Here is a 121,896-nt window from a genome sequence, read left to right as displayed (position 1 = left end):
TAAGGTAATCTAAAAACATAATTTTCAAACTCATACTTGCAGGTTTTATGTTCATTGTAGTAGATTATGAGTGAATAACCTTTGTAAATGTATAAAAAATATTGGTGAGGTGCAAATAAGTGAGTATGGGAAAGAGTCTCTTTGTACATACTCATATGCAGAGAAATGTTACATTTTACCTTATGCTAAAGAATAATGAGGAGGTTTTCCCTTTTGTTCGATTTTGTGTGTCTGCCAGTAGATGGCGGTACCATGTTGAATGCTGTCAGCTTTTTTTTTTTTTTTCCCCCCCTCAAAGCTGTTTTCTGATATATGTTGGGTACCATAGAGTGAATCTCAGAACAGGAAGCGGAGGCATAAGCAGAGAGGATTCTGGAAAGGTCTCTTTGTTTTCTTGTCCACAGAGAAAGCAAAGAAAAAAAATACTGTAATTAATTTGTAAATCTCTGTGGCCAAAAATCTGAACAACCGCAGAGGAAGGCACCTTATACTCTAACCATCTTGGATACGGGGCTTTGTTATGCTGTGATCTGTAAAGCTCTGTTTTATCAGGTAAGCTGGCAAAACATTCAATTATCTGCACCATAGAATCTAGCCACCAGATCGTTTTTCTTACTTTAAACTTATCTTCATGCTGCTATTTTTAACTTAATGCTGTTTTAGTGTAAATTACAGGAACCAAACTCATCATTTGATGGGTAAACTGCTTACTATTATATCCTTTATCTCTCAAAGGAAATAGAGCCTCTGTTAGAAATGGTGACTTATGGTAGAGACTAGGCATTACTGATCTCATGCTTTTGAGACATGCAGATTGTTATGATTCATTGCATTCAAGGAAAATATTTTTTATTGCACAAAGCTGACCTAATGGATTTCATGGCTGTACATCATCTATTTGAATGTCCAGTGTGCCTACTATTTTTTAAACATAAATGTATAGTGAAATTGGAACTATCATTCTTGTGCTTTAGTCTTTTATTTAACATCTTTGCAGAGTCCGTGTGTATAGGGAGTGATAACAATATAGAGGTGTAATAACCTATTTTCATGGAGGGAAAAAGATAACCAATACTAACCATTAAAAAGAGACTTAGCTTTTAATGATAAAATGATCCCTATGTGCTCCATAATGTGTTATTTCTTTTATATTTTAATATGTTCTTTTTTATATTAAGTATTTATCTTTAAATTTATTGACTTAAAGGGAATTATATTTTCTTGAATTATCTCAGAAGCTTGATATATTTCTGTTTATTTTTTCTGTGTAGACTTAACAACTGGTTGTTATTATTATTATTAATTACCAGGGAGAGCCACTTGAGCTATTAAACAATTACTTACTTAAACTATAATATATATTTTATGTATTTTTCTTTAAAATATTTTATAGCAAACCACAAATTCTGTATTCAGTTAGCAATTGCATACTTAGAATAAGAAATTATTCTTATAATTTGTAGGTATTAATTGAAAGAAGGGTTTTAAATATCATAAAGTCGTTATTTTTTAATACAACAGGTGGTGTAATGTAGCATATGAGGACAAAGATAAAGGCATAAGTGCTTGTAGGAATTTGCATGAAAAAATTTCAACACAACCACTCCAAGTAGTGTATGTCCTATGTGAAATAAAGACCTCTGATTTTAACCTAGGCTTCCAGTCTGTATGGTCAAAATGGCCTAAGGATAGAACTTGAGTATTTAAAAGCAATCGTAATTCCTAATGATATGGCAAAATATTGACTTCTCAATATTTTACACTGAGTATCAATTATACTCCCCCTAAACACAAAATAGTGGTTGCCTCAGAGAAAAGCCCTGAGTCTTGTGTATTTTGGAAGAACTCCTACCATAGGATATGAAGAAAACTGTTTCTTTGAAAAGGGTTCCCAGAAATGGATGTTAATTGGCTTCAGTGTATTGTATACTCTGTGCTTCTCTACAGGGGACTGCATTTGAGTAACTTTGTTCTATGTAAACACAAGAGCTGGTCTTGATTGAACTGTTTTACATTTATGAATCAATGTTTATATTTCAGCCCTCAATATCAGCAATTTTATCAGTATAGTTGTGATAATCACTTATTTGTCTATATATGTAGTCTGATGTGAAGAGTATATGCACACAGAGTTCTTCACAAAACTGGCTCTTAGAAAATTTTTGTAAATCAAACCTGTTTTGAGTAAGTGATATATCAAGTAAGTTTGGACATCTTACTCTCAAGAAGACTCTAACAGTGACTTCATTTGTAAGATCAAGAAAAATACTGAAATTTTCAGAAGACCAGCACAGACCACAAGAGAGATTTTTGCAAAACTCTACATGCAAGGTGTAAGGTAATCTAAAAACATAATTTCAAACAGATACTTGTAGGTTTTATGTTCACTGTAGTAGATTGTAAGTGAGTAAGATTTATTTAGTGAATAAGATTTATTTATTTTAGAGAGAGCACAAACAGAAGGGGCAGAGGGAAAAGGAGAAAGAAGCTAGAGCAGACTCTGTGCTGAGTGTGAAGCCCAACGTGGGGCTTGATCTCACGACCCTGAGATCATGACCTGAGCCAAAACCCAAGAGTTGGACACTTAACCAACTGAGCCACGCAGGCGCCCCAAATAAGACTGTACTGTAATTTAATGATGTAGTAGAGATAAATAAGCTGAGCATTGAACTGGAAGGCTCAATTTCTGATTCAAGTTCTGCTACTCATGAGCTATGTCACCTCAGAAAAGACACCATGTATCACTGAAGTACATTTTCCTTGCCTGTATGGTTATTAGTATCAAAAATATATAAAAACACTTACTGTTTTTAAAATTTTATGGTTCTAATTTATCTGCATTTTCTTCAATTGATTTCTCAGCTTAACTGTAATATGATATATCTTTAACACATACTGAGTTGTATATTACCACTAATGTTAACAGTGGTAATATACACTATCTAAGGAGATAGAAAAATAGGGGACTAGAGATGTTTTAAGGTCCTTGGCCAATTCCTTCTGTGGTGGAAATGAACAGGAAGCAATATGGAGAAGTGAAGAAGAGCAGAGCTGACAGACTGAACCTTAGCTTCACTATTAAATGACAAAGTATTTAAACTTTCTAAGCCCCTATTACATCATCTATAAAATAGGAAGGAGGGCATCTAATGCTGCAGGACTGTGTAAATAAATAGTGTCTGTTCGGTGTTTATTATATATCCTGGGATAGGACTGAATGCCCACCCTCCTCTTTTCCCCGGCCCCCCATTATTCGTGATGGTGATATAGTATCCACCACCACAACAGGAAGGACAGACTGAAACTGCCAAGAAATTCTGTAGCTGAAAATTATAATTCTCATCCCGGAAGAATGAAACAACAACAACGACAACAATAACAAATGTGCTCCCTACAATGATATCGATTAGTGTTAACATCCTGAGCATTTCCTGGGATTTTAAAAAACTTCCATAATACCTTCTAGAAAACCATTCTTTGGCCCAATGATATATTGCCATGACTCCACTTCAAAGGCTTTCTTTTTTTAACAAATTAGGGGCAAGGAGCTTTATTTCGCTTGTGCCTTAACAGATACACTTACCAGAAAAAAGTTTTCTTTGAAGATTCACAAAGAAAATTAAGGTTTCACCAAGCACATTTAAATACCCCAAAATTTCTACTATGGCCATCAAATTACGGAGCCTAAATCCCAGAAATGACCACATGTGTTGGCTATGTGATCAACACACAAACTCTCTCTTGCTTAAGTCCTATTAATGATACAATAAAAGGTGGAAAGGCAAATCATGCCTGATGAAATTGTGAACATACTGAAAAACCTCTACTTCCCTCCAAAGGTTTTCTCTACATGCAGTTTTATGCTCTTGACAGCTCTGTGCTCCTGGGATCTTTGGGAGCTACAGCTGGGATGGCCATTCAGCACCCCAGGCCTCCTAATCCTGCCCTTCAGCCACCCTGGGCCTCTTTACACAGACTCAAGTAACTGCACTGTCATTTTCATCTTCATGGCAGGCAAGATGACTTAATGGGCTCATGACTAGACAGATGTGAGAAAGTTTGGGAGACTTAAAGATATGAGGGGAAGTTTTCTCAATTAAACTGTGCTCTGCCTGGAATTTGTGGGTTAGTCCGTCTGCCTTGATTCTAGGTAACTCCAGCTTTTGTGATTCCTTATCTTTAGGGTTGAAATTAACTGAAAGCACTCATAAATACAAGGATATGAAGACAAATGCAACTTTTTTCCCCACCAAAGAATGAACATGTGACTAGATAGTGAAATTTCTTTGTGTGAGTGGCCGTACAGATTACTTTTTCTCATTATCATTCACGTATAGGAATACTATGAACTCACTGAAGGTTGGGAATTAGGGCTTTGTCAGCTAAAAATATATTATTCATTATACCTTAATACTGATGGTTGTTTTCCAGATTTTCCAAAGCTATGAAGATTAATTACCTACCTGCCCTTGAAATATAATTTAAGATATTAACAGTACACTTCTGCACTTTTGGGATCTATTTTTAAATTTTGATTAATTTCAACACTAAGTTGTCTTTTGTTCCACTTGAATTTTACCCCAGAAACAATTTTAATGGCAATTCAACAGAAAACCTGGTATCCGAACTGTTACTTCTTGAGGTAGATTTTTGTTTGAGGTAGTTAAAAAATTGGGGAAAGACAAAACCCAATTGGATTATTGCTTGTGCTGCAGGGTCATAATATTTATCTTTGATTAGGATGCTACTTTTTATTTCAGTTTTACCTGATGATATTTTTCACCCTGGGGTAGAGTTAACACATTCTTCAGATACATCTTAATGGAATATTAACAAGTGTAGATACCTATATCAGAGCAGAATAGTGTTAATTTTCTTTTACTTGATAATGTGGTAATAGAGAAAATCTGGCTCTCCTATTATGCAAAGACATACTTTGTTCTATGAACTGCCTGACAAGTATCAACTCTTGGGGTACCTAAAATTTGAAACTACACCCAGACGTATAATTAGCCACAGTAGAAAAATTCTTTGAAATTTGTATGAATGCTTCCTGGATACCGCAAGTTTTAATGTGCCCTATTTATTGATTTTTTTTATACTCTATCTCTTTTCTTCAGGATTTGAAGTGATAAAGGACCTCATAGAAAGAGTTTTAAAGATATATGACTAGAGAATAACTTCAAAGTAGCTTATGAGCAGGGTTTACAATGTTAAATATATGTATTCCGTACAAATACAGTGCATATAAACATATGCTAGCTGGTGGTTTGGATAAGGGAATTCTCAGGGGTTGTTTCAGTTCAGAGAAACCTTTTAAAAGTCTGGAGTTATTTCTGTAATAATTGAATTAGGTTTTCATCCTTTTGGAGACTGCACATAGGGAGCCCTTCATGTGATTAAGCTCTGTGCTGGCGCAAAGTGAAAGAAATGATGGTCCTTAAATTATTAAACGGTGGTTGAATATTGTTTTATTCAATGGGTGAATTCAAAGATGGGAAGTCACTCTTTAAATAACTTTGGCCATTTTCTGCCAAGAAGCTCACTTTGGGGAATTTTAATCTCCTAATATTCAGAATATTCTTACTTGGGTTGTACAGAACATTGTGTCCTTTCCTTTCCCAAGAGCTCTGACTGGAATAATTCATTAAATCCTAGTTATTATTGCTAAGTGACATTGTGATTTTGATCTAGAACCCAAAATATTCTTGCATAGGGCTTAACAGGACACATTTTAAGGGCTTAAGCCTCTAGTTAAGAACCAGTCATCTGTTAGTTTCTCTGTCTCCTCGGTGTTTTTGCTTGTGACATTTATTTTTCTCTCTGTAAATTATTTTTGTCCTGCCTAATGAAGTGTTGAGCACTTTCTTTTCATGGAACTTATATCATGTTGGAAATAACCTTGCAAATAAATTCTTAAGGAAACAACTCCAAATTTCTACATAGGCAGAGTGGGTAAAAAAAAAGAGTGAAGCTAGCCAGGTTGAGCGTACAGAACTGGACAGTCAAAACAACCGTATCCTTTCCAAGAACGGGAAGTCCCATCTTAGGGCTAGGAGACTGATGAATCAAACGATTTCTCTAAAAAAGCAAATTTTTATTAGAAATCTCCCTCTTGCTATCAAATAAATAAATAAAATCTTTAATAAAAAAATCTCCCTCTTATTAAATGTTGTCATCTATTTCAAATTATTTACAATACTGGTATATCCAACAAAACATACCTATAGGCAGGATATGGCCAAGGGGTTTGGCCAGGTTTTTTTGTTTTGTTTTGTTTTGTTTTCTTTTTGCCAATCCAACCAGTATTTTCACCAGTGAGGAAAAATAAACCTGATGGAGAGGAAATGGCTTGACTGCATTTCGAGGCACAGCCACAATAACACTCATATTTCTTATCTACTACTCCAGGCCTCAATCAACTGCCTGTAATTTTCCTATTACATTCATTTCAAACTGTTGAATATTCTGTGCATTGCCTTCCATATTTCTGTTTTTCCTGCTGATATTTAAGTCATCAAATTTTACTTATCATCATAAATCTTTTTTATCCCAGTTGTTGTTATTAGTGTGGCTATCATGTTACTGCTATGATAGTTGACATAATATGTAATATTCCCACTTCTGCCCTGTTCTGAAACTACTGAAATCTGTCTTTGAATTAAAATTCAAAAATCAATCCTTTAATAGGATATTTACATGTTCTTGAGTCCCATATGGTCTCAAAGTTCTAAAATATCATATTAAATGATCTTTAATCATAGTTAACAATGATTATAGTTCAAGTAAATCCATTCTTAACATTGTTTTTTCAACCACTCTGTTGGGCTCCACTACCAATCTATTTATACCAAAAATTAAAGTATATTATTTTATCAGCTTTGGAAGAACAGACAAAAGTATAATTCACAATCATATTGCATTCTCTTTCATTGACATAAAAATTTGGTAGCATTAAATAAGAATACAAAACAGATACATGCTCCTGGAATGAGAACTTCTTGGCCAGTAAATAAAAAATCGGGGGCGGGGGGGAAGCAAAATGAGAAATGACAAAAATTAGATTTTTAAAACCTCACTAATAAAAATGACAGAAGAAAAGAACAGTTGAAGGGAAATAGATATGCAAACATTCTGAGAAAAAACCGGAAAAGGTACAACATGATAAGCTTTAGCTGCACACTGGATTCACCTGGGAAGCTTAAAAAGAGCAATGCTGGCTCCACGTTAGACCAATTCAATTATATTCTCTGGGGCTGAGCCTGGGTATCAGTGTTTGTTTAAAAGCTCTGCTAGTGTAGTTCAAATATGTGGCCAGGTTTGAAAACCAGTTGACTGAAGGAAGGCAGAGAAAAATAAGAGAAGCTAATGAAAGTTTGGCTAGTGAAGTAAAAGAGAGCTGAGAAATGACTTTCAAAATAATTTGAAAATTCTAGTAAGTGGGCATGTTAGGTAAAGAGACTATGCAAATACTTAGGAAAATAACAAAAAATACATTCGTGTCCACTTCTTCCTTGGTTAGCAAGGCTGGTATTTATTCTATATGTTTAAGCAGTTTTATATTTCAAATCGCTAATTTCCTACCCTAACCTTTATCTGAAAGTTGACCCAGCTGCTGGCTATGGTATATTTTGCAAGTTAACAATACAAACAATTGTGCATGCTCAGAAATAAGCATCTGTGAACTGCAGTTTGTACAACCAGAGATTCACTCTCTTTTTATTCTGTAACTCATAAATTGTTCCTTTGAAAATTAAGTCTTAAATAATCAAATAAGAGTTTCTATTGAAAGATACTCTTTGAATGTCCAGGTCATCCAACTGGAAAAAAAAAAAAAAACCACATTGATTTCTATTTTTTGAAACAGCAACTGTGACAGATTGAGAAGAAAGGCAGACCAGTAAACCAACAAATTTCTTAAATTCAAAACGCATTTAAAAGTGTATTTTCCAGAAAGCGATATTTATAAGAAAGAAATGAATTAACCTAATAGCTAAGTGGAATTAATAATGAATTGTATTTCTTAAAAGGAATTCCATTACTAAGGTGAGTCAGCTTTTTTCAACTCTTTAAGAAGACATTTGCAGGGTTAACAACCCAGTCGTTTTTTTATGTTGGCTTCTTGCAGTGCAGTCCTTTCCACAGCTGGGAAGAGACTGCGGTAGCCTTTAATAAAACAATCTTCTATGGTCTCCAGGGCAAATTACACCCCAAAGTCTTTCCTCTAGATAAACATCATTTAATATTTACTACTTAACTCTGTTTTCTTCACAACCTCTACCATTCTGTCAACCTGGTCAGTAAAATTACCCCATAGAGAAAAGATCTGTTAAATCTCAAGATGAGAGTATCCATATTTTAAGGCAGGAGGCTGGTGCTTCTATAGTAAACTGAAGAAATACAACATCATGTTTGAGGCTAGATTTATGATGGATGTCTGTGAAACAGACATCATAACTGGGATCATAAACTGGGATCGGATCATTTACTTAAAAATAATTGATGTGCTATCTTTCCATACAAAGTACCTGGGTAGTAAATAATGAAAATATAAAAAACAAACCAGGGAAATGTTAATAAGAATTAAAGCCTGAACCAGAGAAGAAATGTTTTTCAGAGAAGGGTCACCTTAAATTATTCCATGAGTATAGAAAGTGAAAAATTTATGGTTGATATAAACATTCCCTCCACCAACATGGTGACAACTGTGATAACTAACGTGATTCTTTGGGGAAAAGCATTTTAACATGTCATTCAAAAGCATTTAGTACAATTGAAAAGGGAAAGAGTAATGCTTAGGAGTAAATAAAAAGTGGCAGAGCACATCCAAGTTGTGATGCAGATCTTTATGCAAATTAACACAAAGGAGTTAAGCTACACCACCAAAGCCACAAAAGTGAGCTCTCTCTCATACCTTTGTTAGACATGTTGTTTACTAGGTGTCTTAAAATTACTCGAAGACACTATAAGGCATGTTTCTTTTAAACATCCAATAAATGTACAATAGCGATGACATGTCTCAGACAACATACTATGAGATCAACTTAATCATAATAAAATACACATTTTTTTTTCAACAATCCATATCCCTCGGGAAAGCTAAATTTAGAGAATTTTATGCCTGAGAAAATACTTTCTATTTATTCTCTTGAATTCGTCTCGAATAAAAAGTCTCAGGGCTAAATATTTAAAGCAATTAAAAGGCACACTTAATGTGGGGTCTCTTTGAACCTTCACAACCAGTTTTTTTGTAAACCTAGAATGGCTCTAAAAAGAGAGAGTCTACTAATTTTTTAAAAGGGGGGTGACTTGAAGAATTAGTGAATTCAATGCCCAATAATGCAGAAGCAATTTTATCAGAATCCTGAATGACCCACATCTTTGAGATAACTCAGGGGGCACACATGGAACACTGAAGGAACGCAACAGATTCCAGTTCTGTCCTTCCTAGCATCTTCTCCCTTTAGCTTTTACATTTCTCCTTGTGATTGTTGTCCTCTCTAGCCAGGGCCTTACTTGCTAGATCTTCCACCCTGGGGAGAACTAGGATGGACAAGCTACACCCATCTTGCTCTCATTAGCAGTTTGGTTGCTGCAAATCCTTGCCTGAAATACAAGCTTGCATCACATGTAATTTTTTCTTACCTGTGGCATTCTGGTTGTCTTTAGCCTCAACAGAACTGAGCACTGAACAGCATCCTTCCTGCCTTTACATGCAGAGACCTTCCACTGTGTGTTCCTGCTGCAGTAAGTGGCATCATTGACACCTAAATCAGGGCACTGCACTCAGGCCCTTGCTCTAATTTTGGTGCCAATGATGTGCTCAGTGGCTGGAAAAAAACATTGACTTTTTGGGACCTGAATTCAGATCCTAGAAAAATATTTTCAGCTTCTGTTTACTTCAAAAGCCCCTATTTTGGCAGGATGCAGTTGTGGAGGGGGATTTAACCAAGTGACTTGTCATATTCACTGAAAACTAGACAATGTTTTGTGAGTTTTTTTTTTTTTAAGATTTTTTTATTTATTTGTCAGAGAGAGAGAGAGAGCGTGAACACAGGCAGACAGAATGGCAGGCAGAGGCAGAGGGAGAAGCAGACTCCCTGCCGAGCAAGGAGCCCGATGTGGGACTCGATCCCAGGATGCTGGGATCATGACCTGAGCCGAAGGCAGCTGCTTAACCAGCTGAGCCACCCAGGCGTCCCATGTTTTTTTTTTTTTTTTTTAAACTGCTATTTGTATAAATCTCTCATCTAGGAAGAAATTACATATATGAGTTACATAAAGAAAACTTACATGAAGAAATCATGTATACAGAATTGAATTGAACATATAGATTTAGAAGGATGTAAGGGGTAGCTCTTTTCAGCAACCAACCGCCCAGCTATGTTGTACTCAAGGCATTCATAATATTTGTTTATCAAAAAACCATGGTTTAAATCTGATCAAGCCCTTACCTCATGAAAGTATTCTGAAATGAAAATAGCCTCTAACAGGTATAGTCCAGCCTAGCTCACTTACATGATTAGTCCAATATTCAATAATCCTTGCTCAGAGTACAGGACTATTGCTGTATCCATCATTCCTTCCCAGACAGATGGATGTTGGAGTGTATCTGATACTGAGTTTCAGAGTCTGGACACTAGAACTAGAGTTTTAGAAACCAAAGAGGCACTACAAATGAGCTAGTCAATTTTCCTCCTCTACATCTCTTTTGTAGATGTGGACAATGAACACATAGGATTTGAGCGTTCAATATTTCATAGCAAGTGATGGCAAACACACTTGTATCTAGAATACAGGTTCTTTGAATTGCAGCTTCCATTCCCCTCTTGTTTTCCTCCCTCTTCCTTACCTTTTCATTAAGTCTTGTTTCTAAAAAGATTAAGCACAGCAAACTTTTCCATTATGTTACACTGTCTTCTGTGGTACCATCTTAGGATGATTAGAGTGTAAGGCATTATAATCGTCTATTCCTGGGGCATGCTGAATAGAGAAGGTCCCTCACCTGGCTGGGTTCTGATGGATGAAGAATCACATGACAGTCAAAACTCAGCCCTGCCTAAATCATCCTGTGCTGCAGTGGAGTTTACCCGCAGAAGTGATCTGAAGGCAGTGATTACAACTTCTCTGCTCCAGGCTAGATAAATTTCAGTCCTCTGTATTTTAAACCTCAAAGGAATGCAGGTAACATGTAGAAAAGTAAGCACCACCATCTTGAACGAACGCAAGTTGTACCTCAAGATCCTCGTTCTAAGTTCCCTCAGGTTGCCAAGTGAAAAAGGCAATCAACTCTTAACACTCGGTTGTGAAAACAGTGTGCTGTCATTTTGATTACAGTCAGTAAACAGTCTGTGGTTGCCTGGAAAGAAGCTGCCTAAAGCACACGGCACCAGCAAGCAGTAGGAGAAACGTGGCTGAGGGCAACTCAGAGGGCTCTCCGTTATGGCTGAAGCAGCACTAATGTTACCCTGATGTTAACGATCAAGGATTTATTATTGGTCTGAGAATGCTGTTTGCTTTCTGTTTGCCATGATGCCAATTTATTTCAAAATAGAAAGCTTTCTATAATTCTGCTATATTCAGATTGAAATGTGGTTTCCTCTCCAGAAACACATGTGCCACAGGCACACACCCACACAAAATATTTGCTTATGGACAAAGTAACTTCTTCACTATAGCGTTTCTTGGTCCCAAATCCTCTGACATAAGGACAAAGACAACAATCTGACCAAGTAAAATAGAAAAATTATCCATTCAGAGAAAGCCCCCCACCCTTTTTGAGCATCAGAAAAGAGGATGGCCTCCCTTTTTACTTTTTAACTCATGTGTTGGTTCATGGGTTTCATCATTTGGAGGAGGATTGGGGGCAGGGGGTGGGAAGGAGAAAGGGCTATACCAGACCAGCACTACTCAATAGAAATATAGTGAGTCTTAAAATGTACTTGGAGATTTTCTAGGTGCTAAAAAAAAAAAAGGCAAAATAAACAAGGGAAATTAATGTTATTGATGCTATGTTTTATTTAAGCCCACATGCCCCAAATATTATCATTTCAAGATTTGGCACTAGCCACATTTCAAGTGCTCAATTCCTGCATCTGGCCAGGGGCTACTACACTGGACAGGGCATTTGTAAAATTTGTAACTTCCTGCTTACTAGTAGCTAGTCAATAAAATCTTTATTGACTCAAGGAATTTAATGATGTTGAAACATAATAATCCTTATTCCTCAAGGAACTTAATACATAAAGGTAGAAGCAATAAGGCACATCCTTAAGAACAACAGAAGATAGAATATTGTAATTATTATATGAATTTTAAAGACAATATGTGTGTGCTCTGGGAGTTTAGAGAAATGCAAAATCACTTCTGGCTTTGGAGTAAGGTAGGATTTTAACAGGCAATGACTGGTGGTGAACGATATTTCAGGCAGAAGGAATGTTTTTGAAAGCCCGAGGCCAGAGACTGGGAACTTTCAGGGAATGGCAAATAGATCAGTTTGACTAGAGAAGAGCATATATATAGGAAAGTATGTAAGATGAAACTTCAGAAACAGATGGTAAAATATTTTTAGAGAGAGAGAGAGACTCTGATTACTTTTTCCAAAGAAAAACAACACTGGATTTGGTAGCACCGTTTACTAGCCATGCAATCTTGGACAAGTTACTTATCCTCTCCGGACCTTATAGCTCCTTTATCTGCAAAATGAGGGCAATAATCACATTTATCTCATAGGGCTATTGTGAAGATTAAATGAGCTAATCAGTGCCTATCGCACAGTAAGTGCTTAATGTTCTTTATTATCATTATTATTTCTTCTCGAAGGCATTCTGGAGTGGGGAATTCTTTGAGTAAAGCATTCAGTCTTCATTTTGCTTTGTTTTAAAGAGAGTCTAGTAAGCTTAGCCTATTTATACAATTACCTTTGAGGTAAACAAGATTTCAATGCATGTATTTTGATCTAGATTAAAGAGGACTACGTAATTAGGAAATAGAGTATCCATAGAGAATTTGGCTTTCATTGCTGTCTTTTTGTTTCATCTTGTTAATGGTTGTGTGATACAAAACTAAGTTACTTTATTTACTTGTCCAATCTCCCATTAGCAGACATTTCAGTTTTTTCTAGGCTTTGTTATTATAAAATGTGCTGCCATGAGTAGAACACAAGCCTTTTTAAAGGGTACTTGTAGGTTGAAATAAAAATTACTAATCTGGGGGAGGAAACCAAAATTAAAAATCTGTTTATTCAAAAACATGTCTGCTGAGCACCTACTATGTGTCATACACTGTTCTAAGTACTTGGTTTTCACCAGTGAACAAAATAGGCCAAGAAAGGTCAATACTCTGCAAGGCTTATATTCTACCCAGGAGAGACAGAACATGAATAATAAACATTACAAATAAGTAAATTATGTAGCACATAATGAGGTGACATGCTTTAGAAACCAATAGAATGTGGTAAGAAGCTGGAGGGGTAGCATAGTAGGCCTCTTTGAGAAGGTAAATGTTTGACCAAGACCTAAAAGAGATGGGGGAGTTAGGCACTCATCTACCTAGAGAAAGAACATTCCTGAGAGAGGGAACAGTGTATCTGTGCCTGGAAGCTGCAGAAGACAGACAGAAGCTAAGCTTGACTAAGAAGCAGTGAGGGAAGCGGAGAGCAGGAGGAGATGAACTCAGCTAGGTAACTGTAAACCCGTATCATAAGGCCTGATAGGCAACTGTAAGGAGTTTGGCCTTTTCTCTGGGCAACTCCTGAAGGCTTCTGGTCAGAGGAATGACATGATTTGATTTCCATTTTTCCCAAATTGCTCTGACTGCTGGTGAAAATAGTCTGGGAGCAGGGAGACAGGAAGCTATTGCCGGCTTTTGTGAAATACTGCCATAAATCATTCCAAGGTTCTGGGTTCAGAGGAATTACACCACAAGACCTTAAATGAATGAACAAATGAGACTGAAGAAGCTATGACTGTCCTCTCTGAGAGATCCTAAAAATGAAAGCAATATTAATGGCACATATATTTCTAACTTCAAAAAGCAAATAAATAAAATTATGGTTTCTGCAAGCCAGTCATTGTCCAAGTGTGATTCCTGGGACAGAAGCACCAGCATCATCTGTGTGCTTGTTAGAAATGCAAAAATGCCTCACTCCTATCAATAGACTCAACTACTCTGGGGTGAGGCCTGGCAAGCTGTGTTTAAACAAAAAGCCTTCTAGGTGACTCTCATGCTAACTATGAAGAGCCACTATTATAAACTTAAATGGTGAAAATAGATGGACTGACAGATCCTTTTCAATTTTAGGATACTGGATTTCCAAGTTTAATTTTTAACATTTATTTTCATAATAAAATGAAGTATATTCCTTGAGAAAAATAATTCATTGTAAGAAGTATAGACTCAGTCTGAGGGTTTTGAAGGGGCGGGGGTGGGAGGTTGGGGGAGCCAGGTGGTGGGTATTAAGGAGGGCACATATTGCATGGAGCACTGGGTGTGGTGCATAAACAATGAATTCTGTTACACTGAAAAGAAATTAAATTAAAAAAAAAAGAAGCATAGACTCAGGCTCACGAACAAATAAATCTTTTAAATCTTGTAGAAAATTCTGACATTTATTATATCCCATCTCTTTATACAAATATGATGGGAAGTGGTATATTATTTTTTAAGTCCATATGCAATAGGAAATTGAAGACAAGGAGAATGGACAAAATGGAGGTGATAAACTTGTTAAGACTGTGGATTAATGAAGTTACTCTTTTGGAATATACATTTAGCTCTGGGCCTCCTGGACTCAACATTTTTAGAGGAAGGCAGGAATGAATTTTATAGAACTCAGAGAAACAGATATCAGATTTTAGGTTAATGTGAATCACCATGAAGTCTCCTGATGGTCAAATCTGATCTAGGAGAATCTTTGGAGTACCTAGAGGAGTGGATGTATGGTTTACTTTATAGACAAACTTCTGTGTTTCATTTCATAGTATCTTGGTGATTTGGCCATTTGGAATTGTCCCCTTGATAAGGGCCTCAAGTCTTAAAACCAAATGAGCAGCTGGTAGGATAGGATGATTACAGACATTGGAGAGCCAACCAGCATTCCCACCCAGATGGAAGGCTGCCTCTTCCCTGTGGGGAAATGCTGCCAGAGACCGGCTGGCAATGTCTTTGAGTTCCTCAATAAGAGGCTTTGGATCTGCTTCAGCCTTTGCACAAAGAGCTAACTAAGTCCCCAGAGTTTCAAAGCTAATGCTTGACAGAAATGGTTTTGATCTGGAAAATTCTAAGACAGGTACATCATATTATGAGTATAAAGGAAGATGGATGTACTGAAGGTTAAATGGTGAAAAACAGTGAAAAGATAAACTAAAGAGGAAAAATGATTGTCAAAACCAATGAACCTGGAATAAGACAAAATAATTTTTAAATTACTGGGACTAGGTCTTAGAGAATAAATAGAATAGATAAACTAAAATACCACAAAAAAGGAATATAAACAATTAAACTCACCTCTATAAAATTCAGTTGTTGACATTAGTATTACAATTAATAACATTAATATAAATTCGTTAAGAAAATTAAAATCAAAGCAGCCTTGTCCAATTTTCGTCAGCTGGTGACGCCTCCCCTTTTCGGGGTAAAGCTTTATTGCATTCTTTGATCTATCACTTCCTCATCTGTAGCATGAACTTCCCCTTAATTTCCAAAATGCTGATATTCTATGAAGATGATTTCAAACTTTGGGGGCGCTCTCCTGGGCCAATACTTGTATTAGATAATCTGAAAGTAAAGTTTCTGAACTGTCTTATTTCAGTAAGTTTTTAATGGATTTCACCAAGTTCAACTAATTTTAGCCATTTGTAGAAGATTTATTTGATTTAACCTCGTTTGGCTCTTTTGTGCAATTACATTCAGGACATCTGGTAAGCATGTTACCCAGTGTCCCTTGTGTTATGTCCTAAGCAAGATTTCTTTTCCAGGTTTAGTTCTCAGAGAAAGTTTGTCTTTTTATACGCAGCTATTAGGAATTGTTTTTGTTTTTTCCTAAATCCAGTGTGCTTCCACTTTTTCTTGCCTACTGGGAACATTAGAGCTGAATTCCAGTTTTATTGTGTAAAGTACCTGTCTCTAATTTCTAGTAACCTCAGTTCATTTCCTTAAGAGCAGCTTCCTCAAATTGTAATCCATGTGCTACATGCACCAGTTTCATTTAGGGAGCTTGTTAAAATGCAGATCTCCTGGCCGTGCCCCAGACCAACTTTTTCAGAATTTCCAGAGACTGAACCCAGAAATCTGCATCTTTGACAAGTACCCCAAATGTCTCCTATGCTCACTGAAGTTCAAAACTACTTTAAGGAATCCTCATGCTCTAAATAACTAGATTAGGCCAATTTTGTATTGGTGAATCTGTAAGCCATGGTCTGCTTTTAAAGATGACTGAGAAGAGATCTTAATAAGACACAATGCCATTTGAAGTAGGAGGCCTAAATGGGAGCGTGAGGCCATATACAGAAATCACTACTATTCCCCATGTGTATTTGGGGTTGGCAAATCTTTCCTATCTGGAGTCCAGGCCATAGGCTATATTTTCTCTGATCCATCAATCAGTGATTTTCACAATAGAGAGAGGAGAGAGAATCCAAGCAAATCAGAACTGTTAGGGATGTTTTCTCAAACCACTTTCCTGTTCTTCCTTAACTCCTTGGTTTCCATGGATATACACCTTCCCTACTTTTTTTTTTTTTTTAAAGATTTTATTTATTTATTTGACAGAGAGAGATCACAAGCAGGCAGAGAGGCAGGCTGAGAGAGGAGCAAGCAGGCTCCGTGCAGAGCAGAGAGAGGAAGAGAAGCAGGCCCCCTGCTGAGCAGAGAGCCTGACGCAGGACTCGATCCCAGGACCCTGAGATCATGACCTAAGCCGAAGGCAGTGGCTTAACCCACTGAGCCACCCAGGCACCCTCACCTTCCCTGCCTTATACCCCTCCCTATTCCCATACTAAAAGATGATAAATATTTTGGAAATATATCTAAATTGATATTCTGGTTTTTCAATATCATGCTCATTATATGTCAGGCTGGAGATTAAGGTATTTAAACCCAGTTACCTGTGTTCTGGGGAGGAGAGGCAGCATTTATTAAGCTTGTGGCTGTAAAGTAGAGGGAACATTTATCGAAGGGCTATACATTTATTTAACAAATCATTATTTCAAGCTCCAATGCATGGGTCTGTCTGATGTGTATTATTAGTAGTACAGTAACAGCTCTAAGACTATTATTACTATTATTGCTTATTCCTTTTTTTTAAAAGATTATTTTATTTTATTTATTCAACAGAGAGAGAGACAGCAAGAGAGAGAACGTAAGCAGGGGGTAGGGGGAGAGGGAGAAGCAGGCTTCCCACAGAGTAGGGAGCCCTATGCAGGGCTCGATCCCAGGACACTGGAGGGTCAGAACGGAAGACAGACACTTAAAGACTGAGCCATCCAGGCACCCCGACGTATTTTTACTTCTAATACTACTAAAACCTCCTGCTTTTATGGGAAATCTACTTTTGCCAGCTCTTGTATGAGTGACTTACAGCCGTGTGCGTGTGTGTGTGTATGTGTATGAAATATAGATCTCATTTAGTTCTAACAACAACCCTGTTTCACGAGGTATTGAAATCCCCATTATCTGATGGGGAACTAAAAACTGGATTGGTTGGGTAACATGTTCAATGTGACCTAGCTACTGAAAGACAGAGCTAGATCTGTGCTATTACCAAATGAAAGGTAAGAGAGGAGGCAGAGGGAAAGTCATAAAGGTGCCGGCATACTATAAGTCACTGAAGGCCACTGACAATTTTTAATAAGGGTAGAATATGTGTTTTAGAAAGATCATTTTGATGACAGTAAAGAAAAGATTGGTGGCTTAGGAATGAGTTCACATCTGAAGACAAAATTTTAAAAGACAGTGTATAAAAGAAAAAGATGAGATTTAATGGTTTTGTTTATTTGTCATAGTAAATTGTAAAGGGAGATTTATTGGTGAGAATCCATTACCAATTTGGCTTATGAGCATTGACTAAGTGAACTGATGTAAACATTGTTTTAAATATCAATTGCTGATTTTAAAATTATATATATTGTCTTTCAAAAATAATGACCAGTTTAACTGGGCTAAGTTATTGCTAACAGTTATAGTTGAAAGGAATATGGTATCAGACTGTTATACTTAGGTTAATATTATGTCTTGGCTTAGCATGCTAGTTTTTTATTTCTGTCTAAAATTTACTCTTAGAAGCCACTGAATAAGGCTTATTGGTCTTATCTTAGCCAGCCAGTCAGATGGGGTTTTAGGTGGAGAGGAAAAGGAGCGAAAAACAAACTAGAATAATGACCCACAATACCAATGTGGACCACACACTCCACTGGTCTTCCTCTTTGGTCTTTTGAAGAAAGAAAGAAAGAAAGAGAGAGAGAGAGAAAGGAAGGAAGGAAGAAAGAAGAAAGAAAGAAAGAAAGAAAGAAAGAAAGAAAGAAAGAAAGAAAGAAAGAAAGAAAGAAAGAAAGAAAGAAAGAAAGGAAGGAAGGAAGGAAGGAAGAAAGAAAGAAAGAAAGAAAGGAAGAAAGAAAGAAAGGGTGCAAAGAGGGAAGAAGGAAGAAAGGAAGTAGAAAGTAGAAAGATGCTCTGGAGCTCTGGCATGTTCAGAAAGAGTAATTAAATCAAGGCTGCCCAAGAGGCCCATCCCCACCCCAGGATTCTGGCAGTGGTTCCTGGCCCCATCCTTCCTTGAGCACATCAGGGCTTTCAGATGCAGACCCAGACCCAGAGCACCCATTTCAACCCAAATGCCAAAGATGCTAGAATAACTTCACCTGTTTCCCTTTCTACACAGATTATGCAGCAAGAAAGCTGACAGAAGTCGCAACAGAGTTCATCAGGGATGAGATATCTGTCAAGGATTTGTGGCGGAGTGGCTTACAGGAATAAAAATACAGAATCTCTTCTAGAGACAAATGAGATAATTCCCAGAAGTGGCCTGAAGTTTTTCCAGAAGAACGTGCTGTAATTATCTAAGGTATCTGAACTACCAGTGGGTATAAATTTGTGTTTGTGAAGGTAAACTAAAATCTCTATCAGCTAACAAGGTCAGCTGTTTCAGGGGACAGGAGGCAAAAGACTGATTACCTCCCTTCCTGCTAGTTTGTTCCTCCAAAGAGGCAAACACTTAGAAACATGGCAGAGATGACCTACAAGAGTGGAATCGTGCCAAAGGCTATTAATTTAAGAAAGAGAAATTAACCTAACTTTTTATTTCTTTTTCTTTTAAAAGAGACATGCATTCTGTACATTTAGTAAACTAACCAGGGCTGTATTTACTTGCATTTTATCATATTTATTTGGTGATTGGATGCATAGCTCGCCTGTTTGCATGGGGTAAAGGACATCCAAATATGTGGTTAGTATTTATTTGATTGGAAGGTGGCTTCTGAACTGGTCAAGTTTTTGTACCAACCAAGGAGTATTTACTTATCTGGTGTATCATCTGCAACTAACTAGAAATACTGTCTAAAACTGTCTTAGTCAAGAAAGATGCTTATTGAATATAACAAGAAGTGCAGAGGTTGTTTGGGTCCAAGGGCTGAGCGACCCATCAAGAGCCCAGGGATAGATCTGTCTCTGTGATCTGACACCCTCAGTGTGTCAGTTTTGCCCTCAGAATGGCATCCCTTCTGGATATAGGTTGACTAAAGTAGTCCCAGTATCATTCCTCAATGCAATAAGGTCCAGGAACAGAATTCTGTCCCTCCTTGTCTCTTTATTAGGAGTAAAGAAAATTTCCATAGACATACACTTAGCAGGCTTCCCCTCACCTTTTGTTGGCAGAACTAGGCCACAAGACTATTCGTGAACCAATGATTGGCAAGGGGCTTGGAGAAGGTATTTGGAGTTGAATGGATCTTGGGGAGTTGAACATGCAATTGTGTTCAGTTTGAAAACATATAGTAGAACAATTGAGGAGCTAATAAAACAATTTGTCTATTACAATGTTGGCTTACTTGTTATTACTTAGCAGTTGTCTCTCTGAGCTTATAGTTGTTTGATAAGGAAAAAGTCACTGAGAACATCAACACCTAGAAACTAACGATTATTTCCAAGATAAAGATTGTTCTGATGACAGAAATGAGCTCATTCTTTCCTACTCAGCTATTCTCCCCCACCCCCGCCCCCCGGGAGGTATGCCATTGAGTCCAGGTAGAGAAAGGCAGAAATATTCTTTTATTAAAAAGTTAGCAAATCAATTAATAACACTTATGTGTGGACAATTATGAGTTTAGCTAACAGGAAGGGAACAATGACAGTGAAAGTCTAAATTTCATTTATATTTGGCCATGTCATAGTGATATCCTTGTCATACAATTACTTTCTTGATAGGTTTATTCAGACCAATAGTATTGCATAATTCCTTGACAGAACAATGAGAGCAAGAGGTAATGATACATAAGATGCTAGCCTGGGCTTTTTTTTTTTTTTTTTGGTCTTTTTTTTAAGATTTTATTTATTTATTTGGCAGACAGAGATGACAACTAGGCAGAGAAGCAGGCAGAGAGAGAGAGGAGGAAGCAGGCACCCTGCTGAGCAGAGAGCCCAATGCGGGGCTCGATCCCAGGACCCTGAGATCATGACCTGAGCCGAAGGCAGAGGCTTTAACCCACTGAGCCACCCGGTCGCCTCTAGCCCAGGCTTTTAATTTATCTTCAAATAACTCAAAAGTACTTAAAATATATGTCAATATGTACCCATTAGATGTGGGTTTTATGTTTATTATCAATTCGTTCCTGTTTATTTTCTACATTAAAAACAAAGGTGATGACTATATTGCTCTGTTTCTTAGATTGTACCACCCATTTTTTTTTTTTTAAGATTTTATTTATTCATTTGAGAGAGAGAGAGACAGAGCACAAGCAGGGGGAAGGGCAGAGGGAAAGGGAGAAGCAGACTCCCAGCTGAGCTGGGAGCCTGAAATGGGGCTCAATCCCAAATCCCGGAGATCATGATCTGAGCCGAAGACAAATACACAACCATCTGAGCCACTCAGGTGCCCCTGCACCACTCCATTCTTAACATGAGGCTGTATACATAGTAACTTCCCAGTGAGGTAGTGGACTTATCTCAATGCCATTTCAGAACATATGAACTAAAAATCTCATTTCAGAGGCTTGGAGCCCAGGCTATTTCCTGAGTTATTTGAGTTTAAATCCTGTCTTCTTGACTTACTTCTGGAACTTGGACAAGTTATCTAACCTACCTGTATGTAGGTTTTATGATCTCTAAAATGGGAATAATAAGATTAAATAAGATTAGATGATTAAACTTCATAAGATTAAGTGAGTTAATGTATATAAATTACATGTCAGAGTATCTGAGACATAACAATAGTGTAACAGTTTTATCTATTACTATTGTTTAATTCTCAAAGCCACCTAGTTAGGTAAGCACACCAATCAGATATCATTTCAAAAATCTTCTAAAATATGGAAAATAATGTTTAATTCTGCCTTGGAGAGTGTCCAGTGGTAATCATTATAATTGCCAGTTGCTCAGTATATGCCTTTAATAAATTATTATTCTCTTTGTCACATATGCTACCTGAAAATATAGTAAATACCAGATAATCACTAACCCAAAATGAAAACCCCTTTAGAAAATATTAATAACTTTATTTAAAGGAAGGGTAGTTATCCAGTCCATTTTGTCTCTTAGATTATGTCCTTCATACAGTAGTCTCTCATTGATACCAAGAAAATACAGCATCCTTTCCTTAGCAGCGGACTCAATCTTTTCCCAACAATTTGCTCTCTCATCATCAAGGACATGAAAATACATTGTGGGTATTTATTTTCTGATCTCTCAAGTTGTATGACACAGAGAAGCTTTCCATCCTTGAAGATGGCAAATTTACAGCCTCTGACATAATTCTGTCTCCATGGGAACAGACCAGAACTAATTGATTTTTGTCTGTAACATAATCATAAAGATCCCTACACAGGGAGAGAGAAACTATTGATATTAACAGGTTGTAGGCCAATGCAATTTTCCAAACTATCTGCTATTCTTGAAATTGGGCAAGATGAGAACCCACAGGCTATATGAGTAATGGGAAAAATAGTACTTCTGTCCTTGCCATGTAATGCCATGGCATATTCCAAATGTTAACCATGCCCCTTTTTTCCAGAATCTGATTCATTAACAAATATTAGCTTTGTATTTGTATTTGTTGGTTTCATATAGTTTTAGAAGCTTATGTTAATATCAAAGCATACAGATATGTGTATATGTGCCTGGAAAACTGAATTGAACTATATAAATCTATTTTTCTGTAGTTATTTATATAAAGCTTAGGTCTTTAAAATCAAATCATACAATAGTAAGATTCAAGATAAAAATGTCAACTATAATAGGAAAAGTCAGTCAAGAATAGAATGTGTGGAAAATGTTTTGCCTCAGAGCAACAATTTGTTTTGTCAGTAGATGTTTTGGTGAAGGTTAGTGAGCTTCTCTGTGCCTGTTCTTCATTTATTTTAAGTGCAGGGAGTTGACTAATTGTCAAATCCAATATATGCCTTTTAATTAGCATCTTCAAAATTCCTCTTTTGGCATCTATGTAACTGTTTTGACTTCATTGTGTAATTTTCCTCTCCTTAAAAACTGATAGTCACAGGAGTCCTGCCTTTTCATCTTTCCAGTCTTTTCCTAGACAGTGTTGTGCATATTCTTATTTTCAGTTTCAACCAGTGACTCTTTAATCAACATTTTCCCAGCCCAGACAGCTTTCCGATTCTCAGACCCATATTTTAATTACATACCCAGCTGTCTCACAGATATCTCAAACTAAATGAATTCCCAACAGAATTTATTATCATGCCCTACAACCCTCTCTACTTCTCTGTTGGGTTAATAACAACTTGTGGCTTAAACCATTCTGGGATTGAGCTTGACCTCATATGTCTTCATCAAGCCACATATCCAAACATCATAAAATCTCGTTGATTTTCTAATTTTGCACTGAATACAGTCCTTGGCTATGGTTTGTTTTCTAATTTATTGATGGCCTACTCTCTTCCAGGCATTGTGCTCACCTTCCAAGAGGATTTTCTCATTTAATGTCACATTAACTCTATGAAGTATGTGCTATCATTGCTATCATTGTTCTTATTATGCAGACAGAGGAACTGAAGATTATGAAGGATTAAAAAAAAAAAAAAAAAACCAAAAAAAAAAAAAAACCTTCCCAAGGTCACTCTGCTAGAGAGTAGCAGAGCCAGGGCTTGAATACAGTTCTGATTGCCAGGTCTCGGCCCTTAAATAGTACAGCTGCAGTCACATTTCCTTGCCCTCTCCTTTAGACTCCTGTTGTCCATCTGTTTCCTTCTAGGGACGTTCTCAAAGGGTGGTTTGTGGACAACTGGGGGTTCCTAAGTCCCTTTCAGGGGGACAGTAGGGTCAAAACTATTTTCCTAATACTAATGCTAAGAAGAACTTTGCCTTTCTCGCTGATGGCACAAAAGTCATGGAGTGAAACAGTTCATGCCTTAGTAGGAAGCAAGGGAGTGGCATCACTCTGTAGGATGAATCCTTGTTTTCTTCACCACCACACACTTTCAGTAAGAAAAAAGTGCCAGTTCACATAAGAATGTCTTTGATGAAGCAGTAAATAGTATTCATTATATTAAATCTTGACCTAAGGAACATGTTTTTAATGTTCTGTATGATGAAACTGGAAAAATACATGAAGCATTTCTGCTGTGCACTACAGTACCATGGCTGTCTCAAGGAAAAGCACCTGTGTGATTGTGTGAGTCAGGAGGTGAAAAAGCCACTTTTTCTTTTGTTCATGGAACTCCATTGTCACTTGAAAGAAGAACTGACAAACTATGGAAAAGCCTGTCACTTCAGGAAAAGCAAATGACAGCATTTGTTGTCAATGTTAAAATTGGAGCTTTCAAGTGGAAATTGGAATTTTGGAAAACTTCTACCTGCCGCTGGGAACTAGACAGCCTCCCAATATATTATGACTTTTCTCATGAGATCAATGGTGATATTAACAAATGTGATCTTTGAATGTTAATGAAATTTGTCAAAGTTGGGGAAATCTGCAAAATACTGTGCCAATAGTTTCCAAATGATCCATGCACGAAGGCACAAAATCCATCCAAGAGGCAAAATCAGTACAAGTTCCTGATACAGATTCCATACTGAAACTAATACAAAAATTACCATTTGTAGAGCTTTGGTGTGTATCAAAGAATATTCACAAGTGCCTGAAAAGACAAGTAAAATACTCCTTCCTTTTTCAGTTACATATATATTTTAGGAGGATTTTCTTCATGTACTTCAATCAAAACAACGTATCTCAACAGATTGAACTTGGAACCCGATAAGAGACTCTGGCTGTATTCCATTATGCCAGACAGTAAAGAGATTTGCCCAAATCTAAAATAAATTCCTTCTTCTCACACCATTTTTTAAAATTTGTGATAATATAGTTATTTTTATTAAAAATACATTTTATATGTAGACATAAAAGGGCTTATTATTACATTAATAAAAGTTATAAAATCTCCTAATTTTTAATATGGTAAATATGAATAGATAAGTTGCCTATAAATAAAAGCTCTTTGACATTGTAATTTTAAGAGTATAAAAGGGTCCTGAAACCAAAATGTTTGAAAACCATCCTCTAGGATCAGCCCACCTGTTTACCCTTCATTACTGCCACTGTTTCTTCTACTCTTCAAGTTAATTCCATCACTCCTATCCATGGCTTATGAAGTGTGCTCTATAAGACCTTTGGTGATTATATCCTGCCAGTATTTCAGTCCTTGCTCTTACCAATTCCTTTTGAGCAGGTTGGTCTCTACCTATAATGTACTTTTTTTTTAAATTTTTTAAAATTAATATATAATGTATTATTAGCCCCAGGGGTACAGGTCTGTAAATTGCCAGGTTCCATTATGAACTTCTTAGTTCTTCCCAGGCCCTCCCTGCTTTTTCCCATGCATATACTGTCTCCTAGTCTAACATGTTTCTACTGATATGTCTTTGTCCCAACTTTGTCCGAACCACTACTGCCACATTAGTTGGTCAAATCCCAGCCAGTCTAATAAAATTTCCTCAGGGAAATACCCTGAATTTACCCTTCCTGTCCTTACCTTGCTCCCATTTATGGAACTCAGACAATAACCAGCAGTACATAATTGTATTATAATTATTTGTGTCCACATCTCTCACCCTGGACTGTCAGCTCCTTAAAAGCAGGGACCATGGGTGTTAATCCGAACATAGTATTGATACACAGTAGTTCCTCAATAAATATTGCTCAAATAAATGATCTTTATCCTTCCAGGTTTAAAATTCTATGGTCCATCCTATAATAGGATTTTTTGAACTATAGTATTCTTGTTGATTAAGAGAGGGATGCATTTCCTTTAGTCATCCACATTCACAGACACACTTTGGTTTTTAATCAAAGAGATCACCTCCTTAGTCTTTTTTTATCTTTTTTGTCCTTGTAAGGAGAGTTCTGGAGAAAATCTGGCATATTCAATTTGATGTATTTTAATAAATTATAATGCATATATATTCATTAATAATATATATCTCACACCAAGGCATCAGTAGGAATTAATTTTTTAAAAGTCTGCTCTAATAGGAATATAAAATTATGTAAGAGGTCTATATAATAGGCTTGCAAAGAATAAGAGGAAGAGGGAAAAAATTAAAATAGAACTGCCATGGAACTATGAGATGTTTCTAAAAAGCAAAGCTGCAGAAGAAGCCATGAGAAGCTCCCCTCACTGTGATTTTTAATATCTCAACCTATCCAAATATTGGGCAAACCTTAGTTCACCTTAAAGGAAAAGCCAAGAGTCTGGAACTGGCCTACCTTCTCAGGATTTAGAGACAATAGTGTGGCAGTTTCAAAGAGACTTCTTTACCTCTTTTTGACTAAGACTCAAATTCTTTGTTCTAATCCTTGATAAGTGAATAGGAAGGTAAAAAATTATTTCTGTTTAAATATGTTTTTACAATTTTTTGATAACTTGCTCCATGTCATCTCAAAGAAATCAAAGTAATCTATACAGATTATTAAAATATCTCATTAGATATTTTTAACCTAATTTCATTTTAAAAGTTAGGAATTAGGAAACTCCAGTTAAATGAGTATGATTGGTTATTTCTTTATGGCAAAGTGTTGCCACATATAGGTAAGGTATTTCAATGACACTGAGGTTGAGGGAAGTCAAATGTCATAAGCAAACTGTTAGTTACAGGCTCAATATGAACCCAGAACTCAGATTCTGATTGCTGCACGTTTTTCATTCCATTGTTAATAAAGAAACAAAAATTAGTTTAACTAAATGCTCAAATACAAAAGTAACCTTTTTTTTTCCTCCCATAAGAAAGCAACCATGTTTCATAAAAATGTCTTAAGATAGCTTTGTCATGCTGTTGCATTTTTTTTTCTCACCATAGCACATACCCTCCCTAATGTCCATCACCCAGCCACCATATCCCTTCCACTCCCCTCCAATCCAGCAACCCTCAGTTTGTTTCCTGAGATTTCATTTTCATTTAGCACTTGGTAAGACCCAAATCCATTCAGTTGATGAAAGGTGATGAGAAATAGGTGGATTACACATCTCTGGGTATTTAAGGCTTGCAGTTAATGTGCAAACTCCTTCCACATTCAAAAGTATAAATGCGATGATCCCATACAGCCTAGTGCTGGGTTATGTGAACATCAAAATGGACATAAAATGGCTAAAAATTTTAATTCTAGTTTGTGCCATCTACCATGAATTTGGAAGGTACAAATTAAATAGCTGAATTAGAAGGTTTGAGAATACTTTTTCTATTTTAATATAAAATGAACCAACTAATTTATTTTGTGCCTTCTAAATTCATTTGATAGGGTACAAAACAAAACAAAACAGCCCCATCCCACCATAAATCAGAAGTTCTTTTTCAGAGCTAGTGGCAAAAATGACATGGCTTTTTGACAGCTGATATTTTATAACTTACTTGGAATATACTTTCATAGTAGCAACAAATACAGCAATGGCATATTATAATACTAATTCAATGAAAAGACACAACTATTAAAAATACTTTAGTCATTGGAATAGACCAGGCAACTAGTAATTCAGATATAAACTCAAAAAACTTACATAATAATCTATAATCATTTTTAGTCTATATCATTTTTCTTACATTGCTGTAAGATCTAGAGTTCCTCATTCTTTGTAAGCTTAGTATATCCATGAAATAAACAGCTAAGAATTAAAAGGCCACTTAGGGATAAACTACTATGGAGACCAGAATAAGTGTGGGAGCAGAGATGAGGTGGGTGGTTGGGATAGGGAAAATGTCACAGATGACTTTGATGATTACCCTGATGTCATGGTTGTAGACTGTTCTATAAGGGATTGATGTACTAACTGTATTTTGTTGTTACTGTTTCTTTTTCCTATTCTAATTTTTTAAATGTGACTTTTGGCACAATGCAAAATAAAATAACCGTTAACTTAGATTTCCAAATACAAGAAAAATACAATAATCCAGCTTGGATTTCTGGCATTTTTGACAGTTCTGTCACATTTCTAGCAGACTTTGTTTTTTTTTTTTTCCTTTCCTGGAGAATTAAGCAGGTGTCAGCCTTCTTTCCTTTCTAATCCCAGACAGTTGCTTGGCATGGGTGAATATGACCCTGTACTCTGTACTTCCTAGCCCACTCCAGGAGCTCATTGGTCAGCTGTGGTTCCACCAAATAAGGGCCTTACTTAAAAAGGAGAGTGGCTTGAATTGTGAGAATGCCTGAAATCACAACAGAGGAAATAGCTGAAGGAACAAAATATAATTAGATTGTGATAGATGACACCAACACAGTGCTTACTAATCCCAAAACTATTCTAGACACTTAATGTAAATTAATTCATTTATTCCTTATGATAACCTGGGAGGTCAGTTCTCATAACATCCCCATTTTATAAATGGAGACTGAAGCACTGAGGGGTTACATTCTGCAAAGTCATACAGCTCATCAATGACAGAGCCAGGGTTAAGAACGGAGGCAGTCTAGCTCCATAGTCCAGGCTTCCAACCACTACACCAAATGGAAGATTCAAAAAGAATATGAAAAGTGCCTTGGAGTAGTTGAGTAACAGCAGACTGGAAAAGGAAATACATTCTGCATTGCCTCAGAAGATGCTTCAGAAGGATCCAAGGTGAGAAGCTGAAAGGAAATCATTTTGGGGGTACTTGGGTGGCTCAGTCAGCTAAGCATCTGTCTTTGGCTCAGGTCATCATCTCAGGGTCCTGGGATGGAGCCTGATGTCAGGCTCTCTACTCAGCAGGGAGTCTCCTTCTCCCTCTCCCTTTGCTCCTTCCTCCTGTTCATGCTTTCTCTCTCTCTCTCTCTTTCAAATAAATAAAATCTTTGAAAAAAAAAAAAAAAGAAGAAGAAAGAAAAGAAAATAGTTTTAACTTCTCCGTCGCTGCTGACGGTCAGGCTTTGTTTGGATAACCAGTGGTCAGTGATGATGATGGTGACAACCAAAACAGCAGTTGGATTAGGCAAAACTTCTTTTCTTATTCTGAGATTTTAGGAGTCAGGCATATACCAGTGTATTTCTTTATTTGGAGAGCTAGTAAGATGTGATAAAAGGAGTGGGGGTGGGGAATGATGGGTCCTTAAGTAATTTCACTGATAAGCATCACTGACATTACTCTTTTTACCAAAGTATACTATAATATGTTTTGGTTCAAAGGTCTCAGACCAGACTTTGATAGACTTATAAAACTAGTTTATTGAACATTAGACTGGATAACGATGCTTCCAGGTTAAAATTTGTTGTGCAGCACTAAGATGTTTATACTTTTAGAAAGTCACCAGAAGAATCCCCAAAGGAACGTTGTAACATGTTTATACTACGCACTGAGAAAGAAAAGAAGTCTATGCATTGAAGAAGAGAAGTTTTTTCCCACCAAAAATAAATATTCTTTTATTAATATACTACCAAAGAATTTACTAGAAGAAACATTAAATGTCATCTTGGCTGATTTTCTTAATCCCTCTCACTCACTTGCTTTCCTATCTCTCGTGCATTTTTTTTCCCTTGGTAGGCAATTCTTATGCAAGAAGCTAAACGTAATTAAATGTGCAGGATGAAAAGATGGCACAGGCACTGCTGGTACCCCCGGGGCCTGAAAGCTTCCGCCTTTTTACTAGAGAATCTCTTGCTGCTATCGAAAAACGTGCTGCAGAAGAGAAAGCCAAAAAGCCCAAGAGAGAACAAGACAATGATGACGAGAACAAACCAAAGCCAAATAGTGACTTGGAAGCTGGGAAGAACCTTCCATTTATTTACGGAGACATTCCTCCAGAGATGGTGTCAGAGCCCTTGGAGGACCTGGACCCGTACTATATCAATAAGAAAGTGAGTGTTGATTTTATACTTTCAAAAGTTAAGTTATATTTCCAAATTTAAGTCTTTAATTAAACACTAATGTTAATATACTTTTCTCTGGCTCATATACATATTGCATCGTAAGTTTTCTACTGTTAAAGACTTTGTACTTTTTATTTCCACTTACTTTTAAGCACAGTAGCCAAAGTCAAGATTTGGCTACAGTGAAGAGCTATGATAGATAAACGAATACTTTCTATAATTTCACAGTAACTGAAATAGTCAAAATTAAAATTGACACTTACAAAGCAAAATATCTGTTATCACTGACATATGTCAGCACATGGTAGACAACAGAAGAGCCATGTAAAAGAAGAGTTATGGGCATATGTACTTCTTATTTTTTAGTTCTTAATTGTCTTGAAGTTTGCTCACAAGAGATTTGTGTTCTAGAGGGTAATAATCTTACTTAGCATCCTCCTGTAAGAAGATAATACATTGACAAGCACAGTCACACCTACTTATTGTTAAAACATCACTCAGCAAAAAAAATGTCAAGAACAAAACACAAAAACCCCTCAAGTTTTCTCTATTTACATATGATTTGAATCAAGTTATGACTATGCCTTCCTAATGCTATAATAATAATATAATTCTGTCAGCATTAACTAGTTTTTGAAGTTAAACCAGCTGTGCAGAGTTTTATAGCAAATATTTTTTTCTTAATGGATGATAGATACTGCATCATCTAATTGGGTATTTTGGCATTTTATAACACACAATTTATATTTCACATTCATAAGCATAAAAACAGGTCTATATAGAAACTAGAGATAAATAAATATCACCATGAATTGATGGTTCGTGGTTTAAAGAAGTTACTGAATGCCTTCATTAATCAGAGCCAGTCCTTTTAGAAAGAATAGCTAAGGAAATTGCATTCTCTAAGCGGTATGTGATTTAATCTTATAAGACCAGTGATGGGTAAAGAACCTGACAGTTAACCATCCAAAGGTGGAACTAGCCCTCAAGGAGGGCTTCTCAGACTCACATGTGTATACACATCATCTAAGGATCTTGTTAAGATACAGATTCAGATTCCAGAGGTCTGTGGGGCCAGAGATCCTGCATCTCTAACAAGTCCTTGAGTGAGACTCCTTCTGCTCTAATACACGGGCCACACTTGGAGGAGCAAGCTCTAAAATGCTTTCTAAAAGTCATAAAATCAATTTAAATAGTTAAACAGGCCCTTTCTTTTTCCTTTGAAACTAGTTTCATGAAAGTGGCATTTAATACTGATTCACACATTTTTGAAAGTCATTTGTTCCAGTACTCTACTATAGAAGTGATAAGGAAAAATTTGAAAATTTGAAATTTAGTTACAGTTACTGTTATACATGATGATGACAGTGAGACCTCCCCCCCAGAAACTAGAATAAAATTCTCCTTAAAATTACTGATTCAAAGTATATATTTGCAAAGATGTCTTTAAGAGACAGGGGTATGCTCACTCTGACATACTTACAAGTATTAGTCTACGGCCATACCACCCTGAACGCGCCCGATCTCGTCTGATCTCGGAAGCTAAGCAGGGTCGGGCCTGGTTAGTACTTGGATGGGAGAAGTATCAGCTACTAAAAGAAAGGAAGTATCCTTAGGAAAGGAAATTGGTAAGATTAAGGGGTGGGGAGAATAACAGAGACAAACACTGGCATTTTCCAAAGGAAACAGGTCTTTAGAGTAGCCCTGAAAGCATTTTCCTCCCCAAATCAAGGCTATTTCATTGTAGACGAGCTATATCGGGCTACCTAACAGAGGTGTCATTAAACATTGTGCAGCATTTGATTAAGTCGGCTTATTTGGACTCCACCCTCTGCAGAGAACCTTTTTATTATAATTTGTCTTCCCACAGATCTGCTTGAAAGGAAAGAAAATGCTGGTTATGCCACTGCAATTATTTCAGTCCACGTGACAGTAATACATCTCATTGTAAATAAATAGATTGGCATTCTGATTTTGTATGTGAGGCTTTCAGGTCTGGTTACTGTGAGTCCGCTGCTAAGAAACAGAATTGTTCTGTGTATGTTAACGAAGTCAGTTTTTATGGCCTTCCTGTCTGAGAACCAGACTTGGACCTTGATTTATTCCTAGTGGCCATGGTCCATCTTGCGAGACATCTAGACTATTCACTTTTTACTGTTGGCGCACTGCCTTTCTTTATGAAGAATCTATAAAAAAGAAGACTGAGTTACTATTGAAGAAAAAGGTAGTTTGTGATTGTTAGGATTGAAGGAGCTAACATAAGAAGCTAACGGAGAAGTTCTGGAATTAAAAGCATGATATGAAGTTTGTGTTAATTATTTGAATAACGCAGGTAAAAGGCACTTCAAAACTGTAAAGCGTTATATAACAATTTGCTGCCATTAATTATGATATATTTTACATACCTAATTTAATCAGATAATCAGATGAGCCACCTCACAATGCATTTCAATGGTGTTTAAATTGACCAGGTAACAACTGAAGAATAGTGACGCTGATAATCATAAGAAGCTAACGTTTGTTGTGCTTCTACTTTGTTGGGCACTGTTTCATCACGTTAAGTGTCATAGTTCATTTAATATTCCAAGAACCAGTCAAGCAGTACTATATTAGCCTCATTTTACACACGGGAGGTCAAGCCCAGAGTGGTTAAGTAACTTGCCCAAGTCACACTCCATAAGTGGTGAATTCAGGGATTGAAGCCAGGCAGTCAGAACTCTTAAGCACTAAGCAAAACTATATATGGCATTTTTTAATAAAATGAAAGAAAACGTTAAAAAATTGGTTGTATGCTTTTTTGAACTCTCTATTTCATAATGTCCTATTCAGAGATATAAAGCTTACTCTTGCCTCAAGTAGTAAACATTTTAGTGAATCTGTCAGATGTATATTCATCTGGGAAAAAGCAAGCAGCATTCCAGAGTGAACAACAACTAGTTTGTCATACTTACACTATAACATTCATCACCTTAGTACTAATATGTAATAATTTTTTCAAGTCACATCATTATTTATCATCACTTGAAGACCAGATTTTGGACTTGACACTATTTATCCCTCCTCCAATTATCTGTCACTCTCTCCAGTAATTTTCAGTTTATGCACATCTCTCAATAACCTCAAAGTCCCAAATTTCAAGTGTCTTCCTTGTAATTATTTCACTATACAGGATATTAGTATTTTATTCTTCATTTCTCAGAACTCAAGGTTTTGTGTTAGGTGGTGTTCAAAATAAACTTTAAATTGTGTTTTTAAGGCCTGCTCTGTTCCCGAACCTGCAAATTCAATGAAGATGCCCTTGACATGTCATTTTTAATCCCATTAGTTCCATGAAGGCTAAGGCTAATCTTTCGAGAGAGCAGAGGATTTCGTGTTTAAAGGGACATTTCACTCCTGTCACTCTGTTTTTGGAGATTTTTCAAAATAAATTCCTCTCCTAACGTTACAAGTGGTAACTGCTTTTTCAGGGAAACTGCCTCACAAAAGAATGAGTAAATGCACTTTTAATTATTGTGAAGTTTATATCATTGAATGCCTAAATGTATCTAGATTGTTTGTAATATTAAATGATCTAATCCTGTGAATTCAAGAAAGTCCTTTAATGCATTTGTGCTTTGAGGGCAGTATTCCCAATATCCAAAATCCCTTATGGGTGATCTCAATGCTAGTAAAAAAAGTTTACTTGCCCTCCTCATAGAATTGTTCAAATGTATAGATTGCTATTCATGGAAAACGATTGGTTAGGTAATGTTTGGCTCCATGGTCTTGAATACAAAAGGGCAATGTATGAAGAAATTGTTTTTCTCTGTCCTTTATGCTCAAAATATAAGTATTTCTGTCTACCTATTCAAACACTGCCATGCTGTCAGTGAACATGATTGTATGGGATACAAACCTTAGCTTAAGAGTAAAAACATATTATTAAGCAAATGGATGTACTGATGTCTTAAAGGTAAATGGCATCTTAAAGGTAAGCCTGCACTTAATTAAAATAAGTGTTTATTTACAAACCACACTATTAAGTACTGTGGGGAAAAAATGGAGAAAAAGTAGATTAAGGCTTTTATGCTCAATAGGTTCTAACAACTTCTAACCCAGTCCTCAGTGGAATGAACCCTACATGTAAATTGCTACTTGACTGTAATTAAAAGCAACATGCCAACGTGTGCAAATTTATATACTAAGACTTACTGGTAAAGGGAAACAATTAGAAGTGATCAGAAGGCAGTGATTTATCTGGAAAGACATGATGGAGGAGGTGATTTTGATAACTGAGGACATTTTTGAAAGTAGGTCTTTCCAAACCTGGCTGCAGGTTTGGAAAATTACCAGAGGAAATTTTAAAAATAATACCCATGTCTATGCCCATCCTCCAGAAATTGACTCAATTGGTTTTGTATGGGACCCAAATATTGGCAAATTTAAAATCACCTCAAGAGAATCAAATATAGAGAGAGGACTAAGAACTTTGATTAAATAGTTGGTAGGACCTCATTGTCAGGCCTGTTATGAACCTGAAAAGGGGGGAGTTTATATTAGATGACCTTTCAGGTACCTCCATCCTCTAGGATTTTAGGATACATTTTCAGAATCAGAGGGCAAAGCTGACAGGTTGTGATTTAAATTGACAGGTGGACAGTCAATTTGTTGGAGCAGAGACGGCTTAGTGGGAAAAACTAAAAGTTGATCCTGGAGAGATGTGGTGGGAATCACTGAGTAACATGGCTTAAATGCTAAATTGATGGTTACAGGTTTCAGGTCATAGAACTTTAGCTACAGAATGCCCTTTGAAATGATGTGAAGGCTAATTCTCAATGCAGCTTTCCCTTCTTAGTATTACCAGCAGATCTACAGAATCAGCAAAACCAGGTTATTCAGCTTGTTTGAACATTTTAAAGTAGGACAACTACCATAGGTAAAATAGAGAGGATTCATAAACTTTAGAGTTCAAAGATTTGAAATAATTAAAATAAAAAAGATTATTTTTGTAGCAATATGTACAGAATAATCTGAAAAAGTCACCAAAACTGGAGACAGATGGTAAGCTTTAAATAAAATTGGAGTCTGTAAAGTTACAATTTGATAAAAAAATTTTTGTGTAGGATCATCAGTTTGTATCAGAAAGTTGGAACTCTAGAGACAAATTAGGTAATAGTAAATCATATGTTTACTATGTTAAGTCAGGCGAGAAACATCTAACATGTTTATAGTTACAATAAACCAATTTGTTTAAACAAACAAGATTGAACAAACAAATCAGGTAAAAAGTTCTTCATCTGCTTAAGCTCTTCAAGTAAGCCACATGTCTAATCTAGTAATTTTTTTTCATATTTTCTTTTTCAGACTTTTATAGTATTGAATAAAGGGAAGGCAATTTTCCGATTCAGTGCCACCTCTGCCTTGTATATTTTAACTCCGCTAAACCCTGTTAGGAAAATTGCTATTAAGATTTTGGTACATTCATATCCTTTTCATGTGACTGAATGCTGGTACTTGATTTTATAGAAAATGTCATTCTTTTATACATATTTTTATATTTATATTTTACATATATTGTGTTATATATTATATATGATTTCTTTAATATTAATTGTGACATTGTTATTTAATCTGTTCTCACTAATTTTTCTGCCACTTATTAAAAGATTAGTATAGAATGACTATTATGATCCTAGAAGTAAAAATGAACTATGTTAGTGAATGTGTAAATGAAACATACTGTGTAGAAGGAAAAACAGCAAATCTACTTCACACTTTTATTATCCTCCAGACCACACATAATTATTGCTAAAGAAACATAGTCTATTGTGGTTAGTATTATTATCCATAGTACCAAATATTCTTACTTTTATGCCTTAATTGGTTCTGTATCTTCAGCACCTGGATCTGTCCATCCTTCCTTTACTAAATATTTATTAAACTATATATGTGCCTAAATATCTAATATATATTTAAAAATCAATGAACTTAAGACTACTTACAATGATAGTCAAAACCCATCAAACAAGGACAGAATAGGTGTGGATTTCAACAAATTCTCCAATAGGTAATGATAAAATAGAAAGGTATTCAGAGGCTGTGTTTAAGAATGGACATTTTTTACTTTTTTAAAGTTTTTATTTAAATTCCTGTTAGTTTAACATACAGTGTAATATTAGTATCAAGTGTACCATTTAGTGATTCAACTCTTCCATACAATACCCAGTGCTCATCACTAGTGCACTCCTTAATCCCCATCATCTATTTAACCCACTCCCCACTCACCTCCCCTCTGGTAACCATCAGTTTGTTCTCTGTAGATAAGAGTCTATTTCTTGGTTTGCTTCTTTTTCCTCCTATGATTATTGGTTTTGTTTCTTAAATTCCACATATGAGTGAAATCATATGGTATTTGTTCTTCTCTGATTGACTTGATTCAATTAGCATTATATCCTCTAGCTCCATCCATGCCGTTGCAAATAGCAAGATTTCAGTCTTTTTTATGGCTGAGTAATATTCGCGTGCGTGCGTGCGTGTGTGTGTGTGTACACACACCACATCTTTATTCACTCCTCGATTGATGGACATTTGGGCTTTTTCCATAATTTGACTATTGTAGATAATGCTGTTATAAACACTGGGGTGCATGCATCTCTTTGAATTAGTATTTTTGTATTCTTTGGACAAGTGCCTAGTAGTACAATTGCTGGATTGTAGGGTAGTTCTATTTTTAACTTTTTGAGGATCCTCCTATTGTCTTTCAGAGCAGCTGTATGTTTGCATTCCTACCAACAGTGTAAAAGCGTTCCTCTTTCTCTACATCCTTGCCAACATCATTTGTTTCTTGTGAGATGTTATCATATTTTTCTTTTTCAAATTTTTATTTAAATTCTAGTTAATTAACATATAGTGTAATACTGGTTTCAGGGGAATTTAGTGATTCATCCCTTACACGAAGCTCCAATGCTCAACACAAACGCCCTCCTTAAAACCCATCATCCATTTAGCCCATTCCCCACACACCTCCCCTCCATCAATCCTATAGTTAAGAGTCTCTTATGGTTTTTTTCCCTCTTTTCCCCCCCTCCCCTATGCTCATCTCTTTTGTTTCTTAAGTTCCACATATGAGTGGAATCATATGGTATTTGCCTTTCTCTGACTGACTTATTTCGGTTAGCACAATACACTCTAGTTCCATCCACATCATTGCAAATGGCAAGATTTTTTTCTTTTTGATGGCTAATATTCCATTGTGTGTGTGTGTGTGTGTGTATACAAACCACATCTTCTTTATCCACTCATCAGCTGATAGACATTTAGGCTATTTCCATAATTTGGTTATTGTTGAGAATGCTGCTATAAACATCAGGGTGTGTGTGCCCCTTTGAATCAGTATTTTTTTTTTTAATCCTTTGGGTAAATACCCAGTAGTGCAATTACTGGGTCATAGGGTAGTTCTATTTGTAACTTTCTGAGGAACCTCCATACTATTTTCCAGAGTGGCTGCACCAGTTTGCATTCTCATCAAGAGTATAAGAGGGTCCCCTTTTCCTACATCCTCACCAACAACTGTTGTTTCCTGTGTTGTTAATATTAGCCATTCTGACAGGTGTGAGGTGATATCTCATTATAGTTTTGATTTGTACTCCCTTGATGATGAGTGATGTCAAACATCTTTTCATGTGTCTGTTGGCTGCCTGTATGTCTTCTTTGGAAAAAGTCTATTCATATTTTCTGCCCATTTTTAAATTACATTATTTGCTTTTTGGGTGTTGAATTTTATAAGTTCTTTATATATTTTAGATACTAATTCTTTATCAGATATGTCATTTGCGAATAATCTCCCATTCTGTAGGCTGCCTTTTAGTTTTGTTGACTATTTCCTTTGCTGTGCAGAAGCTTTTTATTTTGATGAAGTCCCAATAGTTTATTATTGCTTTTGTTTCCCTTGCTTCAGGAGACATATCTAGTAAGAAGTTGCTATGGCTGGTGTCAAGGAGACTACTGCCTGTGTTCTCCTCTAGATTTTAATGGTTTCCTGTCTCACATTTAGGTATTTAATCAAGAATGGGAGTTTTATACAGATAGATTTAAAATAGCCTTATTTAAAAAAAAAAAAAAACTAACTAAAAGAGAGACAAAAGACTGGTTAACCTAGAGATAAGGAAAATAGGACCAAACTTTTTCATTTGAATTCTTTTCATTCTATGGTTTGATTATTAGCAAGCACTTATATTTTTAAATTAAAGATTTACCCCCCCCCAAATAACCATAATCTTCCTTAGAGTGAGGTCTGAGTGAGATCCTAATAGAAATTAATTACAGCTAATTCTCAGGAAGTTTTCAAAACAGCACTCATCTATTTAGGAACGGTGTGGACTAGATACAGAAGAATATCTAGATGGTCTATTAAGTTCTCCCACAGTCTAAAGTGAAAATAAAAAGTTAGAAAACAATATTAACTTATCAGCAAAAAAATTCTCGCTTCCTTTACTCTTGATAAAAACACTGAAAGAATGAGTCACATCACAATAAGATTATTAAAAGTACCTGATTACAGTATAATTCTCAATGTAATCCTTGAATATACTGGGGTATTCTTTCTCAGGTTTTTATATTGCATTCATTAATGTTTTATCAGTCAGTGGTGACTTTAAATTATATCTGAAGTTGTACTTCAGATATAATAACGTACTTTTTACACTTTTATTTTACACTTATATTGTGAACTTACTAAAGAATGGTCATTTCTCCTTGCAGTGCTATTTCATATAACTGATTGGAATGCAAAATTCCCATTGCTTAAAACAGAGATCTCTTTCCATTAAATTCAGTTCTGTGAAGTTTTACATTTCATGTAAAATGAAAAAGAGTAGATCAAGGATGTATGACAGGCTTTGAAGTTTCTTATTACTTTTGCCATTGTTTTAAAACAAGTAAGACATATTTCACAGGTAACTTTGACAATTTTTTTTTGTATTGGGTTGTTTGTAAATGGTCTTGATAATATACTAGCATTTATTCCTTAACTATGATCCACTTTATTCAGCATGCTTATCATGTGCACCATTTTGACCAACTGTGTATTTATGACCTTGAGTAACCCTCCAGACTGGACGAAGAATGTAGAGTAAGTGGGAATGACTTCTTCGAATGAGAAATGCACATTCAAATTACCTAGCATTTGTCTTATGGTTATGGTCTGACTTAAGTTTTACACGTTTCTGGAGTCAGGCTAAAAATTTCTAAGAAACAGTTATTTCCATAACATGAAAGAACATAAGGGAAGTTCTTTGGGGGAGCTTCTCTTCTATGAGGTAAGTATTCTTTCCAAAAAATGCATGATAGTATCTGTTTTAGAAAGGTTGTAAAAAGTAAATACACTAGCTGGTAAACTAAACCAATCATTTAGCATAAAAGTTAAAATTCAATAATAGGTATGCATTTTAGATTTTTTTTTTTTTTAAATGACCATTTGGGGCACCTGAGTGGCTTAGTGGGTTAAGCATCCAGCTCTTGATTTCAGCCCAAGTCATGATCTCAAGGAGCCTATGCAGAGCCCCACATCAAGCTCTGCACTCAGCAGGAAGTCTGCTTGTGGATTCTCTCTCTCTCAAATAAATAAATATTTAAAAGAGACAACAACAATGCCATTTGAGTAATATGATGAATAAAATTATTTTATTCTGGTATATTACTATTATTGTTATATTCTCATAAAACAGATTTAGGTGTTTAGCATAATTTATTATAGTAGGTATTTTGGTTATATATTATATCATTATAGTTGGGAAAATACATTTAGGTGTTTAAGTAACTTAGATATTTAGTTATACTTAGATATGTAGTTTATTCAGACACAGCATGTGTGCTAAAACACCATAGATGTGTTCCATAAAAGAAATAAAACATCTCTACAAAATCATAGCTCAAAAAATAATAGGGCTAACAAAACAAACTGAGGGTTGCTGGGGGGAGGGAGGTTGGGAGAAGCAGGTGGGATTATGGACATTGGGGAGGGTATGTGCTTTGGTGAGTGCTGTGAAGTGTGTAAACCTGGTGATTCACAGACCTGTACCCCTGGGGATAAAAATATATGTTTATAAAAAATAAAAAATTTTAAAAAAAAGAATAAAAAAATAATAGGGCTTAAGGGGAAAACATGATTAAGAGCAGATCACTCAAAACTTAGGAAACTTTGTAATTAAAACGCTAATCAAAAACCATAACAATCCCAATAAAAATACCACCAAGTTAAAGCTCTATAGACATTTGTACTTAAAATCACAGCCAGAAACTCCTTTGCAGACTCACAACCAGGTTGTGGCCTTTCTGCCTTAAGATGAAGATCTGGGGACATTTCTATCATGTCATCAAACTAAAATATTTGATGTATTATTTTAATACAAAGGAAAAGTTCTAGGCACAATATTTCTTGGGCATTAAACTAGCCCCTGCTTCCACTAAAGAAGGCTCTTATATGTCAACTTTCTGCATTAGTACTTAGGTCTCCCTTTAATGCTAAAGATGTTTTATTTAAATGTAAGGATAAAAATGCCACTAATTGGTTCAAAACATCAATGTGCTGAGAAAATTTTTGCATTAACTAACATAATTTCTGCATTATAACAGCATTATTTCCTAAGTTTTCTTTTACATGTGAGATTATTCATGACAGAGAAACATATTATTTAGTGAAACAGAAGGTGTTTAGGTTATGTAGATTCTTATGTAGATTATTTATGTATTGTATAATACAATGATAACATTTGGTGAAAAAGGTTTTTAATATGTTCTTTTTATTGTTATATTTTTTAAAAGTAATATCTAATAAGAAATAAGTTATTACAACAAATATTGCCACTTTTATATACTTCTATTGGGGATTTAATGCACTAATCTAAGCCATCATTTGTCAGTTTAACACATTAAAAATTTTTTTTAATAGTAGCTTGGAAATGTTCCTTAGAAATAATTTTAGTAGAGAATCCAGTTCTTGTGCTGAGGTAAGCAATTTAACAGAATTCTTTGTTATCATTTATAATTTGTGGATTAACAAATGGACATACCTATATAAAACCAATCTGTATGTACTCTTCCTAGAAGAAATTACTGAAACATTTAAACAGTACCAGTCACATTTATTTGTATAACATTATTAAAAGATAGGTAAAGAGGACATTTGAATATTATTACTTGAATATGCTCATCTCTCTCTTTCCTTTCTTGGGGGCAGCAAAAGGGAGGGGTTAAGGGAAGGGGAGAGAATCTTAAGCAGGCTCCACATCCAGCACAGAGCCCAGAGCTTAATCTCATGGTCTCATGAGCAGAAATCAAGAGTTAGGTGCTTAATCGACTGAGTCAATCATGTCCTTCAGCAGGTTTCTCTTTTTAAGGTCATTTTTAGAGATAACTATATCCATTATGAAAATGGTCTTGTGCATACAAAAGGTTTTGACTTCATTTGATGGGAAAACTTTGTATAATTATCAGGATCATTTATCACTTGACAGCAAAGTAGCAGGAAAACAACCAAAATTAGTAGTTATAGCCTGTAAGCCAAACAAAATAAACAAGAGTGCAAAGAAGAAAGAAACCAGTTATGACATGAAAACAGGTCACTGATAGCATAAACAGTTTGGTACACAGAATAGGCTGAGGACCATATGGTATAGTGAGGGTCATGTTATGAAAGGCAGGCACAGATCTACAGACATCATAATTACAGGAAAAAAAAAACTGGGTGACATGGACAGAATCAACAGTATGATCAGAAGCCTAGTGAGGCAGAGGTAAGAAAGATCAAGGTCCCCTCAATTCTCACTTACTTGTTCTATCTAGTTTGCTAATAGGCACTTCTGAATACCTGTTCTGAGCAAAGCTCTGTCTCACATGTTAAGCTCCAGGACACTCTTCCTTGGATAGGTATCAACAAAAACAGGGATAAGGGTAGGGACTTTAATATTAGATAACGTAGAATTGCCTAAGCATAGACCATAGGGCATTAACCATTAATGTGATAAATAAAACATATATTGAGCTGTCTCTTATGGCTTTTCACAAGATAGCTCTCTCCGAAAGGCAATGTCATGGTGATTATGTGTAAGGTGCAAAGGTCCAAACTAAAACACAAGTAAATATAAGCTTGGCATTGTAAATTATATCTTTTTCTAAAGAGGTCAGCTACTTCATAATAAGTAAAAATAGAAATTAAATTTATTTCTCAAAAGATCAACTGACTTATTTTAAAAAGGAGGAGGGGTGTTCTTAGGAAAACTTGCTGTGAAGATTTCTACATAGATTTTCCTCTTATTTCTTTGTACCCTCATTTGAGAGAAATTTCTGCAGAAAACAATGCAGAAATAACTCTCCTAACTTTATTCACATATAAAATACTAGTAGGTGGGAAATACAATTAATTTTAATAAGAGTAAATCAAATCTTTGTGGCTGGGGTGAAATAATCTGAAGAATAATCTTAAATAGCACTTTTTAAAAGAACACAATGTTGAAAAACAAGTACTCTTTCTCAACTGTTTTTGGAAGAAATAGAGAATATTATCAACACTCGAAGGAGAGAGGGCTAAAAATGCACTATATATCAAACAGTAAATGGAAAAGCTTTTCACCATTTTGGAGGCTGAAATTTGAATGTGAGCATGTTTAAATGATTTGGCTCAATTGTATAGAAATGGTAGCTGATGCAGGTAAGAATCAGAAAGTTGCTTTTGCTCTGAGCTTTGGTAATTTGTAAATGCACATATATAAAATACTAATAAATTATAATTTTCCTTGTATAGATATATATGAGAGAAGCAGTTTAAAACTGTATGCCTGACTCTTAAAGATAAAAAAGGGGAAGCATATTTTCTAGGTTAGATATGTGAAATATGCCTAAAAATAATTCTAATCATTAATAAATTTGAATGGAGTATTTTATTATAAATAAATAAATCCAAGAAACTTTTACCTAAAGAGCTGTATTGTCTAATGAGGGAGACTCTAGCCACATGTGAAACCTGAAATTTGGTTAGTCTTAGTTGTTGAAATAATATTTTAGCTACGTTGGTTTAAATAAAATATAATATGAAAATTAAATTCAACTGTTTTTCCTTACTTTTTTGTTTGGTTACTGAAAATTTGAAGACTACATATTTAGCTGGTATTATATCTTAATCAAACAGTGTTGCTCTAGAGGGCCAAGCTTGATGATTATCCATAAAACATATGAAATTATTCTAAAGTCTAAATAGTTAAACAAGACAAGATTCTTTGGGGAAGATAACCCTTTACCTTTGGGGAAGATAACACTTTAACCCTTTACTCAGGCTTACAAAATTAATTAAACTAGTCAAGTCTCTGTAAATGGAAATAGGAAATAAGATTTTAGCAAATAAAATAAAACACAAGAGGATACATTTGCCATATGTGAAACCATGTGTATTAACAGCTCAAATGAAACTGTTAATTTTTATTTGGATGCTCTTCCTAGGTACACATTCACTGGAATCTACACCTTTGAGTCACTTATAAAAATCTTGGCAAGAGGGTTTTGCTTAGAAGATTTTACATTCCTTCGTGATCCATGGAACTGGCTGGATTTCAGTGTCATTGTGATGGCGTGAGTATTTTTGAAAAGTTGTTAAGCTCAAAGGAATGAAAATGGTTGTAGCACAAACCAAGTGGTTGTGACATATTTTAAATGCAGAGTTTGCTTATTAGCCAAATTAACTATATACCTCATATATTTTGATAATACACATTACAATACATACAGTAAGGTAAATCTATCTGGTAAAGGAGCAATAAACAATTACTGTCATGCCATATAGTCTTCCATTTCATCAAGATGAAGTATTCATTGAGCATGATACCTCAACTATATTTTGATTTCTTACAAACTTGTTCATATTAGTGAAAATTTCATTGAAATAAGGCAACAAAATTTTATTCCTTAAAAGCAGCTTTCAGCATATGCACCCTGAGGTCTGTAGCAAGTCCGTTTGTTAAACTCAAGGGGCTCTATACACCAAGCCCAAATTTCATTCTTTACTTAGTATAAACTTTGCAAAAACTATCAGTAACTCTGATTTAATTCTACAGGTATGTAACAGAATTTGTAAGCCTAGGCAATGTTTCAGCCCTTCGAACTTTCAGAGTCTTGAGAGCTCTGAAAACTATTTCTGTAATTCCAGGTAAGAAACTGGTATAAGAAGATAGGCTCCTTGTATCTCCAACTTTTCTTGTGTATTATTGTGTTGTGTGTGAACTCCCTATTACAGATACGTGACAGAGTTTGTGGACCTGGGCAATGTCTCAGCACTGAGAACATTCAGAGTTCTCCGAGCACTGAAAACAATTTCAGTCATTCCAGGTGAGAGCTAGGTTAAACACTGGGGCTGACTTTAAATACACTGTAATAATATTTAGGTTGAAATCACACTTAGATCATTAGACTTGTTTGTTATTCTTGTTTGTCAACTTCAAGAATGCCAAATGATGTTTCAAAGCTGTTCAGTTTCTAAAATTTTAGAAATTACACACTTATTTGTAAAGTCAGCCTTTGAGTTTAACAGAGAATTGCATGAGTTGTCTATAAAAATACTAGTTTTGTGCACATATGTGCACTCTCTCTCTCATGCTTTCTCTTTTTGCATTTATGATGTCAAGTTTTCTCTTCTACGATATGGAAAAAGCTTTGCTACCAGGCCTTTACTAACTTAGTTGGGTTTTACCATTCACTGCAGATCTATTCTGAAAATAGATCTCCTTTTATAAAGGAGAAAAGATTATTCTTGAACAGCATGGCTTAGGATATTTAATACTTTAAAATTCTTTTCTCCTCTGAATTATTGCTACTGGAGGCTGGTGTAAAGAATGGGTTGGAGGGAGATGCCTCAAGAAACACAATCTGAAATGAAAAATAACTGCAAGTTCTTTAGATGTTCATGACAACACATTAAACCACACACAAAAAAGCTTCCCGCCTAGATATTTACACTTCCATTTTAAATCTCCAGAAAGCATACTATTCATAAATAAAATCTGCTTTTCATCCATCTCCTAAACCATCTGGCTATCCATAAAGCTTTCGTGTCTAAATAGCCAAGCAACCATTTACAGGAAAAGATAACGTGTGTGACTAAAAAGACATTGCAGATTATGACACTCTTCTTTGGATGACCTACTTTGTCTCTCCTCAGGTTTAAAGACCATTGTAGGGGCCCTAATCCAGTCCGTGAAGAAGCTTTCTGACGTCATGATCTTGACTGTGTTCTGTCTGAGCGTGTTTGCTCTAATTGGTCTGCAGCTGTTCATGGGCAACCTGAGGAATAAATGTTTGCAATGGCCCCCAAGCGATTCTGGTTTTGAAACCAACACCACATCCTACTTTAATGGCACAATGGATTCCAATGGGATATTTGTTAATATAACAATGAGTACATTTAACTGGAAGGATTATATTGAAGATGACAGTAAGAAATATTGCTACATTGTTAACCTTAGTGTTGCTGAATGAATTTTCAACTATAAATAGCTAAGACTGTGGGCTTGAAACCATCTTTGTTAATATACTTCATTTTGTCATCCACTTTGGAAATAACTGAGATAGTCAAACTCTCATTTATTCCTAATGTCAGTAGGACAGATATGAAATGAAATAGTTTATTCTTTATATTAATAGGTCACTTTTATGTTTTGGATGGACAAAAGGACCCTCTACTCTGTGGAAATGGCTCAGATGCAGGGTAAGAAACACAATTTTTTTAAAAAATGTGGAACACTTTGAGAAAAATCAGATGGGAAAAATACAAGGGTATTCTTACATATGTGTAATAGTGATGCTACCTACTTAAGAAGTACCTTCTCTGTGTTAGAGGGCTGCTCTCAGTTCTAAACTTGTGGTCATTAAAATCATCCCTCTGGGTGAGGACATTTTCTCCAGAATTCCATAGTTAAGATGTACCTGATTTTTACCCTAAAGTGTGAAGACCCATAGTCTGTCTTTTTTGTAAACCCATTAGAGCTGTTTAATAAATACAGGGAACATTTTGATTGATGTGGGTATGTTCTGATATGATAAGTTTTGCTGTGGCTGGAAAAAATCCAGAATATAACATGATCTTCAGCAGTTGGGAAACTGTTTTTGAGAGAGTTAGGTATTCTTGAAATAGCATGAAAACCCTGTGTGCAAAAAAGCCAAGGGACAGATATATGTCAAAGGCACATGTAGGTCTGAATCTGCATGCCTAATAGTTCTTTTTGGTCACATTCTACAATAAGAGACACTTTAGTATCTTAGTCATCCTGCTGGTCACTCATGATTAACATATTTTCCCAAGAGTATTATAAATTGATTTTAGGTCAGGGTGTAATTTTTTTAGAAGCCAAGGACAGCAATAGTTTTTGACTCTTAAACCACAGAATTTACACAGAAGAATTTTGAGTCATCCTAGAAAATGGGAAACTCATGTAGCCATAAAGATCCAGGAGTATTATTGAAAATGTATATCAGTCCTGGAGATGGTGTTTGGGGGCGGGATTGTTTTCCTGATATTTTCCCTAACCTTTGTTAGGAGAATGTAGTGAATAAGAGCAAGAATTCTAGAGTTCATATATATCTGGATTCAAATCCCTAACTCCACCATTTACAAACTCTGACTTTAAAACAAATTTTTGGATAAGGCTGGAAGATGCATACTTTATCATTATTAAACTATAAAAATCATTTCTATTTATTGAGTATTTAGTATGGGTTAGGTGATGTACATGACAAAATTAATAGCCACTCTTATTAAATATCAAATAAAATTCTAAAGAAATCTACCCAATTTGAAGAATTCTTACAGTATGGTACTGGGGAAGGAAAAGATAAATAGATCAATGGAAGAGAACAGACACCCCATCCCAAGAAAAGTAGACCTACACAAATGTAATCAACTAATTTTTGACAGACAAAAATTCAATTCAGTGGAATAGGAAAGTTTTTGAACAAATCATGCTGGAGCAATTGGAAATCCATATGTAAAGAAATGAACCTAGATACAGATCTCACACCTTACACAAGAACTAACTCAAAATCAACCATAGATCTAAATGTAAAATTCAAAACCATAAAACTTCTTTAAGAAAGTATAGAGTAAAATCTACATGACTTAGATTTGGTGATAAGTTTTAAACACCAGTAGCCCAATTCAGGAAAGAAAAAACTGGTAGGCTGAACTTAAGTAAAGTTAAAAACTTCTGCTCTGCAGAGACACTCTAAAGAGAATGAAAAAAAAACAGCCATAGTTAGGAAAAAATGTTTGCAAAACATTTATCTGGAAAAAAAAAAACTTGTAGCCAAACTATACAAGGCACTCTTAAAACTCAACAACAACAAAAAACAAATAACTCAATTTAAAAATAGGCAAAAATCTGGACACCCTACAAAAGAATATATACAGATGGTTAATAAGGATATATAAAGATGCCAAACATCATTTGTCATTAGGGAATTGAAAACTAAAACAACAATAAATTACTACTCCATACCTATTAGAATGGCTAAAATCCCAAGAAACTAGTAACCAACTGCTGGTGAGGATGCAGAACAACAAGAATTTTCATTCAATGCTGGTGGGAATGCAAAATAGTGCAACCATTTTGGAAGACAATTTGGCGGTTTCTTACAAAATTAATACAGTTTAACCATATGATCCAGAGATTTGCCTACTAGATATTTAGCCAATTAACTTGAACATGCATGTGAATATTTATAACAGTTGTATTCATAATCACAAGAAACTGGAAACAATCAAGATGTCCCACAATGGGTGAATGGATAACTGTGATGTATTCATCCAATGAAATATTATTCAGTGATAAAAAGAAAATGAGCTACCAAGCCACAAAAAGATATTGATGAACCTTAAATACATATTAATACATGAAAAGAAAAGAAGACCATCTGAACCTATATTTGTCTAATTCAAATTATATGACATTCTGAAAAAAATAAACAGTAGAAATGATTAAAAAATCTGTTTTTCAAGGGTTCAAGGTAGGAGGTTGACTGGGTGATGCATGGGGGATTCTTTAGGGTGGAGAAACTTCTGTATGATTCTGTATTGATGAGCATTAAGCATTTGTCAAAACTCATAGAGCTTAACAACACAAAGAGTTAACAATGTATGCAAAAACAACAACAACAACAACACAACATTGTATGGTTGGAATATCCCCAGTTAAATACAGAATGTAACAAAGGGATAAAAATTATTTATAATGTATAAGATAACCTTACTGAAGGAGTATGAGAATAAGTGTTGATCTAAACAACTTTGGAAATGAGTGGAGTCTATAAGGCAAAGGCAAAAAACAAACAAACAAACACAACTGTACTCTAGTTGATAACGTTTTCTTCCCATGCTAGTATGGATTAACAATCCTGAATTGTTACAATTAAGCATATAGATAGTAGATGATAGAAGCCAGCCACTTTTGGACTAAGAAGTTACAGATAAGCAAAGGTGGGAATCTAGAATGGTATCATGGTAATGAAATAGGGTTGGAGAGAGTATGACTTCCTGTTTAGCTTAATAGAGGCACAAATGTTTACATATACATACACATATTCATATACATATATACACAAACTTGTTATTAGAAACCAGATCTAGGTGCTATGTTTATTGCTAAGGCAGTGTCATTGCTTCTAGGTCCTCAATTGACAAAGCAAGGAGATATATGTGTATACACATACACACACACACACTTGTCCTGGGTTCTAATACTGTTCTCCAATAAAAGAACAAGGACTTGTTGGAGAAATCACTAATTCTAGAGCAGGAAATATAAAAGATGAGCCTAAAGCATCTTGTAGTGCCAGAGAGTAAGAAAGTGTTAAAAAAACAAACAAAAACAAAACACACAGAACCATGGGGTTACATCAAAGAGATACTGGAGTCAATGGCCAAATGGCCAATGGCCATTTGGAGTCAATGGCCAATGGCCAAAACTGGGACAATTTAAGCAATAAAATAAATAAAACAATTAAATTGGAATTCAAAGTATGAAATGAATATCTTAAGGACCTACTCATATAAAGAAATGATTGAATAAGTAAATAGATAAACAAATAAATGAGAGATAATAGACAAATCCGCTATGCAAAAGAATTCTAAGAAATTTGTGTACATACTCTACTCTTAAGAAGGTAGCTCATAACTCCCCGTTCCTAATATGCGGGCTGCACATAGTGACTTTATTTCAAAGAATCCACTACGGGGAAATAAAAAAAGAAAGAGTAAATGTATAGTGGGAAAACCTGACAAACATTACAATCAAGTGATGAAAGTTAGTATACAGTGATAAGTCATATTCATCCTATGTACCCTTGATATGGTGTGACTCTAATGGTATTTTACCTCCCCACAAATCCATTCCCAATCTAATTATGAGAAAAATGTCAGACAAATCCCAATTGCAAGACATTCTTCAAAATACCTGAAAATATTCCTCAAAACTATCAAGATAATAAAAAACGAGGAAAGTCTGAAAAACTATAAGGAGAAGCCTAAAGTGACATGGTGACTAAATGTAATAAAGTATCCTGAATGGGATCTTGAAACATAATAGGATATTAAGGAAAAACCGAGGAAATCTGAATGAAGTACGGGCTTTGGTTAATAATAATGTATCAGGATTGACTGAAATGTACCATACTAATATATTAACAAGAGAGGAAACTGGGCATGGAAGCAGGGCATTTATTCTGGGCCCTCTTTGTAATTTTTCTGTAAATCTCAAATTACCCTAAAATATAAGCTTTATTTTATAAAATTCTACAGAAGTGCCTACTGAAATAGCTCATTAAGTGGTTCCCTATCCTTTGTTTCCTGGCCTTTCTTTTTAAATTATTGATTCTTGCAATTTTGTAAAGAGCAGAACACTGATGATCTCAGAGGCAAAAGTATGTGTTGCTACCTTTTTGCCATTCTAAATGTCTGCAAATCTTATTCCTTGCATCCCAGTTTACTATTGGTTTTCCTAATAAATTTCATCTAATAACAGTATCACTGTAACCAATTACCTAAAGTGCTCTGGAAATGAAGGCGAGAAAATCCATCATAGACAGCAACCCTGGGTTTTGACAATTCCTATAAATCAACATCGACTGAAATAGCTGTAATTGCCAACCTGACACTAGCACCATTTCTCTCTCTTATAGCCAGTGTCCAGAAGGATACATCTGTGTGAAAGCTGGTCGAAACCCCAACTATGGATACACAAGCTTTGATACCTTTAGTTGGGCTTTCTTGTCCCTATTTCGACTCATGACTCAAGACTACTGGGAGAACCTTTACCAACTGGTAAGTGTCTTGTCCATTAGGGCTGCTACAACAATATACCACAGCCTGGATAGCTTATAAATAACAGAAGTGCATTGCTTACAGTTCTGGAGACTGGGAAGTTTAAGATCAAGATGCCAACCTGGCTTCATTCTGGCAAAAGCCCCTTTTTAGTTCATAGGCTGTCATCTTGCTATGTCATCACCTGTGTAGAAAGGGCTAATCCAATTCATGACAGCTTTACCTTCACCATCTAATCACCTCCCAAAGGCCCCACCTTCTATCATACTAGGCATTAGATTTTCAACTTAGCAATTTGGGGGAAACACAAGCATTCAGACCACAGCAGTAAGGTTCAAATTAACACATGTGAGATTTAATTTTATGAACATATATGAACCTACCGATATCAATATTGTTAATAGGAGAGTCCAGTACAAAGCATGTATGCCTAAAATCCCTACTGATCATTCAGTCAGTACATGGTACAATAAAAACTTTTTATATGAAGGACATTCTGCTAGGAAGAATGGATGATGCCAAGATTGTTCAAGGCTTTGAGTTCATATTCTAGTTGTAGTTATAAAAAGAGCATGTGAAAATATTTTAAAAATCGATTATATAAAAAATTTCAAGTTAAACCCCTGGTTAATTGGAGCTAGAAAAGGGAGAAAGAAAGATGTTATCTCTAGATGATGTAGAGAATAGGCTTCCATGGAAAGAGAACTCCATGGAAAGGAATTAAAGATAATTATTTGTTATAATTAAAAATTAAAGGTAATTATTTATTAATAGTGCCCCCCATTATGGACTTTATGATTTTAGTGAGGTTTTACATATATATATCCAACATATACTCATTTGAAAAGTGTGTGTTTGTATCAAATGACACTATAGTCAAGCCTCAGATAATTTAAATATTATTTGTGTGTATGCATGTGTGCACGTGTGCACTTACATGTGTTCACCTTAATACCAAACAAATCTTGGCCAAAATACACTGGATGATAAAAAGTATTCATCTCCTCACTATCTAATTATGGAAATCAAATCTTTATTTGGGGACATTATAGAAAATACTCATGAAATTATCCTTTGTTTCCCTAGACATTACGTGCTGCTGGAAAAACATACATGATATTTTTTGTCCTGGTGATTTTCTTGGGATCTTTCTATTTGGTGAATTTGATCCTGGCTGTGGTGGCCATGGCCTATGAAGAACAGAATCAGGCCACCTTGGAAGAAGCAGAACAGAAAGAAGCTGAATTTCAGCAAATGCTGGAACAACTTAAAAAGCAACAGGAAGAAGCTCAGGTACTGAGTGATAATAAGCAAAGTTTTTATTACTATTGTTATTACTACTGTAAGTTTTAAGAATATTGTTGCAGCATAGAGGTCAAACTGGAACCAGCTTTTCATTTGGTATACAAGCACTGGCATTAGAAATAAGAGAAAGCTATTCAAACTTAAAATTGTTTCTGAAGTTGAAATCAAAGGAATTTTTGACATTATATATAAAGAAGTTACTTTGGGGTAGAAAACACATTCAGTATAAGGCAGATTATGAAAGTGTATCATGAAACCTGAAGGGAGAATCTGAGATTCAGTTTAATGTGAAAAGATACATAACTGACATTTCCAACTACTCATGTTTCACCCCTAATTATAACATTTAAGGTTTTATTCTGAATTTAATTTATCTCAAATATTAACAAGAAAACTTTATGTATACCCACTCTTAACCACTCTTTGGGTTTTCTGCAGCATAAAAGGTATTTGCTACAGCCCCTATCAGGATATCAGGAAAGCATCTGCATTAAATGGCAACTTTAAATTCTCTATATTGATAGGTTATTTGAACTCAGGGCATGGTGAATAGGTCATCCATGTCTTGAGGGAAGAGACAGAATAGTATCTGCTTAAAAGGAAAATAAATAAATAAATAGGTGAAAGTCATGGGAAGACAATAAAATATGATTCATGGTAGTAAGAGTTTCTCTACATTTTTACCAGTACTTGGTTATGGTTAGTCTTATTAGCCATTCTACTAAGTACCTCATCATTTTATTCTGCATTTTCTTAATGACTAATGATGTTGAGCATATTTTCACGTTCTTATTTTCTATCTGTGTAGCTTCTACTGTGAAGTGGTTGTTTAAATCTTTTGCCCATTTGTTTTTTAAACTGGGCTTTTTGTTTTCTTGAGTTTCAAGCAGTCTTTATATATCCTGGGAATAAGTCCTTTAGTCCTTAATGATATATATGCTTTGCAGATATTTTCTCCTAATTCTTAATTTGTCTTTTCATTCTAATACAATTTTTAGATAAAAATTAAATCTGGATGAAGTATACTTTACCAAGTTTTTAGTTTGTTTGTTTGGTTATGCTTTTGGTGTTGTGTCTAAGATATTTTTGCCAAATCTACGTCAAGATTTCCTATTCTTCTTCCTAGGAGCTTTATATTTTCATGTTTTATACTTAGGTCAACGACCTATCTTATGTTAATTTTTGTGTAAGTTGTAATTTATATGTTGAGATTTTTTTCTTTGGCATATGGATATTTAATTATTATAGCACCATTTGTTTTTCTTGCTGTAGTTTTTCTTTTTTAAATTTAAATTCAATTAGTTAACATATAATGTATTATTGGTTTCAGAGGTACAGGTCAGTGATTCATCAGCCTTATATAATACCCAGTGCTCATTACATCACATGCCCTACTTAAAGTCCATCACCCAATTACCCCAACCCCTTACCCTCCTCCCCTCCAGCAACCTTCAGTCTGTTTCCTATGATTAAGAGTTTCTGGGTGCCTGGGTGGCTCAGTGGGTTAAGCCACTGCCTTTGGCTCAGGTCATGATCTCAGGCTCCTGGGATTGAGTCCCGCATTCGGCTCTCTGCTCAGCAGGGAGCCTGCTTCCTTCTCTCTCTGCCTGCCTCTCTGCCTACTTGTGATCTCTCTCTCTGTCAAATAAATAAATAAATAAATAAAATCTTACCAAAAAAAAAAAAAAAAGAGTTTCTTAGGGTTTGTCTCCCTCTCTGATTTCATCTTGTTTTATTTTTTCCTCTCTTCCCCTATGATCCTAAATCCCACTTATCAGTGAGATCATATAATTGTTTTTCTCTGATTAACATTTTCACTAGCATAATACCCTCTAGTTCCACCCACTTGGAAATGGCAAGATTTCTTTCTTTCTTTCTTCCTTTCTTTCTTTCTTCTTTTCTTTCTTTTTTTTTATGACTGAGTAGTATTGCATTATATATACATACCACGTTTTCTTTATCCATTCATCTGTCTATGGACATCTGGGCTCTTTCCAGAGTTTGGCTATTGTGCATATTGCTGCTATAAACATTGGGGAGAGGTGCCCCTTCAGATCACTGCATTTGTATCTTTGGGGTAAATACCTAGTAGTGCAATTGCTGGGTTGTAGGGTAGTTCTATTTCCAACTTTTTGAGGAACCTCCATACTGTTCTCCAGAGTGGCTGCACCAGCTTGCATTCTCACCAAGAGTGTAAGAGGGTTCCCCTTTCTCTGCATCCTAACCAACATCTGTAATTTCCTGACTTGTAAATTTTAGCCATTCTGACTAGGGTAGCACCATTTGTTGAACAAAATATTCTTTCTCCATTACATTGCCTCTGAACCTTGTCAAAAAAGTTGTCCAGATGTGAATGAGACTATTTCTAGATTCTATTCTGTTCAATTGATTTGTTTCTCTTTACAGGAATACACATTCTCTTTATTACTGTAGCGCTTTAATAAATCTTGAAATCGATATTATAGCTCTTCAATTTTTTTTTTTTTCCAAAGCTGTTTTAACTATTCTAAGTCCTTTGCAGCCTCATGGGACTTCTGGAATCACCTTGTCAATATTAGTTCCATTAGTTTCCATTGCTATGTCTTCAAGTTTACCATGTTTCCTTCTGTAGTGTCTGCTATACCAATAATCCCATAAGGTGCATTTTTCATCTCAGTTTTTGTAATTTTCATTTCTAAAACCTTGACCTGTATCTCTTTTATATTCCCCATGTCTCTAATACTTTGAACATACAGAATATAGTAACTATTTAAAGTCCTTAAAGCCCTTTTCTTCTAATTCTAATATCTGTTTCAGATCTTGATTAGTTTTAAATTTTTTCTTCATTACTGGTCATATGTTCTTGATCTATCTTTCTTTCCTTCTCCTTCTCCTTCTCCTTCTTCTTTTTTCATTCCTGAAAATTTTCAGTTGAATTCCAGACAGTATTAATTTTACTTTTTTGGAGTGCTAGATATGTTTGTCTTCCTATAAAGATTCTTGATCCTTATTTGGGGACATTAGTTACATTACTTAAAAACAGCTTGATCCTTTTTCATCTTGAAACCTCTGAAGATTTGTTAGGTAGGACTCGTAGAGCATCTAGTCTAAGGCTCACTGTTCCCTACCACTGAGTAAAGAAGCTTTTGAACACTCTAGCCAGTGCCCCATTAATGATGTGTCTTCAAAACAAGTGTTACATACATTTTGTCCATTTTAGTGGTTGTTTCAGGATGGAGAGAAAATCTATCTTTGCCAGAAGCAGTAGTCCAAATAACTTTTGAACATAGTGACTTTTTGATAGTGATTTTTTTTCAGATGGACAGGTCATTTAAAGCATTATTTGAATTACAGTAGATTTATAGATTCAATGGGTAGAGTTAAAATTTAAGTTTTTAATAATTCTGAGTTACTCTTAAGATGCACAACATATAGTATTAAGTCCTTTTTTTCTGAGGCATTTTTTGGTGAGACAGGGATTTGACAATGAATTGTTTAGCTGGTTACCCAGCCCAACCATATTCTTAGTATTTGTTAAACATACTGGCTTTGCTATTTTCATCTTTAATGAAGCATCTTTGATGAACTGATGCTTCATTTCATCTTACCACTGGGTACAGAGTAGTATCATGGCTATAGTTTAGTGATTTTACAAGGAAAGCTTTAAATATATTTGGTGATACTTAAAAACCTCATAAAATATACCTCATGCTTGGCAGAAAGTTCTACTATATTTCAAGTACTTAAAAGTTTATTTCAGATCACTATATATATAACTATATCACTATAAATAAAACACAATTGTAAGATAATGAAGTACATTAGCTATTTACAGGACTAATTATTTATTTCAAAGTTTTAAATAAATATGGGAAATAATATTTGTAGGTTGTATATAAATGTATTTTAAAGCATTGGATTATTCTACTTTCAATTATAAAAAGAAACAGAAATGTGCTTAAAAATACTATAGTATAGGAGTAGGAAAACATTCTGAAATTCAGCCACTTTAGGGTAAAATATAGCATCAAGTAAAAGAGTAGAAGATTTTAAATTTAGAAGTAAAAGTGCACAATGTCTATTAGAAGTTTAAAGAATCTAATTATCTCTATCCTAATTAGGTCAACTAAAAAATGTGCATTCTTTTCACTTAAAAGTCAATTATTGGATTCCATGATTTGGCTCAGCTTTAGCTTCCTATGTACAAAAATTTACTCTGAGCCTAGGGTGACTGATCCCAGTGTTTTAATTTGGACTGAGATGACACAATACGAATCCAATTTTACCTCCTCCTGAGAACACAGGTAACAATGCCCAGTAAGTAACCAATATTGAAACAGAGGAAGGTGTTGGAAGCAGACAGAGGAGGAGATGTAGTCTACCCATGAGATCATTGGTGCTCCACCATAACTTACATCTTATTAACCACCTGTCACTCTTCAAAGGTACCATCTAGCCAATGACTTCATGAAGCCCAGCATCACTTCCATTTTCATTTAGTATCTGTTGAAGGGCCTCCTAAAGCTAGTCATTGTTTAGACATGAAAAAGTAACAGTAAGCTCATTGAACTCACAAGTCAAGTGTAACTTTAAAGGATGACTGAAGACAAAACCCAACAACAACAACAACAAATGTTTTATGTTGAATCATCATAACTGTGCTTTGCATTTAATTTGTGATCTTTAATATGTTAATGGGGCCTAACACAACATATCTCATAGAAGTTTATATAGGTCTGATAGGAAGAATTTTATAGTAAGCTTTGGGACAAAGTTAGAAATATTGGCATTTAAGAGAGCCAATATAATTAGAAGTAAAACTGAAACAGGTATTATAATTAATGTCTTGTAATTTTGAACAGGTTTGTTAAACTGGATTTATGTTTAAAGTGAAGTATAATTAGAAGCAGTCATGTGGATTTATTTCTTAAGGACACACACATACAGTGAGTTATAGAGCTTATGTTGAATTACACAGAAATGTTATAAGGAGAATTAAATGTTACTCCTTGAGTAAATATTAAGCATATATTTGTTATTTGTTACAAGAGGAATTCATCAAGAGGCATCTGGGTGGCTCAGTTAGTTAAGGGTCTGCCTTCAGCTTAGGTCAAGGTCCCAGGGTTCTGAGATCAAGCCCCGCATTAAGCTCCCTGCTCAGTGGGGAGTCTGCTTCTCCCTCTCCCTCTGCTGCTCCCCCTGCTTGTGCTTTCCCTCTGTCATATAAATAATTAAAAAAAAAAAAAAAGAGCAATTCATCAAGCCAGTGAAAGCAGTACTCTTAGTCTAAGTAAGCAGAACATTGGTCTTGTCACAGAGATGGGTAGAAACAGGTACAGACATAAGAGGTGACAGGAAACATCTGCCTTTGAGCGAATTGGCAAATCACTGGCAGTGGAACAAGTGACAGATTGAGTTGATATGTGACACAGAAAATGTGTTGTGTCGGGAGGTTACCATTGTTGCCTTAGAAACGCTTTAGTTCTGAGTTATTTGAACTGTTATCCAAAATAGGTAGGGAAATCATGTCTTATGCAAAACAAATTCCGGAAGTGATTTAAATGAACAAGAGTTTCAGGATTACAGCAAAGGAATATTACCACCACTTCCTTTGTTTCTAACTACAAACAAGTCAATAAATGATTAACACTATGCATTGCACTATGTTACTGTGTATACAAAGTGGAAAAAAGAATTAAGAACTTTATTTGGATAAAAATAAATATATGTATATTCCTTCCTTCAATAAGTGCTATATATTATGTATTTTTATGTATTAAGTACTAAGCAACTACATTGAACTTGCTACAAATAAGTGCCTCATTTATTCACTTTATTTTATATATACTTACATTAGTCTCATTTGACAAAAGACCTTTAATATTTATCTTCCATTACTGACATTAAAAATAATATTAACAATCAAGATAAAAAATCTGGTTATATCACTGTATGTAATTCCATAAATACCCAAATTCTGAATTACTGTTCCATTTAATTGCTAGGCATAGTCCTATACTGAGTCTTAAATTGAATATAGTATTCAATATGAACAAATATCTGTTTTATGTTTTATGTACATTTTACATTGCTTAGCCCAAGACACATATTTATTACTTATATAGTACTGTGGTTCCCATCTCTGGGATCACAATAATCTTCGAGAATTTGTATTTATAGTACCTTTAGTCTAAACCTCTTTTTTTTTCTTTGTAATTGTAGTTGAGATGAGATTCAGAAATGGAAGCTACTGTGGAGGGTTTGCTTCTCCTCAGGAAGAAAAAAACAAAAAGCATGTGTTGTCAAGCTCATTATATATAGTTTTATCTTCTTTCCTAAAATATTTCTGTTATACAGACCATTCTGACACAGAGTCTTTTATGAAACCTTGAAAATTCAAGTCTATACAGGTCTTCCTCTTCCCCAACACCACCCCAGTGTTTGAGACAATTGACAGCATAATGCCTTTTTCATTTTTATTCACCAAACATTCACTTTCATTTTATTCACCATACATTCTAGTATGTCTGGTGACATACTAGACAATGTGTATAAACCCATTTGACAAAATTCCTACCTAGCATATATCTAGTGGAGAAAATAAAACAAAGTGGGTAGATAAATTAGAGCTGTCTGTATTTAGTAATGACATATGTAAAGAGTTGAAACAGTATTCTCATAATTAATTTCCACTTCCATGATTATATTTAAAAACAGGAATATGCTTAATGAGAACTCAGCTTTGATAGGAACTATATCAATGTTTCATATCCTCTAGTCATGGTTAGATCACTTCCAGTCTAAAAATACTATTCATTACAAAACAATCTGCCGTGCTTCACCTTAGAGATGGTTGTTTCTTCAGTATATACAAAAATTCAAAATGATAAAATATACTTAGTGCTGAAACATAAAAAGAAAATCTTTAAAGAAAATCTCATAATCCCTTAAATGATTATTTCAGGTACGTATTGATTGATATGTTAATCATTTGTTATTTATAATAATAATAGATATTTTATAAACATTAAAAAAATTAAAGCTAAACGTGCAATGTAATAAATTAATCATGTTCATCTCTAGGATTAACATAACCCCAGGGATGTGAATGACAATAGTAAGGGAATTCAAATGGAAGAAGAGGTCAAATGAGCCAATATATTCCCACTACTTCTATCTATGGGTAAAATAGTAGACACTTTAAATTCTTTGAGTTCACAAAAAGGGAAAAGAGAAAGTCTTAGACCTAGATTTAGAAGGAAAAAAATACCACTCAGTTGTTGGGATGGAATTGGAACAGTAATCAGACCGGCAACCACCACTAAGAGAACATTTGTTTTTAAAATGTAGAAGATATTTTTAAGAGATCAACTTTTTTTGAAAATGAAGCTAATCTCAAAAGAGTTGTTTTTTTAAGCCTCTTGAAGAGGTGTGCTAAACCAGACTTTTCTTGCCTTAATGGTTAGCATATTGCTTTACACTGTTTTAAATTGTCGTTATTAAGTAAACTCTCTAAGACACAATGAAGTGACCAGAAGGCACAATGGTTACCTATTGTTCACAGTCTTAATGACAATATTTGTACCACAGTCGACTGTTTCTAAAAGTACTTGGTGTAAACAGTGCCTGACTTTGTCTTAAACAGGCAGTTGCAGCAGCATCAGCTGCTTCAAGAGATTTCAGTGGAATAGGTGGGTTGGGAGAGCTCCTGGAAAGTTCTTCAGAAGCATCAAAGTTAAGTTCTAAAAGCGCTAAGGAGTGGAGGAACCGAAGGAAGAAAAGAAGACAAAGGGAGCATTTTGAAGGAAACAACAAAGGAGAGGGAGACAGGTTTCCCAAATCTGAATCTGAGGACAGTGTCAAAAGAAGAAGCTTCCTTTTCTCCATGGATGGAAACCGACTGACTAGTGACAAGAAATTCTACTCCCCTCATCAGGTATGGTTTTCTTCGAAGAGCTCCAGTTCTTTCTGTCATTACTATTGCTTTGTAATTACTGTATATTGTTTTGGTATATTTTTATAATATCTGATATAAATGAGGGACAGGGAACTACCATTTAACATGATTCTTTAATTTGTATCATAAGCTGTCTTTAAAAGAGACTTTTAAACCATTAATAACTTTTAAGGCAATCAGCTTTAAACAACACAATTTTGAGACCATGTTTCTTAATTTTCAGTTTTTGGGGGGTTAGGGGAGTAAAACTTAGCTATCAGAACTCAGTGAGAGTTTGGCAATCTCTTGTTTACCTTTTTCATTTTGAGACCTCAAATGAACTTATTATCTCTGCATATGGGTGTCTGCCTTTATTGTCTGAGTTGTAATGGCCACATATGCATGAATTAAAAAAAAAAAAGTCTCTGGATTTTGCATTGATCTTTTGATATGTGAACCATGCTGTCATAAGTCTCCATTATGCTGACATGGTGTCACGCTAAGAGACATCAGAATGAAATGATGACCTAAATGCTCTAGGAAGAGACCTAAACTGAACACAGTCTATTTTTGCTCTGACTTTATGCCAGCTACACAGTTCTTCAGCATATTTTCAAGTCGAAGAGGGAAAGTAGTTTTAACTTTGTTTGTTAACACATTTTATGGGTTACATAATGTAAAGAATAAATAATTATGAATTCTGTGATGAGTAAAGTTATGACTTTGAACACTATTTGGTTCCACTAGAATTTCATGTGCTATGAATTATTAACTCTTCTAATCATATTAATCTGGGTCAGAATTATACCCTAAAAATAATGCTTTGAGGGATACTATATAATTAAGATAAAGCAAAAAACTATATATCAACCAAGAGGTATGATATCCTTCTTATAAAGAACAAAAACCTTTTTAAAAATTGGAGTGATAAGCACAAATTCAGCATAGTGTTTAGCTCTTGGTTGGGAGGAAGGAGCATATGCAAGGTGTCAATGAGTGTTTATCATTTGTATTAAATATGTAAATAGAATTTAAAAAAAATAAACACCACATTAATAACTTGAATTCCCATAGTAAGACAAAATAGATGTGCACACATGAGAAGTTGAAAGATAAAAACCATTTTCCTCCAGATAATGCCAATATCAAAAGGTCCAATTATTATCTTGCATAAAACAAATATAAAGTATGGTTTAAATAAATACAACACATTTGGGATTAACTGGAAGCTCTACTGGGCAAGTTAGTTTCTCTGATTAGATTTTTTTGTCACCTTAATTTTGGCATTATTAGGATTATAAGAGTCATTAGGATTAAGATTATTTGACACTATACCGTAATGACTGACCTCATTGAAGCTTGTGTTCATATCTCAACTCCCAAGTGAGTCCTGTGACCCTACTCAAGTGATTTGTATTTTTGTAAGATTTCTGTAAAAGGGGGTAATAATGTCTACCTTAAAGAGTTGTGAAAGATTAAGCAATATATAGAAACCTTATGTGACAAATAGTAAAGCTCTTATTAAGTTAAAATTGATGAATGATTCCAAATGAAGGAAACTAAAAACTTTTGAGTAGTTGCAATTACCACAAAGGTGTATGCACAGTAGCAATATTTACATAAGCATATTTATAAGCTTATATTTTTGCATATTTTGCAAATTTAAGCATTTTTTTTTAAAACAGTACTGTTTCCATCCTTGTTTCATTACCACGCTCAAATAGAAATTGGATTAGTGCATTCAGCCAATCAACAAATATTTAATGAACACCTACTATGTGGCAGAAGTAGTTCTAGAAAATGAAAATACTTTGTGAACCAAAGAAGGATACAATTCACCGATCTCATGGAAATTTATACTAAAGAAGAAGGCAGACAATAAATAAGATAAATAAGTTACAGACTATGTTACAGGGTGATAAGTGCTATGGGAAAAAATAAATCATGAAAAGGGGATCAGGAGCACTAAGTGGATGTAAGAATTTTAAATAGGGTCGTTTGGGAAGTCTTCACTGTAAAGGAGACATTTAAGCAAAGATTTGTAAGGAGGCAAAGAAAGAGATTATCTCCTTGAAGAGTATCCCAGACTCAGGGAAGAGCCAAGTGTAAGGCCCTGGCAAAGCAGTATGCCTGGAATGCTGAAGGAGCAGCTGGGAGGCCTGTGTTGAGTGAACCACAGAGATGCAAGAGCACAGAGAAATTAGGTGGCAGACACAGTTTTAATACTAAAAACAGAATCAGTATATACATATGTTATATGTAGTTCATTTTTGTAGATAGATAGGAGGTAGGTAGATAAATGGAGAGATATACAGATATAGAAGATATTTCAAAAGTAAAAGAAAGATCCTATGAACCGATACTTACAAATCCCAATAAAGACAGACAGGGAGCATTAACACAACTCACAAGCAAAAATATACCAGAAGCAGTGTACGATTTCTGGCTGTATAAACAAAAAAGAGTTCTGTGATAGTAAAAAGAATCAATGAAGGTAGCATAGGAATAGGAAGCATAAGATGGACATGGCATGCATTTAAAACAAATTTATCTTCTGAAAATGTCAAGGCCACAAATTATGGGAATGCTGCCCTCTACTAACATAAATTTTTGAATGTTGTTTTACATTTACTTCATTATTTTATCTTCAAATAGATAAATCATGTTCATAGTACAACATGGAAAGGTACTTAAGGGTGTACAATGCAAAGTGAATCTCCTCCAAAGATTTTAGCTATGTTGTTTGGACACACCAAGACAATTTATTTTAAACCAGAAGGTTTGCTGCTATAACCAGTTATAGTTGTTGATTTATTGAAAACTCTGATAGGTACAGACAGTTAACTTGAAATTCTATTAAGTATTTCCACTAGAACATCTTTACATTCTCTGCGTCATCTTCCATCTGGACTCTTCCCAACTGACTTCAAGTTCAATCCCTACATGCAGGACTGTGTATTACAGGCCTAATTACTTCTATTTCCCTTTTTGTTAACGAAAATTATGAGAGAGAAAGTTCATATTTACTTTCTCGGAACAAGGCAAAACATAAAAAATAAAGATACCTGGGATTCATGTTTTGCCATGCCTGAGGCAAAGAAAAATGGCCTTTTGGTCCTTAAAGCATAAAAGCTTGTTTTCCTTAGAGAAAGGGCTGCCACAGCTGTGGGTATTTCCTCTACTTTGCTGCATCTTCTAGTGTGTTATTTTTGGTTTATTTTCTCTGAATACTATTTTTGTTATCTTCTTTTTCGGTCTCTGTTGCCTTGAAAGCTGTGCTCATACCCATTATTATACTTTCCAAAGAGTTAACAGAAGTTTCAAATAAACTTAAAATTCTGGAACGCCTTTGAAAACACCCCAACACAAAAACATTCAAATTAAAGGCCACGTACCAGATACATTATAAACACGTACATACACCATATACTCTCAACCAATATCATACAGACTGATTTTCAGTTTCCAAAGATAGTCGCTGAACATATGCATATTAAGGTGATTACACTGAATCATCCTAGGGGTTAATGCAAGACAAAGTTATGATTCTTCTAGTACCTGCATTAGAATCACCTGGAATGTGTATTGAATATTTAGATTCCAGAGTCCTATCCGCTACTTACTAAATCCAAAAACAAAAAACAAAACAAAAAAAACCTGGAACTAAAAATACACACTAAAGTTTTGAAACACAATTCTGATAGTAGCCAGTATTATACTGATAATTAAAATTGAGTCTAAGGAGAGTAAAACATCACCATTCTTTATTACTGGGGGTTAAGTTTAAGTCTCCATGATATCTGATTTCTTGATCACTTTGATTAACTAGAAAATCAGTCTAACTACTCTCTGACATTGGGTAGCCAACTGTGTGCAAACCGAGTGTCACAAAGGCACAGTCTCAGTTTGGACAAGCTGGATAACGAATAATAGTTTCTGTGGATATTTTAACTAAGACCAAAACAAGAGCACATTTCTTAATGAGTAATATCTTTCCAGAACATCACTATGACAGAGGGCAACAACGATTATTCTGATTCTTTGCAGTCTGGGAAAAGCCATAAAAATAAAGCTAAAAATGGGGCCTAAGAAAATCAGCATGACCTAATTAGGCAGATGATCCAAAAATAAATTTGAGGGAGTCCGTCTTTTCTATGTTTTTACCCCCACTAAAATTATTTTATTTGGCTTTATATACTGACTTTTGGACTAAGAATGGGAAGGTACAGGAATATTTGCTGTGGTCATATGGATATATATGCATATATGTGTGTACATATATATACATATATAGGTATATATACATACAAGCATACATATGTATAAAACCCTGGCTATGAAGACAGGTGGAGGAGGTCACGAGAGTCCAAGCAGGGGGCGCAATGGAGACTGTCATTGTTAAGAAAGAGGACAGTAAACAAAGATTCCACAGACTGAATAGAGATATTTTTGAAAACTATGACGAAGGCTAGAATAGAGATATTTGGTGCTGCTGGTTTAAAATTCATCCAAAAGGTTAAAGAATGGATTTCATGTTATATCTTCATTTTCTAGTACCAGAAACCCATTTGCTCAATTTATTTGTGAACACATGTAATAAAAAAGTTCTGAATCATCCAGTTCCTTCTAATAAAATTAAAGTAAATTCAGAAGGATAAGCTGTCTTCTACATCACCCTCTTCGGTAAAGTCATGTACATACGTCTTGCTTTTTTAATCTAGTGTTGAATTTTAAGTAATAATAGCAACTTATATGGCACTTCAGGAATTCTCTCTGTTGTGGTTGTTAGTACATATATTCCCTTAAGGTGAATCACTAGTAGCTATTTAGGAAACTATTAGCAAATTCAGAAGACAGCATCATAGGTAAGCTTCATGACTTTTATTCCCACGTGGACAGAGACAAACAGATTCAGAAAAAGAGTAAACTAATTTCCTTTTAGAACTTAAAAGAAGAGAGTAAGAGATAACAGTTTTGTTTTTAAATCATTATCTAGAAGTAATACATTTGATACAATATTTTAAATTTGAGCCAACACTCTCTCGAGGCATAATTTATATTCCAAGTTGCATGTCCCTCAGATCATAGCAACTCAGAGTAAAAGTCATCTACTATTTGTTTAACCACCACTTCCTCCAAAAAGAATCATTTGTCCTTTCCAGCATCATGTTCAGACCGGTAACATAATGGTAACAAAATCCACCTCACAGTATTACAGTTAAGATCAAATGAAATGGTTGTGCACTTAGCAAATGGCAAATTAGGATTCCTAATCAGAAAAAAAAAAAAAAAACAACTCTTTATACTTGAATTTGTATTGTGATCTTTAATAAAAATATCAAAACATATGAGTTCTCTATAAACTTGATTTATATATTTTAAAAGCATAAATAGAGTTCAAGAGCAAGACTATTCTAATCCAAATGCAAATCGATTCTGTAATATTAAGACTTTTGTTAAGTAACTGTGTTTCTGTCCCCCTCCCCTGCCCCCACAATTCCTTTCTTCCTTGCTCTCTCCCCAGTCTCTGTTAAGTATTCGTGGCTCCCTGTTTTCCCCACGACGCAATAGCAAAACAAGCATTTTCAGCTTCAGAGGACGAGCAAAGGACGTCGGTTCTGAAAATGACTTTGCTGATGATGAGCACAGTACATTTGAAGACAGCGAGAGCAGGAGAGACTCACTGTTTGTGCCGCACAGACATGGAGAGCGACGCAACAGTAACGTTAGTCAGGCCAGTATGTCATCCAGGATGGTGCCAGGGCTTCCAGCAAATGGGAAGATGCACAGCACTGTGGATTGCAATGGTGTGGTTTCCTTGGTGGGTGGACCGTCAGCTCTAACCTCACCTACTGGACAACTTCCGCCAGAGGTGATAATAGATAAGTTAGCTATGACATTACACACCAATTTGAAATAATCAAAGCCTCGGCGGTTTAGCCTGTTATACCATCCTGCTTCCCCAAAATGAAATGCCTCAAAAATAATACTCAATTTATTGAATGAAAAACAATAAATCTTTAGAACCAATTGAATCGTATGGGACCATTACCTTCCAAATGCCTTAGTTTTTAGAGTCAGAGAGAAAACATATCTGCAAATTCAGTAAACCTACCAATACAAAATAATGGGTACTGTGACAACTAAATTGTTATTATAAATGTATGCTCACATAGAATTATATAATTATTCATATTCTGTAAATTTAATATACTTAAAATTTAGTATTATCGAGACCAATATATGGATAATAGGCAGTTTCCACACAAATATCAGTATTATATGCTAAAATGTTTTTATATGTATTAAAATGACTCTAAAATACTTTGATTTCTTGTAGGATGGCATATAGAAATAATCAAAGAAATCTCAGGAAAGCACACACATTTCATTGTACATCTGTGTTTGTGCATGGAAAAAAATTGGCCCATATACGTCAATATTGTCAATACAGCTTCAAAGAAAACACTCAAGCCTTGCAACATTATAATCCTACTATTTTGGGGGGAGAAGATTGATCTAATTATTAATCATTGTGATAAGCTGAAAATAATCTGCATTTGAGTGAAATGAAACAATATATGATTTTAGGATGCTTATGAAAATTCCTCTGAAAATTCCAACAGGTTAATTAAAACATTCCTGCAACAAACTTGCCCTGTACAATTGCATCTAACTGGTGAATTCGTGTTAAACAGTATCACCTGTGATAATTTTTCAAAAGTGTTTATAACTTAATAAACGCAATATGCTATTATTACTTGAAAGTTATTACCTAGAAAAACTGCATGTAGCATGATTTTCCAAAGAAATGCTATGTGGTATTATATTATTCATTGAAAGGGTGGTTTGAACCATTAGTATTTGGTTTGCAGGGCACCACCACTGAAACAGAAGTCCGAAAGAGAAGGCTAAGTTCTTACCAGATTTCATTGGAGATGCTGGAGGATTCCTCTGGAAGGCAAAGAGCCATGAGCATAGCTAGCATCCTAACCAACACAATGGAAGGTAAGAAGCCAGACATGAGATAGTCAGCTTTACATGATTATATATGCTTTGTGGAACTATTTCTTCATCTCATAGAATTATCAAAGTCAACTACCCAAGATCAGAATGGTGTAACAGACCTAGGTAGATGATACACAAAATATATAGTGTTATCACACTGGTTACAAAAACTAATACTGTTCCTTTTTCTTTTTAACTCCTTATCTTGTCTGCACAGTGGTAGTCCCCCCACTCCATATTATGTCAGTGAGTTTTTATCATTATGTTACATTATCCTTAAACAATCAGAATATACATTTCCCTTCTTAAGTTTTATATGTAAAAGCACAAGGGAACATCTCTTTCAAGCTTTAATCTGTTCTCTGGGCCAGGAGGTAGTGATATGGTGGGGGGAGACATGTGAATGAACTGAACAAATGAAAACTTGTGTTCAACACTGACCCTAAGAAAAGACCTCTTCTCCATCTTCTACATACCCAGAAACCATTACATTCCTCCAAAGGAGAGCTTTAACAAATGCTTGTAGATTTTGACACATGTGAATGGGCAGCAACTATTGTATTATTCCCCTGTTCATTCATTAAATAATTCTCCATTTCATAAAGTTTGGAGGGTATTTCATTAGTTCTACAATTTTATAAGTCTTTTATATAAGTAGTGTTTAACATGTGGTCTTCAGAAAATATCACTAACATTTTGTATCTTGTCCTGTTGGTGTGTATGATATTTGAACAGTCACGTAATAATTATAACAAGTTTCACCTACTACAATTACTAGCAACTTTTTAAAATATTTTATGTTAAAATTCTGAAAGATATGGGTAATATGAATAACTTAAGTAGATATGGGTTTGAATCTATACTAAAAAAGGACATACCACATTCTCATTGTGTGCAAGATTAATGCTGATGTGGAGACAATCAGAAGAGAATATTGGTCCCACACATTAATAATAAGGATCACAGCTTTAGACAGCATTCTTAAATAGACACTTTCAACAGAAATAATAAGTGTTTGATATATTTAATATTTCTGTAAGGCTTATTTAAAAATTGTTTTGGGACACCTAGGTGGCTCAGTTGGTTAAGCATCTGCCTTCAGCTCGGGTCATGATCTCAGGATCCTAAGACCCAGACCAGCATTTGGCTCTCTGGTCAGCAGCGAGTCTGCTTCTCCCTCTCTCTCTCAAACAAATAACATTTAAAAAAATAAAAATAAAAATTATTTTGATAAAAAGAATATGGCAATATAATCAATTGCCTAGTTATTAGGTAATAAAGTTAGTTAATTTTAAGCAAAATATTACATTGATGGTGTTTATTTTCTGTATTTAATTAAAGGAGAAAGATGTTTATATGTTTATATGATATTTTTAATGAATATTTTGTGAAAATATCTAATGGGATTGCCTTCTCAAGTGTTAAGCTACTTAAGTGATATGAACATCCATGCCCAGGTAGAAGCACTGATTTTATAAAACAATGTATAATCTATAGCAACAACAATTCATTTTTATTGTTATTTACCATTCTTCCTCTTTATTATTCCCCTAGAACTTGAAGAATCTAGACAGAAATGTCCACCATGCTGGTACAGATTTGCCAACGTGTTTTTGATCTGGGACTGCTGTGATGCATGGTTAAAAGTAAAGCATCTTGTGAATTTAATTGTTATGGATCCATTTGTTGATCTGGCCATCACTATTTGCATTGTCTTAAATACCCTCTTTATGGCCATGGAGCACTACCCAATGACCGGTCAATTCAGTAGTGTCTTGACTGTAGGAAACTTGGTAAGTTCATTTACAGTTTACTTATTTCCTTTGGTAGGAGTGGGAGCTATAGACCAGAGGAAAAAATCCATTTGTGCTGTGTAGGGAATCTGAGCAATAAGATCTAAAACTCAATGTGTGGAGGCAACTGGGTGGCTCAGTGGTTAAGCATCTGCCTTCTGCTCAGGTCATGATCCCAGGGTCTAGGATTGGGCTCCCTGCTCAGCAGGAAGGGTGCTTCTCCTTCTCACACTCTCCCTGCTTGTGTTCCCTCTCTCCCTGTCTCTCTTTCTCTCTCTGTCAAATAAATAAATAAATAAAATCTTTTTTCAACATAATAAATAAATAAATAAATAATAAGATTCAACTGGTATGAATGCTGATTGCTCAAACCAAAGTCCATGCTAATTGACCATGGTGTCTTACCAGTTGCAAGCTCATTAAAGTTTTTACCATCATTCTTGCTGAAATATAGGTCCAGAAAAATCATAATCTAATTCTGGCTCCACAAAAATACAGTTTTAATATACACATCCTCTGAAGAAATCATGTGCACTGAAGGAAATATATGAAGATTGATTTCTGCTAAAAGAGGAGAGTTGTTTCAAACTGAATTACTTAATAAACTCCTTCAGTAGAATTTACATGAGAGAAGAAATAGTTGGTGAAAATGAATTTGTAATTTAGCCATAGTTTTGGTTCAAATTATTTGAGCAGGCATCTATGTAGGTGTATGTGGACAAGTACATTTCCTCCTTTATATGAGAAAATTGAAATGGTTAAACAAGTAGGAGAAGGATTACTCGAGAGCTACCTTTTTGGCACAAGACAGAAACAAACTCAAACTAGCTTAAGGGAAAATTAAAAACTGACTCCTAGAATGGAAAGAAAAAGATGAACTACAAAACCATATAAAAGGAAATTTTGCAGTTGGGCTTCAGGAAATGCTTTAACCAAGAGCTTGGAAGTAGTCCAAATGTTCACTTCATCTTTTGTCTCTGGGTCAGGAAATATGCTCAGCCATAGCGCATTGGTTTTACATCTTGTAACCTCTGCACTGGAAAAAAAAACTCTCTCTTTTTCAGTTCTATTTCAAACACTCACGATAGGACTCTTGTTTGGCACAGCTTAGGTCAGATACCCAACTCTGGTTTAATCAGGGGCAGAAGGTAGAGCCATGTGAAAACATGACAGACTTGAGCAATCATACAGGTGGAGGAACAATTCCCAAGAAAAGCTGAAAAAGGAATACTGGGCAGACAATGACACAAATGTCTACCTAGTAAGTGACCTCAACGTTATTCCATTGTTTGACTTAGTAGAACACCTACCAGATTCTTGGGATTTTCATCGTCTTTGGCAACTGTGAATGGATTTTTTTAATGATTGTTCTCTGATCTTTCCAATCACTCCATGTCTGCCTTCTTTTCTGGACTTCTTATGTCTACTAAGGCTATGTTTCCACTCAATGTTTTTATATACTCAACAACTGTAGGAATTATCTACTCTTGTGGTATAAGCTGTGTCCTGGTCCTATATTTCCAACTGTTACAGAACGTGGTTTAAGGATAACTTTAATCAGCAACTGTAGGAATTATCTACTCTTGTGGTATAAGCTGTGTCCTGGTCCTATATTTCCAACTGTTACAGAACGTGGTTTAAGGATAACTTTAAACACAACATGTGACAGCTGAAAGATCATCTTTCTCACAGCTTATTGAAAGTCCTAACTCAGTTCAGTCTTGTGTTACCTCTAGTAGCAGCCTTCCAGCTTCAAAGAGCCTTTCAACTTCAAAGATAGAAATCTGATAGCCATTTTGACTTACTTTTCCTTTATTTTTTATATACAAGTTGATAGAAGACTCATTATTTCTTCTTTCAAGGTATCTCTTTTTTAGTCTTATAACTACGATTAAAATAATATTTTTAAGACTCTGCACTCAATAGGTTTGCACTGTGCTGAAGTATTTATTATCTGTATTTATGGTTCAACAGTCCTATCTGATTTTTAAGACTCCCCCTCTGATCCCATCCTTCTATACCATCTTATTGTCCATTGTTTCCTAACCAGCCACGATTGGCCCATCAGAACAGCCATGTCACTATACCACATAAACACCACATGTTTATATATTTGCATATGGGAAAATATTCACTATTTTCTACATTCTCATCTAGAGTGTTCTGACTCAAATCCCCTCAATTCTTCAAGGTTATGTCCATTTTTCCTTTGTATCTCCTACAGTGATTACATGGTTGTAGCTCAATAAATAACCAACTGGTTGTTTCCTACCCATATGGGCTGCTTAAAATAGCATGTTTTCATGAAAGAATATGGGTTTTGGAGTTAGGTGGAACTGGATTTGGCTTCATTGCCAATGCTTACTAATAATGTAGCATCTGGACAAGTCTGATAAAAAATCTGAGTCCTTGTTTTCTGTTTTGAAATGGATATAATGATACCCATCTCCCGGAGTTGTTGTGAAGGCCGAATGAGGTAATATGAAAACAATACTGAGCCTGGCATCTAGCATGTGCTCAATAAACTATTTCCTTCCTCTAATATATGCTAGTAACCTTTCTCCAAAATACTGATGGAAAACAGTCTTCTCTAGCTCCTGTATTTTTCCCAAGATACTGTACAGTTAGGGAAGTTGAACAGTTGGGAAGAAATTTTGGAAATTTGCCAGAGTGAAACAGGAAATTGAGGTTTTATAGAATTCCAAAGTTGAAACACAAGAGTTTGGAAGCACAGGATAAGAGAGGTTGGATTATAGGAAAATCAAATGGAAAAGCACTAGACTAAAGCACCAAATCTGGGTTTAAGTCCAATAGTCCGTGCTAAATAACTGGTGCTCTTGAAAAAGCCATTTAGATCTTCGGTCTGTTTTCCAATGAGTAGACTATATTGAACAAGATGATTTTTATGTCCCTTCCAGTTCCAAAATTCTGTAACTTAATGTGTAGCAATGGAGATAATGAGGTACAGAAGCAGGTGGAAGACTGGTGACTGACAGATTATGGTAAAACCACTGCTATGCTGAGGTTAGCAATGGGGATACAAGGCTCGTCAAGATAAAGAGTGCACATGATAGGAAACAGACCTGAGTTAACTATTGCTAACCATAAAAGTAGGAAAATGTGTAAACTGTTTCTATTAGCTGAAAGCTCCTGTTATTATTAATAATAATATCATACATATAAGGCATTTCATAGTTTCCCATTTATCTTATTTTATATCCATAACAAGCTTTATCATAAATATCTATGTATAGAAAATTGTATCTATGTATAGAAAATTATATCTATGTTTAATTATACATTAAATAATTAAAAAATCAATACATAGGGAGACAGAGAAAGACAAAAAAGAAAAAGAAAAAATGGGAAGTGGGGGAGAGGGAGAGAATATATTCCTTATATCATGGGTACTTAGCTAACTTTAGACTACATTATCCACTATGGATGGTTGCATTGCATATTTTATGGAGTTTATAGGTTGCTCATTTAAACAAATTTAGTTTCTGTGGAGTAATTATTACTACTCAAATGATTGCAAAATACCTTATAAATAAGGACATCTAGGTTTGGGTTGAATTGTTAACAAACGGACATCTTGTAAAAGACTTGCGGAAATTTCAGGTTTATTTAGATCAATGTGCCCCATTTGTATCCTGTTTCTGGAACACATAAAAATTACATCAGTCCTCTACTAATTGGATTGACTGATCAAATCTGAGTATCAGGAGACCTCAAATATCTGTTAAGTTTCTCTAAGATGCTCTATTTTGTTTTTGTTATAACCATTATAAGGTGCACCCACCTTAGAGATTTTATAAGCAAGAAATCTTCCATCAATCATAGCAGGTTAGACAACCTCTTTATCATACAAACATTCCCAACTAACCGGTGACTCTTCAGGGAATACAGATAGAGGTTTGTAGTTCCTTACACTGATTACTATTCTTACTATAACTCTCATTGTAACCAGTGATTAAGAGTTCATATCCCCTTATTCTGCTGGACCCTGAAGGGAAGTCAGAACATAGTACCTGTACTAAGGATCTTACAGGTCATTTGCAAATAAAAGCCTAATGAAATACAATTAGGAAAATTATTTCAATTAAATGGTATGGTATAGGATATGAATTTAAAATCTCAGGAAAGGACATGATAACTCTTTGAAGGAAAAAATTGCTCTTGTTTATTGAATGATAAAAAACTGAGGAGCCAAACCCTTAAATTCACTTGGAGACATCTCGCATCAATTAGAGAGTGCTATCCAGCCCATCTAACTCCTTTCCTACTATAATATAAAGCTATCTTGTCTCCAAACCAACAATTTATAAGGAGGGTCTTGTGTAATAATTGTGTGTACACCAACTTCCATAAAATTTGATAGGCAGTACATTGCTGACAGAAATCCAAGAATTTTAGATGCAGACCTTATGTCATCTCAATTAATACCCTCATTTGACAGATGAGAGAAAAGAACACCATAAATGTTAAATCATTTCCCATGATTTTTCTTTAAGTACATTTCAATTTCACCTTCCCTACCCAATCAACAACAACAACAAAAAATATTTAAAGATGTGTATCCAAAGGCATGGGAATAATAAAACTAAAACCATTTTTTTAAAAGATTTTATTTATTTGTTTGACAGAGAGAGATCACAAGTAGGCAGAGAGGCAAGCAGAGATAGATAGAGAGAGGGAAGCAGGCTGCCCGCCGAGCAGAGAGCCCGATGCGGGGCTCGATCCCAGGATCCTGAGATCATGACCTGAGCCGAAGGAAGTGGCTTAACCCACTGAGCCACCCAGGTGCCCCAAAACTAAAACCATTTTTAAAAGAGGCTAATAAAAAAAAAAAAAGAGGCTAATAATAATATAGCAAAAGTAGACTACAGCTACATCAAATTCACTACAAAAAAAAAAAAAAAAAGGAACATCAGTCTGGGCAAGTCGAGGTTCTGCAGAGTAAACTGACCAATACTCTGCCTTCAGAATGAAAATTTCTCCTTTTAATGTACATCAACAGAATTTTCCTCACTAATACTCAATAGGAAAACCTTCCTATTCCTGAAATAAGAGTTTATTCCCAAACATTTGATCATCCTAAGGGTTGTGCCCTCCCATAACAACTCAAAATGCCCTGAATTTCTTTATTCTTGATCCAGACTCCCAGGCTGATTCTAATCTCCATCCTTAAAACTTACACTTTTGCTGTTATCATGTGTCATCATGTACAATAGGTTAGGAACTTTTCACTGAACTTATCTCCTTACTAAAGAAGCTGGATTATTAAAGGAAGCCTATAAATTCATTGTCTATAAGAAATTTATCAGCCTAAATGAACTAGGTTTATGCAGTCTTGAGTAGGTATACCTTAATTACTAGTATATTTTCAAAGGCCAGCAAAATTTCTTCCATTTAGGTGTTCAACAGACTTTTTTCCGAATGAATGAGTGGATACAGAAGCATATAACCTGAGTTTCAAGAGACAAAAAGCTTCTTCAAGAAAACAAGACAAGTTAGGATATTTGATATATTAAATTATTTATTAATATTTGATATATTAAATTATTTCATATTTATTATATTATCTATAATATGTATTATATTATAGATAATATATAATATATTCTATTTATTTAATATATTTGAATATTAATTAAATATTTGATATATTAGGTATTTCCCTAAGGTATTTCTTTGTTTAGGAAAATAATATGTTACTAGATTAATTTCTTTTTTAAGATTTACGTATTTGAGAAAGAGATAGGGCACACGAGAGGGCGTGTGCATTGGGGAAGGGGCAGAGGGAGAGAAATCCTCAAGCAGACTCCCTGCTGAGCTCAGGAGAGGGAGGTTTCCACTTCTCCCAGGACCCTGAGATCATGACGAGTGCTGAAATCAAGAGTCAGGCATTTAAACTACTGAACCACCCCACTGCTCCTATGTTAGCTGCATTTATACATTTTTAAGAGCAGATAATGATTTGTTTTAATTAACATGGTATTTTAGGAATTTAAATAACTTTGATACTGTTATTTTGACAGAGTTCCTTCAAGGTAAAGGCTGACTTACCTTATAAATGGTAAGCTTGACTTTATAGTCATAAAATGCAGCTTTTACTTATTGTTAATTAGGTTAATTGCTTTAAAAGATTTTTTGCAAGAGTAATTTCATAACTCTTCATGCCCTTGGGTCTCTTAGCCTGTGGTTCTGAGTTAAAAAACAAATTCTGAGTTTATTTCATTGTTTCTATTGTCAAACACATTCATTCATCCAACCACTCAAATAATTTATTAATTTTAATTATGGGTATATGCATACTGAGAATGTACTCCTGCTGCTTTCAATTAAGTCTGCAGCTCCTTGCTCTATTAATCCATTAACCTTAATTCTGAGGCATGCATCCAGAGAATATTATTATAAAACATCTGTGGCAAACTCACTCTTATTTTAGGAATACTTACGAAGTTACAGAAATAAGATGGTATCCTTTTAAAAACCCACAAAAATCAAGAATTAAATATGGTTTTTACCAAATTTAAAATACATTTAGAGTAACTTCAATTAATATATAGATTTGTTCCTAATGCAGTAATATGAAAAACAAAATTCACTGTGGCTATGGGAGAAATCTGGTGTACCAAAAAGGGCAGTAATTCAGTAGTTACTACTCAGTATCACATTTACAATATGAATGAGGAAATGCTTTAAAATCAGCATTTTCTTGGAGATCTAGCTCCTGGAAAAATATGTTAAACCTTGTATCAGTTTGTCACATTTCTCCATTTTAAGTGTTAAATATTTTTATTCAGGACTATTTCATATTCTTTACAGATTCTTACAGTGTCTAAAGGTTTTCAGTGTTTGTGATCTTTATTTTACTTCAGGTTTTCACTGGGATCTTCACAGCAGAAATGGTTCTCAAGATCATTGCCATGGATCCATATTATTATTTCCAAGAAGGCTGGAATATATTTGATGGAATTATTGTCAGCCTTAGTTTGATGGAGCTTGGCCTGGCAAATGTGGAGGGATTGTCTGTACTGAGATCATTCAGACTGGTATCTACTTAGACTATGTTTATATTCATCACTGGCATAAAATTTATTTTGAAAATGAATCAGTGCGTATCTTACATTTACTATTAATAATATTTTAAATCTATACCAATACATGTGAGACTCTAAGAAGATACATAAACATTCTCTTTAAAGCTAAGTGTGACTATTTTCTAAGAATGATAAACATGGTGGAAATCATTGTTATAAAACCATGATAAAACTATGTTTTAAATTCACTCAAAAAACTTTTTTGCTTCAACTCTTTAAAGAAATGCAAATAATAATTCTAGGCCTCAATTAGCCTTTGCTTTTTATCAACCTTACTTATATTAATGGGAACTCCTTTAAAGGAACTTATAGGAAAATATTTAATACCATTAGCATTTTAAACAATAGTCTAACAAACTTTTTTAAACTTGGCAAAAAATTGTTTAAAAATGTATAAAACTTAATTGCAAACTAAATGTGTATTTTTTCAAATTGAAAAGAAGCCTTTATTTTTCATCAAATTAGTTCATTTTAGTTTTATTTTATAAATATCCATTAAAATATGTAACATACTTTTCATATTTCTTTTTACTCTAAAATATAGTCTGAGGGTGACATTAGTTTTCTAAATTCAATTTATATGTCTCTAATCAAAATATTAATGTGTTTTCAGGGATATATCTGTTGATCAATCAGAACTGTTTTATTTATCTTGACATATTTTATCTTTTTAGTTTTGCTTTTAATGATTTGATTTACAATTTGTGTATTACTAACTATTTTTTCTGGATTTGAATTTTAGTATGGTTTGAGATTTTATATCCCTCAGAGGTAGGTCTACAATATGGCATATTAACAAAGCACTCTCTAACTAACTTCCAAAATTATATTGTGATTACTACTGAGGGTATGTTTTCACTTAATTACAGCTTCGAGTTTTCAAGTTGGCAAAATCCTGGCCCACGCTGAATATGCTGATAAAGATCATTGGCAATTCTGTGGGGGCTTTAGGTAATCTCACCTTGGTGTTGGCCATCATCGTCTTTATTTTTGCCGTGGTCGGCATGCAGCTGTTTGGTAAGAGCTACAAAGAATGTGTCTGCAAGATCTCCAGTGACTGCCAACTCCCTCGCTGGCATATGAATGACTTCTTTCACTCCTTCCTGATTGTGTTCCGCGTGTTGTGTGGAGAGTGGATAGAAACCATGTGGGACTGTATGGAGGTTGCTGGCCAAACCATGTGCCTTATTGTTTTCATGTTGGTCATGGTCATTGGAAACCTTGTGGTACGTATATATTACAAATGTGCATAATTCAGAACAAGATCACACGGTAGCCTGATGCAATAGACCGCTCTGGTTTCATCATCAATAAATTAGACTCAAATCCCAGGACTAGCACTCTGAGCTTGGGCAAGTTACTTAACTTCTTTGAGCTTGAAGTTTCCCAGCTATGACAGCTAAATAAGAAAGCTGAAATCTTATGGTTGGTTTGAGGATTAACTGAAGTGTATTTGTGAAAGTTTGGAAACAAAAATACTAGTTCTTTTCTTTGTTTTTCAAGAAAATATTTTTATGAAGACTAGTTTTATCCCCATATTACCATTATGGCCTGAACTATTTTTTACCCTATTACTACTGTTAAGAAAATGATCTCCAGTAAATCCAAAATTTTAACTGTCTATTCTATATTGAAATTGCTCCTTACACATTCATAGTTCATACTTTTGGCTTATTCATACACAATCATAGTTCATACTGTTGGCTTATTTTGCATTTCACCAAATTTTGAAGATAAACTTCAAGAGAATAGAGTATTACATTGTAGCTATGCATTGTAACTATTCAAATGTCTTGGAAGGGGACAAAATGTATCCTTCCCTGAATTTGTTTTATTAAAAGAAAATAAATTATTATAGTTTAAATTATTCACATATATGGACAGTGCCCAGAGTTAAGAAGCTACTTTCAGTTCTGACTTAAAAGCACTAATGTAAAAGCACAATTTGTATTTTTATGTGTTTTAATGCTTACATTCCTCAATTACGTGTGTACACAGTGTTCTTTATGCCATAATACTTGAATCTTTCCTTTGAGGCACACTTCAAATAAGACCACTTGAAAGAATGTGAGATAACTATAGACATGCAATTTTTTTCAGAATAGTAAATTAGGAAGCTCTAGATTCTGAACAAAATCTGATACAGAAATAAGGAAACAAACTAGGGTTCTTGCTTTGATGGGAAATGTGTTAACCTTACACAATTCACATTTAGAAATTTTCATTGTTATAAATTTTTAACCACTGGACAAAGGAATTTACATTAAAATTATACTGTTTTAACACATATTGCCAGGCTATAAAATAAATAAATTCATTATTTATACACAGGAAGCTAGACATTCTCCAGAGAAACCAATAATATGAAGTAAAATGACTAAAATGATCTTTTCTCATTGGCCAAACCCATCAAAATGGAATTTTTTCCCCTTCACTGGCAACCCTGAGTAGACAACTTTAAGTCTTAGAAGTTCTGGTTTCCTGTTGTCCTCCTGGTATGAAAGAAAAGGCACTTGTTTTATCATATTGCCCTTACAGCAGGTAGACAGTGTCAGGTCCTTTAAATAGTGTGTGATTAAGACACTTGTCTAAAATACAGTAAACATTCAAGAAACATTTGTTGAATTAATTTTAGCAAAGATCTATGAGTTCCCTGTTTAAGTTCTTATTTTATGCATACTTCATATTAATGTAATAAATTTTCTTTTTTTCATTTAGGTTCTGAACCTCTTTCTGGCCTTATTGTTGAGTTCATTTAGTTCAGACAATCTTGCTGCTACAGATGATGATAATGAAATGAACAATCTCCAGATTGCAGTAGGAAGGATGCAAAAGGGAATTGATTATGTGAAAAATAAGATACGAGAGTGTTTCAGAAAAACCTTTTTCAGAAAGCCAAAAGTTATAGAGATCCATGAAGGCAACAAAATAGACAGCTGCATATCCAATAATACTGGAATAGAAATAAGCAAAGAACTTAATTATCTTAAAGATGGGAATGGAACCACCAGTGGTGTAGGTACCGGAAGCAGTGTTGAAAAATACGTAATCGATGAAAATGATTACATGTCATTCATAAACAACCCTAGCCTCACTGTAACAGTGCCAATTGCTGTTGGAGAGTCTGACTTCGAAAACTTAAATACTGAAGAGTTTAGCAGTGAGTCAGAACTAGAAGAAAGCAAAGAGGTAAGAATGCTTTTAAAGTTTTTGTCACCTTTCCTATAATAACCATCTATTATGGTTACTTAGGTATTTTATTGTGTTTATGTGCATTATTACAAAGTATATTGAAAGTCATACATATGACTTTCCAAGAGCAGTGTTGGAAAATTATGAGATATTTTTTATTGGGAAATTTATTCATAGAAATTCCAGCTTTAAAAAGGAAATCATCATTCTCAATAATTTGTATATTCATCTTCTTGATAGTTTGAAAATCTGGCTAAAATTGTGGCCTGCCAAAAAAATAAACCATATTTAATACCTTCTATTCCATATACTGCATTATACTCTTCAGACAAATCAAAGAACCATATTTTATTGATCGTTGTGAAAGTATCATCTCCTTACTGTCTATATTAGGTTTTGCTCTGAATTTTTTAATGTGAAACTTTCATGTAGTTTTTGTTTACTTCTGAAAGTTTTACTGACTATGATAGAATGTTATACATTTGTGGAAGTGTTACACATATTTGGAAAGTGCAAGTAGCACTGACTGAATTTTGCCCAGTCAAGAGTAAGCAAATCCACTAAGTGTTCCAGATTAACTTGAAAATGCTAAGATCTACTTAGAAACGCTCCACTTGAGGATTATAGTTAAAGAGGTAAAAATTGAAAAGCTGCTCTTACTTACATTACAAGTTGTTCAAAATAAAACAAAGGAGAAAGGGAATTGTTCTTACTGTATGATTAGAATTCACAGAATCCCATAATGGCAGCTTAATGGTATTAATTCTGCAATTTTGTGTTATGGAGAACAGGATTAAAATTTTTTACTATTACTTAATTTTGGACTTCTAATACACCAGTGGGAAGTAAGTCTACCACAGAGTTATATAAGACAGATTTTAGCTTAAGGGTATGATATTAGCATCACAGGAATCAGACCAATGGTGTCTGATTTTGTGAGCATATTTTAAAAACTTCTCTTTTTAAGAATGGTATTTGTAGAATTTGTATAAGTAATAAGTAGTTGACAATGTCATAACTCATAGCTCCTGACCCTTTCTTTCTGGCATTTTGGTGCTGCTGAGATATATTTTGATGGTAAATTTGAAAATATTTTTTAAAGGTAAAAACATATACAAAATGATGTATAATATTCCTGGAATTCCACTTGAAGTCCACTTACTGAGCTTTCAATTCTAATGTATGTATTGCTCATTCTGAGAAAATAAAAATTCAGTCTAATTTTATTTTTCATCACTTAAAAGATTTAAGAAAAAATAACAATTAGCTAATGAGCAATTATTGAACTTTTTTTGTGAACTCAGCATTCTGCTGCATACTAAGAGTAAAAAAGAGTTAAAGGAGAGCTCTACAACATATCTCCCTTTGGGAAATCTCAACATCTTTGAGGAAGCCGACACTAATTCTCAAAATCATTAAAGACCTATTAAAAAGTTTTATCCTGCAGGACTGAATATAAAAATTATAGGTACTAAGAACAGCAAGAACATAGCAAGTTGCTAAAATGGAAGAGATAAAATCGAAATAGGCTTCCAAGTTTGGGTCAAATGTATGATTAAAAAGTCATAGCAAAACCCTACCGAAGGAAAGCCACAGTTGAGAATGAGCTTGGTATTGAGGTACAGCAGTGGAACAATCAGCATGAATAAAGTATTCGTTGAGAAAACAATGGAAATTTGTTTGGGTGATTCAGGTATTTTCAGATTGTAAAGTCTCTGAAGTAAGTAGAAAAATTTAGAATTGCCTGCATAGTCAATACAGAGCTATTTGTTCTGAAGCAGGGGAAGGGCAAAAGAAAGTGATGTTTTAGCAAGGGTTATTTGATATCAATGAGTAAAACAAAGTGAGGAATGAAAGGGTTTATCTTGAGGAATGTGGTAACAACCATTTGATAGCAAAGAGGTGATGAAATATTGGGCTAAGATAAGGTAATACGTGTGGGCACTGAGACATTCTGGCAATCTGACAAACTAGTGAAGACTACGAAATTGGAAAAAACAGTAATTTCACTCTCTGAAATGGCCTTTTTAGAAAGGTTACCAGGTGTAAGTGGTAAGGGGAAGAAGTCAATTGGAATATACTGAATTAGAAGTGAGAATGTTGGGGGGAAAAGGCTGGGTGAGAAATCAGGGTTTAAAAACAGATTTGATAATTATCTTACTCCTTAAAAATAGACGAGTTTACCAAAGAAGGAATTATAAAGAGAAAATAAGGGAAGATTAGGGACAAGACTAGGGGTCAATCTGGGGTCAAGAAGAGGCAGAAAAACCAAAGAGGTAGAGAAATTCTGTTACATTAATATCACAGGTTTTATCACATTGGATTTATGGAAATTAAATATTTAATTACTTTCTACCAAAAAGTTGGTTTCCAGAATATTTCAAAAACTCTATAATGACTGCAGATATTTCAAATGACTGCCTAGAAAGATACCACCTCATTGCCATGTCTTTTTAATGGCTAGAACATCATAAATTTGGTATATAGAGACACACTGTCTAGAAAACAGTTTATCATCTGAACAAAAATTCCTTTTTAGGTGACTCTTTATAATCCTTTCATCCTCTTCCAAGCTAAATTTTGGGTACATGGAAACCAATTACAGAGTGTAATGAAATTGTTTAAAATGTATATATAGTGTGAAAATTTATCGAACTAAATATAAAATCAAATACTTTTACAAAGCTAAGATAAAATTTCAAATTATTTCACATGGTAGAAATAAATTCAACAATAAATTGTATATGATTTTTAAAGTTAGCACAAAAAACGTTAACAGGAAATTCTCATATATGCTCACACAAAGTTTAAAAATATAATGTTTCTAAAAAATAAAAAGCAAAAAATCAGCATTTTCTAACATTTTACAGTAGGCTTAGATAAATTCCAGAAAAGTTCATTTTAACCTGGAACTTCTGAAAACTGCTGGCAGTGAACACAGGTCATGTTTCAGATGCATAGTTACGTTGGCTGGGTTATTCTTTTTTAATAATTATTGCCCACACACATATACACACAAATGAAAAATAACATATGCATAAAGTAACACTTGGGTTCATGCTTCTGAGTTTTTTGACCATAAATAGAAAAAGAACATTGAGCTATGTTTTGAAGAACACAGAATATCCTTTCTTTTTACTGACAAAGTAAGAAATCATACAAACTAAACAAATGGAGTGATACATTTCTCATTAAAAGATTAATAAGTGATTTAAAAAGCTTGTAATATATCTGCTTTAGGGAACAGTAAGTTAATCATTAACTTAGATAGTATTTGAAAACTCTAGTCACTCTACTCTTTACATTCATTTTCATAATACTGCATATCTAGCTATAGTACAATTAAGAAGGAATGATCCCTGAAAGTTGTTAGAAATAAAGATAAGAATTGCTGATATTATTTTTATAATATATGTTTATATATCTATATTCATTATATCCACATATATGGCTCGCTAACATAAACAGGCTGGTATGAAAACAACTACAAAACTTGGCATGAAAAAAATGTAAGAGAATGAAAGGTATGAAATGCAAAATAGTGATCTTTTTATCGTGGGAAATCTTGGAATTACACAAATCTTGTGACAAGATAAAAAGTAGAATTTTGTTTGTTTTCGTATTTTTAAAGTTCACGTAATCATGATCTCTTGGAATATTTATAGAACTATGAATTTTTACAGTTTAATTTTTTAAAAGGTTTCATTGTCTTCCTAGATTAGGATATGGAATAAATGTTCTTAAGAATCTATCTGAAGTTGAATTCCAAAGCACATTCTAGAAATATCATACCGTGACCTTCACTACTTACCGTTCTTACTTCTCACAGGGGTAAAATCAAGCTGGAGCCATCAAGAGTGCAGCTCTGGTGTTTTTTAACCAGCCAGAGGCTCGGGCCACCACTTTTACCCAGGTTACCCAAGCAAGTGGTACATGTACAATCACTTTCGAAGTGAATTTTGACTGGCCTGCATGCTACTCAGCTGTTCCTTCCCCTGCCATGGCAAGGAAGCGCTAGATGTGCCCAGCCGCTCTCTGCTGAATTGTGTGACACATCATAGCATGGTCAGGAGAGATGGGCAGTCCCATATCATACTTGATTCTGCTAATGAGTCTTCCAGTTTAGTCTTTTAAACTCTGAAAAGCAATAATTGCATGCTCTATAGGATTTATAGCTGTTTTAAAACATGACAGGAATGTTTAAAGTACAACATACTCAAGAATTTAAGAGAGCATGCATTTTTTTTTATTTCTCTGCTTTTATTTCATTAAAATGAGACCACAATTTTTTGTTGTTGTTGATTCAGCCCTTATAAGTAAATTGTATTACCAAAATGAGCCTCATGGGATTTTTTTTGATAGTGCCATTTTTAGATTATATTCAGATTCATGAATATAATTTCCAACCCTTCTAATTCATTTGCTCCAGACAAAAATGTGTGCTTTCATGTTTTTTTTTTTTAAAGGCTCTATAAAAAATAAAAGCAGGGTGATCATAAGCTTCTGGATATGAAGGGCCATAGTCTGTATGTATTTGGGCACCACATATCTTGGATTTCATGTAGTTTAGGAAAGTTTTTAAGTCATATTGTAAAATCATAAGTGTTCACTGCAAAGAAATCAAAAGAAGGAAAGCATCATGATATGGGTAGTTCACATCTTGATCATTAATTGGTCCAGTGTACCCATTTTTCAAAAAAAATTTCCCTAATCTACCTTAATTTTCCCTAAAACTAAGCAGCTAAAAAAGAGACACAGAAAATGTCCTGTTTTTTTAGTATTAATTATGGTTTTATGACAAGTAAAGGGCATCTCCCAAGATTACTAGAGGTTTATGGATTAAGCCTTTAGTTTATTCTCTTCGTGCAACCTTCTCTTATTGATATCAGTGCTTACTGGAATCTCAGCCGAAGTGTGGGTTCTGGAAAGAAAATTACAAAACAAAAGTAGAATAAAGTTCTTGAGTATTGGCAACTTCAACACTTTTGGTGAAAAAGAGCATCTAACTAGAGTTTGGGGTTGTCTCTAGGTTTAATTCATACATTCTCTCTTCTTCCTTAGGGATAACTGAGAATTAGCTGGAGAATGCAACAAATTCAGAAATAAAATTATTAATGAACTGTAGAAAAAGGTATATAGGTCCCTGATTTATGTAATTTTTACTTAGCAATTACTTTTAATTTTGTGGTGTAAACCAACACTGACCAGTTGAAAAAAATCTAATTCATTCTTTCTTCACAAGCAGAATAGAATTAAATGGTACTGGAAAATTATCTTTTACATCAAGTTTATAGCAATATTCCCTCCTTTACAAAGCCTTCATAGAACTGAAAATAGATGCTTGATTAAGATCCCAAGCATGTGCCCTTCTGGAAAAGGCACTGTGTTCTGTTTTCAGAATCTGGAGAGCAATGGAAGTACCTCTGGGCTTTCTCTGTCTTGCTCTCAGCATCTTCCAAACATTCTTTGAGAAACTGAATGTGAGACAACTCTTCCAGAAGCACAGATGAGTATATGAATACCATTTTAAACCCATATTGACCTTCAGAGAACTGTTTTGGTGCTTTCATGTACTTCTGTTGAAATAAAACCTAATTAACACTAGTTTAGATTTAAATTTTTGTATATCTTCTCAAGATAAACCAGCTTTTTCTTTTGGCTTCTTGATGCCCTTTTACCTTACTCTTCAACTAGCACACAGTTATTTTCACTTTCAAATATCATGTTGTTTTTAAGGCCACTTTAAAATTAAAGAAGCACCAGGGCTATTGCACATTTAAAATATGTTGAGGCAAAAACCACATGCATGTGGTTTATACACTTAACCATTCAATAAATGGTCTAGAAGAGAGAGCTATTGATTTTAGTCTTATTCTTCCTGCCTTGGACAAGCAGCCCAACGGCCACCTGGTGTGTCTACCTATTCTTTAAGTGAAATATTATAAGTCAAGATATGGATTTGCATATCCAAAAGATCAGACTAAGGCCCTAATAGTATGTGTGACCAAAAGATTTTCCTCTTCTACTTGTAAGACAAAACTCCGAAGTTGTGAGAGAAATGGCTAGATTTTAAAGGCAATCTGTAATGGCTGAATCTTTTATTTTTGCCTCTTGAATCATACAGCAGTTTGTGAGAGTCAAACATTTGATAGCTGATTGAAAACAAATGAAATGTAAGCGCATTTCAGTGGAAGTAGGCCAGTTGCTAACATTCTCTTCTATCTCTGAAAGTTAAAATTTCATTATTTAATTGGATAAAAATCAAGAGCAATATTCATCACAATGGGGAATTTCTAAATAAGTTCATGTTATTAGAGGGGAAAATTGTCTTGTGGCCTTTATGGGTGCTGATTCTGTCATTTCTTAATGAACGGTATTTGCAGTTAATCTTCTCGAAAACTTCATATTCAGGGACCATGTCCTCGAGAACATGGTTCTTGAATCAGCGTGCGGCTTCCACAGTATTGCGCCAGGCTTCTGCTATAGCCAGGCATGTTTTCTGTGGCTGAATTAGGCCTGGAGAATGTTGCATCTTAAAACCTGCTTTCCAGTGTGCATTTGTAGAGCATAAGCCATCATCCCTCTGTAGACTCAGTACTTTCTACAAGGGATGGAAGAATCAAACCTTAAGTGCCATAAAATATTGGAGGGGTAAGGAGAAAATAGTACAAGAACACAAGTTGGAGCTTGTACTATATGGTTTTATATGGAAGCTTTCTATAGTTATGCCTATATAACTAATTATATTTTTCTAACTACTTCTGATTAAGTATTAATTTAGTTATTTAGTATAGTATTGAGTTCCTTAATATGGAAAATTTCATTTCAGTTTTCTTTGCTTTTTTTTTTATACCGTTGTAGTATCACAGCTATGGCAATATAAAGAAAGTAAGTTATTCTTTGTGTTTATCATCAGTCACTTGCTTTTAAATCAGTTACTTGCTTTTAATAAATACGGAAGTCATTTTGGTATGGCTATGATAAAATATATCACAGACTACACTCTGCCAAAGTACTGAAATTAATTAGGAACTGCTTAGAATACATAGACGGTATTATATCAACATATAGGATTTTAAATGCTTAAGTAGTTTCTAGGGCAGAAATGAATTATTTAAAAAGACAGTTGTAAAATTCTTTATGTATACAATGACTAAAGCATATCAAGCAGTATATCGTAATTGTTAAGTTGTTATACATTAATAAGAATACACTCTAAGGTATACTTTATAAAAATGTGAATAAATTCATGACTTTTGAAATTTTATGCAGTTGATACAAGATTTTTGTAACTTCATAGAATAAAAGGTATGCACTCTCCTATGACCTCCTGCAAAAAAGGGGCCTATGAAGTTTACAACATGAATAAGCCTGATTCTCCAAGTTAAGAATTAACTTTATGTCAAACTTCATAAGGAAAGGAGCCCCCCAAAAAACACTTCTTAGTGAAATGAACCCTTGTCTACCAACTACCTTTTAAGCTTTAGTGCATGAGGGTCTAAAAGACTGAACATTCTTTCAGAAACTTCCTTAAGAAGTGTAAGTTTAAAAAGCTTATCCTTATATTCAGAAAAACTCCTGAATAATAGTGAAGAAATTCTCCATGTAAAATGGGTTCTGCTCATTTAAAAGAGCAGAATACATGTGGAGCTTTGGCAAGGGTTCAGAGATGTCTGTTTTTAAAACACAAGTTATGCCTCATAATACCATGCAGATAGAGGCAAATGAATTCACTACTGACCCTCTACTTTACAATCTTTACAATATATAAATGTATAACCTCACATAGCTATTTAGAAAATTGAAAGCATTTCTATTCAAACATGTTAACCACATTCACAGAAATATTTATATTGAAAGACAGTACTAATCCAAAAATACATCCGTAGGTCAGTAGTTGATAAAGAGTAGATTCAGTTGTCATTCAGATTAGTGGCTACTAGTAGTTGTGCCATTTGGGTTTGTTTTATGTAAATATTTGTATTTAAATATAAGATGAAACCTGTAGACTATATGGCAGACTATTATAATGCAAAAAATTGAACATTTCACCTTATATTAACACTGGTAAAATGAGAACAGTATGTTTTCTAGAGGTTTCAAATGGAAAAATATACATGTATTTGTGTATATATACACATATACTGATTACTTTCTTCCCTTGTATTTCTTTATTGACTATCTGCCAGTATTTTAGAAAAACATTTTGGAAATAGCATGTGTTTTTATTGCTAAAATATTATTAACTAAATAATTCCTATTCATTAAAAATGTATTTTCTAATACAACTAAATAAACTTCTGTCAAGGACATTATTGAGTTATACAACAAGGAAGAGAGATGAAACTATCTAAACACTAATTCTCTCTATGAGAGTAATTCAGAAATGCAATCAATCATTCATTTATTGGCTCTTTATAAATTTGATATAACTATTTTGTGTCCATTCTATGCTTGGGTCTTTTTGTATATGTATGTGTGTGTATTTTTGGTATATATGTTTACATTTATGTAATAATAAATATATAATTTGTATCTATGTATAACTTTATGTACATACATAATTTATAAATATTCATGAGAATATCTGATCAAACAAAAAAGCATAATGGCCTAACATTCTACAAAATTTAGCATGGAGAAATCATGCAAGAAAGAAAGGCTTCATGGAGGAGGTGGACCAGGACTAGATTCAGAAGAAATTATCCAACTTGGTTTGACCAACAGGAAGAACATGAAACTTTTTATAACTAACCTCAAAATAATTTGGGTTTCTTACTGGATTTATTTACACAGTGGTTATTATTGCTTCCATTCATCAGATGTCATAGTGTTCAACCCATCAACCACCAGTGAAATTGGAAGGGAAGAAGAGTTAGTTGCTGAGTTCAAACAGCTATTCTGCTTTTTCTTCGTTTTATCAGAAGCTGTTACAGTTCTATACAGTGGTAGCTTCCCTGGGATTTTCTTAAAAGAATAAAGATATTCTGGTTAAGAAGCAGAAATATCCTGGGGGAAGAAAATATGTCATGGCCTTTCTCACCTCTCCAGAAGAGTAGAGGAATTTATTGGTAAAAACTCTCGCACTATAATGATCCTAAGAACTATCAGCCAAAAATGATGGCCTAGCTTCTCTCATTAGCATACTCCATACTAGGAAATATTTTATTATCGAATTCAATTTGACTTATTTTTCATAATATATTTAATGTTCATAATATATTTAGTTGGACATGATTAACCTCACCTTCAAAGTAACATCACAGAAAATATTATCTGGATAATACTTTCCAAATAGTTCACATTATAAAATATTAAACTACATTTGTGTTATGATATTAGTAAATCAAGAATCTTGAGCCACATTTTCTCCAATATGACCAATGTTTAGGGAGTCATTTGGGGATTTTTCAGTAACACATTAACTCTTTCAGAAGGCTAGGGCAGAGTGACCCCCTACCACTTAAAAGTTAATGGGGACTTAGAAACCATTACCATGTCCATGTGCCATTTTTTCATCCTAAAAGCTTTACATTGGCCAGGCTGTGTTGTATGTCATGTCTTTGCATCCATTTTCATAAAACACTGCAAATCCATAATGTTTTCACAAGTGATCTCCAAGTACTTATATATTTATTTTTGTATCATTAAAGGGGTTCTTCCTAACCATGTGGCATGCCACAACGATTTATTTAAAGGAAAAATTCACAGCCTGATAACATGTTGAATTCAGAATGTGCTCCTAACAAAGGTCTATACAGATTCTGCCCAATGTCATTTATGAAGAAATTTCCATTTCATTTAGAATTCTTTGGCAATATTGAATTCATTTAAGCAGTTCAGAGAGAGAGAGAGAGATCCATCATTTTTCTGCTAAGTTAGAAGATTATGTAAGCCAGAGGAAAAATATAGCTCAAAGTTGAAATATAATGACTGTGACTAATGTTAATATGCTGCTCTTCCTTTCTAAAATTACAGAAACATGGACAGTAGTTAGAGACAACTGGTAATGGTCTTTGCTCTGAAAAATTCCATCGTAAGAAGTGGAAATTACAATTTAATTTGATGTATTTTAATTAATATAATCAGTAGTGAATGTCAGCATATCAAACTTTCATCAAACTATTTTTGATTTGGCCTGAGAATTAACGTATTAAACTATTTCATATGACATCCATATACAAATAGATATCATAAAACAAATTAACCAGTACAGTTCATCCTTTCCAAATCACCCACGTTGAATGCTGCTCTTCCTTTCTAAAATTACCTCTTTCTGTCTGAACCAGGTCAGTAATTACATTGTTTTAAATATTAGAACTTTAATTATGTTAAATTATTAGTACATAATTTATCAGAAATGTTAATAGAGTCAAATGTGATTGCTATCATTTTTTCACACTATGACAAAGAGTTTCCAAATAAGCTGAATAAAAAGGGAGAAAAATCACAATTTGCAATGGGGTTTCTTTCTAGAAATTAAATGCAACCAGCTCATCTGAAGGAAGCACAGTTGATGTTGCTCCACCCCGAGAAGGCGAACAAGCTGAAATTGAACCTGAGGAAGACCTTAAACCAGAAGCTTGCTTTACTGAAGGTAAACAAGCTCTAATAGGATTAAAGTTCAACCTCCCCTCTTTTCTTACAGTGACCAAAAATACCCCACTTGAGGGAACCATTTCAAAGAAATGGTAAGGGCATGTTTATCTTTGCTTTTTCTCTTTTCTTCTGAAAAGTTAACTTATCTATATTTCCAGATTATATTATAGCAGTGACTGTGCCTGGACAATTAAGATGATCTGACCCGTCTTTTTTGTTGTTGTTTTCTTTACCCTTCAGAATGTGGAGAAGGTAACCCTGTGAGATAAATGGCATTCTGGAATGTCATCTCATTGATAATGACTGCAATCCCTTCAGACCTCATTGGCAGTATTGTGATTTGATTTATAGATGCTGCAGTAATTACACACCATCCTTCACAGTTTCAAATGTGGTTAATTTGTGCTGTGATCAGAGCTGTTTGGGGATGCAGATGTACTGTAGAGCCTTGACAGGCAAAACAGTGCTCTCGTAGTGATCAGTACAAAGTCTTGCACACAAATCAATAAAGATTTGCTGAGTCAATGTGATTGGGTTCAATCCAGTAAGTAGTAGCTCAGAGAGTTAGAGCAAGGAATGGATGGAAATGAGAAATAATATGAAAACAAGGAGGGGGAGGACAAAGGAACAGTGATACTGACTAACAAGATGAGTCATAGGTATAACTAAGAAAAGCACTGAGGGTGAAAATAAATTAGCTTGGGAAAACCGAAAGTGGATGATACCTAGAAGACAGGGGGCTTTTCTGTGCATGAAAAGAAGGAAGTGAAAAATTCAGGATCACATCAAAAGATTAATAAGTAATTTTAACATGCAGCTTTTCCCCAGACCTGAGAGGTATTCTTGGACCCTATTTCCATCAATGGCCTTGAGGCAAAGAAAGATTCTAACTAGTGTTAAAAATGAAACTATTTATATTCATACAACCCTCAATAAAGTAATTCCTTGAATTTTAGGTGCCTGGCTAAATATATAACACTGAGAATGATTCATTGTATAGGAAAGATGTTGAGATGACTAAGGAATGAAGTACCCAGTTACCCTGTAAATGATGATCTGAGATTGGCATGGAAGAAAGCAACAAAGTTTACTTTTTCCCATCTAAGATTTAAGTATATTTTCTAGAAAAGATGAAGGTGGGTGGGAAAGCAAAGAAGGTAGGTAGGATGATGGGCAAAATAGATAAAGGGGATTAACAGGTACAAACTTCCAGTTACAAGACAAACAAGTCATGAAGATGAAAGGTTTAGCAAAGAGAATACAGTCAGTAATACTCTTAATAACTTTGTACGTGACAGATGGTGATTACACTTACTGCGGTGAGCACTTAGTATGTATGTGATTGTTGAATCCATAGGTTGTACAAAACATGTTTTTCTCTAACTTCTTCTATTTAATGTTATATTTTAGGATGTATTAAAAAGTTTCCATTCTGTCAAGTAAGTATAGAAGAAGGCAAAGGAAAGGTCTGGTGGAATCTTCGGAAAACCTGCTACAGCATTGTTGAACACAACTGGTTTGAGACTTTCATTGTCTTCATGATTCTTCTCAGCAGCGGTGCTTTGGTAAGTGAAATGCAAAGTGAAAAGAGTCAGGTTCTAGTGAAATAACTTGTTTTCTGAAAATACCACAGACAGACACTGAGTTTAAGAAGCAAAAGGGAAGGTATATCTATGCCTGGCAAAGCATGGCACCCAGGGTTTAACTATGCAAAATGAAGTACATAATAAATCAAAACTATGAACAGCGAAATGGAATTTCTCATCTGGTATTTATCTAATAGATGTTTTCCTCACTGAGACATCCATTTACAGAGACATTCTGTAACTACGTTAACTTCCATGTCAAATACCATCCAGTTTGCCCTAGTAATTATATTAACATTTATGGACTAAAAGTGTATTTTGTTTTCTTTATAAATAATTAATTTACTCTTTCAAAATAAGCCAAATCAGTCAGGGAATCATTGAAAGTAATGTTGGAATAGGCCAAGTCTATCCCTCATTACCAGAACTTCTAGTTATTTCTTGAGTTCACATTACTTCTCTAAAAACATGTCTTTATAGCAGTAATTGAGATAGAGATTTGGGGGTGAGAGGCAGGGAAAAAAAAACATACTAAATCAGTAAAGATATTGACATTTCCTTGCCAACATTTTCTGTTAGTTTTAGTCTCTAGCTTTTGTCTGATGTTTGTCAGATATTAGCCAGTATTTATCAAATTACTGCTTTGTATCTGATATTATACTAAGCAATTTTATCAAGTACTTGGGGGAGGCCAGCCTTTCAAGTAAAATAAAAACGTTCTTGATTCACAGGCTTTTGAAGATATATACATTGAACAGCGAAAGACCATCAAAACCATGCTAGAATACGCTGACAAGGTCTTCACTTACATATTCATTCTGGAAATGCTCCTCAAATGGGTAGCTTATGGATTTCAAACATATTTCACCAATGCCTGGTGCTGGCTAGATTTCCTGATTGTCGATGTAAGTATCCTCAGTTGTTTTTATGAAATTACTTTTTAAAGATGCAAGTTTAACATTTCATATATTCCTATGATTAAAACCTTGATTTTGAGAACCTAGTTTCACTAATGCTGACACAACTCTGCACTTAAACACACATACACACACACACACACACACACACACAACCACACACACACACACACACACAATAAATGTAAGAATTAGAAAAGTTTCATGGGAAAGGGTAGAAGAGGTCCAAAAAATGTGGACAGTGGTAAGGAAAACACAGAGTGTTCTATGCCATAAGCAGACAGTTCTTTTTTCCAAAAATTAAGGACCTGAAGGTAGGAAATAGCTAAAAATCTGTTGACAATCTAAGCACTTACCTTATTAACAGTTACATTAAAAAAAAAAAAACCCACAAAACTCCAGGAAGTAAAATTAAGAAAGATTTGGGGCTCCTGAGTGGCTCAGTCGGTTAAGCATCTGCCTTCAGCTCGGGTCGTGATCCCAGGGTCCTGGAATCGAGTCCCGAGTCAAGTAACTGCTTAGCAGGAAGCTTGCTTCTCCCTCTCCCCACCTGTGTTCCTGCTATCTCTGTCACTCTCTCTCAAATAAATAAATATAAATTTTTTTTTTTAAAGATTTAGGGACACGAATTGTGAGATTGCATTTTAATCCCTTATGAGAGTACTGTTACTAAATAATGCTAAAACAACTGATTTACTGTATTTATTCAGCCACATACCCACAGAGACAATAAAATACATTTCTGTTCTTAAATCAGTAGTTAAATACCCCAGTAGCTATTCAGAAATTTACTTTGCAAATAGTTAGGTGTAAGAGCCCTGCTTTGAATCTAATTACCCTGGGGTGAGTAGTCATAAAAACATTACCAATTATAGGGTCTGTCTGACTTGCAGCCTATTTTCTTATTCCAAGCAATGAAGAAGCACTGGGGCAAAATGACAGTCATCTGGTTCTTTGTAGTATGGGATATTCCATTGCACAAGGCTTTACAGCCTCCCAACAAAACAAGGTACTTTAAACACTATCTCTAGCTGTTCCCTAGCAATCATAAAGCACTTTATTTTTAGCTCCAACACTTGCCAATAAGAATCAATAATTGCTGTATGTGTACATTCATTCTTTTTATCATTTTGACCAGTACGGGCATATCTAAATTCTACTCCCCTTTCTGAGACACATACATACTTAGAGTGCTATAACCAAAATGTGTTTAACCCTTTGAGTTGATAAGAAATCTGCTCCCAAGTCACTTTAATAGACCAGATATGATTTCCAATTTCCATGGTTGGCTTTAAATGGATAATAGAGGTGAATTTCAATGTTGTCCTGAAAAGCCATCCAGAAAGGGAAGTTTAATATTCTTTTTTTTTTTTTAAGGTTTTATTTATTTATTTGACAGACAGAGATCACAAGTAGGCAGAGAGGCAGGCAGAGAGAGAGGAGGAAGCAGGCTCCCTGCAGAGCAGAGAGCCAGACGTGGGGCTCGATCCCAGGACCCTGGGATCATGACCTGAGCTGAAGGCAGAGGCTTTAACCCACTGAGCCACCCAGGCGCCCCAAGGAAGTTTAATATTCTTATAGTCTGCAGCTGGAGTGAGCTTCAAAGAATATCTAGGCTTTATTCTAGACATTAGGAAACTGAAGCCTGAGTTTAAGTAATTTTCCTAAGATCAAACAATTACTTAGTAACAAAGCTGAGATCAGTGTCCAAATTTCCTAAATCCCAATTCAGTTCTTCTTTACTCCAGGGGTTTCTTATCTGTTATAAATGTAATACTGTATTTTCGGACTGGCTTTGGGATTTAGCATTTGTAATCTCCAGCTTTTTCCTGAAATGATGGAACACTGAATACATTTAAGAATCCTCTCTGCTTCAGAAAGATTTTGTCATGCATTGAAGATCATTTACAAATGTAACAGAACTTCTCCAGAGAATTCTGAAATTTTCTGAAATATTATTTACTAAAAATTTTACATTTACTAAAATACTACATTGTACTTCAAGTACTTCCATATAGTTGGCCCATACAGAAAAGATGTAAAACTCTCTCAAGAGCAGGGGTTTTGTATCCTGTTTGTATCCTAGAGACACCTAATAAAGATACTTAAGTATCTACTGAAAAATGTCTAAATGAATAAATTTAATTTCAAAGAATATGCCAAAAAAAATTACTTCCCTTTTAGTGAGTCTCAATTAGTAGACTGAAAGTGGGTAATTAAAGCCTTCTACTTTGGGACAAGTTATGTTATCCTAAATGGGTCTATTCTTCTTTACAAAGCCAGGGCAGAAATATGTGGATTAATATAACCTCAGTAAATGGAGTGCTAAAACTGTTTTTGAAAGTACAAGTAAAAACATACTTAAAAGAGTTTCACCAGTCCATCAAGTACATTGATGTAAAAAAACTAAAAAACTACAGAAAGCATATCCAAAAAAAATAAAAATAAAAAATAAATCTGAGGTATAAGTGAAGAACTGCAAACCAGAAGGAATATGCTTTCAAACCTTGAAAAATTTATTTGTATAAAAAAATATAATCTGGGGGCGCCTGAGTGACTCAGTGGGTTAAAGCCTCTGCCTTCAGCTCAGGTCATGATTCCAGGGTCCTGGGATTGAGCCCCATATTGCATCGGGCTTTCTGCTCCTCAGGGAGCCTGCTTCCTCCCCTCTCTCTCTGCCTGCCTCTCTGCCTACTTGTGATCTCTGTCTGTCAAATAAATGAATAAAATCTTTAAAAATATATATATATATGTATAATCTGTTCAATTCCTTACCTAAAAGTAGACTGCGGTGGACTATCTATCCAACCTCTTAACATTCATTCATTTATTCAATAAATGTGTTGAGCACCTAAAAAGGACCATATGCTATTTTAAACAAAGGAGGTATGAAGATGAGCAGACCAAGCCCTGTTAGAGCTTACACCCTGTGGGAGGAAGGAACAAACAGGAAAGGGGCAAACAAAATTTAAAACTAAGCTATTTTGTCACATGTGATGTGATTGTTTTTCCTATTTGGGTTTTTGTTTCTTGGCTTTGTTTTTTGTGGGGGTGGTTTTTTTTTGTCATGAAGAAATGTTTCATATTGATTTGGTCAAATCTATCAGTCTATTTTTTCTCCTTCTTGGTTTGTTCATGCTTCTTAAGACCCTTTCATATCAAAATTATTAAAACATTTTTTCATGTTTTTCCCCAATTTTACAGTTTAAGTTTTGTGTTTCTTCATCCATTTTTATTACGTTATTTTCATTTTTTATCAGTCTGAAATTTGTTTTGGTGTAAGGTGTGAGGTTAGGATCCAATATTATTTTCTTCAAAATGGTTTCTCATTTTTTTTTTCACCTCTCATTTGAAATGCTACCCTTATGTACATGCTAAATCTTGGCAAATCTTAGGTATAATGTGGACTTTATTTTGTTTCATTCATTTCTTTGTCTACTAATATGACAGCTTTAATTATTGCATATTTATAATTCCTTTTACTATCTGGTGGAGTCAGTCTTCTTTGTTCTTCTTAAAATAACACTTAAGTTTTGGTATGCCTGGGTGGCACAGTCAATTAAGCGGCTGCCTTTGGCTCAGGTCATGATCCCAGCATTTTGGGATGGAGTCCCACTTCAGGCTCCTTGCTCAGCAGGAAGCCTGCTTCTCCCTCTGCCTCTGCCTGCCACTCTGCCTGCCTGTGCTCTCTCTTTTTCTCTGGCAAATAAATAAATAAAATTTTAAAATAATAATAATATTTAAGTTTTACTTTTTCATGTTAATATTTTAAAGTTTATCCAGTTCCAAAAGACTCCTACACAACTTTTTAAAAAATACATGAAAAAATATATTGGTTAGCACCTAAAATAATTATAGCATTGCTTATAATAGTTTTTCACTTTTTCCCCTTGGTTTTTTGAGGTCAACAACAATGTATCTGCAAATAATGAATTATTCTGCTTTTCAAATTCATACAGCCTCATTTCTTTTTCCAAAAAATGTTAAAGAAAAAAAAAAAAGAACGCTGGTAGTGAGCATTTCTTTTAGCCCACTTTAAAGAGAATGCTTCTAGATTTTGCTGTCAAAAATTATACAAGTGTTTGGATTGAAATGTCTCACTGGAATGCATGGAAGTAATTGTATGATTCTTATTTCAACTTGCTCATACTGAACTTAAAAAAATTATTTTTAGCCATTTTAAAGAGAAATACATTCATATTATGTGGTTCAATAAAAAAATCACAGAACTTCTAGAGTCTTCATCAGAACCATCAAATCCCTCCTGCATTATTTCTCCTTCTCAATCTCACTGCCATAGGAATGCAGAAAGGTGTGGATGACAGCCATCCCCCTGAAACTTCTAACATAGACAGTTATATATTTGCTGTATTGTGAGGCACCTAGATTCATATAAATTTATACTAAAATGTCAGTTTTTGTCAAAGGGCTTCTGTTACACCTCACACACATTAGCAAGTGCCTTTTATGTTTAGCACAAAGAGATGATGATAAAAATACTATATATTGAAAGGTGGGGGACATGTTTGTTGAGGTGGAAGACACACTGGGCTACAAAACAGAAGACAAATTCTAGTTACGGCATTGCCCCTTGTTACCTTTCTTAGACTAGTCATTTGGCTACTCTCAGACAGAGATAATAAGTAAAAAAGCACACTACCAATATGTGTTGGTATCTTCAAATTTTAAGGACATTGCAAATCTTTAAAAATGTTTATTTCAAAATTGCCTTTAAGGTATATTAAGTTTTTTCATTAAATCAATAAATGAATTTTTGTCCTACACAAAATAGGATAAGGTCTATTAAAAGAAATTCACTAATGCCCCAATACTCTAGAAACTCACAGAGTCACTCCACTGTGGGGTGGTTATATGGAAGTGGTGTCTCCCAGCCTTTGAATCCCGAATTTCCTATCCATCCAGTACTCTCTGATTTGGGCCATTGCCTTTCTTTTCTTTTCAAACCATAAGCTTTCTTACTTCAGGTTGTGAGGAATTTGCAGCCACTTCCCTTTAAATGCTCAGTTCTCAAATAAAGGACTTGGAGAGCATGAGGAAAGTATTCTGAAAGAAGCTCGAAAAGCCTAAAGCTGCTGTTAATACTCCTGAGGCAAAGGAGCCCAGAAAATATAAGCCCGTACATTCTCTAATAACCTTTCCCATCTTTCCAGTCTTCTGTGGCAGCGAACAGTAGATAGAAATGAATAGCTCAATAAATTATCCTGCCACTAGTCATTTATTTTTCTGTTAAATTCTCTGAGATGTATGCTAAATTAAACAATGAGGAAGAGGCTCCGTTTGCCTCTAAAGCTTCAAGTTCTAGCTTTTATGTCACCCTTTAAACCACGTGTTCTTGGGCAGATTAGTTTCCATCCTACCTCACAAGACTCTTGGAAGGATTCATTTAGATAGATTCATTTTCAATGACCCTTCTTGCAAGAAATTAAGCCCCAATGCCTTTAAAACTTCCCATTGATATAATGAATTAACTCCTCCCTATGCCTCAAGGAAAGTCCTAGATGGATTTGTACTGCCCTTGCAAGAACTGAAAAGATAGTCACTCAAACCATTTTCCATGTTCTATGGTTCAGATAAGGAACAAATTTTTGGTCATGTATGCAAAAGGTTAAGATATGGTTTTGAAGTCAGATCACCTGGTTCAAGACCCACCCAACTCCACCTCTTATTACTATACATCCCTTTTCTTGGGGTGGGGTAAGGAGGGTGCAGGGGGGCTCAACGCCCTCACCAGTGAAAAGGCAATAGTAATAGTACCTACTTCTTAAGATTTACATGCATAAGGCACTTAAAACAGAAACTTGCATACAGTAAATGTTCAATAAATGTTATTATATTGAAAGAAAAAATAAGCAAATAAAGTCTCTTCCTCTCAAAAAAGGTATGTCTTCTTTAACCTTTCATATATTTAAGCCCTGTAAGTATCAGAAGATGTATTATCACTATGAATTATAAGTCCAGAAGTTCAGATAAACATTTCTTCATTATCATGAAACTACAACATAGTCTGATAAAATTTTTTCAGGTAAAATTATTCTATTTTTATTTATCCAACACATATTGACTAAAGCTTATTTAACCAGACAGTATTAGGCACCATAAGAGAAGAATGTTTCATCCCAGCCCATAAAAAGTTTATGTGACCTGGCAGGGGGAAAGAAGATACATAATCAATTGATTCTATTAAATGGGAAATGCCTCCAGTACACATAACCAAGATACTACATAAGTTCAGAAGAGAAACATGATTTCCAACTAATGATATTAAGCACAGACCCATGGAGGATCTGGCTTTAGAACCAAATCCTGAATCACCAGTGGTATATCCACAGGTTGAAAGGGATTCCGTGGGGTGAAATATCTAACTGGAAGGTCTTACATGTTTATAAAAATGGGCAGAGGGGCGCCTGAGTGGCTCAGTCATTAAGCAGCTGCCTTTGGCTCAGGTCATGATCCCAGGGTCCTGGGATGGAGCCCTGCATTGAGCTCCCTGCTTAGTGGGAAGCCTGCTTCTCCCTCTCCCACTCCCCCTGCTTGTATTCCCCTCTCACTGTGTCTCTCTCTGTTAAATAAATGAATAAAATCTTTGGGAAAAAAAAATGGACAGAGATTATTTTCATTGGTAAGAAAAGCAGTAACATGAATATAAAATGAACCCACTATGTGGAAGATAAGGGCTGCCAAGATATTGTCTGAATGTTATTTAGTTGGTGTTAAAGAATAGACACCATATCTTATGCCTTCAGTCAACAGTTTATTTCCAGGTGAACTATTAATATCTTTTCTTTTTGTAGGTTTCTTTGGTTAGCTTGGTGGCCAATGCTCTCGGCTACTCAGAACTTGGTGCCATTAAATCCCTACGGACATTAAGGGCTTTAAGACCTCTGAGAGCTCTATCCCGGTTTGAAGGCATGAGGGTAAGAAGAATAAAATCTCTCTGACGATTCATATCAGAATTAAATGTAGGTAATGATTTAGATACAGACGGGTACCATAGTCCTCTGATATTTACTTCACGGAATTACAGAATTTCAGAGCAGAAATCTTAGATATCACTAAGGCCAGCTGCCTTAAACCGAAGTTTATTTCAACAAGTCCACAGAAATTGTTTGTGGCAGAACTAAGACTGGAATCCAAGTCTTCTGACAATAGTTCAAGGGTGTTTCCACAACATCCCCAAAAAATATGCTGCCATTTATTTCTTTTCATTGCTTATTATACATATTTAAATAATTTTTTACTACAGACATTCATCCTACTAGGGATGTTCCTCCCAATAGGCAGTTTGATTCTTCAAAAAATCACTGGTCATGAATGAAAGGTAAATGGTTTTTGTCTGCTTTACTTCTTCAATTAGTATCAGTAACAGAAATACTTGTTGTACAAGAAAACAACTCTAAATTGTAGTCTCTGATAAAATCTGTACATTCTAATAAGCAACCAAAATAAAAGGTTAGAATTATTAACCAGGCATTTCAGGCAACCCCTGGAGTTTGTTTTAAAGATTGCTCTTTTAAGTAAGCATTCTGGATGAGGTTCACTTTTTCCACAACATGTATTTTCCTCTACACCTTAGTGTATATTTCTTGCATTTACACATAAAGTACACACTTATTTAGATACACAACCACTTGTCACACCCCTCGAAATACTATTTCAAAGGCCAGGTTTGTTTAATCCAGCATGCAAATGCACAGAGATATTGAACTTCTCCCTAGCCATAGGCTTTTATGTTAGAAGGTTTGTTAAGAGCAATAAAAACACTTCAGCCTTGACAGAGATACACCCATCACAGAAAATGAAACCACTCTCTAGACTTTCCAGAAGCTCTGTAAGCAAAGAAATATTTGGTTTTACATTCTAATTTCATTTCAGTGCTACTTGATTAAAAAAAAGTCACAAAATTCATAAAAATTGTTAGAAAATTTCAAGTTCTATTCAAACCTATCTTTGCCATTACTAACACTACTTAAGCCCTCATTTGTTTAAATGGTTTCACATTAGCAATTCCTTTTTGAGAAAAGATAGCAATGAACAAAATAAGAAACATATAAATTTGCTCTAATCTGAAAAAATATTCTGTTTGGCATTTTTAATTCAATCATATGACGGAATTAATGTTCTAGCTATGAAACATGGTAAAATGTATCACACAGTTACTTGATAAGAAAATTTGTGGAGGTCATTTTACACAAATTGTAGTAGCAAAGAAACATGGCAAGTATTATATAACTTAATTTCTAAAAGAAATCAAATTCAAGTAATATATGAAATTTTTACAATTTTGGACTTCAGATTTTGATGTCAATTTAAAAATTTTGGGTATTGATTTCTAACATAATATTTACATTATTTTCATTTAACGTAAATGCTTAACTGAAGAGCCCACTATTAATCAGATTAAATTAGATAAGAAAAGATGCTATCAGCCTCCCTAGGGATTTCAAAATACATCTTAAGCTTTTGAATTTAATGAGAAAATAGGTAACTTGATTTCTTCTTCATGAAACAGGTCAGCTTAGGTTGATGAAGTAACATATACACTAAAGTGAACATTTAAGAGAATTAGAATAATAATGAGGACATATTTGGTATTTTTATGTCCAGAGATAAAGTCCATCTCATTTAATATAGTTTTTTAAATTGGGATTTACCAATAGAGAAAAAAAAGAATTTACCTTGCAAATTCTTAATCCTATCTTCGTAGTCATAAAAAGTTGACTTGATCTGAGGAGGCAGATTTAAGGCATTACTAATACTTTATTTGCAAAGGGTTTGTTTAACCATGTTTTCAGATCATCATTCATTAACACTCCTAAAAATTAAAATGTATTGCTGAATGACGATTATTTCTTCTGTTGGCATTTAATGTGTTTTTTTTCCTTTTTTCCCCAGCATACAAACATTTTCTGACTCCATCTTACTATATATCAGGTTTTTATTTCTTTTCACACTTTGGTATATTTTGCTTTCCTTAAATCCTTTAGCTATTTAGTTGTGTTACTGTTTATTTTCCCTTTTCAAATATGTCCTAGAAAACATGACGAGAAACAACTTACCCACCTAGATTTTTATTTAACTCTTTTTGCACCCATTTTAGTATTAAATAAATAAATGAAAGGAATGGTTTTCATTCTAGCGATTTGTAAGTGGCCTTATCCTTATTTTCTCTTCTAGGTTGTTGTGAATGCTCTTGTTGGAGCAATTCCCTCTATCATGAATGTACTCTTGGTATGTCTCATCTTCTGGCTGATCTTTAGCATCATGGGTGTGAATTTGTTTGCTGGCAAGTTCTACCACTGTGTTAACACGACAACGGGTAACATGTTTGAAGTTAGTGAAGTCAACAATCTGAGCGACTGTCAGGCTCTTGGCAAGCAAGCTCGGTGGAAAAACGTCAAAGTAAACTTTGATAATGTTGGCGCTGGCTATCTTGCATTGCTTCAAGTGGTAAGTTACCACTGTATGAGTTCTGGAAACATTTTCAAAATGTTTCACAAAAGATCATTTCTCTGATGTTCTTTGCTTGAATAAAATTATCTGACAGTACAAAAGCAGTTGGTAATAACACCTATACTACTAGCTTAACTTGACCTTCAGATGTTTTGCAGTTATTTTAATATGTATTTCCCCAGTGTTCAGCTTTTAGTATGTTAAATATGGCCTTATTTTCCTGCTTCCTGTTTTTTTTCTTATTATATTATTGAGTGCTATTGCATTATTACTGTTTTTAGTTTTCCTTAGCAATCGTTGCCAAAGGAGCAATTTTATATGTTAAAATAACAATGTACATATTTTAGTGATTAATTAAATGTATAAGTTATTAGCCTAGGGGGCGCCTGGGTGGCTAGTCGTTAAGCATTTGCCTTCGGCTCAGCTTATGATCCCAGGGTCCTGGGAGGGAGCCCCGCATCGAGCTCTCTGCTCAGCAGGAAGCCTGCTTCTCCATCTCCCACTCCCCCTGCTTGTGTTCCCTCTCTCTCTGTCTCTCTCCTGCCCTGTCAAATAAATAAATAAATGAATCTTAAAAACATATATTAAAAATTAAAAAATAAATTATTAGCCAGAAAATTTATTGTGCCAACGTCTAAGGAGTATGGTTCTACTATTTGCAGAAATACAAATCTTATGTAATAGATTTCAAAATGTATAATGTTAATAATTTTGGCTTAACTGACCACATATTAACTAATCAGGAACTCACTAATAACAACAACCAAGCTGTGTTTAAACACACCATAGGTTTGAATCTCAGAGCTTATATTTCAGTATAGAAAGGATTTGAGACTGAGATGGGTATTCTATGAATCAAGCCTCTAGTTAAATTTTTGTAAGAAGAAAATTAATATCTTCCAAGAGAAAGAAAATGAATTCAGGACTCTAAATACAATCATATTCTACTTCAATTCAATTTCTTGATTCAATTCATTTCAATCTCTTGATACAGAATTTTATGATATCATATAAAAACCTACTTGTAGTAACACTATCAGATTTTCATATGGTAAAATGCCACATTCTTGGATTAGGTTTTGTTTTTTTTTTTTAAGATTTTATTTATTTATTTGTCAGAGAGAGAGCGAGCGAGAGGGAGCATAGGCAGACAGAGTGGAAGGCAGAGTCAGAGGGAGAAGCAGGCTCCCTGCGGAGCAAGGAGCCCGATGTGGGACTCGATCCCAGGACGCTGGGATCATGACCTGAGCCGAAGGCAGCTGCTTAACCAACTGAGCCACCCAGGCGTCCCTTGGATTAGGTTTTTATGCAGAATTCAAATATGTATTGTTCACAGGCCACATTTAAAGGCTGGATGGATATTATGTATGCAGCTGTTGATTCACGAGATGTAAGTATCACTCAAATACTATTAATAGTTACAAGATTTACAAGATTTTCCGTAGTGAACATTTGTAATAATTTAAGTGAATGACCAAAAATTTCATATTAGATGCAATCAGAATATTTATAATTACATACAGAAATGATCCTCTTAAGCTAATGTACTTCAATAAAGATGGTATTTTGGTTAATATATGTCTGATATATCTATCTATATGTAAATATCTACTATGAAAGGATATCTAACTGCATGGGATCAGAAGATATCAAATTGATCTATCAATGAGACTCAAGATTAGGAACATTGCTCATGAGAAAGTAACTTGCTTCTCCTTATCCCTGGAGAGTATGATAAATCAAGAGTTTGTGAAGCAACTTCCAAAAATATCTTGGGGGAAAAAAAAAAAAGCAAGTTTCAGGGAAACTCAATTTTGAAAATAGAATTTAAAAAAATTCCTCAGAACGTATCTGTTTATATTACATTCCCCTTAGAAGCTGATGTTCTATTATTAAAGCCATATCTTCAAGAACCAATCCAGACCCAAATTTAAAATGCTGCAAAAAAATTTATAAGACTAATAATAGATTCAAAATATTTTTTGTTATACCACTGTTATTTACTCTAAAGAAAATGTACAGGTAAGCCACAAAGGAAAAATAAATTCAAGAACAAGCATAAAAATTACAAACTTCCATTATCCTAGATCATACCAGTTTGAAAAAATAACTTTTTTGCAGAACAGTATCTCAGGGCAAGGCAAAAATAGCTCTAGATTAAGTAACAACACTCACTAAATTGTTAACTTAGTTTAAGTATTTGTTTTTAAATGTCTAAGTGTTTTTAAATATTATTTAATATTTTCAACACTATTCAGGTAAAACTTCAGCCTGTATATGAAGAAAATCTATATATGTATTTGTATTTCGTCATCTTCATCATCTTTGGGTCATTCTTCACTCTGAACCTATTCATTGGTGTAATCATAGATAACTTCAACCAACAGAAAAAGAAGATAAGTATTCCTCAGCTCTCAGCTTTCCCCATTCTGACATTCTGTCTGTTGTACATCCAAACAGTCAGGATACTCATAGTCAAGACAAACTTAGATCATTTTTATATTCTTTTCAGTTCACTCTGTGGTCAGTTCAGCTGCAGTTTCCAGCCCCTAGTTGGTGGCTCCTCTCTAGGTTTGTCCTCTGCAGAGCTGCTTTAGTGTCTTTGTGACAACTGCTTCAAAGCATCCAGTGGGCCTCCTCTAATGCTTTACCCTTGCTTACAGAGAATTTCGGGAATTATTTCCACCCAGTTTTCTAGCCTCATTTTCTCCCACACATTTCTATATCTCCTTCCCTACTTCTCAGTCAATACCTGCCGTCACCACTATCATACGTTACACACATAACCACATGGATTTTTTTTTTTTCCTTTCTGAGCAAGCCATGCTTTTGTACCTCTATGACTTTACACAGGGTATTTTCTTTACCTGGAATGCTCTGCCTAGCATACCTCTAACCATCTGTTAAAGTCTAACTTATAAAGACTGTTTCTGAGTCTTCAGGGTTTATTTTGGTCTCTGCAATACTTTTTTATATATCCTTATGCATTTTCCACCTGTCTTCATTTTCCTATTCCATACGACAACAAGATATTGTATCTCATATTATCTATTTAATTCTGATAACAGTTACATTTTTTAGCACACAGGAGGTACTTAAAATTATTGAATAAAGAAAGAAAACTGCCAGAAGTGAAATGGATTAAGAAAACACTTTTTCTTTCACAAAAATATATTTGAGATCTCTGAGCCTCCTTCTAAATATAATATAATCAAATTACAATCCTGTACTAATCAGAGATTTATGTGATTATAGGTTTTCTATAATAGTAAAGTACTCCAAATTTTACATAAATGAGAAAAACAGAATATGTGCGTGTGTGTGTGTGCGCGCGCACGCGCGTGCATATGAAAGGGAAAACTTCCATTTAAAAATTGAGAAAAGACTAAAAGACTCAAATATTTTTGTACTGGTGCTCTTGTAATACATATTGAGATTGTAACCGGTTTTGTACCATATCTTTACTTTGGAGGTCAAGACATCTTTATGACAGAGGAACAGAAAAAATACTACAATGCAATGAAGAAACTTGGATCCAAGAAACCTCAGAAGCCCATACCTCGGCCAGCAGTAAGAATTACTCATCTGACTTTTAGTATTCTAAAGCCTAACTTCCATATGATGAAGTTGGGAGTGCTTTGGATGAGAACATACTGAGTGACATCACCAATATATCATAGGCCCTAATAGTGAAGTTCATATTGTTTAACACCATTCACAACTGCCACACTCAATAAGAATTACTAAATTCTTAAAAAGGAGGTAATGTTCTTTACAGTTTGTCAGTTGAAACAAGTCCAACTTGAGGTTCTCAATAACTATTTCCAAAGCAGCCTCCATATTCCTGCTGCCACCTACTGCTTCCCAGAACGTACCCAATCTTGTTACATGGCACTGTGTTGCCATTTAAATAAATGGAGTCTGGAAAACTCCCATCCTACTCCAGCACTTCCCTCTATACTATTTGTTCTCTCCATTCATATGACTAGAAAATACTCTTAACCTTCTTAGGAAGGAAAAGGGCATTGTCAATATAGTTTGTTTCACCAAATACACAAAAAAGAAAAAGACTTAATCAGAATGCATACCTTTAGAGCTTCATAATATATGAAAAGACATAATAATGATGGATTATGGTCATAGAGCTGTTTGCACTATAACTTATCTCTTAGATGGGTAAGGAATAAGGAAACTGAGCCCCCCAAAAAATCATACCCCACGTCATAAAGCCTGTAATTGCCAGAACTGGGACTTGGCAAGCCCTCATGAAGCCCATCAGTGACTTGACTTTACCATATTTCTAATTTGGAGTTGAGGTTAGAAGCGACAAAGCGGGGAGGTAGAGCAGGATACACAAAAGGGCATAAATCTGCTTTACTGAAGGTCATTTAAATATATTTAAAAGAAGGAAACTTGGTCAATTCATGAAATTGATTTTTAGTAAGCTGTGAAATTTCATTTGATATTTTTATTCTAAATTATTGAAAATTTATCTTCCTAACAGAACTATATTCAATGACCATAAGAGTACAGTAATCTTTGAAAGTATGTGAATCCTGAGATGATTGCTAACAAAATAAAGAAAAAGTGCCATGCAGTTTTGTTGAAGCATAGATAAAGAACAGATCTTAAAGAAAGACAAATAAATAACAAACACACAGACACACATAGTTAGAAGTTAGAATAAAATAGACAGTGACTTATATATTTTGAAGGAGGGAAAGATGGAAATAATATATAAACCGAAATTCCTAAAGTATTGACAAATGAGTTAGGGTATTCATCCATCTAGAAGTCTGTCCATATCAAACTACTTTGTAAATCTTCTTTGTTTCCATAATTTTTTATGAAAATTAGTTTTTTCATAGTTTTTTTTAAATCAAGCAAAGCCCATGCATATTAACAGCCAATTGTCATCAATTTATGTCTTACTGAGTTTTGTCTTTCCGTGGAACTTAAATATACCAAATATGTTTTGTTATTATCCTATGACTTTTTTCATTTCCTCCTCATATTTTAATGTGAAGAGAAATGGAGCACAAAGAATTGTTTGGACTAATGTGAGAAGGGTGTATATCTCGTGGCCACATATGGAAGGACTTCACTTGCAGTTTCACTGGATCATTATTTATTAAGCTTCTCTCTGCTCTCTCTCTTCCTAGAACAAATTCCAAGGAATGGTCTTTGATTTTGTAACCAGACAAGTCTTTGATATCAGCATCATGATCCTCATCTGCCTCAACATGGTCACCATGATGGTGGAAACTGATGACCAGAGCAAATATATGACTCTAGTTTTGTCCCGGATCAACCTTGTGTTCATTATCTTGTTCACTGGAGAATTTGTGCTAAAGCTCGTCTCTCTCAGATACTACTACTTCACCATAGGTTGGAACATTTTTGATTTTGTGGTGGTGATTCTCTCCATTGTAGGTAAGAATAGTTTAATTATAGAGAGGTACCATTGTAGGTAAATTTCTCCAAAGCCTGACAGCTGTACAACACAGACATTAGATCTGAGAATGTTAATATGTATAATTCTAAAGTTTACACTTTCCTTTTCCTCTAACTGAAGAATGTCGGTATTCAAAAACAGAAAATATATTTAGAGATTTCAGAAATAATCTTTGTTTGTAATCAGCACATTTCATGTGTGCGGATAACTCCTCATAGTAACCAAGTGTATATAATCTTAAAATGCCATGACATTCTCAGATTATTTAATTGTTGGATTTTCTAAAAATCTATATTGGTTTTTAACATTATAGAATCATTTAATAAAATTCTGTAATCTAATTACTAATACTAGGGAGTGGACCCAAATATTTAGTAAAAATTTATACTCATAACAATCCTGGTTTTCATAAACCTTGCAAAGACAAAGCATTCATATAAACATAAAATACTCACTGTTTAGCTGTTTTCTATATTTTTCCACAGGCATGTTTCTGGCTGAGCTGATAGAAAAATACTTTGTGTCCCCTACCCTGTTCCGAGTGATCCGGCTCGCCAGGATTGGTCGAATCTTGCGTCTGATCAAAGGGGCCAAGGGGATCCGCACGCTGCTCTTTGCTCTGATGATGTCCCTTCCTGCCTTGTTTAACATTGGCCTCCTGCTCTTCCTGGTCATGTTCATCTACGCCATCTTTGGAATGTCCAACTTTGCCTACGTTAAAAAGGAAGCTGGAATTGATGACATGTTCAACTTTGAGACCTTTGGCAACAGCATGATCTGCCTGTTCCAAATTACCACCTCTGCTGGCTGGGACGGACTGCTAGCACCTATTCTCAACAGTGCACCCCCTGACTGTGATCCTGACACAATTCACCCTGGAAGCTCAGTTAAGGGAGACTGTGGGAACCCCTCAGTGGGGATTTTCTTTTTTGTGAGTTACATCATCATATCATTTCTGGTTGTGGTGAACATGTACATCGCTGTCATCCTGGAGAACTTCAGTGTTGCTACGGAAGAAAGTGCAGAGCCCCTGAGTGAGGATGACTTCGAGATGTTCTATGAGGTCTGGGAGAAGTTTGATCCTGATGCCACCCAGTTTATAGAGTTCTGCAAGCTCTCTGATTTTGCAGCTGCCCTGGATCCTCCTCTTCTCATAGCAAAACCAAACAAAGTCCAGCTCATTGCCATGGACTTGCCCATGGTCAGTGGGGACCGGATCCATTGCCTTGATATTTTATTTGCCTTTACAAAGCGTGTTTTGGGTGAGAGTGGAGAGATGGATGCCCTTCGAATACAGATGGAAGACCGGTTCATGGCATCAAACCCCTCCAAAGTCTCCTATGAGCCCATTACAACCACTTTGAAACGCAAACAAGAGGAGGTGTCCGCTGCTATTATTCAGCGTAATTTCAGATGTTATCTTTTAAGACAAAGGTTAAAAAAGGTATCAAGTGAATATAACAAAGAAGCAATTAAAGGAAGGATTGACTTACCTATCAAAGAAGACATGATTATTGACAAATTAAATGGAAACTCCACCCCAGAAAAAACAGATGGAAGTTCCTCTACCACATCTCCTCCTTCCTACGACAGTGTAACAAAGCCAGACAAAGAAAAGTTTGAGAAAGACAAACCAGAAAAAGAAAGCAAAGGGAAAGAGGGCAGGGAAAATCAAAAGTAAAAAAGAAACAAAGAATTATCTTTGTGATCAATTGTTTACAGCCTATGATGGTAAAGTCTATGTGTCAACTGGACTCCCAGAGGAGGTGTATGCCAAACTGACTGTTTTAATAAATACATATGGTCAGTGCCTATAATAAGACAGTGACCTCTCCATCACTACAACTCTGTGAGTCAGGGTATCAACAAGATTGACAAGAGGTTGCTGTTTTCATTACCAGCTGACACTGCTGAAGAGAAACTCAATGGCTATCTAGACTGTAGGGATAATTGTGCAAAGTGATCATTGTAACTACACCAAACACCTTTAGTACAGTACTTGCATCCACTCTATTTTTAACTTCCATATCTGCCATATTTTTACAAAATTTGTTCTAGTGGATTCCCTTGCTCCCTAATTCATAGTTTATTCATAATACTATGTCACTATTTTTGTAAATGATGTTTAAGTTGAGAAAAAAGCGTATAAGAGCCCTGTGTTCCTACTCCATAAGTCTCTCAAATAATTAGCAAAAGTGTTTTGAGAGATAAAGTTCATGCTCAAAACAAGAAAAAAATATTCTAATGTCAATAATTTCAGGTACTTCCATTTTCTAGATGGCTTTAATTTCAGAAGTGTTTTAGTCTGTTACATTTGTTTATATCTGAACAGTTATGTGCCTGTAAAGTCACCTCTAATTTTTAAAGGATTATTTTTATGCAAATATTGTTTCAGCAAGTGCAAATTTTATTCTAAGTTCCAGAGCTCTATATTTAATTTGGTTAAATGCTTTCCAAAAACAAAATGAAAAAAATCTAGAAAAAGTGTATCTAAAGTGTCACTTTAGAATAGTTGTCCCACTTTCTGCTGCAGTTTTGCTTTGCCATCTTCTACTCTCAGCAAAGCTGACATTTTATGTCAATTCAACACCCCCTGTTATGTAAATAGTTATTTTATCCTGTGGTGCATGTTTGGGCAGGAATTGAATATATATGTGTATATATACACATATATATTCAATTTATATATATATATACACACACACACACACACACACACATATATATGTGTATATATATATATTTTTTTCTGCTAAACAATATCTATTAAATCAAATATGTACCACACTGTTACGTGTCTTTTGCAAGTTTCCAACAGGGATGTATCCTGTACCATTCATTAAACATAAATAGTTTGAAGACTATCACTAATGCATGTCAATATTGCCTATGCTGCTCTATTTTACTCAACCCATTCTTCACAAGCCTTGGTTAGAAGAAGTCACAGTCGATAGAGTGAATTCAAAGAGCTCTATCCAGTATGTCAAGCAGAATAGCTTGCAGTTACTTAAAAGTACCTTTACTTTCACATTTTTAATTCAACTTGAGTGTCATATGGTGTCTCTCTATATTTCAAAGAAACACACTGCATACTGCTTATTGTCAAAACTTATACTTCATATTTTGCTAAAAATATGTCCAAAATTTGTTTAAATATAAATAATGTAAAAATATGATCAATTTTATTTGTTGCATTTTGTACATAAGAAAATTATTTTCAGGTTGATGACATGGCAATTTTATTTTACTTTATGCTTTTGCTTTTTATTTTTAATCACAACTCCAAACTTTTGAATCCATAAGACTTTTCAATGGATAATTTCCTAAAATAAAAGTTAGACAATGGGTTTTGTGGATTTCTTTGTTATAATATATTTTCTACCATTCCAATAGGAGATACATTGGTCAATATTCAAACTTAGATCATTTTTTACCAACTATGGTTGCCTCAATATTACCCATTATTCATGGAATTTTTTTTTTACTCAAACTTTTGTAGTATTTGCTTATGCAGACTAGTCTTATTTTTTTAATTCTTGCTACATTCGAGCTATTAGAGAAATAACATGGGCTCGGTCCTTTTTAGCCATGAACAAAGTGGCAAAGTTGTGCAATTACCTAACATGATATAAATTTTTGTTTTTTGCACAAACCAAAAGTTTAATGTTAACCTTTTACAAAACTATTTACTTGTAGTGTACTAATGAACTGCATGCAGGGAATTGCTATTACTAAAAAGAATGGTGAGCTACGTCATTATTGAGCCAAAAGAATAAATATTTCATTTTTTATTATATTTAGTTTGTTGGCCTCTTTTATTTTTATTGATGGATGTTTGAAATAATACATATGAAACCTGTACTTGATCTGACATTTGTATGCATAGAAGTTCACATGGATTTTGTAACAGCCTAACACATGATCCACCAAGTACTAAAAGCTATGAGAAGACATTTTTGTGAACTTTTTTGTGTGCAAAGGATCAAATCCACATGTTTCAACTTACAGTTTCAGTAACAATAATAGTAGTCTTTAACAATGGTGGTCAATACCAATCACCTCTCTTGGCTGTCAGCATTTTAATCTCGACTCCTCTCAGTGTTATTGATACCATCGCTGAATTTCTTGGTAGGTAGCAAAGATTACATATTTTGTTATTTAAATGTGTTTTACCAACTCCTATTTACATATAAAGTACTAATGATGCAGTGATTGAGAATTTGTTACCTTTTTTTTAAGACTTTTTAATTTATTTGATAGAGAGAGAGAGATCACAAGTAGGCAGGCAGAGAGAGAGTGGGAAGCAGGCTCCCTGCTGAGCAGAGAGCGTGATGTGGGGCTCCATCCCAGGACCCTGGGATCAGGACCTGAGCTGAAGGCAGAGGATTAACCCACTGAGCCACTCAGGTGCCCCTGTTATCTTTTTTTTTCAAGACCCTTGGATTTATGTTATCTCAAATCCAAATGTTTATACTCAGTAAAAAACCCCAGTTGTAAGGCAAAGTTGATCTAAATAAGCATTTCATAATTTCCTCAATGTAAATGACATAAACTGACTTCAGAAGAACTCAATGGCTTCTTTCTGCTAAAGTAAGTTTTCAGATCTTCCCAATAGCATAGAGGAGTCAAGTACTACTTTGCAAAACCCTTAGCCTTTTTATGCATCCCATCATATAATCTTAGCCAAGTATTCTATTAGTTGATATGCATTATAACTAAATAGTTATCTTCTAAAATAGTCACAAGAGCCTTCAGCTGAGAAAACTTTTAAAAATATAGTTAGCTAACAGATAAGCTGAAAATACTGTTCAGAATACTGTTCAGAATATAAAGCTGTTAATCGAGTTTAAAAGATTTTTTAAATAACTAATTCCTCAAGAAAAATCCTTCTATTATTGAACTTCATGACAAAATTCTGTTTAAAAATAACATAATAGAAAAAATTTTAAAGATAAAATAACATACTAGAAATAATCAACTTAGGGGCGTCTGGGTGGCTCAGTGGGTTAAGCCCAGGGTCCTGGGCTCGAGCCCTGCATCAGGCTCTCTGCTCAGCAGGGAGCCTGCTTCCTCCTCTCTCTCTGCCTGCCTCTCTGCCTATTTGTGATCTCTGTCTGTCAAATAAATAAATAAAATCTTAAAAAAAAAAAGAAATAATCAACTTAGACATAGAAATAACAATACTATGAAATTAAGGAAACTTAAACTCACCAATAAGTGATACTGAATGGCTGCCCTTCAGTAAGGGAAGAACATTTGTATGGAGGAAAAAATGGGTATTCCAGTTTTTAAATATTATAGCCAAAATATAATAGCTATATAAATTTATGTGCTTACTAATTTTCAAATAACTAGAATATTAAAAAAACAAGCATTTCAAACCATTTAGTAGTAATCATAAAGAAAGTTGCTGCTGACCATTTTTGCAGAAATGGAAAATACCAAAAGACCAGACCAGGAGTTCTAACATTTGTCTTTCAGTGTCAGTTCCGACATCAAATTAGCAATGTAATTCAGGCAAATCAAATTCTGGTCCCTCAGATTTCTCCTTTGTTGAATGAGACAACATATTGTCCCAAATAGGTGTTTAATTCTAAAATTCTATCTTCAAAGGCAACTTGTCTATTCAAAGTGATTAATCTTCTCTATACAGGTTAATACTTCTCTTCAGACTTCCTAATGTGATCTGTGAGGGTATAGATCACACTGTGCTCTATTACTTCCTTTGCATTTATCTCTTCTTAATAGACTGTAGCACATCCAATGTATGGGACACTTCTCATTAATTTCATCACCCTTCTTTCCTTTAGGACTAGCAGAATATGTGACTATCAATATTTAGATAATATTGCTAGTAGAATTGATTTTTGCAGAAACACACAGATATATTTAAGTGCCAAAGAAGAAATACTAACAAAATTTTCATTCTTTATGGAAGACAATTCTCAAATTTATTAACATGTAAATTCAGACAATCCTCCTTTATAATCAGTTGAAATATATACAAACATCTTGAAAATAATGTACACCTAGTAACTATGTTTACAAGTCATGTTTTTTACCTAACAAAAACTACTGAAACAAAAACTCTATCAGTGAAATAATCTTATTGAGTTGTCTTTAGTAGAAATATGTTGCATAGATAAAAATAGACTCGGGTTTTATCTCACTGTCTTGATGTAGATATTCTTAACTTTAATAGTTCATGAATACACCAATAATACACTAATAACTTCAGAAAATTTGCTGGATAAAGGTATATTTCACCATATAATGGTACAACTATTGTTACCTACCCCATCATAAAATATCTAAAAATGGAGGGTAAAATATTGTTAAAAGACCATTTATTACATATAGTTGGACTTACAAAAAAGCAAAAGAAATTCCCTGGGACTGATGGAGAAAAGCAAGCAAACATTGAAGTCAAATGATACTTAGTGGTCTTCTATTGATCCCAGTGACCTACATCTCAGTTTAAATTGCCTAGGTCCAAGAAATAGAACACAAAGATTTGGCTCCAGTATGGGTTAGAGATCCTGAAAAAATTCACAAAAAAAAAAAGTTACACGCTTTTTTTTTCTTTCCCAAAAGCTACACACTTAATAAAAGCATTTTCAAAAATCAATTTTGCAAAAGCAGACAGGAAGGTAATTTGGCAAGCAGATTTTCCTGTCATGTCTTAGGTCTGAGTATATGCAGAAAAGCCTCTCTTGAGACTCATAGCTATTGGTATAGAATTCACCTGGAATTTATGGCACAAATTTACACTATCTGCCTAGTACAAAATACTACAAGCCAAAAATTCAAGTTGCTAGTGTTTTGAGGCTTCTGTGAGAAACTAACTGAAATCCTTTTTGAAAGACCACACCTCACCCCAGACCTCAAAAATTTCCCACAAATAAAGTCCAAGAAACATGAAATCACAATAAGAGAAATAACAAAACAACAATGAGAAAACAAAGCTGAGAGATGAGAGACAGAGAACATGTCAACAAATTCTTCAGATATAGGATAAAAGTATATTTAACAGCATTTTAAAAAGAGGGATTAGGGGCACCTGGGTGGCTCAGTGGGTTAAAGCCTCTGCCTTCAGCTCAGGTCATGATCCCAGGGTCCTGGGATCAAGCCCCATGTCAGGCTCTCTGCTAAGCCGGGAGCCTGCTTCCCTTCCTCCCTCTCTGCCTGCCTCTCTGCCTACTTGTGATCTCTTTCTGTCAAATAAATAAATAAAATCTTAAAAAAAAAAAAAGAGGGATTAAAGTATGAATAATGGTGAGAAATAAAAATTATAAAAATTATAAGGCACATTTAAAATAGAAAGTTATGCTAGTTCTAGAAATAAAAAATTGAAACTAAAACAATCTGTAAGACTTAAAGTATTGGGTTACATGGCACTGAAGAGAGAAATCATGAATCAGAATCTGAAACACTTATGAGCAAAACAGCAGAGGCAAAAAAGCTAAAATATATGAAACCCATAAGAGAATTTCAGTAAAGGTGAGAAGATACAAAATACCTGGAATTACAAAAGAAGAACTGACATATTAGGGGTAAGTGAATATTTGATTACAAAATGATTAAGAATTAGTTATTATTGATAATGGACACAAATCCTAACACCTGGGAATCACAAAAATCTTAACTAATATATATATATATATATATATATATATATATATATATATATATATATATAAAATTTCAGAACAATAAAGTACAAGAGAAAATCTTAAAACTAAAAAGACACAACAGAACAGTTCAACTATAGCAGCAATAACAAAAATGTTGTAAGAAAATGTCTGTTACTGCATGGCCTGCAAAGTCTGAAATATTTGCTATCTGGCCCTTAAATAAAAAGTTTTCAATCCTATAAAAAAGAAAATGTCAGTTAAAATTAGTACTTTATACCCAGAAAAACAAATCCTTAAGAGTAAAAAGAAATGAAAACATTTGTTATTGGGAGTTCAAGAATTCTAATTGTATTGTTCAGAAGGATTATAAAAATAGTAACTTCTAATTTTGCTTAGAATGCTTACTAAAATTTCAAGGGTAAACATGGAAAGATAAATGGGACAAAATGATTAAAAGAGTACAGAAGAAAAATGAAATAGCTTGACATTTAATAAACTTAAAAGCACAAAAAGGAGGAGAAAAATAAGACAAATGAAAAGTATACAATACGTGGTAGAAATTAATAATAGCCCATTATGAGTGCCTATTACCTTCTAATCATTTTTTCAAATACCTTACATGATAATTCTCATATTATCCCTATTAAGATAAGAAATATGAAGAAACTAAGACATTGAATATTCTTAACTTGTCCATGGGATGCAGAGCTAAGGAAGAACAACAACAGAGATATTAATCTAGGAAATCTGGCTCCAGACACAATCTTTTAATCACTGTATCATAATACTTGACACCAAGAATGACTGTGTTACACAACTCTACATGAAAAGTCACACGTAAGGGATGCCTGGGTGGCTTTGTTGGCTAAGAGTCTGCCTTCAGGGGCGCCTGGATGGCTCAGTCATTAAGTGTCTGCCTTCAGCTTGGGTCATGATACCAGGGTCCTGGGATCAAGCCCCACATCGTACTCTCTGCTCAGCGGGAAGCCTGCTTCCCCCTCTTCCACTCCCCCTGCTTGTGCTCCCTCTCTCTCTGTCTCTCTTTCTGTCAAATAAATAAGTAAAATATTTTTAAAAATTAAAATTAAAAAAATTTTAAAAAGAGTCTGCCTTCAGCTCAGGTCATGATCCCAGCGTCTTGGGATCAAGTCCCACATTGGGCTCTTGGCTCAGCAGGGATCCTGCTTCTCCCTCTGCCTGCCACTCTCCCTATTTGTGTGCTCTCTCTCTCTTTCTCTTTCATACACACAAATAAATAAAATCTTAAAAAAAAAAAAAAGAAAGAAAGAAAAACCACACTGTATTCTAAAAATGGTACACTCTGAAGAACAATTCCAATGTAGAATACAACCTAACACCATGGCATTGGTGAGATCTATAAAAACATATAAATAATATGTGAAAAATTACTAGAAAGTACATTGAACTGCTCAGTTAAATGGCTAACATCAGGTTAAAATGAGGTTGAATCAGTTAAAATCAGGTTGATTTTTATAAGGCAGCTATTTAAAATAAATAAACCTAAAACATAAAAATTCAGAAAAGTGAAAAAGTAACAGGACTGGAAAAATATCAAATACTAACAAAATAAATACGCATGAAAGAAATTGAGGACGACACAAAGAAATGGAAAAACATTCCATGCTCATGGATTGGAAGAACAAATACTGTGAAAATGTCTATGCTACTTAGAGCAATCAACACATGCCATACAATCCCTATCAAAATACCATCAATATTTTTCACAGAGCTGGAACAAATAATCCTAAAATTTGTAGAGAACCAGAAAAGACCTCGAATAGCCAAAGGAATGTTAAAAAAGAAAATGAAGTCTGGTGGCATCACAATTCCAGACTTCAAGCTCTATTACAAAGCTGTCATCATCAAGACAGTACGGTACTGGCATAAAAACAGACAAACAGATCAATGGACTAGAACAGAGAACCCAGAATGGACCCTGATCTCTACAGTCAACTCATCTTCAACAAAACAGGAAAGCATATCCAACAGAAAAAAGACAGTCTCTTCAACAAATGGTGTTGGAAAAATTGGACAGCCATATGCAGAAGAATGAAACTGGACCATATACTCAAAATGGATGAAAGACCTAAATCTAAGACAGGAATCCATCAAAATCCTAGAGAAGAACACAGGCAATAACCTCTGTGACCTCGGCTGTAGCAACCTCTTACTAAGCACAGCTCCAAAGCCAAAGGAAACAAAGGCAAAAATGAACTATTGGGACTTCTTAAAGATGAAAAACTTTCGCACAACAAAGGAAAAAGTCAACAAAACCAAAGGACAACTGATAGAATGGGAGAAGATATTCGCAAATGACATATCCGATAAAGGACTAGTATCCAAAATCTATAAAGAATTAATCAAACTCAACATCCAAAGAACAAATAATCCCGGAAATAGCAGAATACATGAACAGACATTTCTCCGAAGAAGACATACAAATGGTCAACAGAAATATGAAAAAATGCTCAACATCACTCAGCGTCAGGGAAATACAAATCAAAAACATAATAAGATACCACCTCACAGCAGTCAGAATGACTAAAATTAACAAGTCAGGAAATGACAGATGTTGGTGAGGACGTGGAGAAAGGGGAACCCTCCTACACTGGTGGTGGGAATGCAAGCTGGTGCAGTCACTCTGGAAAACAGTACGGAGGTTCCTCAAAAAGTCAAAAATAGAGCTACCCTATGACTCAGCAATTGTACTACTGGGTATTTACCCCCAAAGGTACAAATGTAGTGATCCAAATGGGCACCTGTACCTCAATGGTTATAGCAGCAATGAATGTCCCCAGTAGCCATCCATTGACAGAAGAATGGATAAAAAAGACATGGTGTATGTATATACAATAGAATATTTATTACTCACTTATCAAAAAAAAAAGGAAATCTTGTCATTTGCAACGAACTAGATGGAACTAGAGGGTATAATGCCAAACAAAAAAAGTCAATCAGAAAAAGACAATTATCATGTGATTTCACTCATATATGGAATTTAAGAAACAAAACAGTAGATCATAGGGGAAGAGAGGATAAAATAAAACAACATGAAACCAGAGAAAGAAACAAACCATAAGAGACTCCTCACAGGAAACAAACTGAGGTTTGCTTGGAGGGAAGGCAGGGAAGTATTAACTGGATGATGGATACTAAAGAGGGCTTGAGATGTAATGAGCATTGGGTATACATAAGACTGATGATGGGACACCTGGGTCGCTCAGTGGGTTGAGCCTCTGCCTTCGGCTCAGGTCATGATCCCAGGATCCTGGGATCAAGCCCTGCATCAGGCTCTCTGCTCAGTGGGGAGCCTGTTTCCCTCTCTCTCTGCCTGCCTCTCTGCCTACTTGTGATCTCTGTCAAGTAAATAAATAAAATTTAAAAAAAAAAGACTGATGAATGACTGAATTCTACTTCTAAAACTAATAATGCACTGTATGTTAATCAACTGAATTTAAGTTTAAAAAAATAAGGGAAAAAAATAAATAAATACTTAACTATTTTCATAATTAGGGTCAAAATAGGTTTAAAACACCAATACATGGGCGCCTGGGTGGCTCAGCCAGTTAAGTGTCTGTCTTTGGCTCAGTTCATGATACCAGGAACCTGGGATTGTGTCCCACATTGGGCTCCCTGCTCAGCTGGGAGCCAGCTTCTCCCTCTGCCCCTCCCTTCCTACTCATGATCTCTCCCCCTTCTCCCCACCCCCTACTCATGGTCTCTCTCCCTCTCTCTTGCAAAAATAAATAAAATCCTGGGGCACCTGGGTGGCTCAGTGGGTTAAGCCTCTGCCTTTGGCTTAGGTCCTGATCTCAGGGTCCTGGGATCAAGCCCCACATCGGGCTATCTGCTCAGTGGGGAGCCTGCTTCACGCTCTCTCTCTGCCTTCCTCTCTGCCTACTTGTGATTTCTCTCTCTCTGTCAAATAAATAAAACCTTTAATAAATAAATAAATAAAATCTTTAAAAATAAATAAAACTCCAAGATACAACTATTTCAAATTGGATCCACCTATTAAACTGATCTTTAAAATACACAAGGCAAAAATCCGTTCAATCGCAAGGAGAAATAGACAAATCTATCACATAATAAAGAAATTAACATACTTCCCTGAATAACTGATAGCTCAGGTGGACAGAAAAACCTAAAAGAATATGCAAATTATGATTACAATTAACAGCTTTATCTATTAGGCACACAAAGAACTCCACAACATTTGAAAAAGTCTCTGGATTTTTTTTTTAGTGTACATGTTAACATTTGTTAAGATGCATTAAATGAAATACCAAAATGCATTTCATATAATTGGTATCAAACAGAGAACACTATATTCTCTAATTCGAATACAATTAGGGGTGCCTAGGTGGCTCACTGCTTAAGCATCCAACTCTTGGTTTCAGCTCAGGTCACGATCTCAGGGTTGTGAAATCAAGCCTGAGTCAGCCTCTGCACTGGGCATGGATCCTGCTTAAGACTCTCCCTCTCATGTGGACAAAGGGGAACCCTCCTACACTGTTGGTGGGAATGCAAGCTGATGCAACCACTCTAGAAAACAGCATGGAGGTTATTCAAAAAGTTGAAAATAGAGCTTCCCTACAACCCAGCAATTGCACTACTGGGTATTTACCCTAAAGATACAAACATAGTGACCTGAAGGGGCACGTGCACCCGAATGTTTATAGCAGCAATGTCCCCAATAGCCAAACTATGGAAAGAACCTAGATGTCCATCAACAGATGAATGGATAAAGAAGATGTGGTATATATACACAATGGAATACTATGCAGCCATCAAAAGAAATGAAATCTTGCCATTTGCAACAACGTGGATGGAACTAGAGGGTATTATGCTTAGCAAAATAAGTCAATTGGAGAAAGACAACTATCATATGATCTCCCTGATATGAGGAAGTGGAGATGCAACATGGGGGGTTGGGGGGGTAGGAAAAGAATAAATGAAACCAGATGGGATTGGGAGGGAGACAAACCATATGAGACTTAATGTCGCAAAACAAACTGAGGGTGGCCAGGGGGAGAGGGGTAGGGAAAGGGTGGTAGGGTTATGGACACTGAGGACGGTATGTGCTATGGTGAGTACTGTGAAGTGTGTAAACCTGGCGATTCACAGACCTGTATCCCTGGGGCTAATAATACATTAAATGTTTATTAAAAAAATTTTTTTTAATTAAAAATTTTCTTAAAAAAGATTCTCCCTCTTTCCCTCTCCTACTGTCCCTTCCCCAACTCTCAAAAAAAAAAAAATGCAATTAAATTAAGAATCTAACTTTTTGGAATATTTGAGAGCTTAAAAATGTACATCTAGTTTCCAGTCCTAGAAATGGTGAGGTAGCTAATATCAGACCAGTGCTCCAAGAGGTAACAACTACAATTTTGAACAAAATACACTTATCTTGAGGTACTAGAGATTAACCCCCAAAAGTCAGAAAACTGGAAAAGAAATGGCACTAGATGAGCTTCCTGTTTATTATGACTTTTGTCTGAGTTCAGGACCAATTAGTAGTGAACTGAAATTCAGATAAAAATCTGCAGTCTTACTTACTGAGAACTCAGAGAACAGAGTTTAAAACAATCATAGCAGCTGAAGAATTACAGAAGCATAGGTGGGAAGCTCCAGATTCAGCATATGAACTGAATTATCTGGCTGATTCTTGAACTTTGCATATGTGGTCTAGATTTAAAGCAGTCATTGCCAAGGCATACAGATTCAGAGTTTCCAGTTATTGTCCACTTAAGAAGATAGAGTTTAGAGTTAAGTTCAGCCAATATTCTTCAGAGGAACAGAAAAGAAACCAGATAATCTGCAAGACTTCTTTCACAATACTCAAAAGAAAAGGCAAACAATGGAGGCCCAAATGTTAGATTTAATAGGCAGGAATTCCAAAGGGATTTAATTACCATCAAGAATTGTAAAGGAATACATGCTCATAATGAACAAGCAGATAGGAAGTATCAGAAGAAAAAAATACAAACTATAAAATGAATCTAAAGAAATCAGATGGGAAATTTGAGAATTGAAGAATATAATATCTGATATAATCTAGGATATTAAAAATATGAGAAGAAAAAGGTAAGGAACCTGAAGATCAATAGAAATTAACAAATCTGAAAATACAGTTCTTTATAACTGAAGAATATTAAAAGAAATTAAATGAAGGTTCCTTTTTCTCCACATCCTGGACAACACTTGTTTCTTGTGCTGTTGATTTTAGCCATTCTAACGGGTATGAGGTGATATCTTACTGTAGTTTTGATTTGCATCTTCCTGATGATTAGTGATGTTAAGCATATTTCTATGCGTCTGTTGGCCATCTGTATATGTTCTTTGGAGAAATATCTGTTCATATGCCCATGTTTTAACAGAATTATTTGGTCTTTGGTGTTGAGCTGTAGAAGTTCTTTTGGATATTAACTCCTTATCGGATATTTCATTTGGAAATACCTTCTCCATTCAGCAGGTTGTCTTTTAGTTTTGTTGATTGTTTTCTTCGCTGTGCAAAAGCCTTTTATTTTGATGCAGTACCAATAGTTCATTTTTGTCTTTGTTTCCCTTGCCTTGTATCTTGAACTCTTACATTATGATACCTCCAGTTTTGTTCTTCTTTTCCAAGACTGCTTAGCAATTCCACCATTGGGTATTTATCCAAATACAAATTCATAAAGATACATGTACCCCTATGTTCATTGCAGCATTATTTACAACAGTCAAGATATTGAAGCAACCCAAGTGTCCATTGATATATGAATGGATAAAGAAGATGTGGTATACACATACAACAGAATATTACTTAGCTATAAGAAAGAATGAGATCTTGCCATTTGTAACAATATGGATGGACCTAGATAGTATAACACTAAGTGAAATAAGTCAGTCAAAGAAAGATGAATACCATATGATTTCTTTCATATGTGGAATTTAAGAAACAAAACAAATACAGAAAGAGAAAAAGAGACAAACAAACAAAAGACTGTTAAATATAGAGAACAAACTAGTGGTTGCCAGAAAGGAAATGGGTAAGGGGATGGGTGAAACAGGTGAAGGGAATTAAGAATACAATTATCTTAGTAGCACTGAGTAATGCAGAGAATCGTTGAAACACTGTATTGTACACCTGAAACTAATATAACATCATATGTTAATTATACTGGAATTCTAGGGGAAAAAAAGCACAAGTCTTATTTACTAAAATATACACAACATTGCTGAAAACAATTAAAATTCTAAGTATAAAATTTTAAAAAATTTTTAAATGAAAACTAGAAAAGAGTTTGATAATAGAAAATCACTACACCGTAGTAATTGTGAAATGAAGCTAAAGTGGTACTCAGATAAATTTATAAATAGAAAATGAAGATGGCTAAAACTTAGTGAGCTTAAGGATAATTTAAAAACAAGAGAATAATTTCAAGGCAATTAGAAGCAAGATGATAGAAGGAAAACTTCATGAAATTAAAAAATATGTATTAGAATGAAAAAAGACAAAATGAACAAAAATAAAGTTGGTTCTTAGAATAAAATTAATATATTTTAAACCTCTGGCAAGACTGACCAAAAAAAGTAAACAATATGAGTAATAAAAAAGGCACAAAATCACAGGTATTGCTGAGATTACAAATAATAATAATGAAATAGAATGCAATAGACTGCTTTACACAAAAGTTTTGAAAAGTAGGCAAAATAAAAACATTCGGAGAAAATTAGCACAGCAACAGTGAAAGTAAAATAGTAACAAAAATATTTGTAAAATTTTTAACTTTTAAGAAGTTTAATTAATAGTTAAAATCACCCCCCCCCAACATACAGAGACTAGACACATATGGTTTCAAATTGTAAGCAAATTTCAAGTAAAAAGTAATCATATAAAAACTCTTCCACAGATTAGAAAGAGAAAAAAAAAAAATGCCCAAACCCATCTTAGAAGCTAAACTGAATGTTGATACCAAATCTAGACAAGGACAGCAGCAGAAAGAAAAATTACTGGTCAATTTTACTCTTACATATATAAAAAATATATAAATATAAATATATATTTTTTTTTATATAAAACCC

At 34.7% G+C, this 121,896-nt stretch overlaps 1 protein-coding gene across 9 annotated transcripts; it reads left to right on the top strand.

Moving 5' to 3' along the window:
* Positions 1-323: 323 nt before the first annotated feature.
* On the top strand, positions 324-109,938 carry SCN3A (sodium voltage-gated channel alpha subunit 3). Of its 9 annotated transcripts, none has more exons than XM_032355814.1 (28): positions 324-552; positions 18,878-19,060; positions 29,170-29,483; positions 34,839-34,957; positions 38,515-38,604; positions 42,966-43,094; positions 43,756-43,847; positions 44,677-44,949; positions 45,159-45,222; positions 49,686-49,827; positions 50,914-51,120; positions 58,757-59,047; positions 64,572-64,772; positions 65,923-66,055; positions 67,610-67,848; positions 74,733-74,906; positions 75,824-76,180; positions 77,673-78,143; positions 88,623-88,743; positions 90,156-90,310; positions 91,063-91,236; positions 98,061-98,183; positions 100,444-100,716; positions 102,056-102,109; positions 102,978-103,115; positions 104,185-104,289; positions 105,882-106,152; positions 106,660-109,938. In XM_032355814.1, exons 3-28 carry the CDS (start codon positions 29,220-29,222, stop codon positions 107,853-107,855), a joined length of 5,856 nt encoding a protein of 1,951 aa, XP_032211705.1. In that variant the 5' UTR covers positions 324-552; positions 18,878-19,060; positions 29,170-29,219; the 3' UTR covers positions 107,856-109,938. The 9 variants fall into 9 exon arrangements, with proteins under 9 accessions (XP_032211705.1, XP_032211704.1, XP_032211703.1 ...); XM_032355813.1 differs by having other exon boundaries at positions 64,572-64,781; XM_032355812.1 differs by having other exon boundaries at positions 64,572-64,868.
* Positions 109,939-121,896: the final 11,958 nt, after the last annotated feature.

This window comes from Mustela erminea, chromosome 8, assembly GCF_009829155.1.
Source record: "Mustela erminea isolate mMusErm1 chromosome 8, mMusErm1.Pri, whole genome shotgun sequence".
NCBI lineage: Eukaryota > Metazoa > Chordata > Mammalia > Carnivora > Mustelidae > Mustela > Mustela erminea.
The sequence above is the reverse complement of the archived record's forward strand: the minus strand, read 5'-3'. Positions and strand labels throughout refer to the sequence as shown.

What these genes read in the sequence shown, in the direction of transcription:
- SCN3A (XM_032355810.1), top strand. Translation starts at nt 29,220, where the DNA reads ATGGCACAGGCACTGCTGGTACCCCCGGGGCCTGAAAGCTTCCGCCTT. An exon ending in AGAAGCTTGCTTTACTGAAG is followed by an intron (nt 88,744 to 90,155) that starts GTAAACAAGCTC and finishes GTTATATTTTAG; the next exon opens with GATGTATTAAAAAGTTTCCA. An exon ending in ATCTTGCATTGCTTCAAGTG is followed by an intron (nt 100,717 to 102,055) that starts GTAAGTTACCAC and finishes TATTGTTCACAG; the next exon opens with GCCACATTTAAAGGCTGGAT.